Raw genomic sequence first — 103,406 nt, forward strand, 5'->3', positions numbered from 1 at the left:
GACATGTAAAGAATTCATGATTCTTAGAAGCAAGGGACTGGGATTATAACGACCAACCTCCTCTGTTTCTCCCTTATTTCCCACGCCAACATTACGACACAAAAATACCCAAGTTTTTGTGGTAAGCCGAAGCGTTTCAGCTTACCGTTGCGAGTTCGAATCCAACGAGCCCCTAGCCTTGAAGAATTCTACCAATAACAAACTAGCAGGATTTACTCATACAGAAATTATATTTAAACTGAATACATTTACAATGGGTGATTACTATATATACAAAAATAGATGATAACAATAAGTTAGGTTTGAAGGGGGTGTGGGGAGACAGGGCGTAGCCCGCGGCGGTAGGCATCTGTGGGGTAAGCTGCAGTAAAGGGGAAGGTAACCACTTCCCGGTAGGATAGTTGCCTGAGGGGCGCGGGGTTGCTAAGTGGCCGTGTCCCTCCCCCATTTAGCCAGTCCAATCTGACCGCTGCCGGTGGGGTCATCAGTGGTCATGAGGTGAATGGTGATAATAGGATTAGTGCAGAAGGCTTGACTTGATAAGCCACTGCGTAGCAACTCTGTAAAATGCCCGTCCGTATGCTGCCGTCTTACCACATTTTTAGCAATTTCAAATAGAATTAATTTTTTCCTTTCTCCTTTTTAAAAACCTTCTGTTTTTATAACCTATTTTATTCGTCGGTCAAAAATTGATTTTTGGACTTCGCTTCATATGGATGTTGTTATTCTTATTTTTAAGTTGCATCAGACCAATTAAAAAACAGCAACAGATTTTCATTTCAGTATTTTCTTTTAATGTAGAATTTCTTTTATGCTCTTCATACACGTGGCTTTGTGGCAATGGTGCTACTAAAATTAAACAATCATGTAGTCTATTCTTTACCAGGAAGGGGACATTAGGCCGTTTATTACACTAGTCCTCAAAGTTTTATAATAACGTTTTCTAATTTGTTGGCTCAACTTTTTTAAGGGCCTTTAATTAAATTTTGAATAACTGGTTTATTAAGATGAGTGTTCAAATATTTCAACCACTAATTGTAATCTATGAAAGGTATAATAATTGTATTATTTACATCAATTTATCAGCCGATGCCAATGCCTTCAGATCACTGATCCTTTACAACGCAATAACTGAATTTTTTCCTTAATGCCGTAAGATGACAAAAAAATTTTATTATCCCCATAGGATTTTTTTCTCAATAATTTTGTAAACTTTAAGTATTAAGTTAATATTAAAAAGGCATACAATTATTAATTGTATAAATACATAGGGAAAAATTTATTAACCTAGTAATAAGTCATATTTTTAAGACTAAATTGTAGCACGTCCATTAGTACATTTATTATTATGATAAAATTAAAAAGTAAAAAAAAATTAGTGTTTAAAAGATTAAAACAAAAATATATGTATATAAATAAACTATAGCAATCATTTTTATAACTTAAGAGAAGAAAATTAAATTTTTAGAATAGAAAATGTTTATGTAGCAAGTCTAGACACCTTAATTTGTTATTTATTGCATCATATTATAAACAACTTTTTGCGGATATAAAAATGTACAACTATTATGATTGTACATTTATGATACGATACAGAAATTCAGTGTGGCTTAGAACCGTCTTCAATCTACCAGATATTAATCGGTTTGTAAGCAATAATGGAAAATGATTTAGACTGCAGCTCTATGACAAAAGTAGTAAAAATACAAATACATTGATCAATAAACAGGCACAACTCATTACCATGCAAAGCATAGACGTCCAAGGAGTGTGGTAATGGGGCGATTACCCCCCCCCCCAAACGATTTTGGGGGTGCCGTAGCCACCCCCAAATTTTTTTTCAATTTACCCCCCCATTTAAAATTTACCCCTGCACCCCCAACCATTTAGGAGGGGGTATTTAGATATGGCTTAGTGGTTTAACGTCCGCTTATCTGTTGGGGAGGTGTCGGGTTCGAGTCCCCAGACCGCATCAATACTAAAGATGTAAAAATTAGTACCTACTGCTGCTCTTTCAGGCGTTAGAGATTTGGAGTAAGAGTAGGGGGGAAGCCTTAGCCCTAAATCAGGTATGCATGGGTGGTCCTTGGCATGGTGCACTAGTGATCGAAAACGCTGTAAGGTCATAGGTTGATTGAAAAGTCCTTGTGGACTAGCATTGTGTAGTAGCTCACTAGTGTATTAGTGGCGTTTGTTAGTTCAACGACTTGGAGTCATGCTTGGATCCTAGGTTGTATTGAAAAGTCCCTAGGATTTGATGTGGCTTCAGTCATTGCTGATACAGCGTCATGTTCATGCTTGGGTTGCATTAATTGTCGCAATAATACCGTGACCGAAAAATCACGAAACCTTAACTCTCCACCCATAAGGTTGAAGTGTAAATTACCCACAAGTCCTAATTAAAGTGCCAAGGAAATTGATGGGAAGGATGCAACTCGAATCCGCGTCATACCAAAGACGTTAAAAATGGTACCTACCTGCTCTGTTCGGCACAGGACATCAAAGAGTTAGAGTAGGGGGAATGCCTTGGCCCCAAACAGGCGCAACTCATTACCATGCACAGTTAGGATCTCCAGACAAAGATCGTGCAATCAAAGGGTTGGTTGTCTGTAATGTACTGTACCACGGGTATGAGGTGAAGGACCAAGAGTCTGGCCTTGAGTTGACAAGTTGACTGTTCAGTCCAGGTGCAACTCACCCACACGACATTAACATTAACATTACCCCCCCCCCAACAATTTTGGGGGGGTAAATACCCCCCCCGCAAAATAAAAATCCCTAAAACAAAAAAATTTTTAATACTAAATATTTAATAAAATTTAGATTACATCCCCCAAACATTTTACCCCGGGGGTAAATTTAGGGGGGGGGGGGGGTAAACTAAATTTACCCCATTCAACAGACTTCAGGGGGGGTAATTACCCCCCTCAATCAAATTTTCCCCCCCGGGTAAAAATTTTTTGGGGGGGGGGTAAAAAAAATAGCTTGGACGTCTATGATGCAAAGTTAGACCATACACACAAAGGTCATACAATTAAAGAGTTTTTGTTTCTGATTAATAATACTCCCCTAGTGCTTAGTCGAGCACAGAACCCCCCGTTCTTTATCATAAAAAAATATCAAAATAGGAGAGGTTTCTTGTATCTTAATTATTTTAAGTCAGATGAATGTTTTCATAAAGATTTTCTTAAAACAGAACAAAAAAATATTACATCAATGATAGTAAACACAATAAAGCATTATTGGACAAACGGACAAAGTAAGTTATATATTTTTTTATATAATATTTATCTGAATAAATAGAAAGATAGATAGATACAGTGGGATGCTTTCAAGGTGACCGATTTTATTTCGAATTGCTTTCACTTTTGTTCTTCTGGTGGGAGTTTTCTCTTTATCATGCCAATACCTTTCTATAGACACCTTAACATACAAGATAAGTTTAGTTTATCTCCCCTGGTGACTCGGCAAAGTCAAAACTTAGATTTGGCGTTCGGTCACCTTGAAAGCATCCCTATGTAATTATAATAATTCTAGATTTTCATTGTCTTATCATTGTATACAGTGGTGCTACATATTATCTTCAGAAATTCGAATGTTTGTAAAATCTTGACCATAGCACTTCTTTGAGTTCCAATATGAGGTGAAATTTCTGAACAAATCCTAAATTAAAGTATATAATTATTGTCACAAATACATTTGTCCCTGCGTAAAAAAAAATACTGTAGGATTAGTTACTTTTTAGATTGCCACGCAGGACTGAAAGCTTAGGCCAACATAAAATGGAGAACTCTATTGAATTGTTTTCAGGGCTCAGCAGTAGCCTTAGACTTTGCGGGAGATCAATCTTTAACAAGTTAAAAATCAGCTGGAAGTCCAAACCTAACCAATATGGCAAAACCTTCTTTAAAAATTTAAAAAAAGATCAAACGGATTTAAATCTGAGGATTAGTAGCGGCTGCCAAGCCTTGATTGTTTTCCTTATTAATATCTTTAAAAGGAAACATTTTTATTATTACTCTAGCCTCTAGGGGCTTCGCCCTATAAAGTTATGGGAAGTCAACCCTCCTTAATAGAAATATTCAAAAAAATTATTCTTTGTTTAATTACTCTGTGGTAAAATTAAACCCAGGTTGTGCGCTTTCTGCACAAAAATTTTCATTTGTACAAAAAAATTTCAATTCGTAAAAATTAAACCTAGGTTGTTCGCATAAACAAAAATTAAAATTAAAAAAATATTTTTTTTTTTTTGGGGGGGGGGGGATTCATGGGGCCTTCACCCCATGTTGCAGTGGTATTCCCCCCCCCCCCAATTACTGGTTTTGTTTACAAAAATTTTTAAAAATAAAAAATTTTGGAAGTGGGGATTTTTTTATTTTTGGGGGGGTTGGGGTGTCCCATCCCCCAAGAAAATGGCTTAAAACCACCAGAGGACCAGTAGGTATATTCCCAGAAGGGTAGAGCTCAATTTGATCAGCAGTTACTGAGATTTTACAAAAAATGTAAAAAAAAAATTTTGGGGGGTGGTTTTTTTTTTGGGGGGGGGGTTGGGGGTGTCCCAACCCCCAAGAAAATAACCTAAAACAGACAGACAGACAGACAGACAGACAGACGGACAGACAGACGGACAGACATCAAGCTACTTTGTTTTATAGATAGTTCAATATCATTTTTAAAACGTACCGGAAGTTATCCTAAAATATAGTGACTGGATGTATGTTTGTTTGTCTTAACTGATTGAAATATTAAGCTTTTTTTACTTTATCTGGTAAATTTTTTGATTTACACCTACCTTTTGTGGTTCTTGTTTTTGATAAAGTTTTTGACAAATTTGACATCCAGGCCATGGGGTTTCTGGACACTCTAGCTGGTACCATTCCTTCCACTCCAGGTATTCATAATATTCATCTAAATAGATAGGAAGCTAGATAGATAATCATAATCTTCACAATAATTATAAATTACTTACTTGGATTATTTTGAAGATGAAGTAAATACTTGGCAAGTTCTGCAGGACTGGTAAAGTCAGCAACATGGATAAAGGATTTGGGAGGAGCTACTCTTTCATAGTCAGATCTGAGCATTTAGTCAGTTTCATAGTTTTATATAACATAGATACTCTATTATTACTTAACAGTACTACATACAAAACCTAATGAGGATAATAGTCCAGTTTACAACAATTGCACTCTGAACTTACAGACAAAGGGCGTGTACAATTAATAGGTTGGTTGTCAAATATCTTTATCTTTTTAAAGCATGTAAACTAGACTATAAAAGTTTTTTTAATTTCTAATCAATATAATAGATTTGAAATCTGCATAAAATTTTAAGGATTTTTTATAAAATTAGTTTTTTATATAATTCTTTATTCAAAGGCGCAAATACAAATTAAGTTAAATAATTTTGAGATCTGTGATTGGTGGATTGAAAACTATCTGCGCTCTGATTGGAGAAGCTTAAGTGACGTACATCATTCAACCAATTAGAGCATAGGTAGTTTCCAATCCAGCTATCCTATTGGTCGAAATTTATTAACTTAAATCGTATTTGCGCCTTTAAATAAAGAATTATATAAAAAACGAATTTTATAAAAAATCCTTAAAATTTTATGCAGATTTCAAATCTATTATATTGATTAAAAATCTTTCCAACTTTTATAGTCTAATGTAAACTCCACCCTCCCCTCATGAAAAAAATAAGAAATAAACAAAATAAAACAGAAGGGAAGTACTACTGATGATTGTAATCATATGATAATCATGTACTTAAATAAAAGTAACCGGATATCTAACTGTGTGTCTGTCTGTCTGTTTGTCCAACTGATCTTGCTAACTGCTGAGCCATTATTGTTCTATTTTTTCAATGTAGATTCTCATAGGTCTCTGGATGATATAGAACTAATTTTAGGGATGGTACTACTACTCTTCTAAGATAAATTACCACTAAAAAAAATGACCCCTTCAAAATATGTTTTCTTTTAAAACTTAAATTAAATAGAGGGGTAGGTCGACTTATCCCTAAACCCCCCACCCTCCCCTCCACAAGAGCTCCTCGATGCCTCTATTTGTAAATATTTTACAATATAAATATGAAACTTTCCTCGGAGCTCCCATAACCACAGGAACAATATTTTGTTTCAACATTTGAAAAAACTTCTCAGTAATATAATCATCACAAAGAGAATTCTCAAAGCTTAAATAAAAATAGTAGTTATCCAAATTTTTGAAGGCATCCTCAGTTTTTTCACCCCTTGTGCTACATTTACCATAGATGGTTACATTGAAAAAACCTGTGGCCTCAATATCCTGGTCATTAACACAGATTAACTTACAAAACCTTCATAAAATGTTAATTATTCAATTAAATCACAATTTCTATGAAAAATATTAAGGGATGAAAAATAATATGTCTTCTTTTATTTGGGGATTGCGATATTTGGGTCAGGTTTATACTTTCAACTGATTTACAAAGGGTTGATTTCCCTGAGACTTACAGGCGGCTGTCGATCTCAGGAAAGAATAAATGGCGCTTTCACTAAATATGAAAGAAAAAAAATGTGGGGAGGGGGGTTTGTCTTAGTTTTATATTAGGTCAGGTTAGGTTATATTTAGAAGCATTTTTAAATATTTGAAATGATATGTTCTAATCTTCGGGATGGGTGAAATTGATCAATTCAACTGTTTTTGGGCTCTTAAGCATTATAAAAATAATTGATCTGTGTTTCCTGAACATATTTATCTCTACCACTGGGGGCATTACAGTGACTCACCACCCACAAAGCTGAATTATTCTTGGATTTTAAAATTGATTCTTTGTCTATTGAATGTTTTGTCTCTCTTTTCACATAACTAAAAAAATCTTGTTTATATCAAAACGTTAATATAGAATAGCATGAAATATTTCTGACTTTAATTAAATTACTATAGTATAGGTTAGGTAGGCTTATATTGGGTACTGGATAGCCCTGCAGGGTTTAAGCATCGCAGGTTTAAGCAACAGGGCGTTAAGGCATCCAACACGGGTATGTCATAGGAAAAAAATATTTCCCCTTTTTAAATATATTTTTTAATGGGGGTTTCAGTGCTGGATATCCACTTTGAGGAAAAGCACCGAAAATTGTTATTTTGGTAAGTAAAAATTTCCGTTTGAGATCTTACCAGATACACAAACTAAGCATACATACCTGCATTTTTTTTGATAAAATCCTGTAAAAGTTGCATCCGAATAATAACTAGCTGTCCAATCAAAAATGTCGTCCAACATCTTAAAAAAGAAACATGTTTTGTTTTGCATTTTCAGTGCTTTACATCAAAGTATTTGACAGGCACAGAACTAGGGTTGGGCTGGATACTTTTTTCGCAGGATACCGGATATCCGGATGAATTCAAATGCAGGATATCTGCTATCTGGCCGGATATCCGGCCAAGTTAGCAGATATTTAAGTAGCAAAAAAAATTGTTTTATTATATAAAATTAAGGTAATAAAAATTAAGTAACTATTAAATCTTTCTTCTAAGTAAATAATCTACTGAACTACGTTAGTTTTTGATATGTTTTGCAAGAATTTGCTATGTTTTGCAAGAATTTGCTATGTTTTGCAAGAATTTGCTATGTTTTGCAAGAATTTGCTATGTTTTGCAAGAATTTGCTATGTGAAGGACAGAAATGATAAGTTTTGCAAGAATTTGCTATGTTTTGCAAGAATTTGCTATGTTTTGCAAGAATTTGCTATGTGAAGGACAGTAATGCTATTTTTTGCAAGAATTTGCTATGTTTTGCAAGAATTTGCTATGTGAAGGACAGAAATGCTATGTTTTGCAAGAATTTGCTATGTTTTGCAGGAATTTGCTATTTTTTGCAAGAATTTGCTATGATTTGCAATAATTTGCTATGTGAAGGACAGAAATGCTATGTTTTGCAAGAATTTGCTATGTAAAGGACATAAACTATTTTATGCAAGAATTTGCTATGTGATTACCAAAAAGCTAGGTTTTGTGTGGTGAGGGGAGGCTACTTATGTCCTCCATCTTGCAAAATCTTAGTTAAGGGAGACAAGTTATGCCCTTCATCAATAAAGGTACTAAGAAAGAGAGGTAATCAGGCTCCGCCAATAAAAAATCCCTGTGAGAACCCAGCAGACCTGCTATTGGGTAGAAACTGTACACATTTTGGTATGAAAGGCCTTATTTTTTTTATTTCTTCCCAATAAAAAAGTCGGCTATAAACGGTCGAATTTCTTAATTAAAACCCATAGATCAATTCGTTTCAATAGTTTTCAAATTTAGTGCGAGAGTGATGTTAGGAACACTGCTCCTTAGTTCTTTATAGATTTTTATACATTAAAAAAAAAAAAAAAAAAATAGGGGAAAAACTATCAAACTTAAATAATAAAAAACGAGTCTAATCCCTTTCCATTTTTTATAAGTGCAATTTTAATTTTGAAATTAATTGTCACGATGCATTTTTTAAAAGCTAATGGCTTTAGTCCAAGTTTTTAGAGGATTCGCTAAAAAGATGGATGAGAGTAACCCTAATATGAAAGATTAAAAAAATATAACATATGATAATTGAGTGTTTTTTCTTTCATTTTTTCTTTCGTCGGTTTATATATTTTACGTACTGATATCTTCCAATATGAAAAAAAAACTACAAGCCGATATTAACACTTCCTGAAAATTGAGCATAAATTAATATTCTATATGTTGACGAGATCTTAAAAGACATACCATGCACAAACCTATTTAATTTTCTTTAAGTATCTTCTTTTAATTAAAGAATCTGGTTTGCGTACACTTAAGTAATCAGTTCTTAAATAACAAATATTTGATTACATTTTTTTAAAAGATAATATTGGAATCTAAAATAATTTTCTCAAATGCAGAGTAAAAAAAAATTAAATTTTTATGTGCATTATTATTAGTAATGTTTATAAAATTCTTTAATTAGTAAAAAAATCTATTAAACTAGTTTTGGTTCTGAATAAACATGCGGCGATTAAAACTTTTAAAAAAATAAATGATTTTTAAAACCGTTTAAGATTCTACCTTACCTGTTTTTTTATTCTTTTTTAACAGAAAGATTTTAGCTGATTCTAATGAGGTTTTAACTGTTACAATTTCTTAATAAAGAAACCATCTAATAGTTCCTTTATCATTATGATCAATTTCTTTACTATACATTAGTCTTCTTCCCTCATAATTCTATTCCTTCATCTAACAAATTCTCACATAGGGGAAGCTACTTATATCCTTCCTAGGAAGGTGACTTCTGTCCTAATTAAAGAATGACTTTGTTTTCTTTCCATGATCCTAAATATAAAAGATTATATTGCCGGATATCAGGCCAAACCCTACCCAGAACCCATAACTCCTCACTATTTAAAAATAAATTGAGAATAAGAGGGGAGGAGGGCATGCTTTATTATGCACTTTGATGATTACCGTTGTAATGTTAATGAATTTGAATTACAATATGACATTAAATTACATTTTTGAGTTGTAATGACTGACATCAAACATTGTTTGTTAGGGCTAGGTAATATTTGGTTAGGTGAGTGCACCGCAGGGTTAGGCAATTAGCCTCGCAGGGTTAGAGCCCCCTGCAGGGCCTAGAAATATTAGAAAATCAAATGTGAAAATAAGAAGAAACGCCCCTTTAGTGGCGTTCGAACTAGTACCTCAACCAATATAAACTTTGTGGGGATGTATTAATTGAGAGCTTTTAACTTAATCCCTAAAAATATCAGCCTTGGAAAATCTAGAAAACTTAAAATCTAGGAATCGAACAAGCACCCCAACCAATCGGCAAATCTCAATAAAACTTAATAAAAGTATGCAGAAAATTTAAGTATTTAATCCCTGAAAATTGAATAGATGTTGAGAAAATCATGAAAACTTAAAAATGTATGAAACTATCAAGTACCCCATTTAATGAACAAATCTTTAAAAATTTGAAGAATGTTAACTTATTTAATCCCTGAAAATTTCAGCCTTCTATCTTTTATAGGAGCCTAGAAAATTCCCCCTTTTTGTCTCTAACAGACGGACACATGGATGGACGGACATTTTGAATTATATAGTAGCTTCGCTACAAAAATTTTTCTTGCGCATATAAAAGGTTTTATGATTTTTCTTTAAAATATTATTTCATGTAAATTAAAAAATATTACTTATTTATATTATTGGTTTGATGCTTATTTCTTATTCACAAACATTGATTTGACCGTTTCTGCTCCACCCCACTCTCCACCCTTCCCCCGCAAAAAAATATTCTTTTTTTGGATGGACAGTAATAAAATGCTGTTTCACGAAGTTGTAAGCGGCTATACGCAATGTTGGGAGGGTGACGCAAATTTCGGAACTACGTTGGAAATTCCACTCCTTATTTCCAAAATTGTCTACGAGTCCAACTAATATGTTATGGGAATATAAAATTAATAAAACTTAACCTGTAACCAAGAGGTAATATTATAATGTTGAGCAAAATACCAAGGCGCCTCTGCCCAGAGAGCCACCCACTTCTGGTGGTCTGGAGGTATGTAACCACCAGGGATCCAGGTATCAGCATCAGAAGGTAGACCTGGCAAAGAAACCATCACAGCAGATGCCTGACAAATGGTGAGGTAATTAGTTCTTATATTTCTATGAATCAAAATCGATTTATTTTTAAAAAGCTAAGAAAGACATTATAATTCAAATGGTCTTGATGACTTTCTAGAAATGCATATGAGGTTGAAACACTCAAAAAAATACCATATTATCAAAGAAATCATTACAAATTTCCTTGATATTTGAAATGAGTTACAATAAAACTTGCTAATAACAAGGATGACAACATCCAAACGGACAAGGCTAAAAATCAGACGCACGAATAAGAATTCAAAGAACTTTATCATAGAGATGCTTCGCTTATAATATTGTACTTTGATGTCCTGGGAATCATTATTTTAAAATCAGAAGAATATAAAATTAAAGATAATCATTAAAAAAATTATGTGTCAAAAAGGTTAAGAATCAGCCTTTTTAAATAGACTTACAGACGATCTGATAATGATTTTTGAAATTGATGGAACAATTCTAACATGCCTAAATTAAAGATATATCAATCGGTTACGGACATAGGGATGGAAAGACTTTAATTATAGAAAAGCTTTGCATTTTTCTAATGGTTTTCCATTATTGAAGTACGGGCAAGCCATAAATGTAGAATGTTTAGGTTATTTATCGAATCATATTATAAACAGTTTTCCGCGGATACAAAAATGTACAATTATAACATTAATTTTTAGTAGTGAAGCTACTCTATAATTCACTTTGTCCGTCAGTCCGTCCGTCCGTAACGCTATGGGGGAAATGGAATTTACTCAGCTCCTATAAAAGATAGAAAGCTGAAATTTTTTGACAACATTCCCATCATTAAGGAGCATAATAAACTATAAATCATCAATGGCGGTCGGACGGCTTTTAAGCAGGTTTTAGGCTATTTTTTTTATTTCCCACATTTTTCCTCATATCTTTGGTGTTTATGGTCCGATTTTCAAAATTTTTTCAGTTAAAGATATCAAAATTAAATTTCCCATCGTTTGAAGAAAACAACAATGGCGGTCAGACTGCCTTTTTGCAGGTTTTAGGCTATTTTTATATTTTTTACATTTTCCCCCATATCTTTGGTGTTTATTAATTGATTATCAAAATTTTTTCAGTTAATGATATCAAAATTAAATTTCCCGTCGTTTGAAGAAAACAACAATGACCGTCAGTCCCATCCACGAAATTTTGTGCTTCGCTACTTCTGGATGTGATTGTACATTTTTAAATTCGTAGAAAATTGTATTTAATACAATACGATACATGATTTTTCAGTATAGCTTAGAACCGGTTCTAATCAAGCGGTTTTCAAAGCAACACTGGAAAAATTTCTTACCTCATTTAATTTCTCATGGTCTGTTGTAAGCCGACAGGAGAATCCATTTTTACATGTAAACGGGCTTTCAAGAGGAAAATACCATTTCCATTGGTCATAACCGTCTTTAAAACCTCTAAATACTGGATCGTATAACAAAATTAGTTTCAAATCTTTATTGCTATCTTCTTCAGTTTTTTTGATAATTTTGAGGCCATCTTGATAATGTATATTAAAGTTTGATGTGGTATAGTTGCTTAGATTTGGGTTGGATAAGATTTTTTCAAATTTTTTCTTCCTGTTGGTTTGTATTGGCTCTATATCTAAATCAAATAATTGTTATAACAAAACCTATGACAAAACACTTGGGCAAAACTGGTAATTTTTTTTTTAATAACACACAGAAATCTATTATATCCAGGAGAGTAGAAACATTAGGCTGTTTATTACCAGGGAGTAAGGGAGGGGACAATGGATCGAATATTCAATCTTTTGGAGTCTCAGACTTTGGGGACTGGCTTAAAGGGAATGTGCAAGAATTTAGCAGTTTCTGACTGAGTTTGGGGACTTGCGCAATAAATGCCGTTACTCGTTTTGTTAGTTTTGAATATATATAGTTTTGCAGACAGAGAGTAGTTCAAATATAAATACACGGCCCCCCTCCCATACTATATTTGACTCCCTTCATCCCCACCTCCTTTTTAAAAGTAGACGAGAAAGGGAAATGGAGAAGTGAGGTGGGGGAAATAAACAGGATAAAAAGGGGCAGGAAGGTGTGCGGGTCATATACTTGCCCATCTCCAGCTACACGTCTGCCTGCCCCTTTTTTTCCGTGTTCACATCACTTGCCCCCAAATCTCTTTTCTCTTTCCCTGTCATTTGGAGAGTTCCAGGGAGATATTTCTAGTAATTAATTACAGAATGGTTATGTCAGTCTGTAATACTGGTAATCTAATTTTCAAATGATTGCTTTATTTTCTTGGAACTTTTTTCTTAGTTTATGGTTTTCTAGATTTAATCAACAATCACTTTACAATTTCAACCATATTTTCGGGATTATTCTGGTTTTCATGGCCTTTCTTCAAAAACTCTTAAATTGAATTAATTGCCCATTGTCCCCTCCCTTACTCCCTGGTTTATTACACTAGCCCCCAGTGTAAGAAGGAATACGCCATGTTAGAAGTGTAACGCAAATTTGAGATCTCAGTTTTGCGATTTGATTTACTAATTTTCTCTATAAGACAAAAGAGCTGCTTGCAAGATTATCTAATTGGCTATGATATAAAGATGCGTCACCCTCCCAACATTGCGTATAGCCGCTTACAACTTCGTGAAAAGGCATTTAATTACTGTCCATCCAAATTAAGAATATTTTTTTTGCGGGGGAAGGGTGGAGAGTGGGGTGGAGCAGAAACGGTCAAATCAATGTTTGTGAATAAGAAATAAGCATCAAACCAATAATAAAAAGAAGTAATATTTTTTAATTTACATGAAATAATATTTTTATAAAAAATCACAAAACCTTTTATATGCACGAGAAATTTTTTTTGTAGCGAAGCTACTATATAATTCAAAATGTCCGTCCGTCCGTCCATGTGTCCGTCTGTTAGAGACAAAAAGGGGGAATTTTCTAGGCTCCTATAAAAGATAGAAGGCTGAAATTTTCAGGGATTAAATAAGTTAACATTCTTCATATTTTTAAAGATTTGTTCATTAAATGGGGTACTTGATCGTTTCATACATTTTTAAGTTTTCATGATTTTCTCAACATCTATTCAATTTTCAGGGTTTAAATACCTAAATATTCTGCATACTTTTATTAAGTTTTATTGAGATTTGCCGATTTGTTGGGGTGCTAGTTTAATTCCTAGATTTTAAGTTTTGAAGATTTTCCAAGACTGATATTTTTTAGGGATTAAGTTAAAAGTTCTCAATTAATACATCCCCACAAAGTTTATATTGGTTCAGGTACTAGATCGATTCCTAAATATTCACATTACAAATCTGACAAGGTTTTGTGATTTTTTTTAGTTTAATGTTTTTTATAAAACTGCTCTGTGCCAATTTTTTTGGGGATATCCATCCATCCATAATTTTTGAGCTTTGCTACTTAAGGATGTTTTCATCTTTATTAAGTTATGAAGATGAATTTTGATTAAGATTTCGACGACCTATGCGCATCCAATTTAAGTATTGTTTTGTCCATCTGTTTGTCATTAATGTAAGTAGATTAAATATAAAAACTATTAAAACTTTTTACCTTTAAGATTATGGCACCTTGAAACTAATTCTAACACTCTTAATAAATGTTTTGTATCTTAAACTAGCTGCTTCCCCTGTTGATAAAATTAGCCTAAAACCATGCCAAAACTTTAATTTAGAAATTAAAGTTTTTCTGTTGGGGAGGGGGAGCTATTTCTTGAGAGGGTAAAAGAGTTGGGGTATGGTCACTTTCGTGACAATGCCTCTTAAGGGGCGTTTTGTTGAATTTTCACAGTTTCTTTTCCCCTATTTCTAGCCCCTGCAGGGGGCTCTAACCCTGGGGGCAATCATCTAACCTAATATAACCTATCAATAGCTACTGTGAAAATACGACGAAGTGCCCCTTAAGAGGCGTTGTTACAAAAGGGAGGCAGGCTCTTAGAATTTGAATTTAAGGGTGGTGTTAACAATCTTCTAAACCTTCATTCCACCTGCTTATCGCCTAAAACAATCCCAGGAGCTAAGTAATGCTTTCCTTAAATGGAGATCTCAATCAGACAAACAAACAAAAAAAACTTAACTACTTATTATATTGGAATTGGAATCCATAATTATATTTTTGTCAATAAGTAACGCATTATAAAAAATAGCTTTTCAGGAGAGCATTGTATTTGGATATTAAACATTAATTGCCTTGTTTTGTTGTCAATGACTGGATCAAAATAAGATCTCAACATAATATCCTAAAATAAAGCAATCAAACATAAAATGATAGCCATAAGTAGCAAACTTTTTTATATTAAAGGGTGTGCAAAAAATGCGCAGATTTTTAAAATTAAAATTGCGCGGCTTCTGTTAATAGAAGAATAAGTTTTAAATACCGTTAGAACCGCTCTAAGCTCTAGTTTATGGAAATACTAGAGTTGGCTCGATATAACTATCTCCCTATTGGCTAGTTTTCTATATGCATATCTATTTCTCAATAAATCTATTTTCCTCACCCGGCATTACTATTTAAACGGAAGTAAATATTTAATAATTTAAATGATCTTAAAAAGATTTTTTTAATTATATTTTTTTCTTTACATTACCATCACCAAAGGGTTTATTATATGATTACAATTTTAGTTTAATATTTGAACACACAAAGTGTCGCCACAATCGAATTCTTTTAAAACAGAGTTTTCTTAAATTAGTTATATTATAAATTAAAATTTTCGGATCATGGAAAGAAAACAAAGTCATTCCTTAATTAGGACAGAAGTCACCTTCCTAGGAAGGACATAAGTAGCTTCCCTTATGTGAGAATTTGTTAGATGAAGGGCATAACTTGTCTCCCTTAACAAAGATTTTGCAAGATGAAGGACATAAGTAGCCTCCCTTCACCACACAAAACCTAGCTTTTTGGTCCTTCACATAGCAAAATCTTGCATAAAATAGTTTATCTGTCCTTCACATAGCAAATTCTTGCAAAACATAGCAAATTCTTTCAAAACATAGCAAATTCTTGCAAAACATAGCATTTATGTCCTTCACATAGCAAATTCTTGCAAAACATAGCAAATTCTTGCAAAACATAGCAAATTCTTGCAAAACATAGCATTTATGTCCTTCACATAGCAAATTCTTGCAAAACATAGCAAATTCTTGCAAAACATAGCATTTATGTCCTTCACATAGCAAATTCTTGCAAAACATAGGAAATTCTCGCAAAACATAGCATTTATGTCCTTCACATAGCAAATTCTTGCAAAACATAGCAAATTCTTGCAAAACATAGCATTTATGTCCTTCACATAGCAAATTCTTGCAAAACATAGCATTTATGTCCTTCACATAGCAAATTCTTGCAAAACATAGCAAATTCTTGCAAAATATAGCAAATTCTTGCAAAACATAGCATTTATGACCTTCACATAGCAAATTCTTGCAAAACATAGCAAATTCTTGCAAAACATAGCATTTCTGTCCTTCACATAGCAAATTCTTGCAAAACATAGCAAATTCTTGGAAAACTTAGCATTTCTGTCCTTAACATAGCATTTTGGTCCTTCACATAGCAAAATCTCACAAAACATAGGTTTTTCTGACCTTTTTCTACCAGGAGATCAGAACTAAATCAGAACACACATAACAAGAGTTTTTACATAATACATTAAGATTATCAATTATGCATTTAACTATGCATAAATTATGATAATTCATTATTATTACCCCTCCCCCCCCCCTATTTAAAATTTACCCCTGCATAAATTATGATAATTTATGCTGAGTTAAATGTACTGTTTGAACTTCTATCTAACAGGATATGAGAACTTAATCAGAACACACATAACAAGAGTGTTTACATAGTACATTCAGATTAACAATTATTCGATTGGCCCCTTTGCAGTCCATCATATGACTTGGGAAGGAGGTTGAGGAGCATTTTATGCAGCCTAAATTCCACTATGCTATGCCTCTTTTCCTAAAAGGCGTCATAGCTGGCCTCTTTTGTGTCCATCATATGACATGGGAGGTGGTGCCATGTAGGAAAAGTGGCATTGCATTCTTGGGAATTTAGACTGCATAAAATGCTCCTCAACCTCCTTCCCATGTCATATGATGGACTGAAAAGGGGCCAGCTATGACGCCTTTTAGGCCCTAGAATGCAATGCCACTTTTCCTACATGGCACCATAGCTGGCCTCTTTTGTTATGTGTGTTCTGATTAAGTTCTCATATCCTGTTAGATAGAAGTTCAAACAGTACATTTAACTCAGCATAAATTATCATAATTTATGCAGGGGTAAATTTTAAATAGGGGGGGGGGGAGGGGTAATAATAATGAATTATCATAATTTATGCAGAGTTAAATGCATAATTGATAATCTTAATGTATTATGTAAAAACTCTTGTTATGTGTGTTCTGATTTAGTTCTGATCTCCTGGTAGAAAAAGGTCAGAAAAACCTATGTTTTGTGAGATTTTGCTATGTGAAGGACCAAAATGCTATGTTAAGGACAGAAATGCTAAGTTTTCCAAGAATTTGCTATGTTTTGCAAGAATTTGCTATGTGAAGGACAGAAATGCTATGTTTTGCAAGAATTTGCTATGTTTTGCAAGAATTTGCTATGTGAAGGACATAAATGCTATGTTTTGCAAGAATTTGCTATGTTTTGCAAGAATTTGCTATGTGAAGGACATAAATGCTATGTTTTGCAAGAATTTGCTATGTTTTGCAAGAATTTGCTATGTGAAGGACATAAATGCTATGTTTTGCAAGAATTTGCTATGTTTTGCAAGAATTTGCTATGTGAAGGACATAAATGCTATGTTTTGCAAGAATTTGCTATGTTTTGCAAGAATTTGCTATGTTTTGCAAGAATTTGCTATGTTTTGCAAGAATTTGCTATGTTTTGCAAGAATTTGCTATGTTTTGCAAGAATTTGCTATGTGAAGGACATAAATGCTATGTTTTGCAAGAATTTGCTATGTTTTGCAAGAATTTGCTATGTGAAGGACATAAATGCTATGTTTTGCAAGAATTTGCTATTTTTTGCAAGAATTTGCTATGTTTTGCAAGAATTTGCTATGTTTTGCAAGAATTTGCTATGTGAAGGACATAAATGCTATGTTTTGCAAGAATTTGCTATGTGAATGACAGAAATGCTATGTTTTGTGAGGTTTTGCTATGTGAAGGACAGAAAAGCTAAGTTTTGCAACTTGAAGGACATAAGCAGCCTTCCTAATGTACGAATTTGTCAGACAAAGGACATAAGTCACCTCCCTTAAGTTAGATTTTGTTAGATGAAGGACATAAGTAGCCTTCCTTAGACCAATTTCCAGTGACTTCTGTCCTAATTAGGAATGACTTTGTTTTCTTTCCATGATCCAAATTTTCTTTTTTATGATTAGAAATTAAATACTTCATTATAATGTAAATAGCAACATGGAATGAAAAAAATGAATTTATTTTTAATAAAGTAAAATAATGGGTCTTATTGTTCTGGGCAATGAGAGTTTATTATGGATTATTGGAGCACTATGAGTTTTCAACGAATATTCCTTGGAGAACTTGAGCTCATTTATAGACATTTATTTCCTATATAGATCTGACATGGATCTTGAAGCAATTAAGCAGGCCGTTTTGAACATGTTAAAAATTGGAAGATTTCATTAAATAAAAGTTATCGCAAATATACTTAGTAAATAAGAACCATTACTGTGCTGCGCATAGATTAGGAGCTACATGCTAAAATTTCCCTACTGACTTTAAACTTGATTTGTGAGTAAATCATTAAAGATTAAAGTATTCAATAAAAATGCATACCTTTTTAAAAGCGAAGCTTTCCTATAATTAGGGTCGGTCCGTCCATCCGTCCGTAACGGATAGCTTTTATTTTATTAATTTAGGCATGTTAGAATTGTCCTATCGATTTCCTTTAATAGTTAGGTACGATTTAGAAAGCGTAGCAACTCTATAATCATTGCCAAAATGTCTGTACGTCCATTTTAAACATGTTGATTTTTTTACTTTTTTAACAACAAATTTTTATGTGATCTAATCATCCGATTGATCTGATTTTTGGTATATTGATTCCTGGGACAACAAAGTATAATGTAATAAGCGAAGCAACTCTACAATCAAGTCCTAAAAATGAAAATATGTCCATAAACATTATCCTGAATCAAGCAGTTTTTCAACAAATTTACTTACAATTTTGCTTTGACTCTTATACATTTATATTATGATTATTCAGTTCTGACACTATACAAGTGTTAATGTCCGTTTGTCCTACCGTTTCAGTGCTTCGCTTTTTATGGATGTTGTCATCCTTGTTAAAATTCTAATTGGGCATCTCATGTTAAAGGTAGACAAATTCCTAAGCTTTATATAGTTTTGTAGTTACGAGGTAAAATGTTCCTACTGATTTAAAACTTGACTGGAGTGTCTGTGTAAATCATTAAAGACTAAACTAAAATCCATGATGATACTAGAATTAAGGGGAAAGTGGGAGCACCAAAGTAATGATTCTTTATAATTTACCTGATTACCAAGTCTACCACGTCCAAAGCTGCAGAGTAAGGATCTGACCAAGGCAAAATCATAAAGTTTTATTCAAAAAATTACTAATTGGGGTTGGGGGTGCTAGGGGCCGTCTATTCGAAAACTGTGAGCAAAATGGACTAAATATTGAGCAAGAATTTTTAAACTTGATACATACGCCTAGTCCAAGAGGTACATTTTAATGGGAAAAAATAAAACTTTTTGATTCCTTTGATCATGCGGAAGATAAATAAAGTGTATGATTATGATTAATATCCCTTTTGTCACAAAATAGAAATTATTATCATTAAAGTTTTAAAATTAATAACCATTATAAACTTACAAGTGTAATTTTCATTTTTAATCCTTTGATTGCGGAAATTTAGCTGGAAGTTCTAACCTTGCATGATACTGTTTTAGGCCTATTTATCAGAGACTTTTAGGAATAAAACAATTAAAGATAGATTGATAAACATTATTTGCAAGATATCACCTTCCATAGATTATAATAAATGTTTGAAAAATTTGGAAAGTACACTGAAAACGATATTCTGGTGATAAAACTTTGGGTACCAGTATAATTTACAGTTCAATGTCCCCTTCCTCCCTGCTGTTTATGGATAAATTATTTACCCCAACTCTTACTAATTACGTAATAGTAATAGTAGCAGTTGGTACCATTTATGGTCCTTAGTATGATGCAGTGTTATCAAGACCCAACACCTCCCCGACATCTACGCCACTGCCACCAGTTTTTTGTGTGAGAAAAATAAATTTCATCACGTGTCTTATGAGTGGTTTCACACAAAGATCCTGTTGAGCAATGATCCTATTTTGAAAATAAGGGGAGGGGGGGGGGAGGTTCAACTCTATGCTTAAACCCTTCAAGGACCTTTGACCCATTAACCTACCTAACCTAAATAAAGTAATAAACAAACAAACGTAAAACTGCTTTATGCGAAAGCGCCGTTTTATATTTTAAAGTATAAAAAATGATGTTTTCTATTCTGTTCCTAAACTGACTATAGTTAGAAATACATACACCTGAAAAAATAGGTCAATATTAAAATTGAGGCTATTTCATAATTAGGGTTGCAAGGTCCGTCTGTAGCAGTTATCTCTTTTTGTTCATTTAGAAATGTGTCCTATCGATCTCAAACTTTGCATCATGATTCCTTTAACAGCTAGGTACAATTTAGAAAGCTCACCAACTCTATAACCGTTACTAGAAAGTCCATACATCCATTTAAAAATGCCATTTCAGAGCTTCACTTTCATGGATGTTGTCATCCTTGTTTTATCCATGACACAAGTAGAACACTGTATGACTGTCTGTGTGGTTGGCCGGATGACTGTCCGGATGATATTTAAGATCTTTTTGCAGAATCTTTTATCAATAAACTTTTATTCATTAAAGTTGGAGTTTCAAAATCCAGCCCAATAAATTTTTAAAGAAAATGTCTTTGTGAAATAAAATGAAAATCATAGAATTATTCGATATTTTATAATAATTTTTCCATTTCAAAGATAACTGTTTACACTACTGTAAAATAAAAAATATGTTTTTGGTATTTTGTTTATTTATATTTGTTATCTAAGTTTCTATTAATGATTAGTTATAATCCTTACTATTTTTATACGTGTTATAACCATATTATACATTGTATAAATCTTACTCTTATCTTCATATGAAAAGGCACTCTTCGAAAAATCAGCCGCATTTTTATCTACAAATTTGATAATTTTAAATTTACTATTTCTTTACTACTAATATATGAAAAAATGTCAAAATAAGCAATTAACTTGTTAAAAATTGTATATGTTTTTATATGCACTATTTTAAAGTCGGTATGGCAAAAAGCTTAGACGCAAATATAATATATAATTATAGAGTAGCTTTGTAACTATGGAATTTTTTCTGGTACATTAATAAGCAATAGCCCCTACCCGTAAAAAAAACTCACTAAAAAACTACACGGACATCTTCATATGAACAAATTCTATTTGCCTTTAGTTAATTTATTATAATTGAGACAAACAACATTGTTTTTTTCTGATTTTGCAACCAAATAGTGTTTCTTTATATGAAACATCCACGCCCCCCCCCCTCTCCTTGTTCAAAAATGCGATTGTCCAAGAAGTAAAAACTAACCCATGTTGGAACTTATAACAATTATAACTCTTTTATCAAATATATTTTCCTTGTTGCGAAAAAAGTGTGTATGTATATATTGGTTACTAAAATGAGACTGCCTGCAAATCTTTAAACTACCAGTAAGATTAATAAATTATTTAAAACACGCACCTTTTTTGCACACTCGCTTGTTTTTAGAAGTGTGTGGCGCTTATAAAAATTCTGCAATAGTCTACCTGCCAATTCGTTTACCCACCCTCTCCCCTCCTTGGACGTCCTTGACCCAATCCCTTTCCCAAGTAAGGCCAACTTTAGATGCTAAAAACGTCCCTACTGTACCGCCAATTTCAAATTAGCCAAAAGAATGTTTATGTGTACTTATATTTTTACTTTATTTTTAAAACTATGTTAGCTAGTAGTGTACAAACCTTTTCAACCGGTAATCAATCTACAAAAGGGTTAATTTTATTATCATTGGGGATATACATGCGCTACATATGTGTCCATTGTCTTATCCCCTAGAGTCCCTGATTATAATCTATAGTTCATTGTTGAATATTTCTGCATAACTCCAACCTGAATAATTATGCAGTTTAATTCTAAAAAAATTTAAACTAAATTTGTATTACCAAAACTAATTATTCTTTAACTTTTATATTTCAAAGCATGTTACATAAAAGGTTAAACTCCATTGTACCCCCCCCCCCTCATAACTAACCTAGCTAGCTAGACCTAACTTTAAAAAACTGGTCTCAGTTTATTTAATACCTATATTTGCGACAACTTTTATTCTATAAATTCTTCCAATTTTTAGCATCAACAAAAACCCCGCCCCTCTCGGAGAGAATCGAACCCGGTACTCACGGATAAGGAAACCAACATTCTATAATTAAGCTATGAAAGAATCCAATTATCAATGGTGAAAAAAGACATAGTAAACAAAAACTTATTTCTTATAGTATACTTTAAAATTTCATGGATTTTCATGTCTGTCATTTTGGCTCAGGGGTAGAGGTGAGGTTCCAGTTGGAAGGTTGTGTGTTCGAATCTACCCAACCTCAAAATATAATTTTCAATGTCTGAGATAACAAATAATATTTGGTAAAAGTTGTTGTTGAAATGATTTATTCTTACAGAAAAAAAATCATACATGATAAAATAAGTAAAATACGAACTAAAAAAATTAATAAATTAGATAAGTGTTAGTAGGTTAAGGGTTAGCTGTTATACATATAAAATATTAATAACTAGCATAATAAACTAAATACACAATTAAATTGATAATGTTTAAATTGGTTTGGTGTTTGAGTTTAGTTTGATAGAGTTGGTTGGTTTGATTGAGAGCAAGAATTTTGGGCAGGAGTAGATTATGGAGGTGGAGGGTCCCAGTTTAAGTTTACTGGGCTCTTTTGGGGACTTACAAAATTGAGGAAAAGTCAAAATTGTAAGGTAGTCTTATAATAAAAAGACTACAAGAGTTCTTGCCAGGATTTGAAAGTATCACTGTAATAAGCGAACCCGCCCCTAGGCTTTTGCGGGTGAAAATACCCCATAAAATATGGGGGAATCTGCACAAGAATAAAGGAAAAATATTTTCCCTTTCACACACACTAAAATAGATAATAAAAGCACACAAAGGATTTCTAGCGGGTTTATAGATGTTGTAGGCACGTAGGTGTAGTTGAAGTTTTGAGGAGGGGTTGTTGACAGAAGTTTGGAGGGGAGAGAGGTGGTGAGACAGTTGGTGAGGAGGAGGGGGGGGGGGGAGGTAGGTCATCTGGCGGGCGTCTAAGTTAAGCGTCATGGGATTAAGTTACCAAACAATGTTTCCAAGAAAGGAAACAAAGGAAATCTAAAGATTTGAATAAAAGCTTGAGATGATGTAGCAGGAAAAAAAGCAGGCAGTCAGAAAACTGTTTCTTCTTTTGGTGGCAGAAATCATCTGTGTCCGATTACCAACACTATCTTCAAAGCACCTATCAGGAATCCACGAAGATTTTGTTATCACACAAATAACAAATAATATTGACACAAATAATGTGTGCAGCGGTCAGAGAAGCACACATGTTGTGTGTTACTCCCACCGCGTCCCAGAGCAGACTGATATTTGGTAAAAGTAATAATATTTTTTAAACTACATTATAACAACATTCACTTAAAATATAAAAAAGCTTTTTTTATAATTTGCTTAGAGAGTAGATATCATGACAATTGATAAAATAGTAAAACTTTAACATTGGAGGAGTTGAACCTGCAATCTTCCTATCCATACCCTAGCGCGATAACCCCTACACTAAAGAAGACTAGAAATTATGCAAGAAAATTTAGGTATAGAATACAATAACCTCTCTCCTGTACTCTGCACATAATTTTCAGTATGGCTGAGAACCGGTTATAATCCAACGAACATAAATCGGTTTCGAAGCACTACTGTTATATGTTATTTTTAAAGGAAGAACAACTTGATGTCTATTATCCCATAATCAAATAATAATTTTTCCTCCACGGTCTAGATCCTGCAACCATTGTAATACAACACTTTGACGCTAACCACAAGACTAAAAAAGAAAAGAATTTTTCCAAAAAACGTTGACTAACCAGTTATGCATTGTATTATAAACAGCTTTTCACGGAGATAAATATGTACAATTACAAGATCAAAGCCAGTTAAATTAGTCACGAAATGCCAAAGGCAAGGGCTCAAAAATTGGTTTTAATTTATTCTTAGGAGGGTGGTGGAACCCTCACTCAAAATAGTTACAAACCTTCCCAGGAACTATGATAAGCTAACCTGTAAAGGAGAACTATATTATTTCAGTAGTTAGTGAGATTCTTTGGTACAAATAAATAAACAGAGAGCCAAACAAACATCCTGCTACTTTATTATATGGATGATAGCTACAATCTTTTAAGTTACTTGCCGGGATTTGAACTGGAATTCTTAGATAAGTTACGTAAAAATTTGCCACAAGACTACAGCGGCACAATTAATTTAATGTGATTTTTATATAAGTATAGCGAAAAAAGACAACATAATCATTTTCATAACATTTCTCTCTCTAATCAAAAAGAATATTAGCTGACACGGAGTTAAAACCTTCCAACTAGCACGATAACCTCTAAAAGAAGAATAGGTATAAAACAGTAAAATTTAAGTCAATGAGCTATGAAAACAACCGAACATTCTTGGTGAAAAAGACAAAGTAGACAACATTTTCAACACTCATTGTTTAAATTCACCATTTATAGTAATCTACTCTGTAGCTCAGTGGATAAGATCAACTTATAGTTATAATCCCAGCAGTCTGAAGCATATCGGATCAAAACCACCTCAGTGAACAAAAATATTATTTTTTAACATTGATAACATTGTAAGTAAAAAAAAATAAAACCAATTTTAAAAAGTCACTTAAAATCTTGGAAAAAGCAATTAAAAAAAGAGAGAGAGAGAGAGAGAGAGAGAGAGAAAGAGAGAGAGAGAGAGAGAGAGAGAGAGAGAGAGAGAGAGAGAGAGAGAGAGAGAGAGAGAGAGAGAGAGAGAAAAAAAATTTCAGAAAATAAAAAAAATAAATATTTTTGTTCTTTGACCGCGGAGATTTGAACACGCGACCTACAGATAAAGTAAAATCTAAAAGAAAAATTTTACTTTTACTCTACCACAGAGCTACGTCGGTGCTTAAATGTAAGGAGAAAATAGACATATTTAATCCCAAGAAACACAAATTTTTTGAAGATTTCCACAGATATAAAAATGTACAGAAGTAAGATTAAAAATGATATTTTTTGCACCGATGTCAACAAAAACTGAATAGAATATGATCCCAAATAATTTATCAGTATGACTGATATCCGCTTCTTATCCACCAGAAGCGATACTAGAAAAAGAAGAACTCAATTAAATTAATATTAAAACATAGTAGACAATATTTTAATTATATAGTCATTGTTTACAATTAGACCAATTTTCAAAATAATATTTGGTGGTGCCAATAGCCCTGTGGTTAAACACCAGTAACGTAAGATCTAGAGTTCCGGTTCAAACCTCCAATCTTTCATCAAATTTTTGGGGGAGTTGTGATTTTATTGGGTGGGGTGGAGGGGGGGGGGGGGGGAAGGCCAATTAACCTCCATTTTTAATTTAAGTTTTTAATTTTGGGGTGGATTGTAATTTTTTTCTAACGTGATTTTTTTGGCAGTGTGATAATACCCTCCCCCAAAATAGTTATAAACCTTCCGAGGGCCCATAAGAAACTATCCTGTATAAGAGCACCATATCGGTTTAGTGGTTAGCAAGATTCTTTTGGTACCAACAGATAGACAAACAAATGGACATCATATTTTACTTACTGATGTAAGAATAGGACAGATTTTCTACTAAAACAATTTAGTTCTAATAGTTCTTTGGTACAGTGACTGCAGAGAACCATCTATCATCCAGGTTCTAATCCCCTAATTGTTTTTTGGGGGAAGGGTGATTTTAGTTATTTTTTGGTGGGAAAAGAGAGGGGAGGTCAAGCAACCACCATTTATAATTTTAGTTTTTTAAAAAAAATTCAAAAATTTGGATTTAAAAGAAGAATTAAATCAGTTCAGTTGTTATCGAATTCTTAATCTACAATCTAAATAACCCTTCATACTTACTACAAGGTTTTAAAAATATTCGTTTTCAATACTTGGAGGAATAGAACCGAAAACCTTTCTAACACGAGACTGCCGCTCTAAGCCCTAGACAGTAGGTATAAAGATATGTTAGTTGAAAATTTAGGTGATAATAATAAAAATAAAGTAAGTTTTGCTAGAGCAAATCTCCTCTAACTTTTTTACACCTTATATTATTATTCAACCTTTATTTTATATCTTTTTTTTCTTGAAAGAAATATTACTTATAAATGAGAGGAAACACTACATTATAGTCCATTGTCCATTGCAGAATAAAAACCTATTGACATTCAATTCTTAGTGGGATTGAACCTCGAACCTTTCCAATACAAGACTGTCGCACTAGCCCCTAGACTAAAGGTGAAGAGAAATTCAGGAACTTATTTAAATCAACTAATTATAATATAACAATCTATTTAACAGAGAAATAGGAATTTCTACAATACCCCCTCTCATTCCCTCTCTTTCTCTCTCTCTCTCTCTCTCTCTCTCTCTCTCTCTCTCTCTCTCTCTCTCTCTCTCTCTCTCTCATGCTGTATTAATCACGGAGGTTTAGTGGGCATAATTTTTGCATAATGGAAATAATAAACAAGGATATTATTACAATGAATTTTTTTGTGTAAAATCTTATATATTGTAAAACCAAAAGAAAGTAAATAAAACATTGAATAAATCTAGCCAATCGCGTGATAATTTTAGAACGCGGACTCTAATAGTTATATAAGCAGACGCCTTAGCCCTCAAAATCACTCAGCCAATGCAATAGAAGAAGGAATCTTTTAGAATACTGAAATTGTTATAGATTTGTGTTTTGAAAAGAAAAGTTTTATCAGGGAGGGATGAGACATCATAATATAAACTTAAAATCCCACTAATTAATTTTGAATGCTTCGTACACTAAAAAAAATATAGAAATCTTCCTTGAAGGGTAAATAAAATCAGGGGGGTTGCGTGATTTTACATTTAACATTTTGGGAGTTGCGTGATTATCGCAACACAACATTTTGAGTTTTATTGTGGTAATACGACACCCATACGGACAGGCCCAATACAGAGTTGCTTCGCTGTGACTTATGATAACAAACCCACCGCACTAATCCTATTATATCACTATCCATCTCATGACCGCTGTTAACCCCGCACCCGGCGGTCAAACTAAGCCTGCCTAAATGTGGGGAGGGGACTTGAACATGCAATTATCACGAGTCCATCATGCACTTATATAATCGGGAGGCACTGCCTCCCCTTTTACCACCGCTGCCCCCACAGCCTGTCTACCGTCGGGCGCTAAGCCCTAGCGCCCCACACCCCCTTCAAACCTAACTATTGTCATATTTTTGTTGTATATATATAGTAAACATAACTTGTAAAGATTATTCAGTTTAAATATATAATTCTGTATGATTGAATCCTGCTTGTTTGTTTGGTAGAATACTTAAAGGCTAGGGCCCGTTGAATCCGAACTCGTTACCCTGTGGGCCGAGTACGCTCGGCTTACCAGAACTTGGTGTCAGCGTGTTTCAATCGAGCCTTACAGAACTAGCCTATTCTACCTCTGATTGGACCCTTTGGCAAGTAAGGGGACAATCAGCCGCCAACTGAGAAGCCAACTGACCCGTGAGACGGCCTTTTTAGGTCGAATTTCCATCATTTTGAACGCAATATGTGGGCCTCTGGCCTACGGCAAGCAGATTTAGCCTGCTAAAAGCGCCAGTTAAGACGCTTTGTCCGTGTCGTGTAGGAGTAGCGCTAGGTGCGCAGCCACGGCAACCGGATAATTTAGCTCAGACGGCTACAAAACTGAGTCTAAATTGGCAAGTGTAGCTGGGACAAGCCCCAGGACACCCAGGCCAAACCTACGAGACAGACAGCTGTGTGCTGGTCTCCCTAAGAAGGCAATGTGTGGCTGCGAAGCTTCAGCACACAAGTAAGCCCTACCACTGCGACGGATAGCAGATTTTGAGCCACAGGCACGGCAGGACGGGACATTCCCTGCCGCTGTCTCCCAGGATTCGAACCCGAGGCGCTGTAGGACGGGCCATTCCCTGCCGCCATTTGTCGGGATTCGAACCAGCGGCGCTGTAGGACGGGTCATTCCCTACCGCCGTCACCCCTCTGAACCTTGCAGGACGGACATTCCCTGCTGCCAGTGCTTCCAGAATCACACCTAGAGCTCCTAGTGATAACAACACATCATTGTGTATAAAAAGTCAACCAAGTGATAAAAATAAATATAAAATTGTTGACCAAGTGATAATTAATAAGCTCTAGTGATTCGAAGCTACAGTCTAAGCCACCATGGTAAGCGATACCACCATAGCTGCGGTGCGGCCACCACCAAAGTTTCTGCCAACCCCAGCCGAACGAGAGGCCCCCTTGTCTCAAGGGCAGGACCTCCACTTCCCCTGCCATATCAGGGTGAGGTTTCCTACTCCTGACCCTGCCCAGCATGTACAGGTTGATGCCATGGTTGATTCTGGCAACCGTGTACCAGGGTCTGCTGTAATTTCTGAGCACCTCATGCACGCAATGGGCGTGCAACGCATGTTGATTCCGGACAACACCCAGATCCTGACTGCTAATGAGGAAGGCCAGCCCCTCCAGGTAATTGGAAAATTAAAAGAGTTATATATGGCAGTTTCACACACTCTTATACTCCATCTATACCACGTGACTGTGGTCCGAAATCTCTCCCACCCTCTTAACTTGGGTGGGTATTTTCTCAAGGAGTTCGGAACTAGGCTCTGTTTCGACATGCAACCACCTTGCTTGTGGGCGCGTGGGGAGTTTATCCCACTCCGTGGCGTCCCCATTGACCGGGAGACAGCCGAGAGAGAGCTAAGCTATGAGGGGCCTCTGCCAGGCCCCCTGCCTGAGCAGCCGCGTGTGGTTGAGAAAGGCACACACTGGGTGGACGCTGAGCTCAACGCACACAAGGGCGCTAACCTGCTAGCCATGGGGTTGCCCCCAGTGCCCAAGGTGCCAAGGGAGAGCCTGCCAACAACGTTTCCTGAGATTGCCAGCCCTCCAGAACCAATCTTCTCCTCCGACATTTTTATCAACGGCCAGCCGTGTCCACCTGGCCCCCTCTACCTGGGACCTCCAGCCAGTCCACCAGCCAAGCCCGAGTCCAGACCCGTCAAGTCGCGGTCTGATGTACCCGGAGCCACACTCAACTCTCAGGCCCCAGCCTCTCCCGGCGCCGTGCCCGTCAAGTCGCGGCCGGACGCCCACGGAGCCAAAGCTGGACCCAGCATTTTGGCCTCTCCCAGCACCGAGCCCGTCAAATCGCGGCCGGACGCCCCCGGAGCCAAGCCTGGCTCCGACACGTCAGCCTCTCCAGAAGCCGAGCCCGTCAAGTCGCGGCCGGTGGATCCCGGAGCCAAGGCTGACCCCTCACCAGCCACGTATAGGCTGAGCGCTGTCACTCCAACTGACGGTCAACCACCCCAGCTCCGCACAGCCAAGCGGGTGGTCCTGCCTGGCCGCGGGGTTATGGCAGTCCCTGTTGAGCTAGTAGGCCACCGCACCAAGGATGCCATTCAACTAGCTGCCCCAGAACAGAGGTTTGGGGAGGACCTTGTTATTCCAGAGGGCCTGTATGCCCACAGGCCTGGCTCTGCCACTGTGTTTAGAGTACTGGTGGTCAATGAGGGGGAGGTGCCCCTCTTGCTGGATGCTGGCCTCCCAGTGGCAGGGGAGCTGGTCAAACCTGACATTCTGGAAGTCTCTGATACGCCTCCCCCGCGTCTCCACTCGGTCCAAGAACCTGCTGAGCCCATAGACATGCAAGAGTTGTGGGAGGCCTTGGAGATGGAAGACAATGAGTTCCTACGCAAGGACCCCTTACTCAAGAAGGAGGTCTGGACTACGTTGTCAGAGTACAGGGACGTCTTCTCCAATTCTACCCCCGGCTGCACAGATGTGGTTGAATTGCAGCTGCGCCTCAAGCCAGGGACCCAGCCGATCCGCCAGAGATTTAGGGATCTGAACCCGCGGCAAGAGGCTGAACTGGAGAAACAACTGGACACTTGGCTGCAGGAAGGAGTCATAGAGCCGTCGGACTCCGCCTGGAGCAGCCCCCTGGTGCCCATCAAGAAGAAGGACGGGAGCACCCGCTGGGCCGTCGACTACAGGGCCCTCAACAAGTGTCTGGAGCTGGACAGCTACCCCCTGCCTAGGATCCAGCAATTGGTGGAACGAGCTGGCGGGCACCGTGTCTACAGTGCTCTAGACGCGGTGGCCGCCTACTACACCATCCGTGTGTCTGAGGATAGCCGGCCCTGCACCGCCTTCACCACCCCCAGGGGCTTGTATCAATGGAAAAGGATGCCCTTTGGCCTGGCTACGGCACCGTCTGTCTATTCCAGGTTTATTGCAGGGGTCCTAAACCCACTAGGCACAGCCAACCTCCAGTCATACCTTGACGACGTCCTGACCTTCCACCAGGATACCTGGGCCCACCTGGCCAGGCTCCGAGAGGTCTTGGAAGCCCACCGCAGGGGAGGGATCCGCCTCAAGCCAGCCAAGACCAAGTTGTTCCGGTCCAAGGTGGATTATCTGGGTCACACCCTCAGCCGAGAGGGGATAGCCATGCAAGAGGACTATATTGACCGCATCTTGGACTGGCCAGCCCCTAGCACCCCCAAGGATTTGCTGGCGTTGCTGGGCTTCTTTGGATACTACCGCCTGTTCATCCCAGAGTATGCAGACCTCACATACGAGATGAATCGGCAGAAGACGGCCAAGGCCCTAACCTGGACGCCTGAGATGGAAGCCCAGCTGCTGCAACTCAAGGACAAGTTCCGACAGGCCCCCATCCGAGCGCCGCCCAGGTTTGATTTACCAGCAGTGTTCCAGCTCACCACAGATTTCAGCAGCCGCGCCATCTCTGCCATACTGAGTCAATGCCAGGAGGGCAAGGAGAGGCTGATTGCCGCCGTGGGGCGCAAGACAACCGACCCTGAGACGCGCTACCCGTCCTGGAAGGGAGAGATGGCCGCCATTATCTATGGGATCCAAAAATTCCACGGCATCTTGTCCTACCGCAGCTTCCAGATCAACACTGATTCCTCTGCCCTGCTACAGATGAAATCACTGAACACATCCACAGGGATGGTGGCCCGCTGGCAGGAGGAGCTAGCGGCCTTAGACTTTACCGTCTGCCACAGGCCTGGCACCCAGAATACCAACGCCGACGCCCTCAGCCGCCGGGAAGATGCCAACATGCCAACGGCTAGCGCCGAAGAATTAGCAGAGCAGGCTGAGTATATCCACAACCTGGCCCAGCTAGGGGAGCCCGCAGCTAGCCGGCCTCCTGCCGCCCGACTGGACTCAGCTAGAATACTGCCAAATGTATTGATCAGAAGCAAAAGTGTGTTTCACAAATTATAACCACAGCATAAACTGCCCCATTCTTATTTGATTCGCCACCTTTTTTATATATTCTTTTTTATTAGATACTAGCGGCTTCGCCTCTAGTGGCACTGTAAATGTTTTTTTTAAATTCAAATACCTATCTAATTTGATGAAATAATTTGTCTATGATGCTTTCAAGTCTCTACGCAAAAGCAAGAATATTACATTTTAAAAGATACCCTGTTAAGATAGCCTGATATCTAGTTGCCGAAAGTGTACGCAGTTTCCTGGGTGTTTCCTCATCCTAGCTCAATATTTACTACTAGCTAAAAAAGCTTCAAACTTAAAAAAAAAATAAAAATTTAAAAAATTCAAATGTATAATGTATAAATCGTTTATACATTCAAATTTTGATTTTTTTAATGGAAGTTTGAAGATTTGTAGCTAGTAGTAAATATTGAGCTAGGATGAGGAAACACCCAGGAAACTGCGTACACTTTCGGCAACTAGATATCAGGCTATCCCTGTTAAGGAAAACCCGATCGGTTCAGTGGTTAGCGAGAGGTACATACAAACAAATTGTATTTTTGGGAATAAAGACAATTTACAAATATAAAACTTTTGGGGAAGTGATGGTACACCATAAGAATGGTTCGCATAGAAAGATGTGTTGCCCATTTAATATTTTTTTTGTGTGTGTTGTCTGTTGTGTGTCTACACTTCTAGGGAAAAAGTGATGGCTAATTGGGCTACAAAAAGCGCACCCTCACGGTGGCTGAAGCCCTGTTGCACCGCCACCTGGCCACGTTCGGATGCCCCCTGAAGATCCATTCCGACAATGGAATGGAATTTACCGGCCAGGTATTCCAGGAACTGGCCTCCCGGCTTGAGATTGGCCTGACACATCCACCACCCTACAATCCGCAGTCCAACCGAGTGGAGAGGTTTCATAGGACGCTCAACACAGGCATGCGCCTGTTCCTAGACAGAGACGATAACAACTGGGAGCCCCACCTGCCTGCCATCGCCTTTGCCTACAACACCAAGGCCTGTAGGTCCACTGGTGTGACCCCGTTCCTGGCCTTCTTTGGGAGAGAGGCCAAACTTCCGGTGGACATGGTGCTACGGCTGCCAGAGACCGAGTATGCTTCAGTTCCAGCCAACGTCCAAGCTCTGTTGCAGCGCTACTATGCAGTTTATGATGCCATCCAGCAGAAGGAGGAGGGAGCCATCAGGAGGAGCGCGGCAGCTTACGAAGGCACGGCCAAGTATGAGGTGGGAGACTTGGTCTGGTACCTGGCCCCCCGCCTGGTGCCAGGAAAGGCAGCCAAGATTACCAAGAGATGGACTGGCCCCTGGAAAGTAGTGAGGAAAGCTACAGAAGTCCATTATGTCATCAAACCTGCCTCTCCAGTAGCCAGGATCTCAGAAGTTACCGCGCATGTAGGCCGACTGCGCAAATACACTGGAGATGTGACTGCCCACCAGATCCCAGAGGACATCCAAGTTGACGTGGACGGCGACGAGGATGCCACCGAGCTGCCAGTTGGAGCGGCGGCGCCCGCAGCTAGCAACCCAGGAGAGTTCCCAGTGCACCAGCCAGCCGCAGCCGCCCCACAGCCTAGCGGCCAAGATCGTGACCCAGTGGAGGAAAACCTGCAGGAGCAACCCAACGAACCACCGCCGCCGCCGCCTGCTCCAGAGCCACTCAGAGATGCCATCTGGAACCCTGACGCAGACATGGAGAACCTGCCAGCCAGCAGCGGACCTGTAGGAGAAGAGCCAGCCACTGCGATGGAAGAAGCCGCCCCAGAAGAAGAAGAAGAAGCCATGTGCCCCCTGCTGATGACAGCCATCCCCATCCGGGTAGGAGCCAGGAGGCCAAGCAACCTGAACCAAGCAGGCGCCCCCATGGAGTTCTATGCGCCCTTTGCCATCACCATTCCACCCTCAGGAACCACCAGAATCTGCCTAGGCCTCCGTGTCCAGTTACCAGCCGAGACAGAACTGATCCTGCAGACGAGGCAAAATTTCCAGCGGCGAGGCCTGGCCGTGGCCAACCCACGCCTAGAAGCCAACCAGGAGCTGACAATGCTGATCACCAACCACAGTCAGACCGAGCAACGAGTGTCCCGAGGAGCCTGTGTAGCCCGAGCTGTCCTCCATCGAGCTGTGCCCCAGGAACTGCCTGTCCGGCGCATGAGCCGGCTGTCGTATCCCCAGGTTCAAGGCCTGGTGTCTCAAGAGCCACGCAACCCTTGAAGGGGAGGTTGTGGTAATACGACACCCATACGGACAGGCCCAATACAGAGTTGCTTCGCTGTGACTTATGATAACAAACCCACCGCACTAATCCTATTATATCACTATCCATCTCATGACCGCTGTTAACCCCGCACCCGGCGGTCAAACTAAGCCTGCCTAAATGTGGGGAGGGGACTTGAACATGCAATTATCACGAGTCCATCATGCACTTATATAATCGGGAGGCACTGCCTCCCCTTTTACCACCGCTGCCCCCACAGCCTGTCTACCGTCGGGCGCTAAGCCCTAGCGCCCCACACCCCCTTCAAACCTAACTATTGTCATATTTTTGTTGTATATATATAGTAAACATAACTTGTAAAGATTATTCAGTTTAAATATATAATTCTGTATGATTGAATCCTGCTTGTTTGTTTGGTAGAATACTTAAAGGCTAGGGCCCGTTGAATCCGAACTCGTTACCCTGTGGGCCGAGTACGCTCGGCTTACCAGATTATAACATGTTTCCTTTTTCTAAAAAAAAAATTTAAAAAATATAGTAGGATCCCATACCTAATATTTTTTAAAAAGAGAGGCAAAATTATAAATATGTTTTTAAATAAAATAATGAAACTAATAAAGAGACGGAAGAAAAGGGATGATAGAAAGGGACATTAAATCTTTAAAAAATATGAATATTTGTAGTTTGATTTTTTTCTTACTTTCTTAGTCAGAGATAAGACAATGGAAGAAAAAGTTTAATATTCAGGGATAATACAATGAAAGAAAAGATTTAAAAGGCAGTGATAAGACATTGGAAGAAAAGAGTTAATAGTCAGGTATACGACAATGAAAGTAAAGGGTTAATAGTCAGGGATAAATAGCTATTAGTTGGGGATAAGACAATAAAAGAATTGAATTTTTTAGGTGGTGCCTGCACCACGATTTTTCTTGAAAAATTTCAAGAGTAAGATCACCAGAACATTTGAAAATTGCATTAATTGATGATTATGTAAATAACATTGTATTCAAGGATGTATTAATTTGAATTAATATTTGTAATATATAATAATTGAAATACAAAATAATATTTTGATCCTACAAATAATATATCAGAAGATAGTAAAGAAACGCGCAGCCAATAGCGCGCTCATAGCGCGCTCATAGCGCGCTCTTGGCTAGTACTGTATATAGTATACAACTACGGGGAAACGCAGTAAAAAGCTGTGTCATCAACACTGCCAAATGTATTGATCAGAAGCAAAAGTGTGTTTCACAAATTATAACCACAGCATAAACTGCCCCATTCTTATTTGATTCGCCACCTTTTTTATATATTCTTTTTTATTAGATACTAGCGGCTTCGCCTCTAGTGGCACTGTAAATGTTTTTTTTAAATTCAAATACCTATCTAATTTGATGAAATAATTTGTCTATGATGCTTTCAAGTCTCTACGCAAAAGCAAGAATATTACATTTTAAAAGATACCCTGTTAAGATAGCCTGATATCTAGTTGCCGAAAGTGTACGCAGTTTCCTGGGTGTTTCCTCATCCTAGCTCAATATTTACTACTAGCTAAAAAAGCTTCAAACTTAAAAAAAAAATAAAAATTTAAAAAATTCAAATGTATAATGTATAAATCGTTTATACATTCAAATTTTGATTTTTTTAATGGAAGTTTGAAGATTTGTAGCTAGTAGTAAATATTGAGCTAGGATGAGGAAACACCCAGGAAACTGCGTACACTTTCGGCAACTAGATATCAGGCTATCCCTGTTAAGGAAAACCCGATCGGTTCAGTGGTTAGCGAGAGGTACATACAAACAAATTGTATTTTTGGGAATAAAGACAATTTACAAATATAAAACTTTTGGGGAAGTGATGGTACACCATAAGAATGGTTCGCATAGAAAGATGTGTTGCCCATTTAATATTTTTTTTGTGTGTGTTGTCTGTTGTGTGTCTACACTTCTAGGGAAAAAGTGATGGCTAATTGGGCTACAAAAATATGACAAGAATTGCGATAATTCTCTGTAGTTAGGATATATCTGTAAGTTTTTTTTTATCAATAATTAAGTAAATGAAAGTAGGGAGATCGATAACACCCCCCCCCCTCGCCCTTAAGGGTCCTTAGAGGCCTTTAGCGGCATAGCCGCGCGCTGGTTAAGTAAATAAAGTTATAAATCCTGCTTTATTCCCTACTGTTCGTTTTACAGAAACAAGGATGACAAAACCCATTAAAGCGAAGCACTGAAACGGTATGACAAACAGACAATAATACTTGTTTAGTGTCAGAACTGATAATCAGAATATAAATATATAAGAGTCAAAGCAAAATGTTAAAAATCGACGTACGGACATTCTGGTAATGATTACAGAGTTGCTACGCTTTCTAAATCGTACCTAACTACTATGGAATCACCATGCAAAGTTTGAAATTGATAGGACAATTCTAACATGCCTAAATTAACGAAAAAACCTATCCATCTCAGACGTACGGACGGACGGACCGACCCTAATTATAGAAAAGCTTCGATTTTAAAATGCTTTTATGTTTTCTATTACTGTATTAAAAGTAGCTTACTTAAATTACAAAACAAAAAATAACGGGGTTTTTTTTTGGGGGGGGGGGGATTTTTTTTCTTGAGGCGATTTTCTCTCGGAGGGTGGTGTCACCCTCCCTCAAAAATGTGTTGAAAACCTTTCCAGGGCTTATGAGAAGCTACCCTGTAAACGAGAATCATTTTGGTTCAGTAGTTAGCAAGATCCTTCAGTACAATCAGATAAACAAAGAGACATCCTGTTACTTTATCATAAGGACTAGCGGCTACGCCTCTAGAGGCCTCTGGGGGCACTTGAGGAGGAGAGAGTCGAATTTAATAATTCAATTTCTTATTTTAGATTTTAAAAGAAAAAGTAAAAAAAAAAAATTTTTAAGGGGGGGGGCGAACATTTTTTTTTTTTTTGGGGGGGGGGGGTACCTCCCCCTCATTTTTAATTTTAGTTAAAAAAAAATTTAAAAATTTTATTTTTGGGGGGGGTTGGGGGTGTTCCACCCCCCAAGAAAATAGATATAAACCTTCCTGGGACCTATGAAAAGCTACCCTGTTAAGGAGAACCCGATTGGTTCAGCGGTTAGCGAGATCCTTCGGTACAAACATACAAACAGATAGACAAAGAGACATCCTGTTACTTTATCATAAGGATTTATTTATATGATCCTTTATTTCATACACTTAAAAATATTTTGATGGTCTGGGGATGCAATGTAGAGGGAGGGGGGGGGGGGGGGGATGGATATGGGTGGTGACTTCTTAGAAAAATCCGAAAATAAAATGACGCAAATGTATACAATTTGCGCAAATTTCTGATCTCAATTTTCGTTTTTTTTAAATGCAACATATATTAATAACTATTAAAACAATCTTCAAGCATAACTTTTATCTTATTAGGATAACAATTAAATAAGAAAAATATTTTTACCATATGCAATTCGTGATCAAACACCTAATTTTAAAAATATGCAAGACATAGCTTTTAATTAAAGATAGACTAGGGGAGAAGGAGGGAGATAAGTAAACCGCCCTTCTACTTTTAAATTTTTTAACAGAAGCCAAATTACGAAACAGCGCTAATAAGTTTTGGAATGATTATCCAGAATTATCTACTTCATGGGGAAAGGAAAAAGAGAGGGGGTAGAACAGGTTTGAAGAATACTGAAATATCTATGAACTCCAACTTCTGTCACCTATATGGATTGCTGTGTAGTTTCTTTTTTTAGTAGCGAAGCTACTCTATAATTCACTTTGTCCGTCCGTCAGTCCGTAATGCTATAAGGGAAATGGGATTTACTCAGCTCCTATAAGATAGAATGCTGAAATTTTTTAACAACATTCCCATCATTAAGGAGCACAATAAAGTATAAAACATTGATGGCGGTAGGACCGCTTTTTAGCAGGTTTTAGTCTATTTTTGTATTTTTCACTTTTTTTCTCAATATCTTCTGTGTTTATGGTTCGATTTTCAAAAAATTTTCAGTTATAGATATCTACGTTAAATTTTCAGTCCTTTAAATAAACCAACTATGACGGTCAGACTGCCTTTAAGCAGGTTTTAGGTTTTTTTTTGTATTTTTTACATTTTTCTCCATATCTTTGGTGTTTATGGTCCGATTTCCAAAATTTTTTAGTTATAGATATCAAAATTAAATTTCCTGTCCTTTTAAGAAAACAACTATGACGGTCAGACTGTCTTTCAGCAGGTTTTATGCTATTTTTTTTCTTCACATTTTTCTCCATATCTTTGGTGTTTATGGTACGACATCCACAAATTTTTCAGTTATACATATCAAAATTAAATTTCCTGTTGTTTAAAGAAAACAACCATGACAGTCAGGCTTCATTCTGCATGTTTTTGGCAATTTTAAAATTTTTCCATATCTTTGATGTATATAGTCCAATTTTTCAAAATTTTATAAGTTATAAGGAATTAAAAATTAAATTTCCTGTCGTTTTAAGAAAACAAGCATGGCGGTCAGACTGCCTTTTAGCAGGTTTTTGCTATTTTTACATGTTTTACATATTTCCTCATATCTTAGGTGTTTTTGGTCCAATTTTAAAACTTTTTTGGGATATCAGTATCAAAATAATTTTTCCCATTGTTATGAGCATCTTTTATGTTACTTACTTTGATTGTCATCATTATACAAAATAAAACAGGGTCTCGTGTTTATTTTCTCCAATAAATCAATTAATAAATAAACTTTAACTTGTACGTATTACCATCTATGATTTTATCTTTTGTGCTTCGCTACTTATGGATGTTGTCATCCTTGTTTTTGCACAGGATCGTTTTTGGTAATTTTATAAATCTATTTATAACAAACACCCTAAGGAGGGAACTGTATATGAGGTAGGACATACAAATGTCCGGGGAATTTAATGAATAAGTTAATGCGGGCTCAGACAATTGACGACAAAATGATGTGTGCCCTCAATAAGGGGAAAAATAAAATTATTGGTGCAAAAAATGGGAAATACTAGAAACACTCTGAAAAAATTGCAATGTATCCAAAAATGATGTACATCACCAATAATGATTGACATAATTATTACCTCTTCTGTAGATTGAAATTGTTTGTGAAGACTCCGACACTGATAGCTTATAAATAAAGTAAAGTAACATTTAACATCTTAAAAAAACCCCACTGCACCATGGGGCGAAGCCTCTATGAACCCCCCCCCCCCTACAAAAAAAGAAAAAAAAAATTCACCCATAAAAATTATTGGGCTTCTTGTAATTTTAAAAAATTGACATCTTTTAAAAGTTGTCGCACATTAAATAAAATTTACAGAGAAGAGTTTTCAATTTTTGTGTATACGGGGAACAACCTGAGTTTAATTTTTACGAATTGAAATTTTTGTGCGTACGGTGCACAACCTGGGTCTAATTTTACCAAAGAGTAATTCGGCAAAGAATAACTTTATTGAAAATATAACTCTAAAAAATTTCTTATACGAGGGTTGACTTTCCATTGCCTAATGGGGCGAAGCCCCTATAGGCTAGGGCGAAGCCACTAGTATATAAATAAACTATAGCAATCATTTTTATAACTTAAGAGAAGAAAATGAAATTGTTAGAATATAAAATGTTTATGTAGCAAGTCTAGACACCTTAATTAGTTATTTATTGCATCATCTAGACACCTTAATATTATAAACAACTTTCTGCGGATATAAAAATGTACAATCATAAAATAAAAACTTGTTTCAATATTATGATTGTACATTTTACGATAAGATACAGAATTTCAGTATGGCTTAGAACCGGCTTCAATCTACCGGATATTTATCAGTTTGTAAGCTATATTGGAAAATGATTTAGACTGCAGCTCTACGACAAAAGTAGTAAAAATACAAATACATTGATCAATAAACAGGCACAACTCATTACCATGTGAATTTAGACCATACACACAAAGGTCATACAATTAAAGATTTTTGTTTCTGATTAATATTACTCCCCTTAGAGTGCTTACTTGGGCACAGAACCCCCCGTTCTTTATCATCAAACAAGGATGACAACATCCATAAGTAGTGAAGCACAAACAATTAAATAAGAATTTAGGTATTAGTTGTTAAAAGCATGTATATTAGGGAAAAAATCACGAAACCTTTTCAACATTTATTTTTAATTTCTTAATATTTATATTTCAGTATTATGACTGACAGACTGACAGTCAAAGTAAATTACATACTGGATGCCTAAAACAATGGGAAATTTAATTTTGATATTTTTAACTACAAAAATTTAAAAAAAACGGACCATAAACACCAAATATATGAGGAAAAATGTGAAAATATAAAAATAGTCAAAAACCTGCAAAAGGGCAGTCTGACCGTTATTGATGTTTTCTTGAAATGACAGGAAATTTAATTTTGATATCTATAACTGAAAAACTTCGGAAATCGGCCCATAAACATCAAAGGTATGGAGAAAAATGTGAAAAATACAAAAATAGCCTAAAACCTACCCAAAGGCAGTGTAACCGTCATAGTTGTTCTCTTGAAACGACAGGAAATTTAATTTTGATACTATAACTGAAAAAACTTTGGAAATCGGACCATAAACACCAAAGATATGGAGAAAAATGTGAAAAAATACAAAAATAGCCTAAAACCTGCTAAAAAGCGGTCCTACCGCCATTGATGTTTTATAGTTAATTGTGCTCCTTAATAATGGGAATGTTGTCCAAAAATTTCAGCCTTTTATCTTTTATAAGAGCCGAGAAAATCATGTTTCATTCAAACTAAGACGGACATACGGACAGACGGACATTTCAAATTATAGAGTAGCTTCGCTACTAAAAATATCAAAATAGGGGAGGGAAATTTTTCTTGTATTTATTTTAATTACTTTATGTCTAATGAATGTTTTCATAAAGATGTTCTTAAAACGGAACCAAAAAATATTACATCAATGATAATAAACACAATAAAGCATTATTGGACAAACGGACAAAGTAAGTTATATATTTTTTTATATAATATTTATCTAAATTAATAGAAAGATAGATAGATACAGTGGGATCCTTTCAAGGTGACCTATTTTTTTCCAATCGCTGTCAATTTTGCCATTCTGATAAAGTTTTATCTTTATCATGCCAATACCTTTCTATAGACACCTTAACATCCAAGATAAGTTTAGTTTATCTCCCCTGGTGACTCGGCAAAGTCAAAACTTAGATTTGGCGTTTGGTCACCTTGAAAGCATCCCTCTGTAATTATAATGATTCTAGATTTCCATTGTCTTATCATTGTATACAGTGGCTACATATTATCATCAGAAATTCGAATGTTTGTAAAATCTTGACCATAGCACTTCTTTGAGTTCCAATAAGAAGTGAAATTTCTGAACAAATCCTAAATTAAAGAATATAATAATTGTCACAAATACATTTGTCCCTGCATAAAAAATGAAATACTGTAGGATTAGTTACTTTTTAGTTTGCCACGCAGGACTGAAAGCTTAGGCCAATAAAAATGGAGAACTCAGGGCTCAGCAGTCGCCTAAAGCTTCAGGAAGATCAATCTTTTACAATTTTAAAAACAGCTGTAAGTCTGAACATCCTTTAAAACATTTTAAAGGGTTTATTTAGGTTTAAAAACAGAAGAAATTATTGATCGGATTGGAAACGAAGTTGTCTTAAGAATAAATGTTGGAAATGAGCTCTTCTATTTGATGGAAATAGCCCCACATTTGTAAGGCAATTTTTAAATTTAAACTTACTTTTTGTGTTTCTTTATTTTCATACAATTTTTGACAAATTTGACATCCAGGCCATGGAAATCCTGGACACTCTAGCTGGTACCATTCCTTCCACTCCAGGTATTCATAATATTCATCTAAATATATAGATACTCATAATAATTCTGGATTCTCTAGCTGGAACTATTCCTTCCACTCCAGTTATTCATAATATTCATCTAAATAGATAGATAGATAATTATAAATAATTCTGGACACTCTAGCTGGTACCATTCCTTCCACTCCAGGTATTCATAATATTCATCTAAATAGATAGATATATAATTATAAATAATTCTGGACACTCTAGCTGGTACCATTCCTTCCACTTCAGGTATTCATAATATTCATTTAAATAGATAGATAGATAATTAATTCTGGATACTCTAGCTGGTACCATTCTTTCCACTCCAGGTATTCATAATATTCATTTAAATATGTAGATAGATAGATAATTATAATAATTCTGGATACTCTAGCTGGTACCATTCTTTCCACTCCAGGTATTCATAATATTCATTTAAATATGTAGATAGATAGATAATTATAATAATTCTGGATTCTCTAGCTGGTACCATTCTTTCCACTCCAGGTATTCATAATATCCATCTAAATAGATAGATAGATAAATAATTCTGGATACTCTAGCTGGAATTATTCCTTCCACTCCAGGTATTCATAATATTCATCTAAATAGATAGATAGATAATTATAAATAATTCTGGACACTCTAGCTGGTACTATTCCTTCCACTTCAGGTATTCAAAATATTCATCTAAATAGATAGATAGATAATCATAATAATTCTGGATTCTCTAGCTGGTACTATTCTTTCCACTTCAGGTATTCATAATATTCATATAAATAGATAGATAGATAAATAATTCTGGATACTCTAGCTGGTACCATTCTTTCCACTCCAGGTATTCATAATATTCATCTAAATATATAGATACTCGTAATAATTCTGGATACTCTAGCTGGTACCATTCTTTCCACTCCAGGTATTCATAATATTCATTTAAATATGTAGATAGATAGATAATTATAATAATTCTGGATTCTCTAGCTGGTACCATTCTTTCCACTCCAGGTATTCATAATATCCATCTAAATAGATAGATAGATAAATAATTCTGGATACTCTAGCTGGAATTATTCCTTCCACTCCAGGTATTCATAATATTCATCTAAATAGATAGATAGATAATTATAATAATTCTGGATACTCTAGCTGGTACTATTCTTTCCACTTCAGGTATTCATAATATTCATCTAAATAGATAGATAATTATAATAATTCTGGATACTCTAGCTGGTACTTTTCTTTCCACTCCAGGTATTTATAATATTTATCTAAATAGATAGTTAAATAATTATAATAATTCTGGATACTCTAGCTGGTACCATTCCTTCTGTGGTATTCGGCAACCGTGAGCCATGCCTATGGCAACCCTGACCTGGGTTCGGGGAAGGGCCGAGGGCCCTCCCCCGAGTCCTGGGGAAGGGGTCTGCCGACCCCCTCCCTATGCCTAAAATTAATGATAGATTCTGACAGCCTTATTATGGTTAAGCTGTATTGTTAATTCCCCCCCACCCTTTCCAGGGATGGGGGATCATTATTGCCCAAACTGACTATTGTATATGTATTATATTGATTCTGTTTATGATTATTTATTCCTATCTGTGTATTTATTGTTTGTTGTATATAACTTTAGTAAACCTTAGACCCTGAATAAAGGAACAACTGAATAGACTCTGTTTATTATTTAGTGATTGCTAGAGAAGCGTAGCTTCTCTATAGTATAGGTGTCCACGTCTGTTCACACTGCCGTAGTCATTTGAACTCTGGTGTCTGCCATTTATCCTAGGCGGATACCACACTTCCACTCCAGGTATTCATCATATTTAATTAGATAGATAAACATGATATTACTTACCTGGATTATTTTGAAGATGAAGTAAATACTTGGCAAGTTCTGCAGGACTGGAGAAATCAGCAACATGGATAAATGACTTTGGGGGAGCTACTCTTTCATAGTCAGATCTGAGCATTTAGTCAATTTCATAGTTTTATATAACACAGATACTCTATAATTACTTTACAGTGCCTTACCAAAACCTTGATAAGGATAATTGTCACGACTAAAACAATTACATCCTGCACTTAAGACAAATCTTGCACAATCAACAGGTTATTTGTCAATTATCCTTACCTATTTATGGCGGTAAAGTCCACCCTCCCACCCCCCCCCCCAAAAAAAAAAATTTAAATAAATAAAATCAAAACAGAATACTATTGAGAATGGTAATCATAAATATGATAATCATTTACAGGTAAAAGTAACAAGATATCTAACTGTACATCTGTCTGTCTGTACCAAAGGAACTTGTCCCTAGAAGATATATAATGATTTTTGGGGATGGTACCACCACCCTTCCAAGATAAATAACTACTATGCTAGAAAAAAATAAGCCCTTCAAAATATGTTTTCTTTTAAAAACTTAAATTAAATAGGGGGTGGTACTTACTCCCAGCCCCACCCATCCCCCACCACAATAGCTCCTCGATGCCTCTAGTGGCGTAGCCCCTATTTTTAAATATTGTACAATATAAGTATGAAACTTTCCTCGGAGCTCCCATAACAACTGGAACAATATTTTGTTTTAGCATTTTAAAAAACTTCTCAGTAATATAATCATCACATAGAGAATTCTCAAAACTTAAATAAAAATAGTAGTTATCCAAATTTTTGAAGGCATCCTCAGTTTTTTTTCCGCTTGTGCTACATTTACCATAGATGGTTACATTGATTAATCCTGTGGCCCCAATATCCTAATAATCAACACAGATTAACTAAAAAAACCTTCATAAAATGTTAATTATTCTATAAAATCACAATTATTCATGAAAAAAATGAAAAAAAATTATATGTCTTCTTATTTTTGGTTGTGAAAGAATGAGGGCTCGGCAGCTGCGACTTAGCCTTTAAACTCGTTTGGATGCTTTAACAAATGTTTGAAAAGGGGATTGCAATATTTGGGTCAGGTTTAGACTTATAGATGATTTAGTAAGAGGTTGATTTTTCTGAGGCTTACATGTAGCTGTCGAGCCCTGGAAAGAATAAATAGCAATTTCCCTAAAAATGGAAGAAAAAAAGGAGGGGAGGGGGGGGGGAGGTGGTGTCTTAGTTTCATATGAGGTCAGGTTAGGCAAATTTCTATTGGGTACAAAAGTAAGACCACAGGGTTAAAGCATTAAAAACAATGAACACTAAACAAATGAGGATAATTTCTTTTATTTCTTTGAAATATTATTTCCAAGTATTCAAATATTCAGCTGTTTTAGGGTTCTTAAGTAAAAATAAAATAATTGATCTGCATTTCCTGAACATATCTGTCTCTCCCACTGTGGGCATTACAGTGACTCACCACCCACAAAGCTGAATTATCCTTCGATTTTAAAATTGATTCTTTGTCTATTGTCTGTTTAGTCTCTCTTTTCACATAACTAAAAATAAAAATATTTGTAGTAAAACTTAAAAATAGAAAAATAAAAAAAAATATTTCCAACTTTAATAAAATTGCTATTGGTTAGGTTAGTGTATTTCGGGTACTGGACAGTCCTGTAAGGCTGAGGGCATCGCAGGCAGGTGTAAGCCCCAAGAGTCCGGCATAGGAGACAAACTACCCCACTCAATTTTGGCAGGATATGGTTCCCGTACCCAAAATAGCTGTACCTCCCCAAGTCTTATGCAAACCTATCCTGTAAAGGAGAACCAAATCGGTTCAGGGGTTAGCGAGATACTTCGGTAGAGACAGAGAGACCTACAGATATAGATCCTGTTACTTTTATATAATGATATATTTGATACCTGCAATTTTTTTGATAAAATCCACTAAAAGTTGCATCCGAATGATAACTAGCTGTCCAATCAAAAATGTCCTGAAATTTTGCATTTTCAGTGCGTTACATCAGAGTATCTGGTGGGCTCGGAACCCCCCTCACTTTGATTTTGAAATAAATTGAGAATAAGGGGGGAGTTCCAATTTCATGCTTTACTATGCACTTTGATGAATGCCGCTGCAATTTTAATGAATCTAAACGACAATTTGACATTAAATTAAATTATTGAGTGGTAATGACAGACATTGTTTATGTCGACTATATGTAGCATTAAATTTAAGTTGTCTAAGTTGACATAAAATCTACTTTAGATATTCTGATCCTTCGACTGAAGTTTTATTGAACACAGTAATAGTGTCTGACTGATTTTGACGTAACAAAAAAAAATTAGCCAATGAGAGGCCACTATAAATTTTACCATTGATCAATAACGGCCTCTCATTGGCTAATTTTTTTTGTTACGTCATAATCAGTCAGACACTATTACTGTGTTCGTTTTATTGTTTATGAATAGTAGAATTATAAAAATATCCTTTTTTAAATAAAAGGATACAATACATTCAAAATTAACATAGTAGCACTTTTAAGGAATAGAAAAACATAAAATTAAACCTAAAATTAAACTTTACCTGCAACCAAGAATTAATATTTTGATGTTGAGCAAAATACCAAGGAGCCTCCGCCCAGAGAGCCACCCACTTCTGGTGGTCTGGAGGTATGTAACCAGCAGGAATCCAGGTATTAAAATCAGGGGGTAGACCTGGCAGAGACACCATTACAGCGGAAGCCTGGTAATAGATGTTTTAATTAGTTCATAATCGTTATATGAATTAGAATTTCAAAAATATTATAGCATCTTGCAACACGTAAAATTTTTGTAAAAAATGAAAAAAATAGAATTTAATAGATCTGTGGCTTTTTATAGGATTTTGTAGGAGTTAGTCCTTGTTTGGCAGGCTTCTCAGTTCTTTGAATAACGAACATAGGTGTAGACATACGGACATACAGGGCTTTAATTATAGATAAGCTACACTTATATTGAATCACTAACAAGATCAAATCTATTTTAGTATGTATAAGATCAACAGTTCACAAGTACCTACCTTTAATTACCTCGTATGGGCGGGATTTCAGTCCAGGACCTTTTTGACTTGATGTACTGTCCAGGTCCTGGTCAAGCAATCCAGGAGAACTAAGAATGAATGTTACGCATCCTTCTGTGTCCAAACACCCAAGGATACTAGGTTAAGTAACATTCAACCGACAACCAACTCTCTGTGATGCACGACCTTTGTCTGAGAAGTCCCAATTGTACATAGTAACGAGTTGCACCTGTTTTGGGTAGGGCATTCCCATTCTTTAGTTCTGATGCGGTGTCGGCCCAAGATTCGAACCTATCACCTTCCTGACGACGAGCGGATGCACTACGTGTTGAGCTACAGTTGCGGGTTACAGTGACACAGTGTATTTAAGTTAAAACCCTAAGAAAAAAACAATTTAAGGTAAGTTTTCACATCAAAATAGACCAAAAAAAGTCTAAAAACCCAATTTCCGCATGGTTTTTCTTACCTAACCTAACCTAATTTTGCTCATGGTTTAAAGGAAGCCTGCAAGAAATACCATGCTTTAACTGCTGAAAGACTGCCACAAGTAGACCAAATACCCCAAATTTGAAGCCTTCAGCTTCTAAAACAAAAAAGTTCTAGGCATTTTTAACTGACATTTTATGTCCAATGAAAATTTTGAAAGAATTACAATGCTCATGTTGAAAACTTTGAAATTAAACTACGTGGCCTAGAAACAAAATTATAAGCTTATTTTTGTCATAAATTTAGGTTTCCAGTAACTAATTATATTTTTACAATAAAAATACCCATTTCTATAGTGAAAATAGTTTTAAAAAATTAAGTTTAACTTGCGTTGTACCGAGTGTACTGTAATCAGGCTGAATCAACTTAACAACCAATCACAGCTGAGCTTGTGTTGGTTTCCCCCTTTGTTTCCGCTATGATTTTCGTTTAAAAATGTAATTTAAATCGATTTTTTTTCATAGATTTTGACTATGAAATGTGGTGTTTTTATTGTAAAAATGTAATCAGTTACCGGCAATCTAAGTTTCTGACAAAGATAAGGTTATAATTTTGTGTCTAGGCGACGCAATTTAATATTGTTTTTTCTTTTATGAGCATTGGAAATCTTTCAAAAATTTCAGTGTACATAAAATGCTATTTTGAAATGCGTAGAACTTTTTTTGTTATTGAAGCTGAAGGCTTTAAATTTGGAGTATTGGGTCTACTTGTGGCAGTCTTTCAGCAGTTAAAGCGTGGTATTTCTTGCAGGCGTCCTTTAAGAATAGATGTCATTACGTCCCCCCCCCCTTATTAAAAAGCTTTGCTTTTTTCTTATGGTTTTCCATTATTGATGTACGGGCAAGCCCTAAATTTAAAAACAAACTCTAACCTCATTTAATTTCTCATGGTCTGTTGTAAGCCGACAGGAGAATCCATTTTTACATGTAAACGGGCTTTCCAGAGAAAAATACCATTTCCATTGGTCATAACCGTCTTTAAAACCTCTAAATACTGGATTGTATAGCAAAATTAGTTTCAAATCTTTATTGCTATCTTCTTCAGTTTTTCTGATAATTTTGAGGCCATCTTGATAATATTTATTAAAGTTTGATGTGGTATACTTGCTTAGATTTGGGTTGGATAAGATTTTAAATTTTGTCTTCCTGTTGGTTTGTTTTGACTCTATATCTAAATTAAATAATTATAACAAGGTACACAAAGTTAATAATAAGCAAAGCTCATGCAATTTAGGCAAAAAAATGCTATAAACTTCAAAATCAAACTAAACCTATTATATCTAGGGAGGAAGGGAACATTGTGGTGTTTATTAAACTAGTTCCCAGCAGGGGCGTCCAAGCTTTTTTTTTTTTTTTTGGTTTTTACCCCCCCCCCGGGGTAAAATTTTTGTGGGGGTAATTTGGACGTCTATGGTTCCCAGACTTTCTTTTCTATTTTGTTGGCAAAACAACTTTGGGGACTTAAATTTTGAATGGTTTGCTCATTTGCTATGTCTAAAAGTTTCATCCACTAATTGTTATTTACAGAAGGGGTAATTTTGTGTATTATCATTCACGATATTTATCATGTCAATGTTCCCAATACCTCCCATGACATCGAGCTTATGTGATACATATTGTTATACATCTCCCATAATTATTTAATTGGTTTTTTTCTAACCCTTAAGGTTTTTTGCTCTCTACCTGTATGACCCCGCCAGTTTTCCTGGCATCCGGTATCCGTCAGGATGGAGATATTAAAAAAATAATCTCTTAAACCTAGAGTCAGTTGACTCTAGACCTCTTTTTTTCACACTCCATTAGGGTAAATTAAATTCATTATTTACCTTTTACATATTTGTTTTGATTCAGTTTTGTTTCCATATTTTGATGTGTATATTGTATAACTTTTGTCACTTACTTTAATAATATTAATGTTATCATAGTTATAGAGTAGCATAGTTGAATTATACAAGCATAAAACTAGGAAGATAACTAAAAGTACTTTGTACACATGCGGATGGTTAGTTAGGTTACCCATTTTTGTCCAACTTTCTCTTGTATAGGAAATAAAACAGATAAATCTAAAAATTAATTGAAGGGGGTTAAAAAAAATTTGCATAACTTAAATTATAATTGATCTCGCTAACCGCTGAACCAATATGGTTCTTTTTTACAGTGTGTCTGGGAAAGTTTATAACTATTTTGGGGGAGGGTACCTCCACCCTCCCAAGAAACATTGCCCTGTACAACAACACTGACACTCCTACAAAAAAATTCTATTTAAAACTAAAATTGAATGCTTTCAGAAGCTTCTAGGGGGCGTAGCCGCTAGTTACACATTAAAAGTAATAATAATAATTACACCTTAAAAATAAAAAAAAATATTCAAGAGGAAAATAGTTTCAACATATGTATGTTGTTGATTTAACCAAAGCTGTGTGTTGAAAATAGAATTCAGATTTCATTTATATATATGTAGGTATTTATAAAGTATCATATATCGCAAAAAGTTGATAAGAATTTTGAATAACAATTTGTATTAATGGGATGGGGAGGGTAGTTGTTTGAAAGTTATGTGGTTAAATGAAGAATATGCGAGAGCTGATAGACAGTAATAAAATTTAATTTCTTGAAGTGCTTGCAAGATTATCTAATTCTCTATGATATAAAGATGAATTTATCTCAAATCGCGAAAACGGATATCTGAAATTTGCGTCAACCTTCCAACATTGTGTATAGCCGCTTAGGGCCTACCGTCCATCCAAATTAAGAATATTGTTTTTTTTTTGCGGGGGAAGGGAGGGGAAGTGGGGTGGAGCAGAAACGGTCAAATCAATGTTTGTGAATAAGGAATATCATAGTTTTTTTTTATAGCTAAGCATCAAACCAATAATATAAAGAAGTAAGATTTTTTTATTTACATGAAATAATATTTTTTTGAAAAATCACAAAACCTTTTATATGTGAGAGAAATTTTTTAGTAGCGGATCTACTCTATATTCGAAATGTATGTCCGTCCATCTGTCCGTCTGTTAGAGACAAAAGGGGGAATTTTCTCGTCTCCTATAAAAGATAGAAAGCTGAAATTTTCAGGGATTAAATAAGTTAACATTCTTTAGGATTTGTTGGGGGGCTTGATCGTTTCCTACATTTTTAAGTTTTCATGATTTTCTCAGTGATTGAATGCCTAAATATTCTGTATACTTTTATTTAATTCTATTGAGATTTGCCGATTGGTTGGGGTGATTGTATTGTATTGGTAATTTAGTGGTTTTTAATGTTTTTTTTGCGCTAGCATGAGATTATGTTTGGATTTTGAGAAGAGAATAAGACGGTTATCCTTTTTAAGACAAAATGTTGTCTTTTTGTGCATATGAGAGCTTAAGTAGTGGGATGAGTGTTTTATGAATGATCATTACAGGTACGTGTGTTAGATTTATCTATACCCGAAAATAAGAAATTGCAGGTTCAAGCATAGTACAACTAAAGGATATTTTTTTTAGTGTATATGATTATTTTTTAGTTAAAAAACATAAGAAATAAAAACCAAAATATTATTTAAAGCCCAGATATTTTTTTAGATTTTGAAAAACCTCAGTTTTTTTTATATAACGAAGAATTTACTTTTTAGCTTTGATTTAAACAATGCCGAAGTGGTCCTAAATGCAATTTATTTTTTTTTTGAACAGAATATTAATAAGCATTTTGATATTTTAAATATAATATTTTTAAACTGTATTAATTATGTATTTTATTTACAGGATGTTATATGTTTTCTATGGTTTTGATTCTTGAATAAAACTTGACCATAACCTGTTTTGACATTAATCTCATTCAATAATTGGACGTCTGTTACGTCCTAATTGAAAAATTGGCTTTATTTGGATTGCAGCCGTAGCAAGTATGATTCTTAGATTTTAAAGTTTTCATGATTTTTTGGCTGATATATTTTAGGGATAAAATAAGTTCTCAATTAATATACAGCGAGCTACAATCGCACACGAGTTCTTACGGTAGCGCTAAGTAATCGCCCAATTCACATCGACGATATGCATACGATAAATGCAAGAAGGTACTTACAGATGTGGGATACACCTGTGAAATCGTAAGCGATATCATAAGATTTGTAAGCAATATCGTGCTTAAACTGTACATAAAAAAATGTTTAACATCATGTAATTTTTTAGTAAATATTTTACGTAATAATGGGTTACATAATCATTTTCATATTAATTTTACAGAGAGAGAGAGAGAGAGAGAGAGTTAGAGCTCAGGACAATAGAGAGAACATTTTATATTCTCTGTGACCTTACTTGTTGTATGTACTCTCAAATGTTTTCAATGAACTTTAGAGATTCAAAAAGTTTTTCATACTGAAATGGCAATAATTTAACCACTATTAATAATGTTGTTATTTAGAAAAAAAAACTTTTTAAAAATACTTTTATAAACTATATTTATCACACAATGATTTTGATTATATGTTGGTTGTGTGTCTGTTTGTAAATGTGTGTTGACAAACATAGAATGCGAGACACATACGATTTCTTAGTCAAATCGAGGTTGCCACGGTTTTTACTACAAATTTTGGTTAGGGATATCCCTCCATAATTTTTGAGCTTCGCTACTTATGGATGTTTCCATCTTTATTAAGTTATGAAGATGAATTTTGATTAAGATTTCCACGACCTATGCGCATCCAATCTAAGTATTGTTTTGTCCTTCTGTTTGGTGTTAAATGTGAACATAAAAATTTCTCATCTGATTATCAAATCTTAACATTTTCTAAGCACATTTCACTACACTGATCAACCAAAAACGTCCTCTTAACAAAATATCCAAGAATAATGCCTTGATTTTATGGTATTTTGGGAGGGGAAAAGGTAAAAACAGGGAAAATCTGAACGTTTTTGTTTCTTATAATGTTTGTAGGGATATTTAACTTGTCATATATAGATGAAACAATTTACTTACTGTTAAGGATTTATTTAGTAATTAGGTAATAAAGACCTATTTTAAATTCGTATTATTGACAAAAAATACCTCACTGACTACAAAGGTTGAAACTCATAGGTTATTTAAAATAATAATATCCTTTTTTATTGTGTTGGACAATAAATAACCCACTTTGGAGAATTAGTTTACACTTTTATCAGACTGTTTATAAAGAAATATTGCGTCTTTATTATTTACAAATTTGTAATTGAAGGTGGGCCATCTAAAGTTAATTGGATACTAATAAAAAAAACCTGTTTCTAGCTTTGTTATTGTATTTGGTTTTCAATAAAAAATATTGCTTATTTTATCAATTTCTAAGTAACTAGGTATACATTGGTTTAAAGCAAGGATTATGTTAAAAGTCACCTTAACCGTTAGGAAAAATCAAGAACTATGTGAAAAAGTTTAATTTTAGCTATAATGGGAGATAAAAGCAATTAAATGCACATTTTATATAATACGGAAAATTTCTTCCTTTCCCTTTACCTTATAAAAATCGTCGGAAAAAGCCGTTTTTTAAGCAAACAAGAGCGCGTTTTGCTCTATCTGTGGGATATTATGAATGAGATAATGTTAAAATTTCATATAAAGATGAGAAAAAATTACGTGCACAGTCCCTTTAATGTTAGTAGATTAAACTAAACTGTTTACCTATAAGATCATGGCACCTTGAATCTAATTCTAATACCCTTAATAATGTTTAGTATCTTAAACTAGCTGCTTCCCCTATTGATAAAATTAGCTTAAAACCATGCAACAACAATTAAATAGTATAAAACAGTGGAGTGCACTGTGTTTTGATGTAGGGTGGGGGGTATTTCTGAGAGGGTAAAAGAGTTAGGGTATGGTCCCTTTTGTGACAATGCCTCTTAATTTTTCAAAGTGACTTTTCTCCTATTTCTAGCACCTGCCGGCTTCTCCTATTTCTAGCACCTGCAGGGGGCTCTAACCCTGTGGGGCAATCACCTAACCTAAATAACCTAGCAAAAGCTAACTACTTATATTATTAGAATTGAAATCAATCAGTAACACATTATAAAAAAATAGCTTTTCAGGAGAGCATTGTATTTGGATATTAAACATTAATTGCCTTGTTTTGTTGTCAATGACTGGATCAAAATAAGATCTCAACATAAAATCCTAAAATGAAATAATAAAACATAAAATGATTTCTATAAGTAGCAAACTTTTTGATATTAAAGAGTGTGCAAAAAAAATGGCAGATTTTTAAAATTTAAATTGTGCGGCTTATTTTAATAGAAAAATAAGTTTTGCATACTGTTAGATCGAACCGCCATAAGCTCTAGTTTTTGGAAATATAAGAACCATTCCTGTGCTGCACATAGATTGGGAGCTACGTGTTAAAATGTTCCTACTGACTTAAAACTTGACTTGCGAGTAAATCATTAAAGATTAAAAGTATTCAATAAAAATACATACCTTTTAAAATTTCGCATTGCGCAGCTTGTGTTAATAGTAGACAAATTCCTGAGCTTTTTATAGTTTAGTAGTGAAGTGGTAAAATGTTCCTACTGATTTAAAACTTGACTGGAGTGTAAATCATTAAAGGTTAAAGTAAAAGGAGTGCTAAAACTCATAATTTTTTTTAAATTGAAACAGTGCTGCTCGTGTTAATAGTAGAAAAATGCTTTAAATATCGTTAGAACTGTCATATGTTCTAGTATCTGAAAACTTAAGTACAATTTTTGTTCTATTTGTAGTTTAGGAGCTACATTGAGAAATTAAAAAAAATGTGAGAAAAGTTTATGAAAGTAAACTTGCATTTTAAGTCAGTTGGTACTGTTGGTAATGCAGCTCATAAGGTAAGTGAAGAAAGTCGCTCAAAAAATTAGCATATGACGTCATTGATGATGAGTGATTATCTATTTTTTTCAGAGCTTATAGTGGTTCTAGCAGTATGCAAAACTTTTTTTCAACTATTAACACAAGTCGCACAATTGGAATTTTAAAAATGTACGCATTTTTTGGATACCCTTTTAATATAATAGGATAGGTTGATATCTATACATTTTAATATTATTAACTATAAATGTTTGAATAATAGGATAGGTTGATATCCATACATTTCAGACAGAGCGTACATTGTACAAAAGATGACAACTAAAATATAAAAGTTTGTTTGAAAAATTACCAAAAAAGAAGAACTTTGATTTGTAGATTGTAAATTAGATTAGTACCTAAAGATTTAGAATTTTTTAAAAACGTTCTCTCATTCGTTGACCTAAAACTTTTGATACTTTAAATGATTTATATTTAGTTAATATGAAACTTTCTAACCATTTATTTCAATCTACAGGAGTAGTAATTTATTTATCATCATTGGTAATATATACTGATATGTCAGCCAATGTCTTAACCCCTAAAATCCATGATGATACTAAAATTAAGGGGAAAGTGGGAGCACCAAAGTAATGATTCTTTATATCTTACCTGATTACCAAGTCTACCACGTCCAAAGCTGCAGAGTATGGATCTGACCAAGGCAAAATCATAAAGTTTTATTCAAAAAATTACTAATGGGGGTTGGGGGTGCTAGGGGCCGTCTATTCGAAAACTGTGAGCAAAATGGACTAAATATTGAGCAAGAATTTTTAAACTTGATACATACGCCTAGTCCAAGAGGTACTACATCTTAATGGAAAAAATAAAACTTTTTGATTCCTTTGATCATGCGGAAGATAAATAAAGTGTATGATTATGATTAATATCCCTTTTGTCACAAAATAGAAATTATTATCATTAAAGTTTTAAAATCAATAACCATTATAAACTTACAAGTGTAATTTTCATTTTGTTGAACCTAGTAATAGTGTCTAACTTTTTTATCTTTGTGACGTAACAAAAATCCATCTCTTTTTTAGGGGTTTCCTTTCCCACCTCCCCTCTCATCCTTCGATTTTTGTTACGTCACAAAGATAAAAAGTTATACACTATTACTAGGTTCCATTTGTTTATAGGAATAAAACAATTAAAAATAGATTGTTAAACGTCATTTGCAAGATATCCAATTCCATAGATTATAATTATTGTTTGAAAAATTTGGACAGTACACTGAAAACGATAATGTGGTGATATAACTTTGCAGGGTACTAGTATAATTTACAGTTCAATGTCCCCTCCCTTCCTGCTGTTATGGATAATTTGATTACCCCAACTCTTACTAATTACATAATAGTATTAATAGTAACAGTTAATACCATTTATGGTCCTTAGTATGACGCAGTGTTATGAAGACCCAACACCTCCCTGACATTAAGCGGATATTTATCTACGCCACTGCCACCAGTTTATTTGTGTGTGAAAAATAAATTTTATCACGTGTCTAATGAGTGGTTTCACATAAAGATCCGGTTGAGCAATGATCCTTTTTTGTTGTTGAAATAAATTGAAAAAAAGGGGGAGGGGGATTTTCAACTCTATGCTTAAACACTACGAGGACCTCTGACCCTATAACCTAAGTAACCTGACTAAAGTAATAAACAAACAAACGCAAAACTACTTTATGCGAAAGCGCCGTTTATATTTTAAATCTCGAAAAACGTGCGGCTAGAGCTAACACACTTCTTTGTAGAAAATATCTTTCACTTTATTCAAGTCTTCTCAATTCTAATTGTTGAGAGTTTATATTTTAGAGTATAAAAGATTAATAGTTTCTATTCTGTTCCTAAACTGACTATAGTTAGAAATACATACAACTGAAAAATAAATCAATATTAAAAGCGAGGCTATTTCATAATTAGGGTCGCTCGGTCCGTCCGTAAGGGTTATATATAGGGTTGGGCCGGATACTTTTTTGGCCGGATACCGGATACCGGATATCCGGCTGATTTCAAATGCCGGATATCCGGTAACCGGCCGGATATCCGTCTAACGCCGGATATCCGGCAAATATCCGGTTATCCGGCCAAATTACCGGATATCCGGCCGAATAACCGGCAAAATTACCAGATATTAAAGTAGTAAAAAAAAAATTTCTTCAGAAATCTTATATAAATTTACATAAAGTTAAACTTATTCAGAAAAAATATTCTTCTAGCTTCAATAATAAGAAAATTATAGCCATTTAAGATTTTAAAAAGCAGAGATTTTTGGTGTAAAGTATAAAAAATTATAAAGCCGGATATCCGGCCGGATAGTTTCAATATCCGGTATCCTGCCGGATATTGAAAATGGCCGGATATCCGGCCGGATATCCGGCCACACCGGATATCCGGCCCAACCCTAGTTATATATTTTCGTAAATTCAGAAATGTGTCCTAACGATTTCAAACTTTGCATGATGATTCCTATAACAGCTAGGTACAATTCAGAAAGTTCTACAACTCTAGAACTGTAAACAGAAAGTCCATACATCCATTTAAAACATGCTTAATTTACTTTTTTGAAAGCATTTTCAAAATTGAAAATAATCCTAACAGGAAAATACCCATTTGTCTTACCTTTTCAGAGCTTCGCTTTCATGGATGTTGTCATCCTTGTTTTATCCATGACCAAGTAGAACACTGTATGTCTGTCTGTGTGGTTGGCCGGATGACTGTCCGGATGATATTTAAGATTTTTTTGCAGAATCTTCCATCAATAAACTTTTATGCATTGAAGTTTGAGTTTCGAAATCCAGCCAAATAAATTTACCATTTTAGTTTTATAATGTAAAAATGGCTAAGAGTAATGTTCGTTGTATAAAACCTGTTATTAAACTTAACCTTGCTGAAACAAATGTTTTGAAATGTTTTCATAAAAAATGTCTTTACGAAATAAATTGAAAATAATATAATTATCGATATTTTTCCATTCCAAAGATAACTGTTTACACTACTGTAAAAAAATATGTTTTTGGTATTTTTTATATTTATATTTGTTATCTAAGTTTCTATTAATGATTAGTTATAATCCTTACTATTTTTTTACGTGTTATAAACGTAGTATACATTGTAATCTTACTCTTATCTTCATATGAAAAGGCACTCTTCGAAGAATCAGTCGCATTTTTATCTACAAATTTGAAAATTTAAAATTTACTATTTCTTAACTACTAATAAAATCAAGGATGACAACATCCATAAAAGTGAAGCTCTGAAACGATATGACAGATAACCATTAACTTTTGTTGAGTGTCAGAACTGAATATACAAAATATGAAAATATAAGGTTTGATAAAATTATACGTAAATTTGTTGCAAAACTTCTTAAATACAGAATTCTGTTTAAGGACATACTGACATTTTTAATACTTGATTATAGAGATGCTTCGCTCATAATATTGTACCTTATTGTAATAGGAATCAGTAATTAAAAAGTCAGATCAATCGGATGATTTTATCACATAAAAAGTTGTTATTAAAAAAGGAAAAAAATCAACATGTTTAAAATGGACTTATGGACATTCTGGTAACGATTATAGAGTTGCTACGCCTTCTAAATAGTACCTAACTACTACAGGAATCACCATGCAAAGTTTGAAATCGATAGGACAATTCTAACATGCCTAAATTAATGAATACAAGCTAACTATCTCATATAGACGTACAGACGGACCGACCCTAATTATAGAAAAGCTTCGCTTTTAAAAAAATGTCAAAATAAGCAACTAACTTGTTAAAAATTGTATGTTTTTTTTATATGCACTATTTTAATGTTGGTATGGCAAAAAGCTTAGAAGCTGATATAATCTATGATTATAGAGTAGCTTTGTAACCATGACATTTTTCTGGTACCCGTAAAAAACTCACTAAAAACTAAACGGATTTTTGTACATACAGTTAGAAAATAAAGATATTTTTCCATTACATTTTGGGGGATTTTTCATCTAAACAAATCCTATTTGCCTTTAGTTAATCTATCATAATTACTTATAAGGGCTTTTAATGGCAAAAATTGTGCAGCCAAAATAGTGTTTCTTTATATGACACTCAGACACTCCCTTTATTAAATATATTTTACTTGTTGCAAAAACATGTGTACGCATTGGTTACTAAAATGAGACTGCCTGCAATTTTTTAAAAACAACCATTAAGATTAATAAATCATTTAAAACACACACCTATTTTGCACACTCGCTTGTTTTTAGCAGTGTGATGCGCTTTCAATATTTTTGCAATAGACTGCCTGCATTTCTTTAAACTACCTTTTTTGCACACTCACTTGGTTTTTGCAATATTTTTTTAATGTAGCAAATATTTTTGCACCATATTTTGCAAAACTGGTCTAATCTTATAATTGTACCTTTTTATATCCGTGGTAAGCTGTTTATAATGGAAAGTCTACCCTCCAGAATAATTTTATAGTTATATTTTCAAAAAAGTTATTCTTTGCCGAATTACTCTTCGGTAAAATTAAACCCAGGTTGTGCGCCGTATGCACAAAAATTTCAATTCGTAAAAATTAAACCCAGGTTGTTCACCGTATATCTCGTACGGGGTGAGCATAAGCGAGTACCCTGTATGCGGCACAAGCTCTGATAGTCCCACTGATTGGACCACATATACACAAAAATTGAAAACTCTCCCTATAATTGCAACAACTTTTTAAAGATGTCAATTTTTAAAAGTTACAAAAAGCCCAAAAAAATTTTTGGTGAATTTTTTTTTTTTGGGGGGGGGGGGATTCATGGGGGCTTCGCCCCATGGTGCAGTGGGGTTCCCCCAACCCAATTACTGGTTTTTATTTACAAAAATAAAAATAAAGAATTTGGAAATTTCTTCTGCAATAAAAAAAAAAAAAAAAAAAATGGGGGGGGGGGGATTTTTTGTTTTTTGGGGGGTTTGGGGTGTCCCACCCCCCAAGAAAATATCTTAAAACCACCACAGGACCAGTAGGTATATTCCCTGGAGAGTAGAGCCCATTCGGTTCAGTGGTTACCGAGATCTTAAGCTTTAGACGGACAGACAGACGGAAAGACATCGTTTTACTTTGTATTATAGATAACAATAAATAACTAATACTGTTTATACCACTAGCGGCTACGCCCCTAGAGGCCTCTAGCGACACTATGCGGCAGAAATATTTAATATTTTTGATTTTATTGTGATTTCTCTTGGGAGGGTGGTGGTACCCTCCCCCAAAATAGTTATAAACCTTCCCGGGACATATGAGAATCTACCCTGTTAAGGAGAACCCAATCGGTTCAGCGGTTAGCGAGATCCTTCGGTACAGACACACAGATACACAGACAAACAAACATCCTGTTACTTTAGTATAAGGATTACTGCTACACTGTCATCTGGATAAAATATAAGACTATACTGAAGTGGATTCTTAAAAAACTTTTTGGCTCACTGGCTCACCAAAATCTGTGAGGCTCGCTAAATTTAAAAAAAAAAATTGCTTGACAAACTTTCTAAGCTTGGAATCAATGGTACAGAATTGACATGGTTTAAAAATTACTTAGCAAATAGACAACAATTTGTTCACATCAACAATGAAAAGTCTGATATGAAATATATTAACAAAGGTGTACCTCAAGGATCTATTTTAGAACCCTTACTATTTTTGATTTATATCAATGACTTAGCTAAATGTACAACTCTATTTACATTACTTTTTGCTGATGATACCAGTTTTGTAATCTTAGGCAGAAACCTGTATGATATTATCAATATTCTTAATATTGAATTAAGAAAAATAACTTATTGGTTTAGAACTATTGAGTTAAACCTACATCCATCAAAGACTAAATTTATGATATTTACAAAAAATGAATCAACAATTGACTTTGATAGCATTAGTATTAATCTTGATCACAATAATGATAACCAAAATGATCCAAATTTGGTACACAAACTTTCATATGTAAACTAAAGGAGTGAAACTCCTGCAATTAAATTTCTAGGTGTTTATCTAGATTCAAATTACACTTTAAATATCTTATTGATGTGATAAATAAAAAGATTTCACGCTCACTATTTGCTATAAATGCTGCAAAACATATTATTGGTGGAAAAGCATTGCAAACTCTATACAATTCACTTGTCCATAGTCATCTTACATATTGTGCCCCAATTTGGGGAAGTGCAGCAGCATCGACTCCTGATAAAATTGTAAAACAGCAAAAAAAAGCACTGAGAATAATTACCAACTCAAAATATAATGCACATACTACAATTTTATTTAAAAATCTAGAAATTCTTCCTGTAACTCAACAAATTGTCTATTCTAAATTACAATTTGTGTTTGATTATGTTCATCATAGGCTTCCATGTTCTTTTGATAACTTATGGATTAGAAATAGCACAAGAACAACAAGAGTTCTTAGAAATAATCAACAGTACAAAGTTCCATTTTATATTCTTTTTTTTATTTTTGTATTCCTAAAAAAAGGGGCTTTAGGAATCAAATACATTATCCCCATTTTAGTTAAGATAGTACTCCTGTAGCTCCTGGTGCATATCCTGAAAATTTTCCTTCTTTTCCACCAATTTATATTTAGTTAATAATTAAACTCTTAGTCCATATTATTTTATTTTTGTATGAGATTAAACATCATAATGTAAACTCTAAATTGTTGATAGATAGCAGCAATTTAGAGTATTGTATGTGCTATCTCCTAAGTTGGGGGGTACCTGGCAGCACCAAATAAACATTATTATTATTATTCAAAATCGCATCAATCGCATCACTAATTTTAGTGAGCCAAAAGGTTTTTTAAGAATCCACCTCTGTTTTCACAAGCACAGCAAAACAACTTTCAAACAATTCAACCAAAAAATCTTTGAACAAAACTAGAGAACTTTAGATTTGGCAGCTGGGGCTAAGGTGCAACGTCTGACATAGCTGCAGCCGCCTAAATATGACAGCCTAAATAAATGTTCTGCCTATGAAAGCTGCCATATTGGAACAAGTATCGGGAATACTTTTAAGATAACGTTCAAGTGCCTCCTATACATTTCATTCTCCACCCCCCCTCCCCTAAATAAAAACATCTTGCAAACTATATCCACATAAAAAATCATGACTTAAAATTCGTTTAACTTATAGAGTAGCTGTGTAAGATGACAAGAAAAATCTTTAAATAATCTATTCAAAACAAGTCTCATAAAAATTTTATCAGATGTTTCTTGGGTTATTATTCAGTTTGTATAAACATACATTGCATGTGCAGAATCAAAATATCCCGACCCCTTTAAAGTCTCACAATTGAACTGTAAGGCAGACGCATGGGAGAGAGTGGGTATTGGACTGAACATTATATAGGCACCCAATGTTTTATAGTTTTATGTTTTTTAAGATCATCATCCCCAAAATTAAGATTTAGATTATTTTTTTTTCACCATATTAAAAAAACTTTATTATTGCTAACAAGTATTTAACTACATCCTGTCAACTGGAGGCTGGCAGCTGATCTCTGAAGGGATAGAAGTCGAAATTCTTACTTTCCAAATTTTCTTTCTTTGAAATACATTAATTTCTACACAATATTATGTTTCTTAATAATCAATGTATAAATCCCTTCAAGAATAGCCAATTTAACAGAATCAAACTTTAAAAATGATAGAAAAGTAAAAAAATAAGTATTTTTTCTGTTGATTTTATGGTATCTGTGCATATGAAAGGTAACACCCAAATTTGCATTTCTTTTGGTATTTTCATCAATTTTCCTTGAAATATAAATTTCTTTATACTGATTGATTGGGCTTGTGAAGGAACCATTTGACTATCTTCAGTCGAAAAAGGTCTGATTTGTGAGCATTTTTGACCAAGTTGTGGCCAAATAATAATGAAACATATAAAAAGGTAACACACTTTACACGTTCTATCTTTTGTTGGCTAAAAAGAAATTTACTACTTTAATCAATTTTGATTGATTGGTAAACACTATGGGTGTCGACACTTTCCAACCAATAAGTTTAATCTAGAGAAACGGTAATATATTTGTAATAATTGGGAATGTACATCATTGTCTTATCCTTAAATTTGATAACAACATTATATATTACCTTTTTTTCTTATTTGGTAAAAAAATATTTATAAATCCATCCTGATTCAATCTCTTTAAATTTAAATTTCCAGTCATTAACATTAATACATTAACGGACATTAACACTTGTATAGTGTCAGAACTGAATACTCAGAATATAAATGAATAAGAGTTAAAGCAAAATTGTGAGTAAATTTGTTGAAAAACTTCTTGATACAGGAAAATGTTTATGGACATATTTCCATTTTTAGGGCTTGATTATAGAGTTGCTTTGCTTATAATATTGATCTTTGTTGTCCCAGGAATCAGTAATCAAAAATCAAAACAACATAGATCACATAAAAAATTTGTTGTTAAAAAAGTAAAAAATCAACATGTTTAAAATGGACGTACGGACATTCTGGTAATGATTACAGAGTTGCTATGCTTTCTAAATCGTACCTAACTACTACAGGAATCACCATGCACAGTTTTAAAACGATAGGACAATTCTAACATGCCTAAATTAACGAAAAAGGCTAACTGTCGGACAGACGGACGTACGGACGGATGGACGGACGGACCGACCCTAATTTTAGAAAAGCTACGCTTTTAAAAATATATGAAAAAGGTTTTGTGATTTTTTTTATCCAACAACATTCCTTATTTTTACAAATACTCTCTAAATTTCCTTGTCCGTATTCTTATGGTTTTTGTGCTTCGCTTCTTATGAATGTGGTCATCCTTGTTTATTAATATAAATTAGATTGTCATAGACTAGAGTAATTATGATATTTAATTTTAAAAATCGTTTAAAAAAAACACATTTGATGTGACAGACTTACGTAACACATAATAAAGTTAGTAAAGCTTCACTTAATAAATCATAATTTTTATTTAAGTATAACCATACTAGCGGGTGCGACATAGCATCTGTATTCAAAGGGGTAAGAAGGTGGAAGAAAAAAATCCTAAAACCATCCCAAGGCTTAAATATAAAAATAAAAAAAGCCTAAAACCATCCTTGGACCTATTTAAAGCTTCAATGTAAAGGAGAACCATATCGGTTCATCTGTTAGCAAGATCATTTGCTACAGAAAAGAAAAAAACTTACAATTTTATTTAATGCGACAAAAATAGTACAACTTTACTTTGCTGACAAAAGTTAATTTTACTTTTATTTGTTTATATTTCTTTACTTTTTAGCCATTGAAAGTCTCTAAAACCAACAAGGATGACAACAACAATTAAAAGCAAAGCTCTAAAATCAGACGGAAGAACAACAAACATTAACACTTGTAGAGTGTCTGATTTGCATGAGCAGAATATGATCTTATAAGTCTAAGCAAAAGAGTATTATGTTTTGCTGTAAATACAGATTACTTTAGAGATGCTCTGTTCATAATATTGTATTTGTATAATTGACAAGGATAACAACATCAATAAAAGCGAAGCACTTAAACAGTAGGACAAACGGACATTAACACTTATATAGTGTCAGAACTGAATATAAATGTATAAGAGTCGAAGCAAAGTTGTAAGTAAATTTGTTGAAAAACTGCTTTATACAGGATTATGTTTATGGCCATACTTGCATTTTTGGGACTTGATTATAGAGTTGCTTCGCTAATAACATTATACTTTGTTGTCCAAGGAATCACTATACAAAAATTCAGATCAATCGTATGATTAGAACACATAAAAATTTGTTGTTAAAAAAGTAAAAAAATCATAGTTTAAAATGAACATACGGACAATTTGGTAATGATTATAGAGTTGCTACGCTTGCTAAATCGTACCTAATTACTAAAGGAATCGCATGCAAAATATGAAAATTTAATTCGAATATTGACACTAATTTTCAGGCATGTTTGATGGTATAGTACTTTTTTTAGAAACCAAAATACAGACATATTTAAAACTACGAAATTGTATATTAGTTACTAGAAAGATTATATTTTTTTTCTTGCTCTAAAAAAACATTTTGTACATAAAAACCCGTAATGTCTTCATTATTGACACAAACATGCATGCTGTATAGTTTTAAAAAATTTAGTCAAATAAAATACCTGAGATGGGTTCTTAAAAGATAATGCCGCGTTTTTTCGACATTTTTTACGCAATGAATAACAAGCGCGGCATTCGCGAAATCTTAAGGAGTATACAACGATTTATTTAATTATTTCGCTTTTGTTGGTACAGCCTTCATAGAAGGAAGAAAAGCAAATTATCTTCTATCCATTTTTGCTGCATATTAATTAATGCATCTTTTTAGAGCTGTGTTAGACATTATGAAAATTGCTAAAAAAATAATTTAAGATTCAGTATTCTTAAGTTATATACTCTGTTGAAATTCTATCGTCTTCGTTCAATCAATCAATGTCTAAAAAACGCCGAAAAAACGCGGCATTCATCTTTTAAAAACCCATCTCTGATTAGAATACAAAGCAAGAAATAAAGGTTATCAACTCCCTATGAGCTTTTTGTGTTAAATAGAATTATTAATAAGAATAAAAGAGTTTCGAACAATAGTAAAATAAAAAAATGTTAGGTGAATTGTTAATATTAAATCAATCAAAAAATGTTTTACATTCTTATAATAAATTTCAATAAAACATATATATGTGTGGTATTCGGCAACCGTGAGCCATGTCTATGGCACCCCTGATCTGGGGTTCGGTGGAGGGTCAATGGCCCTCCCCCGAGTCCTGGGGAAGGGGTCTAGTGACCCCCTCCCTACGCTTGGAATTAATGATTTGAATCTGTCATGTTTATTATGGTTAACTGTATTCTTAATTCTCCCCCACCCTTTCCAGGGATGGGGGAATCATTATTGCCCAAACTGACCATTGTATATATATTATTTATGCTTTTATGTTATGATTATTTATTCCTATCCATGTAATTATTGTTTGTTGTATATAACTTCAGTATCTCTTAACCCTTCAATAAAGTGACAACTGAAAGTAGATGTTGATCATTATCTAGTGAAAGCTAGAGAAGCGTAGCTTCTCTATAGTAAGGTGTCCACGTCTGTCACACTGCCGTAATCTAATTGAACTCCGGTGTCTGCCATTGATCCTCGGCGGATACCACAACTTTGGTGACAGCTGTGTGAGATTACGGCGAACCACAAGTGTAGAGCAGACGCGCATCTGAGGCTAAGGTACTCCCAGCAGTGAATCTGGCAAAACTGACGCAAGCAACCTGAATTACCCACCCTGGACAGCAAAGTTTAACTCTGCATCCGGCAGTTGTGGAAGCAAAACAGCGAAACCTGACGAATAACCGCGAGCAGCGCTGATATCTAACGGAGAATTGAGCGCCAAAAGGGCTGAAACAGGCCTGCGGACCGGCTGAAACAAGCCAAATACGTGTAGACGGCTGAAAATAGGCCAACTTTACTGCAAGAAATAGCAGGATCCGAACCAGTTGCGCTAGCAGGACGGGACATTCCCTGCCGCCGATAGGCTGAAACATGCCACATAGCTGCAAGCTGCGAGCTAACATACGGGTGTAGTGCACCAGAACAGAGAAAAACTACGTCAACCCCGAGTATCCTGAGAAGCTACAACGCAGCCACCCATCTAGAAGACAGATAGTATATCACATTTGCAGGGATTACCACCCCAATGTGATGACCAAACAATAGATTTATGAGCAAAGCTTGGCAAACAAATTGTTGTGTTGTGATAAATCTAAGAATAGAACAGGCTTGGATTACTGTTTATTGTGATAACAGCTAAAAATAGAACAGAGTTGGTCAACAAATCTGTTATGCAATTGTGATAAGGACAGCAATAAAAGTTAGATGTAATATAATCAAAACAATTTCAAGCCCACAGCACAATAACAAATACACCCCTTATTCCAAGGGAAGGGGAGGGGGCCCCTCTCCATTTGAAGACAAATACAATCAGGGTTATATAACAGATAAGCCTGAGATTAAGAAGCAGAGGCCCCATTACACCAACACACAGTTACCCCCTCCCTCACAGTGGGAACGGACGGAGTTACCCCCGTCCCCTCACGCGCTTCCCCCTTCCTACCCACACTAGGCTAAGTCCGTCTGTAATGTGGAGCTAGCGATCGGATATACAGAGCGCCATTCACGGGTAGCGCAACAAAGTGCGGAAAACATCATAAATTCAACGGACGAAGCGGACCAATGAGGGAGCGAGCTGAGGGGTGAGAGCGCGTTTTCCCCGTGTGCGCGGATTTGACGGCGCGAACGCGCGTTACAAGGACAGAAGATTCCACGCACACACACACACACACACACACACTTTCACACCAGAGCAGAGCTACTCCATAGCATCTAACAGGGGTATTTTTAGCAAATAAAGAATTGCAAGTTTCTTTCCTCCTAGCTCTAGTGTGATAAGGGAAAACCCAATCAGTTCCTGACAGCAGTTCAGACCCTCAACATCTATCTACCTCAACACCTAACTATTGATAAGTACAGCTAAGTTATACCTTTGCAACTAAAACTCCCAACCTAGTGATACAAACAGTGTTGGCTGTTAGGCTAGGAAGCCTCAAGTGACAACCCATTCATTGTAGTCCTGTATAACTTTGTGCCCGCCGTTTCACCGTTGACCCAATGGACCAGCATCAAGTCCCAGGAGGTGACCAAGCCCCAGGATGGCTCCAGGATGACCCTCAGCCGGCCCCAGCCGAGTACCGCAAGCTGATGCTGAGCAATCTGCCGGAGTATAGAGGGCCGCCCAAGCAGTCCTGGTCGGCACATATCCGCCGACTGGAAATGTCATGGGCGGCTTACCGCGTGCCACCTCATGATTCCCTCAACCGCCGCAACGCCCTACTACTGTCATTGGTAGGGCAAGCGGCGGAAATGGCGTCCCATCTGTTTGGCGAGGCAGGCCAAGCCTTGACCTACGAGCAGGTCAAGACCGAGTGTGAATTGTTATTTCGTCCTACTTTTGAGTCCCAAACGCTTAAACAAGCGTTTAGGGACTACAAGCAACACTCGACAGAACCTATACAGGCGTACATATCAACAAAGTGCGCCTTGTATAGGGACGCCTACAATCATGAGGATCTTGAATTGTTGGTGGATGAATTAAACCGTGGAATTCGTAACGCCAATGTAAAACGCCTCATGATGAACCATGAAATTGCGAGTGTACCTGAGTACACTCGCAAGGCCATGTTCACCGTGACCATGGTTACTAAGCAGCTGAAGGAGGGTGTGTGCTTAGTGGACTCGACCGACGGGCTGACTGGATCTGCCTGCATCCAGTTGCCCCAATATGACGAGTCGGAGCCAATGGAGATTGGCTCCTTGGCTCCGGGTCTCCACCAGATGGGGAAGGTCGCTCCAGATGACAAGGTTCCAGGCCGCTGCTACCGCTGCCAGGGGAGAGGCCACCGAGCTCGAGACTGTCCAACGCCTGTGGAAGTTAGCCTAGAGGAGAGGCGCACCCAGCCACGCCGTGACCGTTCTGCCAAGTGTGAGCGTTGCCACTATGACGGCCACACGGCGGCCGAGTGTAGAGCTGACTGGGCCCAGGTAGCCAGCCGCAGGCGCACCGCCGACAAAGGTGCCCCTCCAGGGAAGCCCAGCAGAGTGGCCCATATGGAAGGGAGCGCGCCCCCAGCACCACCACCGCAAGCAGCCGCCTCCAGAGCTGCGGACCGAGCCGATGGGATGCCGCAGTTCGGGACTGTCCCAGCTAGGATCAACGTACTGGGCGGCGCGGCTGAGCCCAACCGGGTTGGCCTAGGCTTCAGTCTTAACCATCTGGGGCCAGAGCTGATACAGCCCAACAACATAGCCGAGCCAGAGGTGCTGAGGCCCCAGCCTTTCAGTCTCAATATGATGGAACCTGCCCGACCGAGCCTACCCAGCAAGAGTGGAGGGGCGCTGCCCAGCGTCCCTGAGACGGTGTATGGGGAGGCCCTGGCAGCCGCTGAACGAGAGAGGCAGGAGGTGCTAGCCAGCACCTCTGCATCGATGTATGGGACGCCACCCGGCGTCGCCACCTGGGATGATGGGGGGGTGCTATCCAGCGCCTCCCACCGTGTGTCCGGGGCGACAGCCGTCGCCGCCACCGAGATACCTGGATCCTGGAACGAGCCAGCCTCCAACCTGATGTCTGGGGCGACACCCGTCGCCGCCACCGAGAGACCTGAGTCCTGGAACGAGCCAGCGGTCCCAGAGGAAGGGGTGACACCCGTCACCCCCAGCCAGCCAGCGCCACCAGCCTGCAGGGAGAGCCCAGCTACATGCCAGCCAGCGCCACCAGCCTGCAGGGAGAGTCCAGCTACATGCCATCCAGAGCCCTCTACCAGCCAAGGGAACCCAGCGGCTCACCATCAGGATAAGTTGAATTTGTTAAATGTATTGAATCCAAAACCTTGTAAACACCCAGCCTTGCCTGTGCCCCCTGCACTTGAGGCTGGGGAGATTGAAAATTGGGAAAATAAGGGCTTGCCTGTGCCACATGCACCTGAGTTCCTAGGGCAGGGGAGGGCATTGAGTAAGGGCGAGCCTGTGCCACATGCACTTCAGCCCCATGCCACTGGGCATGCCTTGGACCAGGGAAGGGAGCATCTAGGGCTAGGGGAGCCGACACCCAGGCAAGTGCCAGTCGCTTGCCAGTCTGTCATTGGGGAGGTATCGGGGTGCCTCGGCCGCATACAGATAACGCTCAATGGAAATTTGTGTCTAGCCAGGAGCAGCCCAGCCGTGTCCAGCCCCAAGAAGCAGCCGTGACCAGAACCGGAGATCCCCAGCCGCGTGCACGAGGAAGATGGTTACCTGGAAGCCTCTCCCATTGGTGGATGGTCCTGTGGGGCCTCCTGCTGGCAGCCGTGTGGCCTACAACCAGCTACGTCCTGGTGGGGTGGGACTGTGCCAACCCCACCCATGTCACGTCTTACAACAAAGAAAAGATGTGTGACACGGAGCCCCTACACCAGGAGGTGCCCCTGGGCCACGACATCCACGTCCTGCAGCAAGTCAAGGTGAGGGAAACCACTGGGTTCAGCTGTCAGCTTACCGTGTCCCAGTGGACATTCAGGTGTGGGGTATGGGGTCACCTCAAGGTGACCTCGGTCCCCACCCTCATGAGGCCAACCAAGATAGACCCAGAAGCGTGCCGAGACCTGGCCAGGAACCGAGTATACACGTTGCCAGGCAAGACCCAGCCACTGACGTTCCAGCTGAACCACCCCCTGTTCTTCACCGTTGATGTAGTGGGCGCCCTCGTCAACAGCCCCGAGGGGGTGGGTTGCGAGGGGGAGGACGTCCACTTTGAGGGCCAGCTCTACCGCAATGAGTTAGTGCTCCAGGGGCGGCGGCTGCTGGTCAAGGAGGAGACCTATGTGGTGGAGGATGGACGGGTGGAGTCCCAGTCTGACCACCTGACCCTCGACTGTCCCCATTCTGAGCTGTCCTGTATCACTGGGGAAGCAACCTACGTGTGGGACCACCTGGGAAGAGATTGCCCCTTGAGGCTGATCCGCAGCCTCCAGCCCAGCCTGGTGAGGGATGCATATCTGGTTGACCATCAGGCCCAGTTTTTCATCAACATGACCAGCCCCACCTCAATTGTGAACTGCGACTTCGAGGCCCATGCCACCAACCATCCAGCGCTGTTTGTGGCAGCTGACCCAGCCGCGGCTGCGCTGCCCCGAGTGTCGGCCAGGGATGTTGACGTTCCCCTCCAAGCACAGATCCATGCAGGTTATATTGGATTCACCCTGGAAACACGCATGAGGAGCACTGCAGCAGAAGAAGTAGCGGCCAACTGCTGGAAGCTCCAGCAGCTAGATCCGGCCCACCCGGTGCGTGTCCAGGGGAGCACGTTCTCGGTCCTGAGGGGAGACATCCTGCTGCAGCTGACCTGCCAAAGGCACAAGTATGTTGTCCGCGAACACAAGGAGTGTTGGGACAAAGTGCCAGTGGAGCCCACAGGTTTTGTAGACGCCGTGACGCGGGTATACAGTGAGCACGCCACCAAGATTCCCTGTTCCTCCACCTACCCCCTGACTGTGCACGCAGAGGAAGGCTGGATAGAGTTGACCCCTGCTCCCAAGAAGAGGCCACCCCCGCTGGATACGCCTAAGCAGTTGTTGACAGACCCCTTAGATGACTTCAGTTCAGGTGGTTTGTATTCACAGGCTGAGTTGAACGACTGGCAACAGCTGCTGGCGTTCCCAGCATACAAGAGCGCCATGCTGACCGGCCTATCCTATGGCTCCTGCGTTCAGCAAGGCAGCTGTTCGGCCACAGGAGACCATGGGATAGTGTCCTACAACATTGACCGACTGGCGGAGGAAGGAGAGGCAGCCCTGGATGTCTGGGCAGGATTTAGACAAGCCATCCACGAGTGGGGAGATGGCGCCGCCATCTTGTGCTTGCTGCTGCTGATCCTCAAACTGCTGGGGGACCTCACCATCATTTCTCTGGCAGCAGCTCAAGGAGGAGTCCGGGCAGCCCTGAATGCGATATCACAAGTGTTCCTGTACCACCCAGCCTTGTATAAGAAGGCGATGGCTAGAGCCAGGCTCAACCATGCCAAGTCCTGGGACTTTTCAGTGGACTGGGATGCCATCCCCATCGGCAGGGAAGCAGCCGAGGAAATGGTGTCTATGAAATCAACGGACAGCGGGCATGACCGCCCAGGTAGACCAGGACCGCCCTCTGGCAGACCCCGCGGCCCCTCCGGAGGACAGGCCGCTGCTCAGACACTCAACCTGGCAGCCAGTGCCCCAGCCGCTGCCAACAACAACCCGCAGGTCCCACTGCTGACCGTTCCAGCAACAAATGTGCCACCACCAAACCTGATACCTGCCGGCGCTGACCAACGTATCCAACCCAAGGCAGCCTCTGCCTTCTATCCCACATTGGGAGCCCATCAACCCTAAGAAGATACTCACCACTAGGATTCCATTGAATCATTATCGTTTGTATATATTTTTAGCCCTAAGGAGCGGGCCGAAGGCCTCAACCACTGTCGGAAGTCTGGTAGGGAAACCATCTCCCAGCCTTCCGAGGGGAGAGTTGTGGTATTCGGCAACCGTGAGCCATGTCTATGGCACCCCTGATCTGGGGTTCGGTGGAGGGTCAATGGCCCTCCCCCAAGTCCTGGGGAAGGGGTCTAGTGACCCCCTCCCTACGCTTGGAATTAATGATTTGAATCTGTCATGTTTATTATGGTTAACTGTATTCTTAATTCTCCCCCACCCTTTCCAGGGATGGGGGAATCATTATTGCCCAAACTGACCATTGTATATATATTATTTATGCTTTTATGTTATGATTATTTATTCCTATCCATGTAATTATTGTTTGTTGTATATAACTTCAGTATCTCTTAACCCTTCAATAAAGTGACAACTGAAAGTAGATGTTGATCATTATCTAGTGAAAGCTAGAGAAGCGTAGCTTCTCTATAGTAAGGTGTCCACGTCTGTCACACTGCCGTAATCTAATTGAACTCCGGTGTCTGCCATTGATCCTCGGCGGATACCACATATGCTCAAGAAAGGTTATTTATAATTATGAATTCTACCAGACTAAAATATAAAAGGGGAAATAGTTTATGAAGACGACACAAAATGATTTTAAAAATTACTTATTTTTATCTTTTTTTTAATCTTTAACAATTTTAATGTTTTTATTATGTAAATATATAAAGTATTCTTCAAACTTAAAGGATTTAATCTTTTTCTTTGTAATTTATATGTCTAAACAGTGTAAAAATGAAGTTCTTAATTACGAATTTTCAAATCATTAGATTTTAATACAGTTTATTATAGAAATAAAGAATAATTTCAACAAAAAAAATTGCTACAAAAAGGCTTACTGTATTATTAAACTGACTTAATTGTATAATTGCATTCATTTTGTTTATTTTCCTTGAAAAATGAGTGTTTAAGTGCTGCATTGGTTAAAATCAAACCTAAAAGTGCTCTTTATTCAGTGACAGAGTGAAAAAAATATATACCTTGTTTTATATTTTTTTATCTCTTTTTTTATATATTTTTATCTGATATGTATATATCAAAATTTAAAAGTATCTATTTCATTAGATATTCATACTTCTTGAAAACGTCTTGGTTACTTTTTGCACTATATTTGCTCTAAAAAGGATTCTTTGTCTGACTTTCACATTTAAAATGAAAGATTTTATCCCAATTATTATGTTGACTGTAGAAAAAAATAATTATTTTGTTTATATGCAATTTTATATAATAAAATGTGAGAAATGCCTTTTTTCACATGTCGGGCAAAAAAAGTAACACTGAAAATATTTTTTTATGTCTTAAGCATGTTCTAAACTCATAGATAATAAACTTTCATAAAAGATTTATTTCAGAATATGTCATTTAGGGCATAAAATTAATTTTGCAAATTAACATTGCAAATGTTTTCCAATAACTTTTAAAAATTATTTCTGCGGATATTCTAATTTACATGGGTGTTTTCTACACATTTTCCCCTTTCTAAAAATACCTTCCTCATAAAGATTGGCTTCCGGAAAGTATATACTTTCCGAACATGAAATGTGATGCCTAAATTAACGAAAAAAGCTATCCGTTACGGACGGACGGACGTACGGACGGACCGACCCTAATTATAGAAAAGCTTCGCTTTTAATAACGATGTTGAATAATAATGTATATTGTCCTAGGAATCATTATTTAAAAAGACAAAAGGATTATATTTTTTGTGTCAAATTGTACTTATTTGTTATAGGAATAGTTTGATAGGACAACTCTAACAATCCTAAATTAACCCCCTATTTATATTTGTACACTCCCCCACCTAAAACATAAGGTTTGACGTCCAAGGGGGGGGGGGGGGTAAAGTGGGTATTACCCCCCCCCAATTTAAGATTTACCCCTACCCGGGCACCCCCTAACCATTTGGAAGGGGGTTTTTACCTCCCCCCCCCCCAAACAATTAGGGGGGGGGGGGTACATACCCCCTCCTGCGCGCCTCCTGCGTTTTAAAGTCAACTTCCCCCGTTACTACCTAGTATTAGTTAACTATAAACAGAAGTAATATATATAATAATATATATAAGTTGGTAAGAATTTTAGTGTTAGATGGAGATTTGAAATGTGCATGAAATTTTAAGGATTTTTTTGTGAAATTCGTTTATTTGTATAATTCTTTATCTAACAGCGGAAATACAATTTAAGTTACCTAATTTTGACATCTTTAATTGGTGGATTGAAAACTATCTGCGCTCTGATTGGAGAAGCTTAAGTGTCGTACATCATTCAACCAATTGGAGCGCAGGTAATTTTCAATCCACCTATTAGCGTAGAATAATTTTTCGCAAATTTATGCGATATGCGTGATAACCGTGCATTATTAAATTATCGAATCTGGATAGGTTATTATGATGTGAGATCATAGCATATCCAACATCTAACCCTATTATAAAGTAGTAAGGTGTTTTTTTTGTCTGTAGCTTAGTATTTCAATATCTACACATATGAGTTAATTCTTTAATTTAAAGAAGCTTAACATAGGTCCCTGGATGGTTTTGGGCTATTTTATTTTATTTCAAACTTTTGGGTTGGTTTAAGGCTATATTTTTGCTTTCTATTTAACTTTGCATACAGAGCCCCTAGATGCTAAAGGCGCAAACTAGTTTAAATTTAAAGCATCTAAATTTCTTACTTTTATAAAAAATAATCGATTCCAAGATCATTTTACCGTTCACCAACGCATAAGATTTGAGGATCTTATATTTAACACTGGTTAGACAAAACTAACCAAGAGTATCTATAATACAAAGTAGAATGATGTCTGTCCGTCTATCTGTCTGTCTGTCCGTACGTCCCTTTAGATCTCGGTAACCACTGAACCGATCGGATTCTAGTCTTCAGGGTATATACCTATTGGTCCTGTGGTGATTTTAAGCCTTTTTCTTGGTAGGGAGAGGGGTGGGACACTTCCAACCCCCCCCCCAAAACAAAAACAAAAACATTTTTTTGTTTATGGGGAAGTTAGTTTACATAAACTACGGGCAGCTCTAGAAGTACTTAATTTCATTTTCTTTTTAATTACCTCTTTGGGCAAAGCCCCTAGAGGCTAGAGGGGAAGCCGCTAGTAAAAATAAAAAGAAAAATAAGAGTTACAATTAAAACCGACTTTATTACAATTCTAGAACATACTTACAAACATTTTAAATGCAAATAAATGAATTTTATCCGTTTTAAATAAATGTTATATACATTAATTTCATTATTTATAGGGATTTTTTATAACATAACTAGAATATGAAATAAAATGCAATTATTTTATTATGAAAAGAAAGCCAGGTATTTTAGAACAGACTTGCGGGAAAGATGTAGTATCTGGAATTTCAACAAATTTATTTTAGGCCTTTTTTGAGATTTCAAGCATGTTGGCTTGAAAATCTTAATTAAGTCACATTTTTCAAATTACGAAAACTACATTTTTTGCAAAGTGATTCTGTTTATAAATTTTTCCAGTTGGAATTTAGTTTAAAAAACTGAAAAATTCATTCAGTAAATTTTCGAATATTAAAGCAACTTGTTACAGTAAAACTTTGGTACAAAATAACTTAAGATTATCTAAACTCAGTTATTTAAACAGTCAAGTTAGATAGGTTTAAAAAAATCGGATCTAGTGCAGTTAACGGTGAATGTTCTGGTATCGTTAATCTCCAAAAAGTTTATGTATTTAAAAACGCTGCTAACTGCTTAACAGAAAGTACATATCATCATCGTTTTAAGCGGCATAAGAAGGCCTACAAATAATAATCTGGAATAGCCAAGATCCAATAATGCACAGGGAAAGCTTCACTGAAGAAAAAACGCGTAAATTAAGTCTTTTTTGTGCATTGATTAACGTTTTTTCCAGATTATTTGTAGACCTTCTTTTGTTCCACCGTTTGGCCATTAGAGGCCTTTTAAGTTCATAGATTTTGTAGATAATCGTTACCGGGAACATTTTACCGAGAACTGAGGTGAATTCTTAAAAAACTCTTGGCCCACTAAAATCAGTGAGGCAAACTAAAAATTTAGAGGGGATAATTTTTAGTGAGGCAAACTGATTTTAGTGGGGCAAAGTTTTTTTAAGAATTCACCTCTACACTTCACCCAAAAAATAATTTAATGAATAGATGAGTATTTAATTATACAATAACAACATAAACTATTATGATAAAGATAAGCTGGTTTGCTTTGGTATATATACAATTATGGGGTAACTAAAAAATTTTTACAACAAAAACACTAAAATTTAATCACTATATACATTAACAAATGAGAATTTTAACTGGTCTTTTTTAAAATAAAATTTACTAGAATTCAAATATACATAAAATAGGTAAACATATAAAAAATGCTTTGTCAGATTGCAAATTATTAACAAGAATATTAACGTCCTAACAGATAGGGTTTAAAGGGTTGATACTTTGAGCGATAAATTGATGTAAACTTTATATACATTACAATTAATGGTTAAAATGTTTGGACACTTTACTTAATGAACCAACCAATCATTAAAGTCCTCAAAGTTGCTAGACTAACGAATAAGAAAACATTATAATAAAAATTTGGGGACTAGTATAATAAACACCCAATGTCCCTTCCCTCCCTGTCTAATAGAACTATAATTTCTTTATACACAATTTATTATACACTAATGGTGAACTGAATAGCAAAGACACTGCGTTATAATAATGGTATTCATGAATTAAGCAGGGCATTTAACAATGTAAAATTTTACTAAAAATTGCTTTTTTGAGATATCTTATTAAAGATATTTAGATTAGATTATCTTTCTGATGGTTTTGACATGCCTTTTCAAAAATTACATCTATTAGTAGAAATTATAAATATCAAAATACTTATTAAAAACTAATCTTAAGATATTGCTATTATACTTTTGATAACAAAAGATAATATGTAAAATCATTTCAGCTAAATTTTTAAAAGAACTCTCAAAAGCACATAATTGATTGATCTGGGGTTGGGGTAGTTTTTGCTATAGCAATAATTATTGGTTGAAGATGAAAATCTTTAAATTATTTGAAATAGTTTACAGAAAGAAATCTTCAAATTTTAATAAAAAAATCTTCCAATTTATACATACAGTCTTAATTTAGATGATTTTTTTCTGATATTGCTAGTTTTCTAAATATATTTCACTAATTCTTTTTTGGTGGAACCTTGTATTATTTTCACTTTATGTCAATATAGCTCTTGTTGAAATGGTTGAAATATATTAATAGTTCATAGTAAATTTAGCTAAAGCCATGGTGTTATGAAATGGTGAATTTTAACACGATGCCTAGCAGTACTCCAAATGTTATTATACCTGAAATTAAAGAAATGATTAAAAAAATAATTAAAAATCAATTAAATTAAACTTTTAGATATTGAAATAAAAATATGTATTTTGTTGACTGAAAAGTTACTATTTAAAGCCATCATATTTGTCATGCTAATTTGGTAAAAATAAGACTTACATAAAAGTTGCAAATGTTTATCAAGTCTCTTTTTTTAAATATAAGACTTAGAAAAGTAGATACTTTTATTAAAGAAGAAAAAATATTACTATATAATAACTACGCTCATTTTAAATTTTTGTTGGGGGGGGGGGGGGAGAATTTTTTCTTTCTCATGGCGATTTCTCTTAGAAGAATGATGGTTAACTTTCTTAAAATAATTATAAACCTTTCCAGAAACTATGAGAAGCTGCACTGTAAAGAAGAACCATATTGGTTCAGTAGTTACCGAGATCCTTTGGGACGGACAAACAGAAAAACATCCTGTTACTTTTGTATGACTTACCTAAAATAATCCAGAGAACGACAGTATGCCCAGAACAACAATTCAGACCTCCTCCCTTTTCTAAGTCTTTTCCTGAAATAAAAGTTTATGTTTACACAATGGGCATAATACTATTTAAAACTGTTATCCTGCTAAAATTTCACTATAATTATAGTGTTATTTCTTAAAATCTTATTCTTAACGATTAATTCTATGAGACAGCTTATGTTAAATTTTTTAAATACAATTATCACTTATTTGTTACTTACCTATTTTCAGTTTATTCCTGATTTCCATTGCTTTTAATTAATAATTGATAGAAAAAGGAGTACTTAATTATCTTTTTGCTTCTACGAATCCATTTAATCGTTTTTTTTTAAAGGAGAACCAGCGAAAAATAGTTTTTTTTTCATTCTGTTACTTAACTTACAAATAATGTTGGAGGTTTGATTTATATGATATGGAATATTAATTGGAATCACATTTAGTATAGATCCTAAGATGCATGTCTTTATACTTTATGTGATACCAGCTTTTTTATACAATTACATACCCCCTGTCAAAAAATTAGCATTTTAATATTTTTTTGTTAATCTCCCTAAAACTTTAGCTGATTTGTTTTTAATATAATATTCCTCTAAAATTTCCCCTAAACAATAATCTATCAAAGCAAAAGTTTAATATCACATAATTGAGGGCAAGACTAATTTAGAGGCCATTGTCCCTACCCTGTAAGACATACTTTCTCCAAGATTAAGAATTAGTATATTAGAATTCTCTACAGATTTTACCTCAATAAAAAGAAAAACAAGGGTAAAGAGACTCTTTAATAATAATTAGAAAAATTTAAACCTTTTTGTCCAATCTTATTTTTTTGACAGGGGGTTAAGCGTACTACTAACCTGGGAGGGGGGACACCTTCTGCATATCTCCCCGGGTGGGCAAATGTGAGGGGGTGCCATTCTCTCCAACAACCACCCTACCTCCAACTTGTGACTGGGGGCCCCTGGGATGATGGGGATGGTGGGGGGACATAATCATGGTGGAGGGCCCGAGGCTGGCCATACTCGCGTGGAAGGATTTTCTATCGTCCATCTCGGCACCTAATAAAATAGAATAGAGTTAAATATGTAGATGTATAGATAAACATTTTACTAGATAGGTGGTATAGTAACAAAAAAGAAATTTTCATGAAAGATAGATAGTAAGATATGTTGTTAGATAGCTAACAATAGGTAGCGAGATAGATAGCTCTATACCTGGATAATTTCTATTGCCGCCAGCTACAGACATGTCTGCTACACTTCTTTATAGATATAGATAGATAGATAAATAGTTAGATAGCTAACAATAGAGCTAGGTAGCTAGATAGATAGATAGCTCTATACCTGGATAATTTCTATTGCCTCCAGCTACAGACATTTCTTCTACACTTCTTTAAAGATATAGATAGATAGATAAATAGTTAGATAGCTAACAATAGGTAGATAGATAGATAGATAGCTCTATACCTGGATAATTTCTATTGCCTCCAGCTACAGACATTTCTGCTACACTTCTTGCTCTTCTAACTGTAGTTGCTCCTGTAATAAAATAAATTCCATGCCAATGAAAGTTTACTAGTATACTATTTACAGATTTAATAATGTGGTTTTGTAATTGAAGCCCAATGATCTTAATGAACAAGAATAAGAAATAGGACCCAAAGTACAATGTCAGTCAAGAATTATGTGTAGATAAAATATTTCGGTTATAGTCTTTTTCGTGACAACGCCTCTTAAGCGTTTCGTCGTATTTTCACAATAGCTTATGATATGTTATATTAGGTTAGGTTAGATAATTGCCCCGCAGGGTTAGAGCCCCCACAGGAGCTAGAAATAGGGGAAAATCTACTGTGAAAATACGTGGAAACGCCCCTTTGGAGGCGTCGTCCCAAAAGGCACTATACCATTACCCAACATTTCAAATATGAAACTCTTCTTATAAATTCACAATAAAATCACGAAACCTATATTTCTTTTTGTATTTTTCCTATATTTAAATGAAAAAAAGTTAAAAAAAATAATATGATAAAAACAAGTTGAATGGCAATAAAAAAACCAAAGCAAAACCTGTTAGTATAAGAAATTTAAGGATATTTAAATAATTGTATTACCTGAAATAAGGGATGGTGGAACTGAGGAATGTCCATAAGAGAATGCTGTTGGTGGGTATCCCATTCCTCCTCCCATTCCTAAACAGATAGATACATTACATATTTAGATAGATAGAAAGATATGTAGATAAATGGATATCTAGGGTGGGTATCCAATACCTTCTCCCATTCCTAAAATTAGGTAGATGGAAAGATTGATAAATGGATATCTAGGGTAGGTATCCAATACACCATCCCATTCTTAAAAAGGTGGATATATACATAGATAGATAGAAAGATAGATAGATAAACTAGTATAGAAACTCACCATACAAAGCAGCAAGAGGAACCATGGGTTGATGATGGACTGGACAAGGTTCTCCATCCCATGTGTGTGCTGTTGGAGATAACATAGGCACTGATTGAACAGATCTTATAGAACCTAAATAAATATTTCCATTATAACCTAAAGTTATGAACAAGCAAACTAGAATCCAGCGAAAGAAATCTCAAATTCGGGGGGGTGGGTAGTTTTCTCTATGCAAAACCCATGCATAGACCCTATACAACATGCAGTGCCTTAAACCTGAAGGGCTATCCTGTACCCAATAGAACCTAACCTGACCTAAAGTAAAGTACAATTAGATAACAATAATTAAGCACCCTCCCTTATTATAGGGGAGGGGGAATTGTTCTTTTCTCAACTTTTTTCAGGGAATCCACCGTGCAAATTACTTATGCATAATGAGCAAATTTTTATAGACTACGCCAACCTTCTTGAAAATGACAATAAATTACCTGTTCCTGGGACAACCATAGGTAGAGATGGGGGAAACATGGGGTATCCAACCATCACTGGATAACCTGGAATCCTGAAATTAAATATTGCTATTATTATATCAACATATACGCCCCTAGAGGCCTTATTGGGCACTTGAGGTAATGGTAGAAGGGGAAGTCGCCCCCTTCCCCCCATTCTAATTTATTTTTCGAATAGATAAAGTAAATAACTGATAGAGAGCGGTATTTTATCTATCAATGGTATCCTCCCCCAAAAGACCCAGGACCTATGAGAAGCCAGCTGCTTTTATGGTAGGATAAAACATCCTAATTTCTTCTATTTTTCTAACTCAGCATTATAATTAATCTAGTTATTTAGAAGTTTGATAACACAAATAAGAGAAAAGATCCTAAAATTATCAAAGTTGCCTTAATTAGAAAATATCTACAATTTTAAAAGCAAACATTTTCTGTAATTATTTTTAGCTTTTTTCGTTAATTTATGCATGTTTGAATTGTCCTATCGATTTTAAACTTTGAATGATGATTCCCGTAACAGTTAGGTACGATCTAGAAAGCGTAGCAACTATTTAATAGGGGTCGTCTCAAAAAACGCCCATCTGTTTTTCAGTTTCAGTCAAGCATCTCTATAATCAATTCCTAAAAAATGTATGTCTATAAACAGAATCAAGATTGTTCTACCGTTTGATTGTAGATCTTCGCTTAATGGATGTTGTCATCCTTGTTGTTTTAAAGGTTGTATGTATGGTAAACTACCATTAGCCTATTTTTCGTAATAATAAAGGCGGAACTGTTTTTAGAAAATGAAATAATTATGTCCCTAAGGTGTAAAAATTTGTAAAGATTCGTGAAATTTAAATCAGCCGTCGGCTGTTTTCATTAAGAGGTTATAATTGGTCATATAAATGTGTCTTACAAAACAGAGAATTTAAAATATTAGCAAATTAATTGTACAAAAGGTATATTGCAAGGCCATATTGTAAAAGAAGGATTTTAAATTACATTTTTTTGTTTGGTGTGATAAGAAACTGAATGTTCATACCTTTTATCATACTTGCGACTAAGCCCCTAGAGGACTCTATGAGATCTTGGGGGGGGGGGGGTGTTGGAGGGGGGGGGTTGGGTGAGATTCAATTCGAGAAATTCTGTAAAATAATTGTTAATTGTTGGAAAGAATAACTTTTAAAAATCTATGGAGGGGAAGGTTCGACCATTTTTTAGTTTAGTTTAAAAAAAAAAATAGTTGTAAACCTTCCCAGGAACTATGAGAAGCTACCCTCTTAGCAAGATCCCTCGGTACAAACTGACAGACAGACAGACAAGCAAACATCATGTTACTTTATCATTAGGATAGTTTTCAAAGTAAAATGATTTGAAGCCATTTTTTTTCTGTATCTGAACCCTGGTAATGAAACAATTGGACACCCAACTTAATAAATCAATCAATCAAAACTCACTAAAAGTCCCCAAAGTTGTTATGCCAACAAATCTTATTAGAAACCTTTTTCCTCTTCCTAACCTGGTATTAAATATTCCTATTACTAATCAAGATACCCTATAACTTTATTCTATTAGTATAACTCTAAAACTTATCAATTAAGTTACTTTTGCTATTTTTAAAACTATTTTCAAAAATATTGTGGAAACACAATGGGTGAGAAAAAATTATCAATATAAAAATAAAGGTAAAAATTACGTGTCAACAAGGATATATTTCATTCAAAATAGCAGAGTTATAATAATACAAATCAAATTTTATTTTGACCATCGAACAACCATTTTCCAGGGGACATTGGGCAGTTTTTTACACTAGTCCCATAAGTTTTATAATAACGTTTACCTCTTGGTTGTTTTAAAAACTTTAGAAACTTGAATGAACTTTGATTGGTTGGTTTATTAATTTGAGTGTTCAAACGTTTCAACTACAAATTGTAATCTACAGAAGGGGTAATTTTGTACATCATCATTTGTTGTTTACATCTTTTTATCGGCCATTATCTTATCCCTTTAGATCCCTTATCTGACCATCTGCCCTTATTTTGAGTCCTGTGTTATATTAATTATAATTTTAGTCATAATTATGTTTCTTATAAAAAAACTAAATAAGAAAACACAGCTATCCTCAACAGTTTAGCGGATTTATAAACAACACGCTCCAAGCGGTCAATGGATCCTAAAAATAGACAAACTTGCTGAATCATACCTGGTTTTACCTAAATTATACCTGCTCCTTCTTCGGGACTATAGGCTTTTAAAGATTTTCACTTAAATTACCCTATTATTTGACTTAAAAATAGCGTTCGACAAGACATCCTGTCGCTGTTTATGAGTTTTAATACAAAAAAGATTTTATTATTTTCTTTTAAGGCCATCCAAATGTCTTTTATTAGATTTAAATTTAACCGATATAATTGTTATTGGTTCCCTCTGCCGATTCTATCCATATTTCATGAAATTAAAACCATATGAAAGAGTTGACGAGAAAATAAGAAAAGTGTTGAGAGGATAAGTAAAAACTAAGTTAATGATAGTATATTAGTATTAAGACTAAAGTAATTTTATCTAATATAAGGTTTAACAATGTTAACCTCAAGAAAAACGTAAATATAATGGTGGGACAAAGTAAATTATAAAGTAAATGATCAGTTAAGTTGTTATAATAAATAGGAAATAGAGGAATAGAAATAAAAGAAAAGAATGATAGGAGAATATATAAGAAAACAGAGAAACCCTTAAATATAAATATAAAAAATGTAGCATGACCAACAGACTGACAGAAAAAGTAAGTTAGTTGTATGCTGTTACTTTTTGTTAAGGGATATCTTCACAAAAATTGACTTATCTATCTGAAATAGTATTGGTTAAAATTAAATTTTACCATATCATTATGGACTGACAGACAAGATGAATTATAAAGTAGTTCTGCTACTAACCCGCAACTATGGCTCGTCATGTAGCGCATCCGCTCTTCGTTGGGGATGTGATAGGTTCGCGGTACAATTAAAGAAGTTAAAAATTGTTCCTACTGTTACTATATTAGGTGTGCGGCATAAATAGTTAGAGTAGGGAGACAGGAATCTAAAGGGATAAGACAATGACTTATAAAGTGATGTAAATCCCCAATGATGAAACACAAATTTACCCCTTATTTAGCTAACACTTAGTGGTTGAAAAGCTTGGAAACTCAACTTAAATACCAATCAATCAAAACTTAATAAAAATCTCCAAAGTTGTAAGCCAACAAATAAGAAAACATTATTATAAAACTTTTGCTACAGCCCAATGTCCCCTTTCCCTTCTCAGACAAAGTGTTGGTTGTCTGTTGAATGTTACTTAAATGAATATCTAACAGTGGGCGGTAGAGCTCCCATGACAAGCGCGCGGATTTTGAAATCAAAGGATAAACCCACCCCAATTAGGTAATATTTTCGCTATTAAAAACTTAAAACACATAGATGTATTTTTGTTAAGTATACTCTGCTAACTTAATTTGAAGTCAAATAAGCTGATCATATTTCTACCATCCACTTTCTTATATTATGCCTGGAGTAAAACTCCAATTATATAGGTTAGTACTCTAGCCTATAACTTTTCCTCAAGATAAAAATACAGTTAATCTTTTAGATGATTGTAAATTTCTTTGCTATTAATTATAGCATACTATTGAAAATCGGTATGCAAAAGATAAATTCTTGTCAAGTTTCACAATTATCATTTTTATCTCTTGATAGGATAAAAAGTAATGCATAATTTAATTTTCTATTCTTATCATTGGTGTTGGGCGTTATATACCAATAATATTTGATGCAGTTATCAGTAAGTATATAAACAGCAGGTCAACAGTCTTTAGATTTATGAAATAATATTAAATATGTATTAGATGGTAGTTCACAGCACAAAAAAACGCGCGAACAGAGGTTAGTGGGTTAAACTAAGCACTACTTTTATTCCTCAAAAAATAGAAATCACCCTGTGATAAACATGCTGCTACTTTTGTTTTCCATAAATTGTTACATGTCTTTTATTACTATAAATAAACATATGGTTGCCCTTTAACATCCAGGGGATTTGTATTCAAAATGGAAGGAAAAGGCAGAAAAATAGCCTAAAACCATTCTGAGACCGATTTAAATTTTCCATTATTTCGAGAATTCAATCAAATCATTAGTTATTGAAATCTTATGCTAGCTACAAACAAAAAAAAACCTTAAAACTTTAAAAAATACATTTAAATACATTTTACATTTGTGCCAATAAAAAAATTTGATCCTAAATTTATGTTAGTATATTATACTGTAATCTTAGGCAATATAATTAATTTTTAGGAACCGCTATTCTTGACTAGCTGGAGAATTAAACGTACACTAGATCATTTTCTGATGATATTTTTTTCTTACTGCCCTGTAATTTACTAATTACATTTCATATTTTGTTTTGATATCTATTTCAGCTTAAAACTGTAGTCATAATGTCACCAATCCTACTTTATAAAGTAGTAAGTTTTTTTGGGTCATGTAAAGGAAACGAAGTTGCGGGTTTCGTCGTATATTAACAGTAGCTTTTGAAAGGTTATATTAGGTTAGGTTAGGCGATTGCCCCGCAAGGTTAGGCAATTGGCCCTTCCGGGTTAGAGCACCAGCAGGAGCTAGAAATAGGATAAAAGCTAATGTGAAAATATAACGAAAACCGCAACTTTGTTTCCTTCACATTAGCCAGTTTGTTTTATAAAGCTTAAGATCTGAAAAGTTGTTAGGTTGTACTTTTCAAGAAAGCACAATCAATTTTTTTCTAGTTATTTTAGGCTATTTTCCTCCTCCCCCGCCTTCCCTAGAGTATCAGGTTGACCAATTAGTAATCTTATAATGTTATTAGTAAGTTTTGTGAATGTATGAATTAACATTCTAATATTTGAATGGTAATTTTGTATAAAAACAAACACTGTAAATAATGGTTTTAGCAAACGCTGTTAACAATTTTATCAATATATTAAATACAAATGACTCCTTTTTTGTAATAAAACGTATAAACAGTGACAGGATGTCTTATCGAACGCTATTTTTAAGTCAAATAATAGGGTAATTTAAGTGAAAATCTTTAAAAGCCTATAGTCCCGAAGAAGGAGCAGGTATAATTTAGGTAAAACCAGGTATGATTCAGCAAGTATGTCTATTTTTAGGATCCATTGACCGCTTGGAGCGTGTTGGTTATAAATCCGCTAAACTGTTGAGGATAGCTGTGAAAAAGAAAACAATTTTATCAGATATCTTTAGAGATAAGACAATAGGCGAAAATTTATAAACATCCCCAATGAGCATAAACAAAAGTACCCTTTCCTTTAGATAAAATCAATTTCATGAACAGTACTAGTTTGTAACCAACCAATCAAAATTCAATTAAAGCATCAAAAAATTTAACCCAACGAATAAAGCAATGTGGGTATTAAACTTTTGTGACACAATACAATCTGTCCCGATTTTGTATTACTTTTGCGGAACATTTTTCCAGTTACGTCATATTTTTCTTTTCCGAAAAAGGGAAGGGGGGAAGAAAATCTCTTCAAAAGAGATGGGGAAAACCCCCTTTTCTCCCATCTCTTTTTTCTTCCCCCCTTTCCTTTTTTTCCCCCCTTCCCTTTTTCAGGAAAGAAAAATATGACGTAACTGGAAAAATGTTCCGCAAAAGTAATACAAAATCGGGACAGATTGTATTGTGTCTTGTTATTGTGTCCCCTCCCTCCCTAATTTTTCGGTCAATATAAAACTATACGCTATCAAATCATTTAATTTTCTACATATTAAAAACAGGGAGGAAGAGGATATCTATTTATAATACAAAGTAGAACGATGTCTGTCTGTTTGTCTGTCTGTTTGACTGTCTGTTTGCCTGTCTGTTTGTCTGTCTGTTTGTCTGTCTGTTTGTCTGTCTGTTTGTCTGTCTGTTTGTCTGTCTGTTTGTCTGTCTGTTTGTCTGTCTGTTTGTCTGTCTGTTTGTTTGTCTGTAGCGAAGGATCTCGCTAACCGCTGAACCGATCGGGTTCTCCTTTACAGGGTAGCTTCTCATAGGTCCCGGAAAGGTTTATAACTATTTTCTTGGGGGGTGAGACACCCCCAACCCCCCAAAAAATGAAAAATACCCCCACCAAAAATTTTCTTTTTCTTTTTAAAACTAAAATTAATATAGTTGGGTCGACTACCTCCCCCCACAAAAATTTTTTTTTCTTTTAAATCTAAAATACGAAAAATTGGTTTGATCAAACCTCTTGGGGCAAAGCCCCTAGAGGCTAGGGGCGAAGCCGCTAGTAGGATTATAAATTACATTAGTACCCAAAGTCTTATAATATAGTTATCTCCATCATTGAACTAAAAACTTTGGGTACTGAAATGAATTATCTATTCGTTGGTTTCAACTAGCAGTGTCCAAACTTCATTGGTATTTATGTATATAAATGTATCGTCCATTGTCTTATCCCTTAAGATTCCTGATCATTATAGAAGTATAGAATATAATAGGGAAACCATTTATGAAAAATTCATTATAAACCATAATGGATTTAATATTACTTGGAGCATACACCAGATTATCATTTTCTAGAATAAAGTAAAACTTGTAGCTGACTAAAAAAAGATTCCTCATGCACTCCTTTATCCTATCCCCTCCCCTCCCACTATTAAATGATGTTCATGTTATCAAGCTAAATTGACGACAATTTTTCCCCTGTCATAATATCCACGTAAATTGTATATCCATTTATACCATTAATGAAATTATATATAATATGATTTTCTATATAAATATAATCATATAAGAGTGAAAGTAAATGACTAATAATCGTTTAACAAGGACGATAATAACATTAACTATATCTAGCGCAGTCATAATAAAAATGAAATATCTTAGTGCTTTCTTTCAAAGTGCTAGCAAATTTAGAACTCTTTCCCCTCTTTTTTTTTAAATATTGAGCCTGCGAGGGGCCCTAATCATGTGGGGCCTCAACTTTCAGTGCCCTAACCCAGAGGTGCTACCCAGTACCCAATATAACCTAACCTTATCTTATTAAAAAAATCCTCTTCCTTTTCTTCTTTTTCAATGAGAGTAAGGGGGGGGGTGTTGAACTCTACAAGGCACTTCGAGGGAAACCATAGATATCTTTATATCAAATATTCGGGGACATTCATGGAGAGGGTAGTAGGGTTAAGGAGGTGTTTAATCCCCCACCGACCCACCTTTGAAACTCCTCATTTTTATTTTAAAATATCCAAATAAAACTTTTTCCCAATGAGTCAGATTTAAAATGTTCAACCATTTGTAAAAATATAATTTTTGACCATTCATGTATAGAGTAATAAAAATGGAAACATGAAAGGCTTGAAAAATCAATGAAGTTTAGAATCAATTTCTTGCGTTCACTCATACCACCAGGGATAAATGGATAAGTAAAGAGGGCAAAATTCAAATCTTACAGATTTTGAGAAAGAAAAATGCATTCATTTTTTTTTTTAACTTACACAAAGACAGTATAACGTACGGACAGACCCTATATTATGAGTAGCTGTACTACAAAAGTTAATAAATAATCCTTTTATAAAAGTAACAGAATGTCTGTCGTCTTTGTTTCTTTCCGTCTGTCTATGTGTATCGAAGGATCTCGCTAACCACTGAACCGATAAGATTCTTCTTTACACTTAGATCCTGGGAAGGTTTATAACTATTTTAGGGGAGGGGTACCAACACCATATCAAAATAAATCGCCCCTACAAAAAAAATATACTCCACCTACAAATTTTTTTATGTTTTCTTTTTTAGACTAAACTTAAAAGTAAGGCATCAAGGGGCGCAGCCGCTAGAAAATCAAATATAATAACAAGCTTTACGACTTTCAAATAATTTCATTCCAATTTCCCTAATCCTTTAATCCCTGTGAACACAATATAGAATTGAATATCTCTAGGGCAAAATATTAAATTATAGGGCGTGCGAGAGAAAATTCATGTGTGTGTGTGTGTGTATGTTTGTTTGTGTGTGTGTGTGTGATTGTTTGAAGCAAACTTAAAAGGCTTAAATCATTGATTTATAAAAAAATATTTTTAACTCAAATTTCTTGGGAGTTGGCATCTCACTGTTAAAGAAAATAGCTCAAAACCATCTAGTGTGACCTGTATTTATATTACCTAAAATGTATAACCCAGTTGGTCCAGTGGTTAAGAGGACAAACGAACATTAACACTTGTATAGTGTCAGAACTGAAAAAGCAGTATAAACAAATTTGTAAGTACATTTGATGCAAAACTTCCTAAATACAGGATACTTTTTAAGGACATACTTAACTTTAAGGACTTGAATTTAGAGATGATTCGCTTATAACATTGTAACTTGTGGTGTTAGGAATTAGTATTCCAATATTCAGATGAATAGGATAATTATAACACACAAAGATTTGTTGTGAAAAGTAAAAAAAATCAGTATGTTTTAAATGGACGTACGGACTCTGATGGTATTGATTATAGAGTTGCTTCCCAAATCAAACCTAATTATTATAAGTTTGAAATTGCTAGGACAATTCTAACCATACCAAATTAACAAAGGGAGCTAATTGTCCCAATCTGACGGACGGACGGACAGAGCCTATTTATAGAAAAACCTTCGCTTTAAAAAAAAACTGTACTTTATTTGAGCCAAATTTGATTTCAAATGGAAAGAGTGAAATTTTGACAGCCAAATGATTCTTCCTTTTAAAGGAAATAGAACATTTCAAATCTAAGGTATTATTTTTATTGTTCGCTTTCCTTTCTAGCGAAGATACTCTATACTTGCAACCAAGAATGTTTGGTATTAATGTTTTATAATTCTACACGTAATTGGTTAATTAGGTGTTATGTAGTTATAGATTTAATTATTACTACCAAATTTTTCATCAAAAGATAACTCTTGAAAAAAAATTTTCATGTAAATTTATATATTTTCTCTTTATTATAATAATGTCCATAGAAATTTTCTAGGAGGGTTTAAAACCTTTAAGGGGAGAATTTTTTTTTATTTCAGAGGGTATTGAGATAACCGCTCACCCCTCAATCACTCTCCATAGTTCATTATGTTTTTTTTTTATTAGCGAAGCTACTCTATAATTTGAAATGTCCGACCGTCTGTCAGATACAGACAAGGGGGCAACGTGATTTTCACAGCACCTTTTTAGTATAGAAACCTGAAATTTTCAGGGATTAAATATGTTGACATTCTTTATATTTTTACATAGTTTCATTAAGATTCGTCAATTAATTGGGTTTTTAGATCGATTTCTATAGTTTTAAGTTTTCATGAATATCTCGACTCCTATTCAAGATATACGGCTGAAATTTTCCCTTAATATTCTGCATACTTTTTATCAAGTTTTACTAAGATATGTGCCTATTGGTTGGGGTGCTAGTTCGATTCCTAGATATTTAAGTTTTTATGATTTTCTTTACTCCTATTCAATATAGACGGCTGATAAATTTAGGGAATAAATAAGTTCATATAAATTTACATATCCCCACATAGTTTCATTAAGATTTGCTTATTAGTTGAGGTGCTAGATCGATTTCTAGATTTTCACGTTATAAATCTTATAAGGTTTCGTGACTTTTTAGTTTAATGTTTTTTTTTATAAAACTGCTCTCTAGTTATTTTTTTCCCAGATATCCATCCATGATTTTTTAGCTTCACTACTTATGGATGTTGTCATCCTTGTTTTACAGAAGTAGTCTTGTAAATTTGTTGGCTAACATAAAATTTGGAATGTGAGACATAGAGACATGTTAACTAGACTTTTACCTATGTTTTGTTTTTTAAATTTGACATCTTGTGTCAAATAATTTGTGTTTAAAGGAACTCATGTAATTCCAGGGATCTAAAGGGATAACACAATGCCCGATAAACTGATGTAAATCCTCCATGTTAAAACACAAAACCACCCCTTCTGTAGATTACAATTTGTGGTTTAAATGTTTGAACTTAATAAACAACCAATCAAAATTCAATTTAAAGTCCCTAAGCCAACGAATAAGAAAATATTATTATAAAACTTTGGGGACTAATGTAATAAACCGCCCAATGGTCCCCTGCCTCCTTGCATGTAAAACTCATGTAACAAGTTAAACCCCAATTTGTCTTGAGAACCACAGTTTTCATACAATGTGTTCTAAAGGAAGAGAAAAAATAGCTAGTACAATATAAGGGGAAATCTTATCAAAAAAACGTCGAAAATGATTCCTAGTTCCAAGCTAGAGTATGTTGCTAGATCTGACATTAAAGTCCAAAAAAAGGAAAATGAAAGAGTAAAGAAAAAAGAAAAGATTTTTAGTTTTTTAATGCTAAAATTTTACTTGGCCATTTCATACTTTTACTGATCAGAAAAACACGAAACGAGCAAATATAGAGACCCTTCGTTCTTATTGAATAATTCAAAAATACTTCCAAATTTGATGGAAAAAAAATACATGTTTTACAGAAATACCCTGGGAATGTGGAGAATTTTTTTTGTCAAAATATGTGAGGAGGTCAAAAAGGTCACCTACATTCATCAACTTTTGTTTTATACTTTTTACAACAAAAAAGTATTATGTAGAAGAAAATAAAGATGACAACATCCGTAAAAGCGAGTCTTGTTGATTAAGAATTAATCCTGGGCTATAATAATTATTAAGAATCCATCATTTTTATAAAGGCTGCAGTGCACGTATATAAAAATAACAGGGTGACTACCTTTTAAGGTGTAGCTAAGGATCTCGATAACTGCTAAACCAATATGTTTTTTTTTTAAAGTAAAGATTCGTATAGGCCCTGGATGAGTTTATAATTATTTTGGAGGAGGGTGCCTCTAGAAAAAAATACTCCACCCAACAAAAAAATTTTTAAAACTATTTTTTCTAAACCTAATATTTAATGTAGAGGGTCGACTCTCCCCCCACCCCCTTCCATTGAGTGCCATTAGATAGTCTGGTGGCGTAGCCGCTAGTAAAGAATAATCTATAATGAAATGTTCCAAAATCGTGTTCATGTTACTAACTAATAAATCTATGTAAAAACAAAATAAAGACAGTTTGTGTTCAAATGGGATATTCAAAGAAATGTATTTGGTGCTTTCCCTAAACGTGACTAGCGAGCACAAAAAACCCATACCCTATAATCTAAAAAAATATAAGTTAATAAGTAGGTGGGGAGAAGCTCTTTTTATTTAAAGAACCCAAAATAACCTAATCTGATGTAAAAATCAAGCACCTAGTGTTAAGTGAAGGAAGAAATGTCACGTAGCTTTTCACAAATACACACAAACAAGAAAAGAAGAAAGAATAAGGGTGAGAGAATTAGGGATAAGATAATGGCTGATAAATTGATGTACATCCGCAATGATGATATAGAAAATTAACTCTTCCGTAGATTAAAATTAGTGGTTGAAACATTTGTACGCTCAACCTCATTAACCAATAAAAATTCACTCAACTTCCCAATGCTGTTAAGCCAACGAATGAGAAAACGTTATTATAAAACTTTGGGGAATAGTGTAGAATTTGAATATATTTGTCTAAAAAGTAATTACAATTGTTTTTAGAAACTTTTAGAAATCTATAATTTGCTCAGTTTTATGTCCATTGTTTTTTTTTATGCGCGAACATGGATAGGTTTTCTGAAGAAAATAAATTATGTTATCTGTAAAATCTTTTAGGAAGACAAAATTTTTACCAAAAAAAAACTTGACAAACAAGAATATCGTAGCAAAAAAGACATCCTATTAATGAAGTAGTAGATTTTTATTTGTCTGAAGCGTAAGATCTTAATAACTAATGAACTGAGTTATTTCTCCTTTTTAGGGAAGCTTCACTTTAGTTTTAGAATTTATTCTTGAGATGGTTTTAGGCTATTTTTCTGCCAATTTTATATATCTTTCAATAGACCCCCTAAATACTAGAGGCGAAGCCGTTTGTTTTAAACGAAATAATGACAGTAAATTGTTATACATTAATATATATTAAACATGAATTCCTTTTTTTCTACAACGAAAAAGTCTTATAGATTTAAAAGCTACTCTGCTAAAGAAAACTGAAGTGGGTAGAAACAATTTAAAACAATAACAATATTATCCTTGAATTAGAGGTTTTTCTGTTAAACAACAAATATTGTATGACAGCTAAAAAGTCAATTTAAAACTAGGTAAAAAATAGCTTTAAACCTAACTACTACAATTTAAAGTTTCCCTGAATGGTACAACCCATTCGTAGATCTTAAACTTCAGACAAAAAAACCTTACTACTTTAAATAATAGGAGTATTATAGTTTTTTTTTACTAAAATGTACTTTTATATGAACATCATTATATTTCTTGATTGCAAAATTGAAAGTTTTGGTAAATGTCAAGGAAGATATTAAAACAATATACATTTTTTTTTATTTGGTAGCGTAGCTAATATTAATGTAACGTACGTTTGTTCATCAGTCCTTCTCTGAAAAGAGCAGTGTTGCCATTTAAATTACCTATCATCTTTGAGAGTTGGGTGAGGGGGGGTTATCTATTGTTTTTGCAGTTATTTTAATTAATCACCCTCTTGGACGTCCTTGGATCTTTATATTTATTTTTTTGTTTCGTACACTAAGCGCATTTTAAAATGTATAGAAATAAAAATAAGAAGAAAAGAAAAGAATATATTTTTAAAAACCAACACATAATATGACATTAAAAATCTAAAATGATTTGATTCTAACAACATTTAAAAATCGTGCTTCATTTTTCATGTTAGAAATTAAGTTTAAAAAAAATCTGCCAAATTTTTTAAAAATCAACGAAACTAAAAAAATCAAGAATATTTTATAACTTTAATGGTACGTTTACCAATTAAATATCATGCACTTTTAGAAGCTTTTTTTGGTTTAAAACAAGTTCTAGGCTCTTTCTCAGATGGATAGGTAATTTTTTATTTTATTTTTTGGGTTTAGATCACACATTTTTCTTACAAGCTTTCTATTGGTTTAAAACATTTTTAAAGACTATTTTTAAAGAAAGATACCTAGTGTAATAATTATTTATCGCATCGTATTATAAACAGCTTTCCGCGGATATTAAAATGGATATAATACTATGCTCTACATAGTTTTTCAGTATGTCTGAGAACCGGTTCTAATACACTAGGTAAAGCTAAAGAAGATAGTTTTTAAAATCATCAGAAAAGGCTATGCGCGTAGGCAAAAAAATAAAGATTAAGAGATACTTACATTGGTCCTGTGTAGTCACTTCTGTTATCCACGGTTGGTGGAGCCTTCAATGAAAAGAAAATAGTTAAGAAAACAAGAAATATTGCACATGAATAAAACTCTTTTCACTCAAATTTAAGTTTTTCGTTGATTTATTAAAATTAGTTATTGCCAGAATTTGAACAATTAAATTGTAAAAAATAAATCATATCTAGATACTGCATTAGTTATAAATCATCCCAATATTTGGTTATTGGTCATTTTCTTAGTTTAATTTTTCCCTTTAAAATTGGTTTTATAAAGTATCGCATCTTTTGCTTTCTTTAAAAATAATACATCTTAACGATGCAGCTCTTAGTGTCTAATAGAAAATGACATCATACAATTCCAATGACCAATGAGAGGAGGCCATTGCCATTTTACCATTGGTCAATTCAAATTTATACCGGCCTATCATTAGTCATTTGTATTGTATGACGTAATTTTTTATTAGGCAATATTTGCTGCTTCCTTTTTAACCCAATAATGATCATATCATGCAGTATGACAGGCTAAAATATTGCAAAACGTATATTGATTTTGGGGGTTCTATTTATTTTCTTTTCCTGTGAATCTGTCTCTGTAGTCTCGCCCTCAGTGGATGTGTGGGAGGGGGGCTGGGGGCCCCCACCACCCCTGTAGCCCCCCAAGTGGCCGGGGGGCCCGTAGGTCCGGGAACTTTGGCTCTGGCGACCCTTACTTCTGTTACTCCTGAAAAAAGAAAAATTATTACAAAAAATTATTACAAATTTTCGTATGTGAACATCATACGAAAATTTGATGTACATTCCCAACGACAATAAACAAAATTATCCCTTCTGTATTTAACCATTATTGGTTGAAACGTTTGGACACCCAACTAAATGAGACAACCAATCAAAATTCAATAAAAGTCCACAAAGTAGTAGAGCCTTTCAAAAAGAAAACATCATTATAAATCTTTGGGGAATAAACGGCTCATTGTCCCATCACTCTCTGAGTAATATCAAGATGATAATGGTAGATTTAGTTTTCAAGTATCATTACTTAATGATAAACTAAAAATCAACCTAAGCATAAAAACCCAAAAAATACAAGAAAAAAGAGAAATTCATAAGAAATAGCAGTGATAAAAAGACATAAAAGTTCTTTTTTGCATTACATATTTTTGAGGTTATTGATATACTATTTTACAAATCTTACAAAATGCAAATAAAAGGCTGGATTTGATTTTCATAGGTTTTCTAAGAAATTAAATGGGGCTAGTATACATGTAAAAATGCTTAAATTTTTCTTAGAAAAATCTGTATGCTTTAAACACTATGCAGGACCCAGGCATATAGAGATATGTAAATAGTAGATATAATAATATTTAACCAAGTTGATAATCAGGCAAGGAGGGGACATTAGACTGTAAATAAAACTGTTACCCAAAGTTTTGGAAACCAGGCATCTCTTTCTACATTAACTTTGAGTACTATTAAAAAAATTTAGATTGGTTGGTTTTAAACTAAAAGAGTCTATTTTTTTTACCAATAAATTTAATCTACAGTAGTGGTAATTTTATTTATCATCATTGGGAACTAATAAGCGTCTACTCAATAACTGTAAGTCCGTCCTTATGCTTTGTTGTTCTTCATAATGTAATAGTTATTTCTTTCATCGTATTATAAACCGCTTTCCGCGGATATAGAATGTACAATTATAAGATTAAAACTAGTTTTTTTAGCCCCGAGTTGCCGAAAAAAACTAGTTCTAATTTTATGATTGTACATTTCTATATTCGTAGAAAGCTGGATATAATACGATGATAGACATAGTTTTTTCGTATGGATGAGAACCGGTTCCTATCCACCGGATTCGAATGAATACGAGAAAAATATTTCTCTACTTAAAGATAAATAGCATTCTTGTTCTAACACCTTGTACACAGGGATCTAAAGGGATAAGACAATGGCCGATTGATGTACATTCCCAATGATGATACACAAAATTAACCCTTATGTAGATAACAGTTAGTGGTTGAAACGTTTGGACACTCAACTAAATGAACCATTCAATCGAATTTAAATGAAAGTTCAAGTGTTTAAGCCAACTAATAGGAAAACGTTACTACAAAACTTTGGGGAATAATTATAATAATCAGCCCAATGTCTTCTCCCTCCCTGCATTATACAACATAAAACAAGGATGACAATATCCATAAAAGCGAAGCACTGAAACGGTAGGAAAAACGGACATTAACACTTGTATAGTGTCAGAACTGAATAATCAGAATATAAATGTATAAGAGTTGCAGCAAAATTGTAAGTAAATTTGTTGAAAAACTGCTTGATACAGGATAATATTTATGGACATACTTACATTTTTATGACTTGATTATAGAGTTGCTTCGCTTATGATATTGTACTTTGTTGTCCCAGGAATCAACGTACCAAAATTCAGATCCAATATTACAGGAATAACCAGGCAAAGTTTGAAATCAATAGGACAATTTTAACATGCCTAAATTAACGAAAAAAACATCACGGACGGACGGACCCTAATTATAGAAAAGCTTCGTTTTTAAAAAGAAAACCTATAAGGAAACTAACCATGTATATGGGCAAAAGAAACGTATGTTTCTGTAAAATGGCTTAAATACTGCTCTTAGCGAAGTTTTCTTTTTAAGTATCATATAAAATTGACCTAAAACTACTCCATATACCTATCATATTTTAGGAGATTTGTAAAATATTTATAATTATGGATACATATTATCGAAGTATGGCACTAGTATATAAAAATGTAAAATTAATATTTATATTTTAAAATATTCGGTCGGCTTTGGGGTTTCACTTTGAAATACAGCTGTGTGAAATTTTTAATTTCTTCTTAACACATAAAACATGATAAATATTCAAACTTAAGGATTAAGTCGGGTATACAAGGACCATATGCTAGCGGCCAAACGACCAGATGCAACTTCCTATATTTGAACATTATTCTAACCACCATAATAGTGCAATTTTTTTTATCTATTTTTAAGAAGAAGAAAAAAATTGGAGGGGGTGTGATATTTTTTCCAGGGATCATTTATCTTGGAAGGGTTGAGGTACCCTCAACCAAAATAGTTATAAACCTTTCCTTTTATTATAAGAAGAATTACTGAAAAGAAGAATCATATCGGTCTAACCTTAGAATAATCTTTCGCTACACAAAGACATATATCTTAATACTTTTACATAAGAATTGATAATCCACATTCCAGCCCTATATAATTGTTAAAAAAGGTATTTCTTCATATTTTTTACAAGATCCAAAGTTTTAGCTTCAATAAAGATAAAGGTTAAGGGGTTCAATCTTACAAATTTTATATTACTAATTTATTTTATAGACGAAAACTTATAGCCTCTGAGACCTTATGAAGGATGACAATAACCATAAAAGAAAATCTCTAAGCTCAGACGGAAGGACAAATGAATAGTAACACTTGCAGAGTGTCAGAAGCAAATACAAATTTGTCTTAACAAAAACTTATGTAAATTTGTTGAATACATGATTATGTTTTAGGACATATTTACATTTTTAGGACTTGATAGATGATAGAGATGTTTTGCTTATAACATTATACTATGTGATCCTAGTATTCATTATTCCAACAAGGATGACAACATCCATAAAAGCGAAGCACTGAAACGGTAGGAAAACGGACATTAACACTTGTATAGTGTCAGAACTAAATAATCATAATATAAATGTATAAGAGTTGCAGCAAAATTGTAAGTAAATTTGTTGAAAAACTGCTTGATTCAGGATAATGTTTATGGACATACTTACATTTTTAGGACTTGATTATAGAGTTGCTTCGCTTACTACATTATACTTTGTTGTCCCAGGAATCAAAATACGAAAAATCAGATCAATCGGATGATTAGATCACATAAAATTTAGTTGTTAAAAAAGTAAAAACATGTTTAAAATGGACGTACGGACATTTTGGTGATGATTATAGAGTTGCAACGCTTTCTAAATCGTACTAACTATTTAAGGAATCACCATGCAAAACTTGAAATTGATAGGACAATTCTAACATGCCGTAATTAACAAAAAAAAAGCTATCCGTTACGGACGGACCGACCCTAATTATAGAAAAGTATCGCTTTTAACAATCAGATTAATAGAAAAAATATTTCATAAAAAATCAACATAATGATACACACTCTAAATCGTACATAACTGTCACAGGAATCATCTTGCCAAGTTTAAAACAAAAGGACAATTCTAACATGCTAAAATTAATTATAAGAGCTATTTGATTTAACAAAAACACACACACACTTTTATGCCGTATAATGACTAATCACACACACACACACACACACACATAAACACCCATCACTCAAATAATTTTTATTCTTGAATAATTGGTATAATGATTTCTACTAATTGTTGCATCTTAATAAAAAGAGTGTCTCATTGTTTCCGCTAAAGTATTAAAACAGCAAAGTGTTATTAGCAAACAATTAAGAAAGTTTATAGTTATGCAGTTTGTGTATTTGTGAAAATTCGCGGATTTTTTTAAAACACTGTTCGCTAATGTGGTATTTTGGTATCATTGTTAGAAGTACCTACACACGTATATTAAATTTTACAGGTGTAATTAAAAAGATTTCACTCGTATTAACAGGGATCTAAAGGTATAAGACAATGGTCGATTAATTTATGTACTGTACATCCCCAATGATTATCCCTTCTATAGATTACAATTTGTGGTTGAAAGTAAAACCTTATGAGCCAACCAATCAAATTTAACAAAAGTCTCCAAAGTTGTTGAACCAACGAGTAAGAAAACGCTATTAAACATTTGGGACTAGTGCAGTAAACAGCTAAATGTCACTCCCTCCCTGCATATTAAAGTTTTTAATTCGTAGAAATTAAAAGTTTACCCTTTCAAAAATATTGTCATTATATCGATATGCAATTTCAAAAGTTCACGTCGACTATAAAAAAGTGATCGTGGGTGACATAATATGGACATGCTATTAGTTAAATATTTCTTTTCTATATGTATGTCGCCTATATGGCTTTACAGAAAAGTGGTCTTGTCTGACATTACATCGACAAATCGACAATATGACATTACATACTTATATTGACATAAAAACGACATAATTTTTGACAGAAATGCCCTAATTTAATGATTGACTCAATGACTCGCTCAGATATTTTGTAGAAGATCTCTTTATTTTGGTGTAATTAATTTTAAGAATTGTATAGGATTCATTCCTTTAGAATATTTATATGATGTTTTTCAAATTTAAAACAAGATAAATGAATATATGTAACAAAAGATCTCGCTAAGTTCTGTACCGATATGGTTTTCCTTTAAAGGAAGGTTTTAATTTATCTGATAAAATCCACTAACCAATTTCTTAATTTACTTCATTAGGTCTTTTTTTTACACTTTTGCCCAATTATAATGATGCCATGACATACAAACTAACGTACAACATAGAGTGTCCTCGCTTCCGAAGATTAAATCTGTTAACTTTCTCGAGTTATATCAACAGAGATGGGTTTTTAAAAGATGCCGCGTTTTTTCTCGACATTTTTTACGCTATGAAAAACAAATTATCTTAAATCCATTTTTGCTGCATATTAACTAATATATCTTTTTAGGGCTATATTAGACATTATACAAATGGCTAAAATAATAATTTTAAAATTTTTAATTCTTAAGTTGTATACTCTTTTTAGATTTCGCGAATGCCGCGCTAGTTATTCATAGCGTAAAAAATGTCGAGAAAAAACGCGGCATCTTTTAAAAACCCATCTCAGACATACTAGTAGTAATGGATATTGAATACGTGGATATTGTGACATTGCAATTTTTGTCGTAAAAATAAGTTACTAAAACAGATATTGGTCAATACGTTCCTCCATGGTTAGAAGGGAGGGGATGGGGTAAAGTTATAAGGGGGATTGGGTTATATTAGCCAGCTGTGAAAAACATTTCTCAGTGTATTTAAGATATCCACGTATTCTATATCCATTCCAGTAGTAAATGTACATTTAAACATTTTTACAATACAAAAATATATATTTTTACGATAATTACTTTTTTATTTGCGTGGGAATTTTACAAAATTTTGTGTTTTTTTTATGCAACATTTTTAATACATTCGTTTTACAAAATTATTAAGAAAAAGGACAAAGAAATTAAATTATTCAGCCTCTGCCTGACGTACAACATAGAAGTTATTATAATCATTATTCTAAAAGGAACATACCCAAAGTTTTACATACATCCTTTATCATTTGTTGGCTTAAAAACTTAGGGCACTTTCATTAAATTTTTATTTGTGAACAACAGTTTTTTCACCATTAGTTATTATTTATAGAAGGGGTAAATTTATTTAATATCATTGGACATTTTCATCAATTTATCCTCGATTTTCTTGCCCCCTAAGATGACTCAGTTCTCTAACCGCAGGGATTTTAAGGGATAAGACAATGGACGATAAATTGATGTACATTTCCAATGAGGATAATTAAGCAAGATTACCTCTTCTGTAGATTGAAATAATTGAAATCAAAATTTATTAAAAATGACCAAAGTATTTAGGTCAAAAAATTAGATTGCGTGGTTATAAAACTTTGGGTACCAAATGTCGTTTCCCTTCTAGTCTAACCGCTTAAATAAGAGTAGCTTTGCATAAATAAACTGTTATAAATTATATTATTAATTGCTTCACTTCACTTGGTTGGCCTTCAATAATTTATGAGAAAAAACTTATGATTTCTTTTTATTCATTTACCCTTGAATTTTATTATTATATAAGTTATAAATATCAGGGATAAGACAATGGCCGATAAATAGATGTATCCCAAATTATGATACAATTACCCCTTCTGTAGATTGAAATTTGTAGTTGAAACGTTGAACATTCAACTTAATGATCTAATCATTCACTATTAACTAAGGTCTCCAAAAATGTTTAGCCAGCGATTAAGAAAACGTTATCATAAAATTTTGGGGACTAGTGTAATAATCAGCACATTGTCCACTCTCTCTCTCTCTTTATGTAAAAAAAAAAATTTCTTAGTATGTTCTTAGGTAAGCTTCTCGTGACAATATGGTGTAATACATTTTTAAAAGCGAAGCTTTTCTATAATTAGGGTCGGTCCGTCAGTACGGTACGCGAAGCAACTCTGTAATCAAGTCCTAAAAATGTAAGTATGTCCATAATCATTATCCTGTATCATCAGTTTTTCAACAAATTTACTTACAATTTTGCTTTGACTCTTATACATTCGCATTCTGATTATTCAGTTCTGACATTATACAAGTGTTAATGTCCGTTTGTCCTACCCTTTCAGAGCTTCGCTTTTATGGATGTTGTCATCCTTTTTGTATCTAAAACTCTGTATTCAATAAGGTAAGAAAGTGGCAAAAAAATAGCTTAAAACAATCGTAAGGCAAAAATCTAAAAATACAGTATAAAATCAATCCGGGACCTGTGTGAAGTTTCTCTTAAAAGGAGAAGTAGGAGAATCTCCAGACAAAAACAAGACTTACTATTTTATAAAATAGTTTTGTTTTACAAAATTATGAACGATGTCAGGGAGAGAGGGGACATTAAGCTGTTTATTACACAAGTCCCCAAAGTTTTATAATAACGTTGTTGTTGGCTAATACACACAAAGAAATGTGTCAATATCCCGTTTGCAAAAATAACAATACCACGCTTGTAATTAAAATTTCTTAATTAGCAAAAGAAAAAAAATTTATTTTCAAAGAAGCCTCTATATTTCTCAATGCGTATTGTTTTAAGAAGCGCAGCTACTCTACAAACACAGTTTTTCTGTGTGTTTGTCCGTCTGTACATAACATATAAACGAAATAGGTTGTCTGTTTGTGTGTGTAGCGAAGGATTCTGCTAACCGCTGAACCAATATGATTCTCCTTTACAGTAAAGCGTATATTAATCGTCTGAAAGGTATTGAGAACTATTTTGGGGTAGGGTACGACCACACTCCTAAGGAAAAATAATCAAACCCCCGAAAATTTCTTTTTGACTATCATATATTTTATTCAAAATTTACTTATTACGTTCTCTTTTTGATTGTTTTCTCTTTAACAGCTCGTTTTTCTATATATTTAATATATATAAAATTCTTAAAATTCTTAATTTTCAATGTATTATGGAAAAAAAAATTTTGTGAGAGAGTTAAAAAAAGAAATTACGTCACCATCCTTATAATAAAGTAACAGGATGTTTGTCTGTGTGTTTGTATGTTTGTACTGAAGGATCTCGCTAACCGCTGAACCGATCGGGTTCTACTTAACAGGGTAGATTCTCATATGTCCCGGGAAGGTTTATAACTATTTTGGGGGAGGGTACCACCACCCTCCCTAGAGAAATTAATTTTTTTTTTAATTTCTTAATTTTAGAAAGAGAGTTCAACGAAAAATAAACGTCAAACGTAATTTTTTTTTAACTTTTTCTTTTAAAATCTAAAATAAGAAATTTAATTATCAAATTCGACTCTCTCCTCCTCAAGTGTCTCTAGGGGCGTAGCCGCTAGTATTATATAGAGGGATAAGATAATAGCAGATTAATTGGTGTACAATTACATCCCCAATTTTGATACACAAAATTACCCCTTCTGTAGAATAAATTAGTGATTGAAAGTTTTGATACTAAAAATTAATGAACTAACCAATAAAAATTTAATTAAGTCCCCAAAAGTGTTAAGCCAATCCTTATTATAAACTTTGGAGACTAGTGTAATCAATAGCCCAATGTCCCCTTACTCCCTGCCTATAGCTATTCTAGAAGTCCTTAAAGTAAGTCCGTTAGAGAGAAAATAATTTTAGCTATGAATAAATTTTAGTATGAATTATGTTATTCAATAACAACAACTTTTCTTATTCATGAATAATGTTTTCAAAAAAACTAACAAAATATTTAAAAACAGCTAAAATTTCCACAAATAAAGTAGCGTGATGATTACGCAAGAGACTAGAAAACTCCCAGAGAGTGAGGGTAGGGCTTTTCATTACACTAATAACTTTTTCCTATTTGTTGGCTTAACAACGTTAGGGACTTTAATTGAATTTTTATTAATTGGCTCATTAAGTTGAGTGTCCAAACGTTTCAATCTATAATGATCATCTACAAAGGGAATAATTTTGTTTATTATCATTGGGGATGTACATCAATTTATCGGCCATTGTCTTATCCCTATAGATACCTGAGAAACCTCTCTTATTTTAACTTTTATGAAACATATTTCTATACGTTGCTGGTGGCCATGACAAGAGATTCCCATTTAAGAAATATTGTTTTTTCAGTTAAGTATGAAAGAAATTTCAGTTTCATGAAAATGGTTGTTATTCATATGGAGAGAACTTTTAGAAATGTGTTTGTATTCTAATTTATTACATACTATATATATAATATATATTTTCTTTTCAATCTATAGTAAGATCAGCTGTTTACCAAAAAAAATATTTGCTTGGGAGGGTAGAGGTAACCTTCCCCCCAAAATAGCTATAAACCTTCCCAGGACCTATGAGAAGCTACATTGTAAAGGAGAACTATATCTGTTCAGTGGTAATGAGACCTTACGTTACAGACAGCCAGACAGAGAGCAGTTCTTCTGTAACTAAAATATGTAGCTCCGTGATAAATAATAAATCTTCTTTTTTTGTTGATGGATATCAAAAATAAAAAATAAATTAGTAGCTTTTAAAATTTTTCTTTATTGGATATCTTTCAAAAATAATTTTCAAATTGTTTACACGTTGTCATGAAAGCTTTTTTTATAGAACTTTTTTATGTCTATTCATATATTGGACATTTGAAAAGGTATATTGTATTCAGTGATCTAAAGGGATAAGACAAGGGTCAGTAAATGATAATACAGAAAATTGCTCTTTTTCCAATGTTCCCTCCCTCCCTGACAATAACATGTTTAACATGTTAATTTCAAATTTATTGTTTTAGTGTGTCTTCAAGTCCACACAAGTCATCAGAACCACAATCTTTAAAAACAGCACATTTTTACACGAAGTACTAAAATGATTAGCATTCACATTATTGGAAGTTTGCATTAGAAGATATATTTAATATAATTTGCTCGAGTAATTTTCTATATATAGGACTCTTACAATTGACTAAGGTCAGATTATAAAAGGAATAGGTTAATGGCGAATATTTTTTTTAAATACAAAGCTTTGTTCTGTTAAGCTTGAAGGTATTGAAAATTTAATACTATTTTTTTCCAGAATGGCAATAGACAATAAATAAAAAGAATATAATAAGACTATTTTTCGACTTTTGTAACATAAATTTATAGGGGAAAAGTTTGTCAAAAACAATAAATAAAATGTAAATTACAATGGTACTAAAAGTTTTATAACTCCGTTTTCTTATTCGTTGGCTCAACAAATTTATGTAATTTTAGTAATTATGAATGATTGATATTAATTTTTAATCTTAAATTAATTTTGTTCAACATCATGTACATAAATCCCTGCAAATCACAAAGTGATATTCTAACAACCATTGGTTAATTTGTTAATCATATACAAAGGAAGAACAATTTATCATCCATTGTCCAACCTCTGTATTTAAATTTCAAAATATTTTTAAAGAGAACTTTAAAAACTATTTTTGGCCACAAAAAAAAAGATTGACAAAAATGTTAAAAATATTTAGCTTTTTAACAAA

At 34.8% G+C, this 103,406-nt stretch overlaps 3 protein-coding genes and 1 long non-coding RNA gene across 5 annotated transcripts in view; all 4 read right to left on the reverse strand.

The window, feature by feature from the left end:
- Positions 1–2,989: 2,989 nt before the first annotated feature.
- On the reverse strand, positions 2,990–56,826 carry LOC145306634 (4-galactosyl-N-acetylglucosaminide 3-alpha-L-fucosyltransferase 9-like). Its single transcript, XM_080148916.1, has 12 exons — positions 56,774–56,826; positions 54,263–55,527; positions 52,902–52,951; positions 52,463–52,500; positions 47,704–48,002; positions 10,451–10,609; positions 7,187–7,266; positions 6,726–6,851; positions 6,103–6,306; positions 4,970–5,076; positions 4,793–4,908; positions 2,990–3,663 (listed from the first exon to the last, which is right to left on the reverse strand). Exons 3-12 carry the CDS (start codon positions 52,943–52,945, stop codon positions 3,571–3,573), a joined length of 1,266 nt encoding a protein of 421 aa, XP_080005042.1. The 5' UTR covers positions 52,946–52,951; positions 54,263–55,527; positions 56,774–56,826; the 3' UTR covers positions 2,990–3,570.
- On the reverse strand, positions 11,931–20,857 carry LOC145306636 (uncharacterized). The gene is made up of 5 exons (XR_013875087.1): positions 20,811–20,857; positions 20,147–20,178; positions 19,364–19,411; positions 19,135–19,177; positions 11,931–12,227 (listed from the first exon to the last, which is right to left on the reverse strand). It is a non-coding gene; the product is annotated as an uncharacterized LOC145306636 (long non-coding RNA).
- Positions 39,921–43,541, reverse strand: LOC145306635 (alpha-(1,3)-fucosyltransferase fut-3-like). The gene is made up of 3 exons (XM_080148917.1): positions 43,277–43,541; positions 41,319–41,434; positions 39,921–40,951 (listed from the first exon to the last, which is right to left on the reverse strand). The coding sequence occupies exons 1-3, from the start codon at positions 43,389–43,391 to the stop codon at positions 40,859–40,861; spliced, it is 324 nt and encodes a 107-aa protein (XP_080005043.1). The 5' UTR covers positions 43,392–43,541; the 3' UTR covers positions 39,921–40,858.
- A 17,020-nt stretch (positions 56,827–73,846) lies between the features above and the next one.
- The window catches only part of LOC145305716 (uncharacterized), a 45,422-nt gene continuing 15,862 nt past the window's right edge, over positions 73,847–103,406 (reverse strand). The window contains exons 3-11 of one of the 2 annotated variants that reach the window (XM_080147450.1): positions 93,272–93,417; positions 92,689–92,731; positions 79,447–79,520; positions 78,977–79,090; positions 78,670–78,747; positions 78,026–78,097; positions 77,498–77,617; positions 76,536–76,607; positions 73,847–76,059 (exon numbers count right to left, since the gene is read on the reverse strand). In XM_080147450.1, coding sequence (XP_080003576.1) covers positions 76,004–76,059; positions 76,536–76,607; positions 77,498–77,617; positions 78,026–78,097; positions 78,670–78,747; positions 78,977–79,090; positions 79,447–79,520; positions 92,689–92,731; positions 93,272–93,417 — 775 coding nt within the window. In that variant the 3' untranslated portion in view covers positions 73,847–76,003. Of the gene's footprint in view, positions 76,060–76,535; positions 76,608–77,416; positions 77,618–78,025; positions 78,098–78,669; positions 78,748–78,976; positions 79,091–79,446; positions 79,521–92,688; positions 92,732–93,271; positions 93,418–103,406 lie in introns of both variants that reach the window. The other variant, XM_080147449.1, reaches the window with a different exon arrangement.

The sequence above is a fragment of the Acartia tonsa genome, chromosome 14 (assembly GCF_053477335.1).
Source record: "Acartia tonsa isolate MP-2025a chromosome 14, ASM5347733v1, whole genome shotgun sequence".
In the NCBI taxonomy this organism is placed as follows: Eukaryota; Metazoa; Arthropoda; class Copepoda; order Calanoida; family Acartiidae; genus Acartia; species Acartia tonsa.

What these genes read in the sequence shown, in the direction of transcription:
- LOC145306634 (XM_080148916.1), bottom strand. Translation starts at nt 52,945, where the DNA reads ATGTTGAGATCTTATTTTGATCCAGTCATTGACAACAAAACAAG. An exon ending in GTCATTGACAACAAAACAAG is followed by an intron (nt 52,501 to 52,901) that starts GCAATTAATGTT and finishes AACATTATTAAG; the next exon opens with GGTATTAGAATTAGATTCAA. An exon ending in AAAAACAAGAACCACAAAAG is followed by an intron (nt 3,664 to 4,792) that starts GTAGGTGTAAAT and finishes ACTTTAATTTAG; the next exon opens with GATTTGTTCAGAAATTTCAC.
- LOC145306635 (XM_080148917.1), bottom strand. Translation starts at nt 43,391, where the DNA reads ATGCTCAGATCTGACTATGAAAGAGTAGCTCCCCCAAAGTCATTTATC. An exon ending in TCATCTTCAAAATAATCCAG is followed by an intron (nt 41,435 to 43,276) that starts GTAAGTAATATC and finishes CTATATATTTAG; the next exon opens with ATGAATATTATGAATACCTG. An exon ending in AAAATAAAGAAACACAAAAA is followed by an intron (nt 40,952 to 41,318) that starts GTAAGTTTAAAT and finishes TCTTTAATTTAG; the next exon opens with GATTTGTTCAGAAATTTCAC.